General features: G+C 35.1%; 18 protein-coding genes, 1 long non-coding RNA gene and 1 pseudogene across 22 annotated transcripts in view; 10 read left to right on the plus strand and 10 right to left on the minus strand.

The window, feature by feature from the left end:
* Positions 1-668: 668 nt before the first annotated feature.
* LOC125214902 (rhamnogalacturonan I rhamnosyltransferase 1-like) lies at positions 669-4,165 on the minus strand. Its single transcript, XM_048116120.2, has 8 exons — positions 3,363-4,165; positions 2,788-2,855; positions 2,613-2,701; positions 2,324-2,489; positions 1,951-2,240; positions 1,667-1,871; positions 1,421-1,578; positions 669-1,290 (listed from the first exon to the last, which is right to left on the minus strand). The coding sequence occupies exons 1-8, from the start codon at positions 3,679-3,681 to the stop codon at positions 1,032-1,034; spliced, it is 1,554 nt and encodes a 517-aa protein (XP_047972077.2). The 5' UTR covers positions 3,682-4,165; the 3' UTR covers positions 669-1,031.
* Positions 4,166-12,585: 8,420 nt separating this feature from the next.
* Positions 12,586-15,105, plus strand: LOC125212346 (protein MICROTUBULE BINDING PROTEIN 2C-like). The gene is made up of 5 exons (XM_048112481.2): positions 12,586-12,853; positions 12,928-13,011; positions 13,328-13,654; positions 14,236-14,454; positions 14,709-15,105. The coding sequence occupies exons 1-5, from the start codon at positions 12,677-12,679 to the stop codon at positions 14,853-14,855; spliced, it is 954 nt and encodes a 317-aa protein (XP_047968438.1). The 5' UTR covers positions 12,586-12,676; the 3' UTR covers positions 14,856-15,105.
* A 168-nt stretch (positions 15,106-15,273) lies between these two features.
* BASL (breaking of asymmetry in the stomatal lineage) lies at positions 15,274-16,405 on the minus strand. The gene is made up of 4 exons (XM_048109656.2): positions 16,121-16,405; positions 15,841-16,040; positions 15,642-15,751; positions 15,274-15,526 (listed from the first exon to the last, which is right to left on the minus strand). The coding sequence occupies exons 1-4, from the start codon at positions 16,200-16,202 to the stop codon at positions 15,442-15,444; spliced, it is 477 nt and encodes a 158-aa protein (XP_047965613.1). The 5' UTR covers positions 16,203-16,405; the 3' UTR covers positions 15,274-15,441.
* A 2,323-nt stretch (positions 16,406-18,728) lies between these two features.
* On the plus strand, positions 18,729-20,162 carry LOC148930122 (uncharacterized). The gene has a single exon (XM_089066362.1). It carries the CDS (start codon positions 18,729-18,731, stop codon positions 20,160-20,162), a length of 1,434 nt encoding a protein of 477 aa, XP_088922488.1.
* A 4,212-nt stretch (positions 20,163-24,374) lies between these two features.
* On the minus strand, positions 24,375-26,986 carry LOC125212755 (aquaporin NIP1-1-like). The gene is made up of 5 exons (XM_048113002.2): positions 26,678-26,986; positions 26,385-26,609; positions 25,111-25,308; positions 24,800-24,861; positions 24,375-24,676 (listed from the first exon to the last, which is right to left on the minus strand). The coding sequence occupies exons 1-5, from the start codon at positions 26,798-26,800 to the stop codon at positions 24,457-24,459; spliced, it is 828 nt and encodes a 275-aa protein (XP_047968959.1). The 5' UTR covers positions 26,801-26,986; the 3' UTR covers positions 24,375-24,456.
* A 5,176-nt stretch (positions 26,987-32,162) lies between these two features.
* Positions 32,163-35,154, minus strand: LOC125216326 (BES1/BZR1 homolog protein 3-like). The gene is made up of 3 exons (XM_048118018.2): positions 34,849-35,154; positions 32,565-33,313; positions 32,163-32,462 (listed from the first exon to the last, which is right to left on the minus strand). Exons 1-3 carry the CDS (start codon positions 35,062-35,064, stop codon positions 32,459-32,461), a joined length of 969 nt encoding a protein of 322 aa, XP_047973975.1. The 5' UTR covers positions 35,065-35,154; the 3' UTR covers positions 32,163-32,458.
* Positions 35,155-42,376: 7,222 nt separating this feature from the next.
* Positions 42,377-44,831, plus strand: LOC125215126 (heat stress transcription factor A-4c-like). Of its 2 annotated transcripts, XM_048116449.2 has the most exons (4): positions 42,377-42,654; positions 42,745-43,330; positions 43,450-44,442; positions 44,655-44,831. In XM_048116449.2, the coding sequence occupies exons 2-3, from the start codon at positions 43,112-43,114 to the stop codon at positions 44,434-44,436; spliced, it is 1,206 nt and encodes a 401-aa protein (XP_047972406.1). In that variant the 5' UTR covers positions 42,377-42,654; positions 42,745-43,111; the 3' UTR covers positions 44,437-44,442; positions 44,655-44,831. The 2 variants fall into 2 exon arrangements, with proteins under 2 accessions (XP_047972406.1, XP_088923393.1); XM_089067267.1 differs by having other exon boundaries at positions 42,378-42,654; positions 43,450-44,831.
* A 46-nt stretch (positions 44,832-44,877) lies between these two features.
* Positions 44,878-46,413, minus strand: LOC125215125 (uncharacterized). The gene has a single exon (XM_048116447.2). The coding sequence runs from the start codon at positions 46,293-46,295 to the stop codon at positions 45,051-45,053; it is 1,245 nt and encodes a 414-aa protein (XP_047972404.1). The 5' UTR covers positions 46,296-46,413; the 3' UTR covers positions 44,878-45,050.
* A 496-nt stretch (positions 46,414-46,909) lies between these two features.
* Positions 46,910-49,442, minus strand: LOC125215124 (U-box domain-containing protein 17 pseudogene; annotated as a pseudogene).
* A 6,599-nt stretch (positions 49,443-56,041) lies between these two features.
* Positions 56,042-59,767, minus strand: LOC125216260 (protein STICHEL-like 4). 2 transcript variants are annotated; one of them, XM_089067589.1, is made up of 7 exons: positions 59,580-59,767; positions 57,847-59,499; positions 57,544-57,763; positions 57,129-57,452; positions 56,671-57,046; positions 56,503-56,569; positions 56,042-56,415 (listed from the first exon to the last, which is right to left on the minus strand). In XM_089067589.1, the coding sequence occupies exons 1-7, from the start codon at positions 59,586-59,588 to the stop codon at positions 56,311-56,313; spliced, it is 2,754 nt and encodes a 917-aa protein (XP_088923715.1). In that variant the 5' UTR covers positions 59,589-59,767; the 3' UTR covers positions 56,042-56,310. The 2 variants fall into 2 exon arrangements, with proteins under 2 accessions (XP_088923715.1, XP_047973885.1); XM_048117928.2 differs by having other exon boundaries at positions 57,847-59,508.
* A 2,888-nt stretch (positions 59,768-62,655) lies between these two features.
* Positions 62,656-65,599, minus strand: LOC125211336 (uncharacterized). The gene is made up of 4 exons (XM_048111069.2): positions 65,303-65,599; positions 64,136-64,258; positions 62,979-63,098; positions 62,656-62,907 (listed from the first exon to the last, which is right to left on the minus strand). The coding sequence occupies exons 1-4, from the start codon at positions 65,334-65,336 to the stop codon at positions 62,822-62,824; spliced, it is 363 nt and encodes a 120-aa protein (XP_047967026.1). The 5' UTR covers positions 65,337-65,599; the 3' UTR covers positions 62,656-62,821.
* A 423-nt stretch (positions 65,600-66,022) lies between these two features.
* Positions 66,023-69,002, plus strand: LOC125213643 (uncharacterized). Its single transcript, XM_048114298.2, has 7 exons — positions 66,023-66,180; positions 66,578-66,950; positions 67,068-67,295; positions 67,410-67,764; positions 67,853-67,977; positions 68,151-68,286; positions 68,518-69,002. The coding sequence occupies exons 2-7, from the start codon at positions 66,607-66,609 to the stop codon at positions 68,755-68,757; spliced, it is 1,428 nt and encodes a 475-aa protein (XP_047970255.1). The 5' UTR covers positions 66,023-66,180; positions 66,578-66,606; the 3' UTR covers positions 68,758-69,002.
* Positions 69,003-69,207: 205 nt separating this feature from the next.
* Positions 69,208-72,199, plus strand: LOC125213644 (uncharacterized). Its single transcript, XM_048114299.2, has 7 exons — positions 69,208-69,306; positions 70,057-70,420; positions 70,511-70,738; positions 70,818-71,172; positions 71,264-71,388; positions 71,523-71,658; positions 71,746-72,199. The coding sequence occupies exons 2-7, from the start codon at positions 70,077-70,079 to the stop codon at positions 71,983-71,985; spliced, it is 1,428 nt and encodes a 475-aa protein (XP_047970256.2). The 5' UTR covers positions 69,208-69,306; positions 70,057-70,076; the 3' UTR covers positions 71,986-72,199.
* An 8,665-nt stretch (positions 72,200-80,864) lies between these two features.
* On the plus strand, positions 80,865-82,265 carry LOC125209158 (protein GRAVITROPIC IN THE LIGHT 1-like). Its single transcript, XM_048108766.2, has one exon. It carries the CDS (start codon positions 80,865-80,867, stop codon positions 82,206-82,208), a length of 1,344 nt encoding a protein of 447 aa, XP_047964723.2. The 3' UTR covers positions 82,209-82,265.
* Positions 82,266-105,278: 23,013 nt separating this feature from the next.
* Positions 105,279-110,070, plus strand: LOC125215044 (NAD(P)-binding Rossmann-fold superfamily protein). Of its 2 annotated transcripts, none has more exons than XM_048116336.2 (17): positions 105,279-105,438; positions 105,879-106,118; positions 106,202-106,363; positions 106,511-106,561; positions 107,120-107,254; positions 107,375-107,398; positions 107,526-107,637; positions 107,753-107,878; positions 107,981-108,030; positions 108,148-108,306; positions 108,396-108,491; positions 108,607-108,722; positions 108,834-108,957; positions 109,223-109,336; positions 109,422-109,502; positions 109,598-109,755; positions 109,837-110,070. In XM_048116336.2, the coding sequence occupies exons 1-16, from the start codon at positions 105,376-105,378 to the stop codon at positions 109,742-109,744; spliced, it is 1,800 nt and encodes a 599-aa protein (XP_047972293.2). In that variant the 5' UTR covers positions 105,279-105,375; the 3' UTR covers positions 109,745-109,755; positions 109,837-110,070. The 2 variants fall into 2 exon arrangements, with proteins under 2 accessions (XP_047972293.2, XP_047972295.2); XM_048116338.2 differs by having other exon boundaries at positions 109,844-110,070.
* Positions 110,071-111,203: 1,133 nt separating this feature from the next.
* LOC125215045 (uncharacterized) lies at positions 111,204-111,889 on the minus strand. The gene is made up of 2 exons (XM_048116339.2): positions 111,512-111,889; positions 111,204-111,431 (listed from the first exon to the last, which is right to left on the minus strand). Exons 1-2 carry the CDS (start codon positions 111,738-111,740, stop codon positions 111,331-111,333), a joined length of 330 nt encoding a protein of 109 aa, XP_047972296.2. The 5' UTR covers positions 111,741-111,889; the 3' UTR covers positions 111,204-111,330.
* A 1,497-nt stretch (positions 111,890-113,386) lies between these two features.
* On the plus strand, positions 113,387-115,912 carry LOC125214055 (ras-related protein RIC2). Its single transcript, XM_048114918.2, has 2 exons — positions 113,387-113,764; positions 115,320-115,912. Exons 1-2 carry the CDS (start codon positions 113,544-113,546, stop codon positions 115,753-115,755), a joined length of 657 nt encoding a protein of 218 aa, XP_047970875.1. The 5' UTR covers positions 113,387-113,543; the 3' UTR covers positions 115,756-115,912.
* A 2,888-nt stretch (positions 115,913-118,800) lies between these two features.
* Positions 118,801-120,185, minus strand: LOC125211262 (putative WRKY transcription factor 65). The gene is made up of 3 exons (XM_048110989.2): positions 119,909-120,185; positions 119,665-119,817; positions 118,801-119,588 (listed from the first exon to the last, which is right to left on the minus strand). The coding sequence occupies exons 1-3, from the start codon at positions 120,031-120,033 to the stop codon at positions 119,063-119,065; spliced, it is 804 nt and encodes a 267-aa protein (XP_047966946.1). The 5' UTR covers positions 120,034-120,185; the 3' UTR covers positions 118,801-119,062.
* A 6,559-nt stretch (positions 120,186-126,744) lies between these two features.
* On the plus strand, positions 126,745-132,799 carry LOC125208861 (uncharacterized). Its single transcript, XR_007174238.2, has 4 exons — positions 126,745-126,922; positions 128,096-128,310; positions 131,235-131,315; positions 132,443-132,799. It is a non-coding gene; the product is annotated as an uncharacterized LOC125208861 (long non-coding RNA).
* A 9,039-nt stretch (positions 132,800-141,838) lies between these two features.
* The window catches only part of LOC125209160 (uncharacterized), a 1,014-nt gene continuing 915 nt past the window's right edge, over positions 141,839-141,937 (plus strand). The window contains exon 1 of the mRNA XM_048108767.2: positions 141,839-141,937. This exon is cut by the window's right edge and continues 915 nt beyond it. Within this exon, the coding sequence (XP_047964724.2) occupies positions 141,891-141,937 (47 nt within the window). The 5' untranslated portion in view covers positions 141,839-141,890.

A 141,937-nucleotide genomic window follows, 5' to 3' on the forward strand; every position in this document is an offset into this window, starting at 1 on the left:
AAATAGGATGATAGAACATGATATTGCACTTCGCCCTTCATCCACTTCTTTATCCTTTTCTATTCTACAAAATCGTAGTCCTTAACATTCGAATATTTCCTTAATTATTTTAAGATGGGGTGTGTGGCTGCAATAATCGATGTATGTACATTGGAACATTGTATTGATGTTTGAAATATACATATTGAATTGAAGAAGCTGCACTGTGTCTATATTTTTTTAAAAGATAGACATACAGAAATACTCATACTAGTAGACAATTTAATTTCGTGATAAAATCAAATAAATGTATACGTCCAAATAAATTTTAAATTCACGTGAAATTCAAGAATTAGTTAAAAGTCATGTAGAGGCAATATTCCTTGTTATGGCACATGGACATTTGACATTCTTTGTTGATGTAGATGACACCGCAAGAGATATTCTTCAAATTTATAATTGGCAATGGTCAAGATGACTTCTTCTATTGTTTTAAAATAAAATGTAATCTCTTATTCTCTAAATGAAAATCCAGAATGAATCACATTTTCTCTACACGCTTTAAGAATGAGTTCAGGCGAAAATGATGCCATTGATTTGTATACTAAATATACTAAATTATTAGTCATCTTCATCGTACATACAAAAACTAGTTAGAGAAAAACAAAATAAAAAGAACCCACATCACAAAATAAAATAATATACTAATATTTAAAATGAGTAAAATTTTAAATTACATAGTTGACAGTAAATCAAATCTGTATATTTGCTTCTCTTTGTGTACAATGCAGAGGAATCGATATAAACCCCCTTTAAATGAGGGGGTAGATTTTCTCTATACAAGAATTGTAATTATTGAGTTAGATAAAAAAAGAACAACTTCATCAAGCACTCCCCTGAAACCCTCTCTTTGCAATTTTCTGTAAGTTGCATATTTTACCTACAAGCTTCAAGAAGTGCCCTTCCAATCAAAACCCGCCTTCTTGAGAGGTCAATCTGCTCTGCTCTGCGGTGCTCCCGGTCCATCACACAACTGCTCTTCCTATCAAGGTTCAAATACTACTCACTTGCTGTGGTTCGTCTTCATTCTGTATTTGCAAACACTCCCAGGGATTGGCATAGAAATAATCCTCTTCTTTAGGTCGATCAGGAATCACCAATCTATTGGTTGGGTTTCCCATACGTTGAGCATGAGAATCTTTAACGGCAGTAGAGAACTCATCCCAATTCAGTAACCCCGAATTATATCTGTCTATCAATTCAACTAGCAGCTTTCTGTCCAGTAAAACGGTCCTCTTGTATCCAAGATGTCTAAAACCCAGATGACAAATGCAACAGTCTCATAAAAGAGCTCAAGAGATAGTACTATGATATTCAACTATAGGAAACAAGATCAATAAATAAATCGTAGATATATAGAAAACATGATCATGGTCAATACCTGCGATGTCCTTCAACAACTTTAGCCATATTTCCATCATATGTGGGAACAAAGATATCACTCTCCAGTGAAACAAGATAATCAAGTGCTGCCATCTGAGACGAATGGTTCTGGAAATATCTAAGGTCAGAAGACTCCAGCAATGTTTCCTTCCTCACCTATAATATATAGACAGTAGACAGAGAGATGATGAATACAGCATACCATAGAAAACTACAGCTTATAACAGAGATGGTATATACTCACCAGATTTGGATATGATGCTCTAAGACTAGATAGTCTTCTTTCTCCTCTATAGATTTCCCCAGCAGCTATGTAAATCTGGATATTGCGATCAATGTCCAGTGCCCGTAATGTGAGTGCAGTTTCTTCTGGTGTCAAAGGACATAGACCTTCTTTCCGTTTCATATCAGAATCTATAACCTTCTCTTTCCACCATGGGTAGGCATATCTTTAAAATAATGTGCAAATTAGCTACGGCACAATCAGTAGACATTGATGAAATACGCATAAAAGGGCTTATGGCTTACCTCATTTGTGTTAGTTCCTCCACCTCGTCCGCACCACAGCCCTGTGTACAACCAGAAAAGGCAAGCATGTCCATCTCATATCTCAGATGAAGCACAATGAATGGACCATTTTTCCTAAGAATTTTAATAACTTTTCTGCCCAGTTCTTCTATCTGAGGAGTAAACCTTAAAGCATTGAAATTAACTCTGCAACGGAGCCTCTGAATGTCCATGGGCTGATCATTATTGGCAAGCCTAGCATCTGTTCTGTTCAAATGGACGACTTTATATTTCTGGATCAGTGGAAGAATCTGCAGCAAGAAGAAGCATATGTGAATAAATTTGTAATCCGGAAGAACAGAAAACGAGCGCAACCAGATAGATATTCGCTGACCTGGTTGTGATAGTATGAAATATCAGACCAACTAACAGGGGGCATGGTATAGATGATCCCTAGCTCAACCCTCCTCTTGACCCTTGGAGGCAGCTCCTTGAGTATCCGAACTTCATCTCTCAAGGATGTAATGAAATGGTCAACATCAAATATGTCTTGGAACTCACTGCAAGCACTCAAAACAGCTCTTTTTAGCTGGCGAAACATGTTGTCTGTTGTCATGACTCGTGAATGAAATAAGACACTTCACAATAACTAATTAGATATGCATGTGCATCAGTAAACAAACCTAGGATCATTCCAAAATGAAGTCTTGTCAAGTTCAGGAACTACCAATGTAACATTCAGATATCTTGCAATGGCAACCATGTCGCATATCTGCAGGCATAAAAGGACAAGGTAAGACAACCATTTGATATAGGCGTCGAGCTCAATCTCTGAGCATGGGAAAAAAAGATACCCACCGCAGCCCGCATTTGATTCAGGCCTCCGTTGCATGAAACCATCAAGTAACCATTGTTCTTGTAGACCCCTATCAGAAACATATGGTTTTCACATCATAGGTCAGCACCCGATATGATTTCTTAGTCAATTCTTGAAGAACAAACACGATCAACAAAGCGTGTCGAAATCACATGAACTAGAAGAACATGAAAGTGATTATCAAAGCACAAAAAACAGCTATCATCAATGAAAAAGAAAATAGTTCATCATCTATGAAAATCAATTACTGAACCAAGTTTTTGAAAGAAAACGTACAACTCAATACATCTACAATCCGGATCTCTACAATAATTACATTTAATTAATCAGGCACGGTAATCAGTGCAGCAAATGAAACACTATCATCATATTCCAAATTCCCAGAACAAGTCCATCCATCAATTTTCCACAAAAAATTGTCAACTAAAACTACAGAGATGATCAAGGCAAGCATCCACACCGAACTAGAAGGAAAAAAACACCTAAGCAATTAAATCCAACCATAAACTAAGTTTAATTTGTTATCAAATCAAGATTTAACAGAGCCGACACTCACTCTTTGGAGGCAAAACTCTGAGAAGATGCGATTGAGCATCCAAGGCGACGGCCGACGATTCCTGCGAGAAGCAAGAGGGCCAGCCCTTCAAAACACGAAGCCCCCGAGTTTCGCTCAATGCCGTCAATTGAACTAAGCAAGTCCACAGCAAAATCGATGTAGTCGCTCTAATTATCCAAAGCTTCATTCTCGATCGCGACACAACGCCGCTATTTCTCAGCTTCTCCAATCTGTCGCCCCCAAACGCCGCCGTTTTGAGCCCCATTATCCCCCACTTTCTCCGTCGGTTGCTCTCTTCGCAGTCCTTTAATCTGCACATCCCAATACGCCCTATATACCAAACTCTCTCCTCGCTAATTTTGTCTGACCACTTCAATTTCGTGATCCCAAAAATCCAATCTAATACAATGCGCGTCCAATTAAAGGCAGATGTGAAACTGAATTCCAAATCTAAACGAGAATGGGCTGGCAGATTGAGCAGGAATATTGTTCGGACCGACCAAAAATCGAAGAAAAATGGATAAATTAAAGGTGCATTAGTGAAATTGTGTGGATCTCCAGCAACAGATATGAAAAGAGAATTTAGAGGAGTCCAAAGTTATAAAAAAGGATTGCAGCAAAAAGCCGGCGGCGAGGAAAGAGAGGTTGAAAGTGTCGGCGGAGGAAACGGCATCTGAAGGCAAAGCCAGAGAGCGAAGATGGATGAGGAAAAGGAGAGAAGAAGGAGAGCGAGATAACAATGAACAACTGTGTCGGTTTGTTGTATTGCAATTTGCTAATTGCTAGTGCGTGTGTTGAGAGAGAGAGAGAGAGAGAGAGGGAGAGAGAGGATGTGTGTGTGTGTGTGTGGTGCAAATCACAGAAAAGTGAAATCTTGTGTTACTGTCAAAACCATTTAACCTTGCTCTGGGCTCTAATCTGCTGTGCTTCGTCTCCACACGAACCACTCGCTTACTTTTTATTAACTTTACATAAAATTTTACTACTACTATTTCCCCTTAAGGCTCAATAATTGACGGCTAATGTAGTTTTGACAGCACCTAACAGAGCATCATAATCTTTTAATTTAAAAAATAAAAAAATAAAAAAATCGGCCAAATAGGAAGAAGATAGAGTCGTTAATATATCCTGTTTTTGGAATTCCCTAATCATCACTTGTGTTTTACAACAGTTAGGATATTATATGTCTCCCTATTTTCGAATAGTTACAAGCTTTCTCATGATGCAATCTCTATCTTAGGCACTAAACAACAAATATTGTAAGTTGGATTTCAAATAATCAGCATCTTGAAAGAGCTCTGATTCTTTATTTAAAAAAATTACACATATAATTTCCATATTACTAGTTTTTCTCACATATTACAATTTGTAAAAGATAAAATTCACTTACATGCATAATGCATTGATGCCTACCACTATCACATAATTAAGGTGGGTTTCTTTTATTTTTTAATAAATTTTATTAGCGTGTATTAATTTAAGAGTAAAATCTTGCTGCCCAACAATATTTATTGCAACACACCAATATTCTTAAATCTTAACCAATCGATATTCAAAATCGGCTAAAATAGCTTCTATAACCGATAAGATTTCTTTTTCCCCTCCAAAATTGTGGTAAAATAGGAAATGTATTTATGATGATATTTAATACGAAGGGGTGTGAATTTGACCGCTTAGAAATTGACACAATTGCGATTTAATTGCTCCCTAACTTTTAAATAGAAAAACATATGGACTTACTTCACACCATAGTTAATTATGATTGCTTAAATGTTTGACCACTGCAAGAGACGTTTTGGGTAACATAAAGTATAGAGGTGGTGGTAAATTAAATGTTTAATTCATATTTTTGTACTCAGTTTGGATTAATTGTTAAATCTAAAACACAACTTCGAGTTTCATATATAAACACCCATTAATACATAGTATTATGTTAGAAATTTACCTCAAACTCTATACTTTATGTCTCTAATAAATACAGAGTAGGCTTTTTTGTCATTTTAGTCCATCAAATAAAATTAGTCTACTTTATCTTTCATAACTTTTTTAGCACATGCTATTCTATTAATGAAGTAATACTACTTCAACTCTTATTTTATTAATTTCAGATTAAAATTTGTGTGGTCAGATTAAAAATGAGACTGGGATTGGATTTTTTGGGGAGCATTGGTCAATTTAGATTTTTTATACATTTATGACTAATCAAGATTCAAGAAAGCTAACTTAATTACTTTTACTCCGTATTGAAGGTGTTTTATAAGTTGAAACTGTTCCACACAGAGACTGTGGATATGCAATTTAGTGAAATAAATTGAAACCACCGAATATATTAGTCGATTATTTCTTTTTAATTTATTTATGGAATTAGAGATTAGTCCCTGTATTTCACTTTTTCAAAAGAGGTAAGAATAGTACAACGGTGATAGGATTGGCAGCATGAGGTCGTCCGTGGTGGATAAATTCTGTAGCCAATGAAAATTGAATCGAATGGCAAAACACCCAATAAATGAAATCCAGCTAAGGTGGACCCACGAGAATTAAGTTTTTTGGCAGAGCGGAAATGAGGCGCTACGTGGCGATACGAGATGACAGTACAACAAACCTCCCAATCGCCAAAACCATCATTGTCTGCCGTCTTGTTACACATACCAAACCGACAATTTCTCCTCATATCTCACGCTACAATATAATCATAATCTCTTCATTTCTATATATGATTCGGGAAGCAAAGTAAATAAATTAAGCTCTATATTCTTTTCGTCTCATGAACATAAATAGTTAATAATAACACCAAGTTTTTTGCATATAATTGGTTAAATAAAAAAAGAAAAATAAATATATATTAAAACAATGTTATTGGATTGTTGGGCTCACATTAATGAGCTGTGGAAGAATTTTCTAAAATATTGGAAATAGATTATTTCTATTATTATACATACCAAAAAGAAAATAGTATCTAATTTTATGAAAAAAGATGGAGTATATAATATTAATGTACAAAGTGCATAGATTTTAATTAGCTAGTATCGTGGAAAAAGATATGAATTTGTAGTGCATAGAAAATTACTTATAGTAGTGAACCATACAAATTTTAATAAAAATAAAATCCGCTTCATAAAAAATAGAGAAATTAATCCAAAATTGAAGAGAAACACAATTGATTGTGGATGTAGGAAAGCATTAAAATTCATAGAAAATACTACAGCAAACTTTGTAGTAATATTTGTCGCTTCTATTTTTAATGACAATCAACTCTGTTCTTCCCACCTTGTCATTATTATTAGTGTTGCCATTCCTTTCATGTTAATACATCAAATATTTGTACAAAGACTGTAAAACACGGTGGTTGCATATTCGTATCTCACAGAAAGTGGTGGGCATGATATTATTACGTGTCTATTTGTTTTAAGAAAATACCAAGTTCTTGGCTTACGTGTCCAAATATATGCTACATAATCTCATTATCAACTTGTCATCGAAATAATCTAATTGAAGGAATTTCATTAATTCTTTTACAATAACTATCAGGGTTTTTATTCTTGTACAACATGCTTATAAGTTATAAGTCCTAGGTTTATCTTATTACGAAAGCTCACAATATTACTTTACATTCAAATAAAGTCCAACAACACTTTTAATCAAAAAGGTTCAATATAAATTTTTTAAATCATTATTAAAGGCTCAAGGACACCCTAAATATTATTTATTATTTTTCTATTGTTATTGGAAAATTATACGTTTACGAGAAGTACACTTTTTATATTTTTCCAATGTATGCTACAATATTTAGTTTTATCTGTGTTATAATTTAATTATGGTACTATCATCTAATACATGTGATAGCTGTTTTCTTGGGTGTTGTTATGCTCTTTACGCATTCTAGTTGTTCCCTTTGTAGTAATTTGAATCTTTGATTGTAATAAACATTCTATGCTCACCAATATATTTATGACTTTATGATAAAGATAAATGTACATAAATTATATATGTACATAATATTCTTAATTTTTAGATTTTAATCTAATTAAATTATAAATTAGTTTTGTTATATTATCCTACAGCAATAGAAAGAAATGACATGGAAACTTTATACCAAATTTTAACATGATTTCAAGCTTGATTTGAATCAGTATTTAGTAAAAATAATTTTTTTTCGTAAATATTCAAATATTTAAATTAAAAATTGATTTTTTTTCATTAAATTATCGCAAATGAGTATGTAATTTATTTTAAATTAATTAATATTTATAAATTAATTTTCAATATAAAATATTGAAAAAGTTCAATTATATATTTATAACTTATACGCATTTATCACTACCCTTTATTTAGCTTTTCTTTCGAATAAAAAATGCAGAGTACTACCCAAACAAACGCACCCTGATAGTATATCTTCGCACTAAAAATAGTTATACTCCTATTGAGGGACCTCCAACATACATGTACCCTCTAAATGTCTCCAAATGAGGTGCTCTCTTATTCAACGGCATGGATTGCATGTGTAATATTGTTAGGTCATTTATATTGCACTGCTACACAATTAATGAAAGGGGAAAATATAATGAAAACAATATATAGTACACATGAATAATTTGCTCTACCATGTTCAATTGGGGTTTCATCTAAAATTATGTTGAAACAATTTAAAATCTGTCGAAACCATATATATGTATAAACTAGCATACTTACATCACCACTTTACCAAATAGTACCAATACTAAACGAGAGGCGATCGAGAAGTGAATAAATAATTAATTATCTGATGCTTCACTAATTATTTAATTAACTTTATATAAAATAAAACAATTACCGAATTTCCCCTTGCAGCATCAACGATGATAAATAGTGGTGTATACACATGAAATTTTACCCTTGTTTTGAAAGAAATAAATAAGAATGCACATAAGTAAAGGCTTAGCAGGCACAAAATTTCAACTAATCACAAGTCTAAATGCAAACGCGTACTACTATTAAATTGAAACGACTAGTTTCATGCTTTCTCATCTCCTCCTAAGTCCTAACTCCTAACCATTGAATTTGAGATAGTACCAAATTAATTGTCACTCACATTTAATACTATAGGTATATGTCTAGTCCTGAATAGATCTGAGATTCTGAATTTCCCTCATCATTCACACAAAGAAGTCTCACTTTCTTGGGTGTCCCTAAATGAATATTTTTAATATTGGATTACTAAACCTTATTATTGATTATTAAAATTTAATTATAAATTACTAAATCCTTATAAAGAAACGATTAATAAGTAATCACTTGAAAAACATGGTTAGCAGACTATCTCAACCCAAGATTTGGACAACACAAATTTGTCTCGGATGATCATGCTCTACATTTACTTTACAAAAAAAATTAAGCAAATATAGTAGTAGTAATAAGATAATTCGATGGTTGTCGTGCGAGGAACCGTAGTGGGATATTGCATTAATTTCAAATCTATAAAGTATGAATAGTTATACAGCACATAAGATAAGGGATAGCGTAACAAATAAGCTAACAAATAAATTTAGATACAATTAAGTTAATTTAGAGAATTCATATAAATGGTGCATTCCATGACGAATTAATGTTTTCCTCATGCCATAGAGTCCAATTGGTAATATAATGTATCGAAAACATGTATGTTAGTACTTACTTTTTTGATTGAGTCAAAACTTGATGAGGCATAATTAGAGATTTTCAAAGTTGGTGTTGTAATTAGAGATAATGTAACACAAATTAACAAGAAAGATGGAGCTTAAATTTTAGTGGTAGTGAGGCGATAAAATGGAGAGATGACGAGATGGGAAATTGGGGGAGATATTGGTGGTGGTGGCGGTGGCGGGAGTGTCGGTTGGGTCATCATAAATTAGCACGGATTTTATTTTGAGAAAACAATGTTTGAAGATGATAAATCAATTTTTTATTAAATTTGATTGGCACAAATAAGAAAACAAAAAAGAACTTTCGATATTTGCCACGCTCAGTAGCTCATGTTTTGATTAGTATAATTGATATAAATGATATTTGTTTGTGTGCACGTCTCAATTCTTTATTGCTATCAAGTCTATTTTGGATTTCAACATTTTGGTTTACTCTTCATTCAAAATAGTATAATATAGGTGAAATTATCACACTTATAAAATGAGATTTCTGTTTTTTAGTTGAGATATTGGGGATTCATTAGGGGAAGCATATCATTAATTTATAGTCCTCGAGTAAAGTGAACATATTGAATTACATCTGAACTAAGTAATAGGATTTAAAATCCATTTCCCTTTTCTTCTCTTTTCACTGGTGATGGAATACGAAATATATAAAAAGAACATCAACATATTTATATCAAGATTAAAAAATGGAAAATGAATCAACTAAATTAAAAGAGAGATACGGTAATATATATTGGACTCTACGAGTTAACCATGAAAATTGGAAAGTAGATAAACAGGTTATATATGTGGATAGAAAAGTTTTTTTTTATTTACCTTAAAAAGGAGGTTGTTTAACTTATTTTACTGTCACTGAGTGATATTATAGTTTGTACGCCGAAATATTTAAATATAACTAATAATTATGTAATTAAAAACCAAACTAAATCTATTTTGCTAATCGCATTAAAATAACCAAAAATATTTGTGGTTAATATTATTATTTTGTACTTTTACAATTATTTTAATATAAATAATGGTTATATTATTCCCCACAAAATAAAATCTTATGCGAACCTACCTACAATTATATGGAAATAACTAATTTGCAGTATATATAATTTCTATACATACAAACTCAAAATAGTTCGCTGTGAGCAAAAGAATAATATTACAATCTAAACCGATACACCAAATCATATAAACAAGAGTAAAATTCTTAACAAAATTAAACTTGCTTAATCTGTTGAACCATGTAATGCTATATAGAGCAATAAAATATGGAACGAGAATATTGTGGGAAATCGAATTATTCAAATTTTAATTTCGAAATAACCAAATTAAGAGCGTCCACAATAGCGGACTAGCCGACGCCCTAGCCATCGGCGTGCGGCTTCGGGACGAAAAACCAATGCCCTAGAGCTAGGGCGTGGACTAACCGGCTAGCCGATTTTATTTTATTTTTTAATTTTTTTTTATTTATACTCTATATTTACAATTCGTTGCACTTTATTTTTTTTAATATTTGATAAATAGCAACAACTAAAATGAATTAATCGTTTTTGTCAATTTATTTGGCTGTTGTTTGTTTAGACTATTGCTAAATAGCGAGAAAGGCATGATGGAGTGGTAGGAAGGGTTTTTCATTAAGCTTTGCTAGCATATGCCTATTGCGGATGCTTAATATATATATTGATTTTCTTGATTCATTTATTTGATTACGAATATTTTTCTCAACATATTGGAATAAAGAATCTAATTGTTAGTATCCGGGAAGTTTTTCTTCGTGTGTGAGTTAATTAGGATTCAATTTTGGCCGCTAGTGGTTGTGGGCAGACGGTAGTGGTGCTTTTCCATGGTCGTCACCACCCCATGGCCGCCGTCGCTACCGTTTCCGGCGAGATTCCCCCAAAATGTTATGTCAATTATTGTTATTAAATTTTTAGATTTAGTTTAGTGATTAAATTTAATTAGCAATTAATAAATTAAATATTTGAAACATGTACTGATGTACATATAAATTCACGATGAGTAAATTGGGTCTAATTTACTGTATAAAATATTAAAATTAATTAATATATACTAATGGAGTATATAAGATCTTAATTATGCTTATAGGGGTAAAATATATGTACTGTTAAGGGACATAAACGTCTTTTATTACCTTATCTAAAATTGTATCTTAATGTACCAAACGCATACATTAGATTGCTCATCATGATTTGTATCTTAAAGCCCATCATAAATGTCTATCTTATCTATCTTATTATTCTACCAAACAAGCACTAAATTTATAAACATAAGAGTGGAAGCAAAGAAAGAGATGAAGGGATGGATGGCAGTCGCCAGTCAGTCAATAATCACGCAGAAGGAAAAGATAGCCAAGTGATTGGTCAACCGTATTTTCGCTGCAATTTCTGCCATTTTCCATATGCAATGTTACTGGTCTTGCATAAACATTCCATGTAATCTCATTTTTCATTTTTTATTTATGCATTTGTTTCATTTTTTAGTATTTAAGAAGTAAAGTGGACCAAATTATGTAAATAAAGAAAATATAGTACTAGTATTATAACTTCGGATTCTTTTTAGTTAGTTATTCTAGAAATGTTTTTAATTTCAAAATTCTTATCTATTTAGATATTTAATATTAGTATTACATTTTCAATTACTTATTTATTATTATTGCAATTTTTAGAATACAGATAATATTCATTATTATTTTCTCTGTTTTGTAAAAAGTTAATGTTCAATAACATTTGCCCAAATTAAGATCAAACTGACAACCCACTAATCTAGTCAAAATGTTGTTGAACGTAACTTTTTCACGGAACCGTTTACGTATGGGTCAAACAATATTGTTTAGGATCAAAAGCTAGTATTATAATTAACGTGTAGCACTAAAAAAGTCTTTTTCGAATAACTATAAATGAACAATTTTGAATTTTAGTCCAACAAAAAACTTCCATTCCTTCATCACAGGTGGTGATATGTGATTCGAGCAAGTTATTTTGTTTTCAATTGTACATTTGAACTAAATGATAAGTAATTACGTACTACTAGTATATTGCCATCTTCACATTGAGGTTGTTAAGCATTAATAGGACAATTTTTAACCTTTAGATATTAAATAATTGGTGTGTAAAACCACTAACCCAAAGCCCAAGTATAGTTTCCAGTCTTCTGGAAAAAAGAGGAAATTCAATTGTAAAATCAAGAGAGCCCAATAACAATAGTTTCGGACTCTGAAATGCTAGTAAGTTTGGATCCATAATATTTCGGTCTTAACAGTATACGTGTAATTTTATTTATTTATTATTATTATTATTATTATTATTATACCATTTAAAAATTAAAATTAAAAACTTACTTGTAGTTTTTTGGATCTAGTTGATTAATATCAAAATTGTAACAACTTCATTTCAAACACAATGGTTAAGTACTCCATCATTATTGGAATATTACATTCAAGGATCATAATTCTAATGTGCTTTTTTACAATCAAAGTGCCCCCCAAAAACACAAATTTGAATGGTAGTACTTAAGTTAAAAATAAATGAATAAAATATTTGGGCGATAAATGAATAAAAGAAATTAAAATTCCGGCGACGGCGAGTGATAAAGCTCTACATAAATCCATTGGTGAGCATATCTACCTAGATTTCAAAATCAATGAAAGGGAGAATGTACGAATCTGATTTGTTGGATTCGCAAGACTCATGGCTCTCCGGCGACGACCTCAGCCGCACGCTCTCCTCTGTCTCCGCCACTGCCACTTCCAACGGAGGCGTCGATCCGGTCCTCTTCAACAACCTCGTGGAGATGGTCCCACTCGTCCAGTCGCTCATTGTAACAAACCACGCCCATTTTCCCCCTTTTTCGTTGCTCCTAGTATCTTCTAATTTGAATTTTTGCAACTCTAGGATCAGAAATCCAATTCCACGTTCACGCGGCGGGGTTCTATGGTCTACACAAAGACGCCTACTAGACAATCCCTCTGTAAAAAGGTCAAACTCACTCTCTCTACATTGTTTCATTTACAATTTCATATCATCCAGTTTGAATGTTGTTGGAGATGTTCAATCTAAGCAGTATTCATCTCTTTAAATGAATTTCCAAATTACTCGATTATCGATTACCTAAAATTAGTAGTTTACCTACTTTAACTAAGTAGAGTCTGTCATATTTTGTGTAAATAAGCAACTTAGCGTACTTATGTGAATGTGTCATCTATGCGATTTTAGCAGCTTCCATCCCTTTTAGTACATCTGTAATGTGTTGTAGGAGACGGGGAGGGGTATTGATATTTGATATATGCTGCAGACAGTTGGAAGGAGTGCTACTCTTCCAACAAAAAAGCGCAGGGACCAGGGAGACACGAATGCAGCCAACACCCAAGACATAGAAGACTTATCAGTTTCCTCCACAACATTGCTCTCTGAAAAGGAGAGAGAAGAACTGACGGCATTGAGGGACCAAGTAGAGGAGCTAAAGAAGCAGTTATCACAAAAGGATGGACTTTTGGAATCAGCACAACTTGTAAAGAATGAGATAGCTTCGATTCAGACAAATTATGAGGAACTTCAAAATGAGGCTGCAGAAAAGGAATCCCTAATTAATTCCACTCAACTACAGCTTTCAGATGCAGAGGTATGGATATTATAAGTTGAAACTTCAAATGTTATTGTTAACAGATACTCCATACTGTGTTCTGGACCTTGCTGAGTTTATTTATTATACTGGTTTTCCAAAGTATCCTTCAGTACAATATCCAGGATGACCATTCATCACTCTCTTCTTTTTTTGGCTTTAGGATATACATCTAATCTTGTATCTGAAACATTGAACCTATTGTACAGCTCTAATAATTTTCAACCATATAAATGGACTTGAAAAGAATGACCGAAATTAGCAGCATATAAAGATGCTCTATCTTTCCCTGTTAGATGGTAAAATCAATTTTTTGATTTCTGACATTATATTCCTTCCTGATCCACATAATATTTCTATCTGCTTTTCGCTCTTTGCATGATTGAGCTCTTTGGGTTCCATGATGATAGTAAGTATATTTTCTTACAGGAGTAAGATTGTTGAAAAAAACTATAGTTTTCATTTGACATCTCATTGTGCTGTACCTTGCTCCTAATCCATCTTTCTGACTCCGAACCTTCTGTACCTATACTAACTAAATTTTATTTATTTATTTTAAATCTGGGGAATTCTTTTTACAGGTTAAGCTTGCCGACAAACAAGCAGCTGTTGAAAAGTTACAATGGGAGGCTACGACTTCCAACAAGAAAGTGGAGAGGCTCCAGGGAGATCTAGACAAGGTGCAAGGGGAGCTATCATCTTTTATGCTATTTATTGAAGGCTTGACAAGGAATGATTCTTCCATTTCTGCTGAAGATTATGATGACGTCCTCTACCCTATTGATCAAAATCATGAAATAGTAAGTCAGAGGCAGCTATTTCTCCACCCCCCCCCCCCTGAAGATTCTGAAGTTAACAAACAACTATGTTGCTCTTTGTATTACGCTTCCCCTCCTTCCCTCATTTCCCCAATTTTGGCTGGTTATGTGGCAAGCGATTGGAATCAGTCACTATGTAGTTTATGATGCCCATTCTGCTGTTAGCTACTGTACTGTCAGATATAAGCATAGGAATTTTGCCATACCGATGCTCACCATCTCCTCTAATTTTGCAGGACCATGAAATGGATATGCAGGAACTGGAAGCTGCAAGGGCTGCTTATATCACTGCCGTGGCGGCTACAAAAGAATTGCAAAATGAAGAATCTATTTCTGCTGCCGCAAGAAAAAGGTTTGATCTGCAGTCATTAGTTCTGCAATAATCTTAGCAGCTTCTCTGAGGCATTGTTCTCTGAAACATACGTCTATAGCTTTTGCATGCCGTGTTGCATAAAATGGTAGGAAGATCTTGATGTGGTGTGATATGTAAACTAGTGGTGATATTTATTTTGAATGGAGTCCTTTAGGTATTCCAGTAAACTGTGTTTCTGTACGTTGAGAATAGTACTGTAATGTTTTTTAGTTCTCTCTCAAATGAGAAGGTAATTGTAGTAGCATGCTTATGTCCATTGATATAGTTCATGTGTCAGCTAAGAAGGTTGGCTCATTCCTCTTAGAAAAATTGAAAGCCCAAATATATACTCATCCTTTTTATTATTAGGTGGTTATTGCAGAATTGATTATCTACTTCCAATAATGATTCCACTTTCAAATTAAGTATTTGCAAATAAACACCAGTTCTATACCATTCAAAAACTCTTTTCGATGTATGCGGACAATTGGTAATCAACTCAAGTTGATATTAAAAATTACATTATGGGGCAATAAAGCGCTGGGAAGTAAGCTTAATGCCTCATTTTGAAATAGAATGTGAAATCAAAATCCACATACATATATGCAATGCAAGACTTAGAATGTAGAGCAGCGTCTGTAGGCGTCCTGTTTCTGTTCCTTGGGCATATGAAGGGGGCTTCCTATCCACTCCATTCCCACCCTGAATGTATACAATGTAAGATGATGTACATACAATGTAGATGTTATAATTTCTTGGCATGCATGTATATGTATTAGAATGAGTGATGAGGGTTGTTAGATCTGTTTGGACTCACAGTGGGAAGGCAAAGGAGCTGGAGGTGCTGGTGTCTGATACACTAGAAGAATCACATGACTCAAAAGAGGACTCCATTTTGCTTGCACTTGGCTGCTCATCGACTTCATTCTTCATCCCTCACAAATATTGATTACCACATATCAGGTTGAGCACTGAATCAAGAAATGGAATAACTAATGGATGATGTAAGATGAGACCTTTGCAGTAATGGCGGTTGAGGTTGATATCGTATCATTATTTATCATGTGAATCTTGCCATCTTCCCCGAAGCAAAACACAATGTAATCTTCATCGGCAAAGCGTGGCTCAGCCAGCCGCCGGCTGTTATGTGATGATGCCTTGTTTGCTTTCATGGCTGCAGCTTCATCGCTTGTGGTGGTGGCCACTTCTTCGTCTTCTGATGATGATGATGAAATCAGTACTATATTACTACTACTAAATGAATTAAAATGAAAAGGCATTAATATCGATTCATACGTAAAGGTAGGCGGCAAGTATTGAAGCATGATGCTACTAAGTCTCGGACTCTACATCGGTCCACCCTCGCCTCTGGCTTCATTCTTTACCACTTCACTGCGGCGGCGCTTGTGTGGAAGTTAAAGGAGTGGAGGTGGATAATATGAGTGGTAAAGAAGAGAGAGAGTTATTGAAAGTTTTAAATTTGAAAAACAAAGAGTTAATATAAATGAGGGGAAGTTATTGCGACCTTCAATTTCATGAGCAGTTATGATTTTCTTGAGCAAGGCGTGGAGATTTACAAGGATGAGTAGACCATAGTTGTGGCCTCTATTGCTATCAACTTAATAACAAATACTATATACTCTATAGTTATTAAAATTATGCACATCATATCAAAAGGCCGCATATAAATAAGTTAGTAGTATCACGGCCATAAATAAGTATAACTAAAATAAAATGCATAATCAATTTTGCGATCACAAATAATAGCAGTATTTCATAATTGTACCAAATATTTTTCTATAATGTCCAGATTTTGGTTCCAAAAAAATTCACGCATCATGTCGGTATGACGTGGCATCATTACTACGAATATTTCCAATAAAAAAATGTAATTTTGTTTAACAATCTTCAAAAAATAAAAAATAAAATGTCGCAATCATTTCAGTTTTGCAGAGTAGGACAGATGTAACAAGTTGGGGCTATAACCGCAAGTATATATATTGAATTTTCAAACAAATTCTTTAATTTCTGCCACGGTCTGGCGGCTTAACTTTGGATTGTTTCTTCTCTTTTAATGTACATTTTGATATGATGGTTAGATATAAGATGGGAAATAGATCTACTTACTTTTCAATACTTTTTGAGTTTTGAAGCATATTAATTGTTTTTTGACTTGGTTAAGTTTAAAGTACGTACTTGACATATTCATATGTAAACTAATCAACCAAACAAGATTGTTTTGAGTGCTTGCTACTTAAGTTATGCCATATTTAAGTAGTTAATCGTTTTCTTTTCCAAAGTATGTTAGCGTTGACAATTCGATAGCATTGTTAACAAGCTGTTAAAAGATAATGTGTCACACCTACTATTGATATTATAAATTCAAATTCCATGAATACATATGATGTAGAAAAATCATAAAAGACTAAAGACATGTGTACGTAACAATGCATTTTATGGCATTTTCTTATTAAAAGGTACTACCTCTATCCCTGAAAATTTGATACAGTTTACTATTTCGGTCCGTCCCTGAAAATTTGATACACTTCACTTTTACCATTTTTGGTAGTTGACCCCATATTCCACTAACTCATTTCTACTCACATTTTATTATAAAACTACTACTTTAGAGTAGGACCCACACCCCACCAACTTTTTCAACTCACTTTCCATTACATTTCTTAAAACCCGTGTCGGGTCAAAGTGTAGCAAATTTTGGGGGACGGAGGTAGTATTATATAACGTCACGCTTGGTGATTAAGATAACAATTGTGACCTAAAAGTCAACTTGAAAAAATGTTTTGAGGTGGCAATTTAGAGCTTTTGTTTAGTTTATTATGCAGGTGTTTGTTTGAATGTGTTGTGTGTAGATCGATAAATTTGATTTCTAGGACGTGTAAAACCCAATATAGTTATGTGTCTGAAATTGATTATGATTTTGATCTAGTTTCATATGCACATTCAATTGTTTGGCTTATTTGACTATTTGTTTGGTTTGTAATACATATATGTTGGTCTCATGAACGAATTGACCCTCAGTAAAACATTCTAAATGCATGTCCCTGCAGTGAAGTCTTGCATATGAGTGGAAGGAGAAATCAATTAGAACTCTAATTTTATGTAATTGACAGTCAACACTCAACATGATACAATTCAAAAACCACCATATCCAGTTCATACGATTCACATAACACTATGTCCGATTCATACAACACCATCTCCAATTCAAACTTGACACTAATTGTGTACATACGGTTGTTTGTTAGTTGAGTTTTGTCTTTTATAAATTTCTGTGTTGTTCTTCTGACATCTTCATTTTTGTTGTTGTTTGGATTTCATCGTTTTTTTTATTCTGCTAACGTTTTTTTGGACTCTGCTAACTAATTCCCAATTTCGAGCATATTTGTGTTCATAGAAGAAAATGTAGCCTTGAAGTTGGAAGAATAAAAAAAAGTCAAATAGATTCTTGTTATTTGTTCACATGGTGAGACTTAACGAGCTAGTATACTTTTTTTTTTGAAAAAAATTTGTCAGAAAGTTCTTGAATCAACAAGAGCATGAGCTATTTGAAAAAAGGGAATATGTTACTTATTTATAAAGTATGTAGGAAAGAAATCAGGGATATTATATATGATTGATATGCAAGAATATTTTACCGAAGATAGAATAGCAATTAATGTAAATTAGGTTTACCATATATTGTAATTATGTAGCCTATATAAAGTGGAGTATCATTGTACATTGTAGAGTAAACAAGAATGAAAATTTCCACCGAGTTCTACATGGCCTCAGAGCAGAAAAAACGATCCTAGGCTCAGAAGAGTTTCATCATAGCCAAAATACCTTTCTCGACCTTTGTTTCAGCCAAAAACAAGTCCAGAAATCGAACCCTACAGCCAAAAACATGTCAGATACAGAGGAGGATACGAAACCCAATCCAGATCAGACGAAAAGCTTGAGAAACAGTAAGAGTATCACGGTAGCATTCAAATTGAATGGGAGAAACTACCCATTATGGTCCAGATTAATCAAGGTGAAGATAGGAGGCCGAGGGGCTTATTCCTATATCAGAAACGAACCTCCGAGCCCCGGAAGCAAGGGCTTTGAGGAATGGGAGGAGAACGATCTCATCGTGTTCTCATGGATCGTAGATAACATCCAGGACGACATCATCTCCGATTTTGCGCACCACCAAACATCAAAGGCGTTGTGGGATAGCCTCGCCGTGACATACGAAAAAAAGGCAGATAAGTATTTGATTTACGATCTAGAGGATAAAGTAATTGCAATCAGACAAGGAGACCTAGATTTAGAGACATATTACCGGAGGATCCACGGACTGTGGATCAATATAGATCGTTGCCAGAAGCAGCCGATTACTTGCTGCGACAAGGGGATCGACCAGTACAGGGTACATTCAAACGAGAAGCGCTTGGTGAAGTTCTTAACAGGGTTGAATCAGGAGTATGATTCAATCAGACTAGAGATTCTGAAAGAAGATCCTTACCCATCAGTGGAGGCAGCCTACGGGCGGGTGAAGACAGAGGCGGCTCGACGACGAATCATGCCACAGACGTCCGCCACACCCACCGTAGATGCCGACGGCGAGAAGGCCGAATCATCATCTGGGATTGGACACGGATTGGCCGCACAGAGCAACCGCCCACCGCAACGGAGCGGGCCATCACAGCGCCCCGTCGCCACCACAGCCACCGGCCGACAAGGAAACCACCGCCCCGACACCTCCAAGATGTGGTGCTCTCACTGTGGAAAGCAAAAACACACATGGGAAACTTGCTTCAAGCGACTGGGATATCCGGAGTGGTGGGAGGAGCGACAGAAGTCGAGGGGTGCACCGGCGCAGGCGAAATTCGCCGCCGGAGTGAGCGGCGAAGAACAGCCTCGACAAATCGATGTCGGAAATCGAAGGGAAATAATCAGTGGCGGTGGCTCAGGAGTCCGTCAAGAGGAACAATCCGGTGGCGGCGGCGTACGAGGCGCCGGAAACCTTGCTGAACGGACGGAATTCAGAAACGGAGATGGAGGTGTGACGGCGCCGCGAGGAGGTAAAGGGTTCGGTTCTAAATCGAACCCTAAGTATTCTACCCCTTTGAACTTAAATCCCTCAAGTTCTAACATATTTAAAAAAACACCCCAGCATGTTAAATTTCGCCCCCCTGACTTGTTGAAATATAAAAATGACCCCGAACCTTGGCAGAAATTTCGGATAGATCCCAATACATGTAATTACGTGTCAAAAAACCCTTTTGCACCTTTACAGAATATTTCCGCTGCATTTCATGTTGAAAATATGGCTGATACACATACGAGGGGATGAATTTTTGACTGTGGGGCAACTGATAAATACTATGACTCCGGAGAAAAATGATTTTATTGATTTAAGTTGTGAAGCTGATAAATCCTATATTAGAACTGCCAACGGGGAATTAACTACAGTTGTAGGATCTGGAACTATTGAGATATCTCCTACTCTCCGTCTCACGAATTGCTTATATGTTCCTACATTGTCTCAAAGGCTGATGTTTATTAGTCATGTCACCAAGGAGTTAAACTGCACACTCCTAATGCACCCCGATTTTTGTATCTTGCAGGATATTCAGACGAGGAGGATTCTTGGGCGTGGCACTGAGAAGCAAGGACTCTACTACGTGGACGAGATAGCTCAAACTGGCAGTGCGATGTTGGCTCACGGGTCCACGAAACAAGAAACTTGGCTTTGGCACCGAAGACTAGGACACCCCTCCCCTGGTTATTTTAAACTTCTTTATCCGAACCTTTCTATTCCTGCTAATTTTTCTTGTGAAACTTGTGTTTTGGCCAAAAGCCATAGACAATCTTTTAAACCTACGAATACTCGAATGAATTCTATGTTTTCTTTGGTACATTCTGATGTGTGGGGTCCTGCCCCATTTGTGGGTGGAAATGGTTTTAGATATTTTGTGACATTTGTTGATGATTGCACTAGAATGACATGGGTATATTTCTTGAAACATAAGTCTGAAGTATTTGATAGATTTGTTTCTTTTCTCAAACTCATCCAAACACAATTCCAAACTACTGTTAAAATTTTTAGATCCGATAATGGGAGGGAATTTGTGAATAATGCCTTGACTCAACTCTGCAAAGAAAAAGGTATAATCCACCAGACTTCTTGCCCTTATACACCCGAACAAAATGGGGTAGCCGAAAGGAAAAACAGAACAATCCTAGAAATGACCCGAGCCTTGATGATTGAGTCCAAAGTTCCAAAATCTTTCTGGCCCGAAGCAGTTGCCACTTCTATCTACCTTATGAACCGTCTCCCTACCAAAATCCTCCGCATGAAAACCCCCCTTGATACCTTGTCCAAATTAGCCAAAATCCCCGAACACCTAAATCTCTCACCAAAAGTCTTCAGATGTACCGTCTATGTTCATATCCCAAAACATGAAAGAACCAAGCTATCCCCATGTGCAACTAAATGTGTCTTCGTGGGGTACGGGTTACACCAAAAGGGTTATCGTTGTTTTGATCCTCACACCAAAAAGGTCATCACCACTATGAACTGTAATTTTTTGGAAACCGAGTTCTTTTACCAAACCCACCTTAATAGTCAGGGGGAGAGTGATCCAGGTAGTACAATTGACTATCTAAGTTGGGTTGTGCCATTGCCAAGCTCTTCGATTGAGGATCTAACCGAACCAGTTGTCACTACCGCCGAGCAGGTCTTACCACAAGAGTCATCTCAACCACTAACTCAAAGTTCTCCTCCGACGATATCCGAGGTAATCCCTGACTCAGAACCTTCTTCTATACCTAGTTCGCCTGACCAAGTTGAAACAGCACCTCAAGAGGAAAATGTCATTGATGGAGATACTGGAGGGTACATACTTCCATATCGGACCACAAGGGGGATACCGCCAAAAAGATACTCCCCTGAGAGGATAGGGAAGAAAAGCCGATATGCGGTGGCAAATTTTGTACAAGGAAATTTGACTAAAATGGCAAGAGCTTTTGCGGCTGCATTGTATGAAGAGGAAGAAATTCCACAATCGGCCGAGGAAGCAATGAAGCACAAACATTGGAGAGAAGCCATGTTTACTGAAACGAAGGCTTTGATGAAAAATAACACGTGGGTGAAAGGCAAGCTACCTGAAGGGGTAAAAACTGTTGGGTGCAGATGGGTGTTTACAATCAAGAGAAGGCCAGATGGAACGATAGAGAGGTACAAGGCTCGACTTGTGGCAAAGGGATATACTCAGACGTATGGTGTGGATTATGGTGAAACATTCTCTCCGGTAGCAAAGATTAACACTGTACGAGTGCTGTTTTCCGTTGCTGCTAATAAGGATTGGCCACTTCATCAGTTTGATGTGACTAATGCCTTCCTCCATGGAGAGTTGCCAAAACCTGTATTTATGGAACCCCCTCCCGGGTTCACAGAGGAGTTCCAAGGTGGTGAAGTCTGTCAATTGAAGAAGACACTTTACGGGTTGAAACAGTCTCCACGAGCATGGTTCGGAAGATTCACTGAAGTGATGAAGAAATATGGGTACAAGCAGAGCAATTCAGATCACACTCTGTTCCTAAAAAAGAAAGATGGTAAGATCACGTGCCTAATTATATATGTTGATGACATGATCATTACAGGAGATGATGAAGAAGAGATTAGCAAGTTGAGAAAGAACTTGTTCCAAGAATTTGAGATGAAGGATTTAGGGCTACTAAAATATTTTTTGGGAATAGAAGTGTTGCGATCTAAGAAGGGGATCTTCATAAATCAGAGGAAATATATATTAGACTTGTTGGCCGAGATTGGGATGGTAGATTGCAAGCCAGCAGACACCCCGATAGTCCAAAATCATGGGTTACAATTGAAGGAAGGAGCGAGACAGGCAAATAGGGGGAGATATCAGAGATTAGTTGGGAAACTGATATATCTATCCCACACGAGGCCGGACATTGCCTATGCAGTGGGGGTAGTAAGTCAGTTCATGCATGCACCGCAAGAAGAACATTGGGAGGCGGCTCTGCGAATAGTTCGATACTTGAAGGGGACAGCCGAACACGGACTTATGTTTGAAAAACACGGTCACATGGAGATTCATGGCTTCACTGATGCTGATTGGGCTGGCAACCCAAATGACAGAAAATCGACTGCGGGTTATTTAACCTTTGTAGGAGGTAATCTTGTGACGTGGAGAAGTAAGAAGCAGAAAGTGGTGGCACTATCTAGTGCAGAGGCTGAGTTCCGAGGAATCAAAAGTGGGCTAACAGAGATATTATGGCTAAGAAGGTTGATGACAGAATTAGACCTTCGCCCTATACAACCATGCAGACTGTTCTGTGATAACAAGGCGGCGATTAGTATATCCGAAAACCCGGTTCAGCATGATCGAACCAAACATGTGGAAGTAGATAGACACTTCATCAAGGAGAACATTGAAGCTAGGGTGGTGGAGATGCCATATGTCAAATCTGAAGACCAGTTGGCTGATATTCTGACAAAAGCGGTAAACTCGAAGTCATTTCGAGAAGTACTAGGCAAGTTGAGTATCGGGAATCCCGTTACTTAACTTGAGGGGGAGTGTAGGAAAGAAATCAGGGATATTATATATGATTGATATGCAAGAATATTTTACCGAAGATAGAATAGCAATTAATGTAAATTAGGTTTACCATATATTGTAATTATGTAGCCTATATAAAGTGGAGTATCATTGTACATTGTAGAGTGAACAAGAATGAAAATTTCCACCGAGTTCTACAAAGTAAAATCTATTTTCTTACAGTTACACGAAGTTAAAGAACCATTTAATCTATTTCAGTATTTTCTACAGCACTTAGTTAAATATCTCATAGCTTATACAGATAAATTAGGAGCGGAAAAAAAAATATTTTTTTGGAAATTCTATGTTTTACTTACTATGTGAACTACTCCCTCCGTTCCATAGTAATAGGGGCGTGTTTCCATTTCCGTCCGTTCCATAGTAATAGAGTCATTTCCCTTTTTAGTAAAAAGTAACACATTTTTCCACACCTACTTTACTCTCTCTCCCTTTTTTCTCTCTTCACCTCTCTCTCTTTTTCATTTTTTACTTTATTCTCTCTTTACCTAACTCACCTAACACAATTTTTCTTAATCTTCGTGCCGAAAAGTTTTGCCTCCATTACTATGGGACGGAGGGAGTATTTTATCATCACGCAGCCACGTAGGTTTCATCTAAATATATATAAAAAAGAACATCAATTGAACTGCATAACTTAAAAATTGTGTTAATGCTTCTCATATATGCCTTTGTGATGTAAAGGCCCATAGAATATATATCATTGCAATACAAGGCCGGGAGACTTAAGATGGCCCATTACAAATACTAGCATTAATCACTTTATAAAATTTGTAACATACCACATTAGATCTATTTTTTAGAACGCATGGGGTATATGTTTATACATTTCTATATTAAATTTCTACGTCTGTCACTGCACACAATCATACATATGAATTCATTCGTAGTGAAAATAGTTGCACTAGTACTATATAGTACAATTCAGACCAATCAACCTCTGTCTTATTTCATCACAACAACGATGTATGCATTACAATAAAGAGTGGGGGAGGGGATAATAGTTTAGTTTGAATTGTTCCGAGTTGAACTCTTCAAAAAGGAAGCACTTTTAGTTATTTCACGAAGAGGTTTATTAGTAAATCTAACAAGGTTGTAGACCCATGCTCCAGCAATTGCACCACCTATTGGCCCAACCAAATAGATCCATATGCCTCTGAAATTGTTCGACACTATCGATGGCCCTAAACTCCTTGCTGGATTCATAGACGCTCCCGATATCGGCCTGCAAACCCCAATCACCCACTTTGTTAGATTTTACGAAACTAGGTATGACATCATAGAAAAATATTTTCATCGAATTTTTGAAGGTGAATATATGAAGTAATTAAAGATCAACTTAACATACCCAGCAACCATCACATTCAGCAATATAACTGATCCAATAGCCAAGCCAGCAAGTTCACCAATCTGCACCAGTAAAGTTAATCTCAAAAATATGAAATTGATATGTTTGTGTTGAAAAATCTAATCTCAAAATCTGAAATTAGTTATGTTCGTGTCGCTTTCAACATCTATAAAATTAACAATAATGGTCCAAACATTGTCCCTATATAGTGTAACAATTTATGTCGATATTATATAGGTGAATCAATCTTCATAGTATTCCAATTAATGTATGGACCAATAATTAATTTGCTCTAGGGTTAGAATAATTACAGCTCTATTGTCTGTGGCGACGCCGGAAATGACAAACATGAGGTAGAATGTGATTATAAATTCTACAACCAACGACTGTGCGTGGGTGCCAGTAGGTAGGGTCCCGGTGAAGTGATCATGCGGCCCGCTGAATAATAGTCTTAGGGTCCCGGCGCCCAGGGTTGCTCCAACCATTTGAGCGGCTACATAGGCAGGTACCTACATATATATTTATACATCAACATTAAATTAGTACTAGTATTAAAGAAAGTCTTAATCAAATAAGTACATTTCTAGCTAGCCAGACATTGAATTCACAACCTGCCCTATTAATTCTTGCTCCATCATTTTAGCTGCCTATACTTGGACAAAAATAATGCATTAATTAATTACCTATATTTTTTTTATATGAGCGATATTTAAATACTCCCTCCATCCCTAAAGAATATGCACTTTGGGCTCGGCACGAGTTTTAGTGCAAAATTGGTAAAGTAAGAGAGAAATAGAGAGAAAAAATAATTAAAGTATATTGTTAGTGGAGAATGAATCAGAAAAGAGTTTCCAAAATTGAAAAGTGCATATTCTTGTGGGACGAACTAAAAAGGAAAGTGTGCATATTCTTGTGGGACGGAGGGAGTATTATACGGTACTTCACTATTTGTGGATCCAAATATGTGTAGGGGAGAGTAGCACATAAAACTTATACTCCATCCGTCCCGCTTAAAATGACACGTTTTCCTTTTTAGTTTGTCCCAACTAAGATGACACATTTCCTTTTTTAGCAACTTTGTCTCTCCAATTAATACACTCAACCACTTTTTCTCACTCCTATTAAGATATTCATCTTTCTTTATCTCTCTACTTTAATACTTACATCCACCTTCTCTCTCTCCAATTAGACACTTTAACCAATAACTCCTAAAATCCCGTGTCGGCTAAGCAATGTGTCATCTTAGCCGGGACGGAGGGAGTATATGGATTGGACTAGACCAATTTGATATTCCATCAAACTAGACCAAATTTAAAGTCAATATATATATATATATATATTGCTTGGTTAGTCATTTCCTTTTTGTTTCGGCTCATATACGAGTTAACGTTACATCTCAGTATCAACGAGACACTCTGTTGCCATATTAAAAGTTCATGAGGTTTTATCTTAAAAATTAATTGATGATACGAGAAATAGTCTATATAGTGGCTTCAGGTCTATTTTAGTATATATCGATCAAAATTTGCGTTAGAGTATTTGTTTGTTTCATTTGCCAACGAGGTAGAGATATAGTATATGCTACCTGTTTCCAAGAGAATCTCCTGCAGGAGGCGAAGGCAATGGTGACGGCGGGGTTGAAGTGGCCGCCGGAGATGTGGCCAACAGAGTAAACCATGACCATCACCACCAGCCCCCACACTATGGCTATACCGGGGAGCGTCACCACCTTCTCTTTGTCGGCGTTAACCGCCACAGCGCCACAACCGGCGAATATCAAGAAATATGTCCCCAGCGTCTCCGCTATTATCTGTTAAGTCTCAAAAAATGAAAAAATATATATACTCCTATGTTGTAAAATTATTACTACTATAGTACCTTTTGTATAAAGGGGACCGTGAGAGAGCAGCATCCCGTAGCCACGGCAGCATCGGAATCTTGATTGAAATCGCCGTCTTTTATGTGCATAACCACTCCGTTACCATTTGATATCTCATCCATCTCTCTGTTTCACTAATTTGTGTGAGAGTATAAGTGAGATACTTGTTCAAACTATTTTGTGTGAGGAGATTCTATGAGAAGAAGCACTATTTATGCAAGCATGGGTGAGAATTTTGTTGAAGGGTCAATGGATATAGCTCTCTTTCTTTTTCTCTTCAACATTTTTAATTGGGAGAATTGTTTATGGAGTGATGCTAGCAACCATATTAGGATTGCGGCACACTTCTAAAAGTAGAAATTATAAATTATTTTAAACTATTGATAAATTATTAAATAAAAATAAAATAGTACTAGTAATTAGTTTTTGCCTCTAAACACGGTTGGTTGGTTGGAAGAATGAAGGGAAATAAATCAATAGTCATAATATTTATTTAAAATTGATGGGAGATGGTGAGTTTTTAAATACTCCATATTTTAACATCAATTAGAATTATTGATTTATTATTATTACTATTTTTAAAAGTTTACGAAAATCACTCTCTGGTAAAATATAATTATTTAAATACTGGACATACGAATTAATTAATTTATCTTTGTAGTTATATATGGATTAAAAGTGTGCTACTTTATTTGATGATTTTACTTCTTGCTCTCAGCAAACATAGCATTGATGGCTTATTCAACAACCCTCTTGAATTACCACAAAATGACCACAACTGCGAACTAACTTCAATTTATATTACACCTTATATTTTTCTCCGAGACTATGGATTTGTAAATTATTTCTTCGTTTTATAAATATTTTGTTGACTACGTACGTACTCTTCAATCACAAGCTTTTGTGAATTTGGATTTCCCAAAAACAAAAATAAATGAAATTTCACTATTTTGTCTTAGTAATCCTTATTGAGTAATGATATAAATTATATAGTCATACATGTCTTTCAGAGAATCATTGTCTAATGTTTTTAATATATAAATGTTGTTAGAATATGTGCATAGGCAAAACCAACCTAGATTGCATCGATTTAAGTGTATAGCTCTTAATTCGCTCTTTTGGAATGTTCAATTTGATAAGTACTATACTACTTATTACATTAAATTAATGAGATATTTTTTTCTAGGATATAAGCTGCGATAGCGAAAGAAATAGCCGACCTGGCGGAATCTTTTCTCTCTTTGCCATTTATAACATTTTTTATGAATACAAAATATATAATGCAAGAGAGAGATTATGTATATATACATCACAAAAAGTAATGTAACGGTTGTAATTATAAAATTTTGGTAATCCTTAGGACTATACACTTGTACATCTCTATCCACTAGCTCAAACAAAATAATACAATCTAGAAAGTTACATAATCGAAATTTCATATATAGATGAAGCACCGTATTTTTCCTACTTTCCTTGGAAAAGACAAACATATGTGAAACATAACAAAATTGGTTCCACCATCCACCTAAACCTAGGCATATATGTTGTCCAAATTACTCAACATTGTTACAATTAACAAGGGTGGGGAATTGATATAATAGTGAACAAAAATTACACTATTAAATAATGATTTCTCTAACCACTAAAATAAAAATAAAAAAAGTTGATAGATGGATGTGAATAAATATATTTCCCCCATGTTTTAGTTTAGTATCATTGGACTGTATTAAGTTAAATTATGTTTTTAATGTGTGTATATACATACATAAATGTAGTATTATATGGCTATCATAGTTAAGAACTCTAACTAAAATGTGGCCCATTGATTTTATTGTGGCTTGTTATTTAAAAGAAAATTTCCATTTGAAGTAGCTCGCCGGTTAGTGTCGGTGTTCTAACAATTAATGTTTCTTTTGAAGTCTACACTAGCTCAAAAACTCTACAAAGAAAATAGACATTTTATTATTTTAATCCCCTAATAATAAAATGGAAAATTGAAAAAGTAATTAAATTTTTTTGCATTAATGTGGAAAATGGTAGTGAAAATTTTGAGGGTACATACCTATATATTTTTTATTGACAAATATTCATAACATGAATTCTACTCGAAAATATTTTAGAATTCATTATAACTTCATAATGCATTTGCAATATCGATTGGTGATCGTATGTATCTGATCACCCTCGTCATTTCAAATAGAATGGCGCATCACAGTCAACGGATTATTTATGCAATTTTTCATTTTCCTGAAATTAATTTTGAGCAAGTATCTTATTATCTACTTTAGATATGAAATTAAATTACATTAAATATATAGAAACATTTCCATGTGCGTTTACTCAAACGTACTAAAAGTAGTTGAAGAAATAAAGCTTATCACATCAGATAAAAAGGAAACAAATTTCTAACCTTATTAAAGATTGAGAAAGCATGGATCCATGACTTTGAAAAATAGAATGTGAACCCCATAATATAGTTCATAGAAATATACATGTAAATATAATGAATTCATGCAACGTTGAATAGGTTTTGTTTATTTGGAAATGTATCACTTCATAATTAAAGCATCGTACAATTTACGTTATTTTTTCAACCAATTAGAGAGAAGGAGCATTCTTCTCCTCCGTGTATATACGATAATTTTGTAGTCAATTTTACAGACTATTATCAATAAACTTGCATCAACTTTTACTTCAGATAAGAGGATAGAAACATAGATTCATAGCTAAAAATGATATCAACTACTCCATATATAGTATATTGTGTATTTTAGTGGAATAGTTAATTTAAAATTGTAGTTCAATCTTTTTATAGTCTATCTTCTATGTTAATTGGATAATTGTCCAATCATTTTTATATGTAAATTCGCTGAAAAAACTTTAATCTAAAATTAGTTTAGTTTAGTCTAGTCCTAGAAATACTTAATTTAATTATATAGTACCACTACACTATTTTGTACCACCCCAAATGCATAAAGGTACAACATGTCTACATGTGCAAAAATTGCAATTATATCTAAATATTGTATGGGAAATGTAGATTAAAGAGTAGCATTAGTTGTCTCCATGGATCATGCATTAACCACGTTGAAAATTTTGAATTATTTAAAAATTTTAAATTAAAAAAAAAATTGTAAGAGACAAAATCCCAATGTGGGAAGAAAAAGAAGAGTTCACGAGAGGTCATTGCCGGCCACTTAAGGAATTAAAGCAGCCATCCAAAAAGAAGAAGAATTGAAGAACATAAAGGCAGCCATTTCAAACTCCATGAATCATGGGATTCTAACTGATTTTTTTTTTCTTACACATGAAATATTGCAAGAATCTCGTGTGAAAACATAAGATTACGAGAATATTTACAGTAACTTTACAAATTATACACCAATTTAATTAATACAACTGTTTGATTATTCGATCCACCCTAATAAGTTGGGTTTTTGCATGCGGATTGAATTTGGGTTGGTTAGATTTTTATGATCACAATTCTTGCACTTTTTTGACAAATTGAGAGTTTCTCGATGGTTAAGTGCGTTTTATCATTATTATGGGGTTTTATAATCATTATGTTTTAATAATACTAAAATATCTTCTAAAAAAAAATTAAAACATAGAAAATTATTCCAAAAGGGAACTTTCTTAACACGAGAATTGTTTACCTGTAATTTACTGCACTAAACATCTAAATTACTAAAATTTTCACAATAAAAGTTTTTTATTTGAACGCTTTACATATAGGGAGTATATTTTATTTCATAGATGAAAGATTACTTAAATAAGGTCATTGATGACTTATGAGAAATTTGCATTTCATCTTTTTGAGTTGACAAACATTATTGTGGAGGTGCATAAACTCAATACTGAGATCATCATTACAACTAACTTTTTACTTTTAGAGTGAGAAAAGAATTCAACCTCTAATTCTTAATCCAGAGAAAGAAAGAAAAGTGTGCATGTATGCAGCACGCCAATGAGTTTGTCAAACACTACAAAATGGTAATAAGGAATTATTTTGGTATGATTAATATCAACATCAAGTGATGATCAATGTTGTGTATTGAGGATTGATTATAAATTATGACGAGACCAATTAATGGGCCCTCATCCAAAAACATTGATAATGGGAAGATCTATGATAACTCCATTTTGTTCCCTATATGTATAGTACCTTTTTTTGGAAGTATGTATATAGGTAGTTAATCCGGTGATAATGGAATTTATAAGTGAGAAATCATAATAAATATTTGTTGGCAATTGAAACTAAAAATATAACATATAACTGTCTCACATCGGTGTCAAGAGAAAACTGAAACTAGTATATAAGTCTCATGGGCCCTTCCTATCACCAATTGGTATTAGGATGGAATCCATGGGTTTCTATCAATATTATAAGCGAGAAATGAGAATAAAAATGGTTGTATAGATTTTGTTCGACATATATGTGATACTAAGGACTAAAGCTAGTCTCAGACAATATTAACAAAAATGCCAATGGAAAAATAATTTAGAATAAAAGTTTTGTAGGAGCTTAAGCCCTCTCCCTCCTCTCCCACTTGTATCTGCATCAGCATAAGATGGTAATAGGTTGGCTTTAATGGATCAAGAAAAATGTGGATTACGACTTAAATATTCTAACCCGGCTTGAGTGGTTAGGATTAGACTCAAAATATTTTAGCCCGATTAGAAAACCATGGAGAATCAACTACCTTAAAAAGAGGCTTCATCTTTGGCCAGCCCACTAAACTACACTAATTTTAGATTAAAAGTTTTTTTCAGAGAATTTACACCATTCCGCAGCTATGCTAGTGTATGAACCTTTAGTTATTAGATTTCCTTTCAATTTTGAACATTGAATGCAATCTTGAGAAGTCCATACATTATTATGACTACAACTTCATTAGATGGTATGGTATCTAGCATAATTCATATTTTGTTTAGATATTTTAGGGATTCACATATCTTTTCCATATCTTTGTTTTCTTGTTCATTAAGTTATTTATTAGCATTATAAATAGGAGTCATTGTAATCATCTTCAAATCAATCAAGAATATCAATATTATTTTTATGGTTCATTGGCTTCTCCAAAGTGAGAAAACCGTCTTGCTTGACCGGGGAATCGGGCACTCGCTTATCGATCGCCGATCTACGGACGCCGATCAGCCCGATAGGAGGTTTATCCTATCAATATCTTTCTTCTATTGATTTAATTGCCATAAATGGGCAAAGTAATACTCACCTTTTTTTCCTTCGTTTTGGAGCTTTGATTCCATCAATAGTCATTTATGTTTTTTATTAGTATTCTTTATTATTAATAGAGTTTTATGCTTTATTTTGTAGCATGATTATGTGGCTACCTAACTAAATGCATAAAAAATAGATAAACACATGAGAGAGAGAATGTTCCGGCAGACATTGTAAATGAGTGTGATCATTTGACGTCCAAAGTACAGGCCAATTAAAAAAAAATGAATCACAGAACACAGAGATAAGACAAGAAGATCACTGTTGAGGGAAAAAGAATCAAAAGAATATGCAGCCTAATGTTGTGAGGATGAGAAACATCTGCCAAAAATATGCAGAGCCAACTACATGAGACCTTTTTATAGTCCAACCTTGTGTATCCAATCAAATAATAAAGAAGAAAACTGTAAAAAAAAATACAAAAGAAAAAGAATCCAATCCTGCTGGTGTTTTTCGGTTTCCCTGGTTCAAGTGGATACCAGAGAGATCAGCTCTAGTTAGAAGTACAATAATGTGCAGAAGCAGAGACACCACCACCACTTCACCTGAAATAAACCGAATCCGATATTAGTTCAAATCCACGGCCTGAAGCTGAAAGCCAGTTATGCTTTTAGTGTAGGAGATGAGACCAAGTTGTGTTATTATACCTGGTGGTAGAATTCCCGAGAGTAAGCTCAAGGTCATCGGGAACACACTCATCGTGTATTCTCTCACCTTCCCACGGTTTCACTAATCCCATGTGATTACTACCAAATGCAAACTCGGCTGAAATTGCATCTGACATTGGAATATCAGCTGTTTGGTCGACTCCGGCTCTAATGGCTGGAGAGCAAGTCCCACTTTGCCCTGGGGTCCACATTCGAGAGCCTCCGATTGAATAAGGTTCCTTGAAACCAAATGGATTTGCAGAGACAAGGCTGAACGTCGGCGAAGAAGGCCCGTCTTGAGGAGTCTGAACCCCAGAGAGCCATCCTGAATCAGGTGGAGTTTGCAGACCGGGACTCTGAGGAGTGGAAGAGGTTAAAAACGGGAAGTTTTGTCCACACCATGCAGAACCAGCTGTCGGGTCATCCCAGTTGCCATCCATTCTAGGTGTGCTTGCAGTCGGTGAGCTCAGAGGCGGTGTGACTGGAGCACTGATAGAACCTCCTGGGATGTAAAGATTATGGGGAAGCTTAGAAGCTGCCAAAGAGCCAGACGATAGGTTCTTCAGCCAGGGGATAAGGGAGTTGGGATCGGCCGAATTGTTGGCATTAGCACCATAATGGGAAGGACTAGCAAAAGAAGATGATGCAGGGCTTGGGTTGAAAGAGGTTCCTGGGCTAGGTTGATATGATGTGCAAAGACTTACTGCAGCTGAACCCATGATATCCATACGTTCCACAGGCTTGCGTCCCTGCAAAGATAGAGACCGTTAAGAGAAAGCAGACAACCAAGACTCAGATACACAAATTGACTCCATGTTTGATCAGTCAAATGCAGCAGAAAGAGTACACATCAGAAGATCCTAAATGCTTATAATATATGAGATAGGACTAACAAATATCAAGCAGAATCCGGAGCTGAAGAAGAAGACCTACAGTGGTGAAGAGATTCACCATCTTCCTAAATTGACCAAAAAACTAGATATTCATTCTATTGATTCATCTTTTCTTCAGAATCTGCGGTATCTACAATCCACTAAATTAATTTCGTAAGCACACAACGAAGTTCGCTGCGCCAAACTCACTCCAAATGGAGTACTTGCACATTGATTATCACGACCTTACTACTTAAAACTTAAATCCAAATCCAATGCTGAACCATGACTAGCATCAATGAAGTCTAAGAACATGCCAACTGATGAGTGTTAAAAGAGACAATTAAGCTTAGCTTAATAACAAAACTAAACGAGCATTACTCATTACAGACTATTCAAGTACGGCTCCTTGAGCTCCTACTTGGCAAGGGACCCTCGGCACTTCTATCTGGCATATCCTAAATAAATGGCTTGTGCCGCTGTGCGAAATGTATGTAAGCATTTATTTATTTTGGAACACTGAACCATGGTGTACATCTCAATGTATGATGCCCCCAAAAAAATTGAAAGAAAAGTATATATTGATTCAGCACCTTCACCCTTGTTATGCTAGAGTTTAGTTGGCAGATATATTATTTATACTCAATTTACAACTCAACTATTTGTAAGGGCCAGTCTATACACATGATATAAGCAACAAACAATCTTAGTCAATTACAACTCGACTAACGATATAAAAATTTGTGAGAAGCAAGTATACGAAACCAAATTTTTCACGCAATGACATTTGAAAGCGCCTCCTATTGATTAAAAAATTCAATATATAGAGAATAATTCATCATGCCCATGTGCATTTATTACAATTATACTCTTGCATAAATACGTATAACATGTGACAATAAATGATTCAAATACTACTACTAAACTGTAGTTACCATAAAATTGTTCTCAAACACCCGATTTTGGATGTCATGGACCTCATAAATCGAATTGAAATTTAAGCAAAAACACATAAAAAAGCCCCAGTTTTCATTAAATGGAGTAATAAATTGGGTGACGAATATGAAAAAGGATAAGAATCTTTTTAGTAGGAGCTTGAAAAAGCAAAATCAAAGCCGTTAAACGATCTAATGGTGCTTCGTACGCTGCGGTGTGCAGAAAAGTAACAAACTCAGACACCGTGAATTCGCAGAGAGTGTGTGACCGTCACATGCTCCGTCTGACCCAATCATCATAATAATAATAATATTTAATTCAGCTGTTTGGATTCGATTCCGCCGCTACTATCGTGCGCCGGATGCGCCCCAACCAGACCCGATCAAGCGCATTTTAGCAGACACCGCAAAAAACGCAGAAACACACACGCGATGGCAGCAAATAAGATCGGATAGAGAGAAAATGAAGTTCCTGACCTGTCTGTAAGTGGTGCCGTCTTCTTCGACGACCCATCCGGCTTCATTGCAGAGAGCTTTGAGGACCTCGTTGTTGTCGCAGTGCTTGGGGAGCTTGTAATTGCCGTACATCCTGAGTCCGGAGAAGATCTTGGCGGCGATGGCGCGGCGGCGGCGCTCCCTCCGCTTGTTGTTCTCCCGCTCCTTCCACGTCGGCAGCCTGGTGCCCGACGTCATCGGCGCGACGACGGAGGAAGAAGGGGGAATTTGCGAGGAGTGTGTGAAATTGAAAATGAGGGAGGGGGTTTTGTTGAATGTGATTACTGAATACTGAGTAGAAAAAAGGAAAAGGAGAGACAAATAGAGGGGAGGAGAGAGACAAATGGGGCTGGGAAGGGGGTTAATTACGAGAGTGCCACTGATGTAACTAGTATGCCTAGTCATGCGGCTCGCGCACGTGTTTAGTCTTTTGGAAGTGGGGACAGGTGTTGGGGGTGAGCTGAGACAGCTGCAAAAAAATGGAGAATGAAATTAGTAATGTCTTCAACAAGTTTTCATAACAAAATACCACCCTATACTCCACTTTTCTATTTTGGACTCTTTATAAAATTAATTACTAGTACTAATCATTTTAATAAGTATTTATTCTAATAAATTTCGTTTCTATAAATAATATCTACAATTACATTTTTAACTATCTCTTCCTTTACTAATTTAAGTACAAATTAATTTGATTTTACAATTAAAATTACTAATACTCTATCCGTCTGTAATGTGATTCTTTTGTACTCAGGTTTTAGGTAATGGTGTTTACTAATTAAATTTAAAGAAAATAAAGTAAGAGTGAAAAAAAATAAGAGAGAATACTTTTTTAACATAAAAGAGAATGTGTCTAAAAAAGAATACGTTTCACTTATTTATAATGACGGGGTGAGTAATAAATTGAGGAAGTATACTTTTTCATATTAATAGTAAGAACACTACAAAATTTCAATAAATAATTAAAAATTTAAAATCCAAAAGAGAACTTTCTTAAAGAAACTGAAATCAGCCGAGGATGATGTTTTTGTAGTATTTCTTATGCTTAAACTGTATGACCAAAGATAATGATGGATGGGGATCTTCTGTTGTGTTGTACTATAGCACAGGAGTCCCTCCTGTATCTAATGCAGAAATAAAATAATATAGATTTATTTGGTTTTTTATTTATGTATGAAATAACAGCGGGACTGTTGTGCTATATAGCATAGTAGAGGATCTCCACCTTATAAGGACATTGCGAAAATTTATTTTTATTGAACTGTTCACAAGCTCATGATGGTGTACCTTGCTACAATATTTTATTTGTCCATGAAACCTAATTCTATTTTTTTTTTCATTTTGTGTTCATTTTGTTATTGTAAGATTATGGAGTAAATGCTAAAAATACACAATAATTGTTAATACTCTCTTCATTCACCAATAGTCCAATTGATGGTCAACATGGGTTATAATTTCAAATTGTTAAAGTATGAGAGTAAAATTATAAAGTGAGTAAGTAAAAAAAAGAGAAAATATGGATAGAGTAGAAGATATAAACAAAAAAAAAGAATAATAAATTCTATTTTTAGCATGGAATTAATTTTGAAGGACAAACGGAAATATAAAAATAAAATTATTTTTTTATGAACGAAGGGAATAATAATTTGGACCCCAGTATTACGTCCATCACGGTCCTTAGACCTCACAATTTAGATGGCATAGTATGACTCGTTCTTATTCTCTCCGTCCCACAATAAGAGTCACCATTTGTTATTTTGGTTCCTCCCAAAATAAGAGTTACACTTTATTTTTACCATAAATAGTAAGTAAGTCTCACATTCCACTAACTCATTTCACTCACTTATTATTATATAACTAATATAAAAAAATAGTAATATATTACATTAACTTTTCCAACTCATTATTATTTATATTTTCTTAAAACTCAGTGAATATAATAATAATGACTCCTATTATAAGACGGAAGGAGTATTACTTTTTATTTTTTCTACATTAACATCGTAGTGATAATAAATTTTGTCCGAAACATGATATGCCACTGCATGTTTAAATTACAAATTTGACATTAGTAGGCCAAAACGCGGACAACTGGAGGTGGGGCCATGTTTGTATTAAACCAATTGCACGTGCGTGGTGGATTAGGACTTTGAATTATTAATTGATACAGATTTAAAGATTAGTATGTCTGACCATATACTTTATCATTCATTTCATTTAAACCTTTTATGTTTATATAAATTTTTATGTTTATCGGAGAATAAATGAAGGCAATACCTCAAACAAAATGTTACTAGGAGCTTAGACCTCTCTTTACACTAGCAACATGGATGTTGTCGAGATTACTCGTTGATTAATCATCATTATGTACGATGATATATTTTGGGCGGATTGACTTTCGATATAAGAAATAAATTGCTTCGTTGGAAGTTGAAACTGGTATGTTTGCACAAGGAAAATACTCAAATAGTAATTGCGCAATTGATAGCAAAAATAGCATCGTAACATAAAATTAATTGGGCATAAATATAGTAACCTTTTAAATTTACCTAAATAGGGCCTGTTGGCCCGTCATGCATGGTATGGGCCTTCTTGCCTAATGAGGTTTTGTGCGTTTGAAATTTTAGATAAATCGATGTTGGATATTAAAATATCAAAACTTATTTAAGATCCTAAGTATTATCTAGACACCATCTCGTATAAACGTCGTGATGAACATGGTTTTTACACTCTTATTATGATTATGTCATTTTCTCTTAGAAAAGGACTTTTGAAATTAATTTTAGTATGTTGGAATTTTTATTTTGTGAAAGTTCATAGGAGTATTTTTTAGTGTTCTTCTTGAGAATGTGTACAAAAATGGTAATTAATTTGGAATGGGAGATTGTATAGCATTAATGAGTTCATTCAACTGTCAATTGGTTGTATGTTGGTAGCTTGGAGCTGTGGTGATCTTGAGGTAACGGGTTCAAACCTCGTCACCCGCTGCGATACTTTCGGTCTTAATCTACAAATCCGGTCGAGTGGGATTAGTCGGATTTCGCCAAATGCGAGTTCGGAACACCCGTAATTAAACAAAAAAATTCCTTCGAGTAAAGATTTATCATTTACTGTAGAATGCACTTTTTTGTTGGATGAAGATAGGTTAGTGTTCGAATCTCAGCAAAAAGTTTTCATACTCTAGTAAAATTAAATTATTTACTTCTTCTTGTTGGGCATGACTTTGGTTTGGATTCCAATAACCTCATACAATTAGAACCAAAATTGAAATTTCGATTTTCAGATATTTTCTCACACCTAATCCTATATATAAAGTATTTTATGATCCGAGAAGTGAACCCTATTGGTTGAGAATTTATAAAGTAAATTGGTTGACACTTTAACATAAAAGCAAATGATGAGCGCATGTCACCGTTTAATATTGCCATCATCATCACGCCATCATTTATGGTCTGCGATTATTTTCTTTATAAATCATTTAATTTCTTATTGATCTAATAACTCAACCTCCAACTTATTAGATATGTAGTTTTATCCCTTTTATGCACCTTCTTAGTTTAGTTGTAATCACATAAAATGAAAAACAAAACAAAAATATGTGGAATTGGCGGCAAAATAGCTGGAAATGTGGTGTGTGGGGGCGGGCGGCACTCGATTTTTAATTATAGTGCGATTTATTGAGAATGAGAACCTACCATTTTCTGAAACTGCCAAATTGAAAGAAAACAAATGATTAAATCGATATAAAATTGCAAAACACACCCAAAACAAACAAAAACGACAGATGAATGGGTTTAAATCGATATATATTTGCCAAACACACCCAACCACTCTAATCATGTCATAAATTCGAAGTATAGACAGTGGCGGACGAAGAAATGAACGTGAGTAGAGGCTAAATTTTTAAAATTTACCTTAAAAATAAATTTATAAGTAATTTAGATTATTAATAGGAGCTTTTATATAACAATGTGTATAAAATATAAATAAATTTTAGAATTTTGCATGTAATCGCCAGCGAGTAGATTGCTATTTAGAATTTACCTCCTTTTAATCCTTCACATATGATCCGTATTAGTACTAGTTAGGGAAAAACAGGTCAATTTTCCTTGAGAAGATTCAAATAAAATTTAATGATTGGATATGATTCCAAGTTCCAACTTTGTCCCTAGTTTCCCTTGATGGAACATCCATTAACAAGACATTATTGCAATTTATTTTCTGAAAATAGAAACGCCGAAACCGCGTTGAAATTTCCACGCCAATAAAAAGTCACACGCTTTCCCCTTCTCCAATCAATAGATGAACATTATCTAAATGATATAGCGTCACAAAATTGGAAAAAAAACACCCTAATTAGATTAAGATGAAATAGTAAATTGAGGGCCAACGCATGCAGTGATAAAAGCACTACGTGGAACATCAACATCAACCCTATAGGCCAATTAGATTAATCGGAGGTTTATTAGTTATTAAAGTATTAATTAATCACACATCTACAACGTAATTGGTGTCTTAAAAATCAAATGATCTTTCGCGATCTACGGTGTTAGCTGTATTCCATATTAAGAAAAGGCTTTTAATTTGTGAAATTTGCACATAGGCCCTTTTGTTTGTTGGCTTGCTTACTAAGTACTAAAATATACACACATATAATTAATAAATTGGTGTCAAAATTTATTAGATTTGTGGCCTTATTGGATTTATCGATATAAAATACGATAATTTTTAGTTATGTTCAAATTGGTTTTAGACCGATAATCCCATAAGCAATAATATTATTGTTTTCATTATTAGTATTATATTTAAAATTTTTGTTACACTTTATTAGATTTAGAATTTAGAACTAAGGCCGTTTTCGTTTTTTCCAATCATCTACACCTACGTCCCCAGAGTTCATAGTCATAGACTTGCAATCCTTACCTTTACCATTGGTCGAACACATGCCAGTGAACTAAGACATTGTTCTTAGTCAAGGTTGCACATTGTCGATTTTTTTTATAATTGATCACTTGAGTAGATTATATTTATTGTAAGAGCATCCGCAATGGTGCTGCTTAGGCCAGCAATAGGCCAGCCATTCTCTCCCCTGCCACGTCAGCAACACTAAAAAATCCACCTGCCACATCAGCCATAGGCCAGCCGCAATAAAAATAATTCAAAATATACTACATTTACGGAATTAAAATTACGATTAAATTACGGAATTAAATTTACGAGACATATACGGGAAAATTCATTAATTGCATTTAAAAAAGGTACATAGATAAAAAAAATTACATTAAAAAAGGTACATAATAAAGAAAAAAAACTATCGCCTTGCAATCCTCCGTGCCCACAACTCTTCAATTATATCCTTTTGGAGTTGAATATGAGAATCCACTTGGCGCATGTTGGCAAATTCCTTGAGGCGGCCGGCTTCATCGAGAGGTACCCCACGTCGTACACTAGGGGTGGCCGTTCCGTGGCTTGGACCGGCTTCATCGTCACTGACCCAACTAGTCAGTTGTACGCCTTCGTCTTCGACGATCATGTTGTGCAGGATAATGCAGGCGTACATTATCTGGGAAACGCATCCGACATCCCACAAACGCGTTGGACCCTTAATTGCCGCCCATCGAGACTGGAGCACACCAAATGCGCGCTCCACGTCCTTGCGCGCCGACTCCTGTCATTCCGCAAAGTAGGCCTTCTTTTCATCACTTGTTTGTCTGGTCGTCTTCACAAAGACCGGCCATCGAGGGTATATCCCATCCGCCAAGTAGTAGCCCATATCATGCCGGTTGCCGTTGGCCACAAATGAGACGGCTGGACCGACGCCCTGGCACTTCTCGTTGAAGAGGAGAGACGAGTTCAGGACGTTGAGGTCGTTGTTCGACCCGGCTACCCCAAAATACGCATGCCAGATCCACAGCCGGTAATCAGCTACGGCCTCGAGGATTATCGTGGGATTCTTTGACTTGTAGCCGGTCGTGTAGGCCCCCTTCCAGGCAGTCGGACAGTTCTTCCACTCCCAATGCATACAATCTATGCTGCCTAATATCCCGAGGAACCCATGCTTCTCCCCGTGCATCTGCATCAAATTCTGACAATCTTCGGGAGTAGGGCTTCAAAGGTACTGCTCACCGAAAACGCTTATCACGCCCCCACAGAAATCCTTCAGACATTTCAGGGCTGTCGACTCACCGATGTGGAGGTACTCATCCCACATGTCTGCCGCGCCTCCGTAGGCCAACTGCCTGATTACCGCCGTGCACTTTTGGATAGGGGTGTGGCCGGGTCTGCCAGCCGCATCGTGCCTGAAGCGGAAACACATATATTGACGCTCCAATGCCCCAACGATGCGCATAAACAACTCCCTGCGCATTCTAAAACGCCGCCGGAACATGTTGGCGGGAAACCGCAGGTACTCTGAAAAGTAGTCGTCGTACAGCCGCTGATGTGCAGCTACGTGATCCCGATCAATCACTGCTCGGTGGTGGACAACTCGTGGAGGGCGAGGTATCGCCTGCTGTTCCACCATAGGCATGTACCGCTCCATCCCGCGGTTCATGTAGGCCTCCATAGCCTCGTTCATCCTCCGTTCGTACTCCTCAGGATCCCCACCACTACCGCTACCGCTACCACCCGCGTGATCCATCGCTCGATGATGCTCTTGAACAGAAAGTTAGAGAGAGAGAAAACTCGTTAAAACAAGTGGTGCAAATGAAAATGAAACGAAAATCGCGTTTATATAGGTTTGAAAAAAAAAAACACAAAAATCGGCGCTGGCCGATCGGGCCGCCACAATGGCGGCTAGCCGATCGGCTAGCGCATCGGCCAGCGCCCACCAATCGGCCAGCCCACGCCGATCGTCTCGCCGGTTAGCCGCTTGCCGCCTCCAATGGTTCGGCTAGCCGATCGGCTAGCCCGAAGAATCGGCTAGCCGGTCGCTAGCCAACCATTGCGGATGCTCTAATTGTTGTAAGATTTTAATTGTGGAAACCATGTACTATTAATCATTATATATTGTTGTCGTGTGAATGTCATATCATATTGAGTTTTGTGTTTATTTGAATAATATTGTGTCGCTAATGAATTTGGTTGCGTGCTTATTGAGTATAGATTTCAAGGTAGCATGTAGTATACAATTGGATTTGATTTAATAATATTAATTTTACATGTGTAATAAATTTTCTAGGATTCACGGTTCCGCAAATAAGCTCAGTTCCGATTTTGAACGGATACACTTCTAGTTTGAAATTAATTTTGCCCGACTTTTTTATTTTAACAATTTTTTATGGTTTTACAATTTTATTCAAATTTCTTTGTTTTTTTCGTATGTTGAACCAAAACTGATGATCATGGTTCCTAAAGTACTAAAATCGGATGAATAAAATTGATATGCATCGTCTCAATAAATTTGTAAAACAACGGGGCAGTTTCATTACTCTACAACAGTTGAGGGGTGTGTAAGTAATTATCAGCTACCTCAAGCCTACACATGTGATAAGGATGATTGTTTATCAAGTAAAGATGATTTCTGCAGAAGTTCCCCCAAATTCAATCCAATCCAATGTGTAAAACCTAGAAACCCCACCTCGATCAGTTCCCAATATAACAAGCCACACTTAACCATAACCATATTGATTCTTTATCAGCTGATTCGCGGAAACACATACATACTGTTTTTGCATAAATCATTTGTATCTTCTATTCTGGGTGGAGTCCGTGAACGCGTCAGTGTCAAAGTTGATGCTTTTACTTGAAGATTTGGGCAACACTTAATTGCTCGAGCGACTTTGATGTGTGAGTAATGGAGTAGTATATTTTTATTTTATTAATTTTTGGCCATTTATTCTGGTTTGAGCATTCATGTTCTAATCGGTAGAATTGCAGGGTGTAGTTGCGGATTGGTTTGATTATTGCGTTTGACTTGTTGTCGACTCGAGTTACTGGCGATATTGGACGTTGAGGAATTTGGGAGCTATTGGGGGATTCGATTTGAGGGGGTGGGATTTTCCTTTCTGGATTTTTTTTTAGTTTTACTTTTTTTTTCCTAATGTTTTTAGCTTTGATTCGGATGCTTAAGGAGCTGCAGACTGTACTATTATTAATGTGAAATGAAAAGATAGTCCAGTTGATGTTCTGGGGAAGTTGAAGACTGAATTAAGGAGAATTTGAACTTTAGGAGGCTGTTGAGTTGGTTCTCTAGTTGATCTTTTGTTGATACTTTAGGGCTCTGTTATTGTGAGGTAAAGTTACCATGATGGATGAGGCTCCATGTAGCTCTAACTCGGTGGCGCCTTTCCTTGCTAAGACGTATGAGATGGTGGATGATCCATCTACAGACTCGATTGTATCTTGGAGTCAGAGTAACACGAGTTTCATTGTGTGGAACCCTCCAGAGTTTTCCAGGGTGCTTCTGCCCAGATACTTCAAGCACAACAATTTCTCCAGCTTTATTAGGCAGCTAAATACATATGTGAGTAGTTTGTTCTCAACAACTGAATGCATTTAGGATATGTGCTCTTACATTTGCTTGATCCAAGATTCTTTTCATAGCTTATCTGTGTTTGTTGATGCCTTTTTATGTGTTATTAGGGATTCAGAAAAGTCGATCCTGAACAATGGGAATTTGCAAATGAAGGTTTTGTTAGAGGTCAGCTCCACCTTTTGAAGAATATCCATAGACGGAAGCCTGTTCACAGCCACTCAACACCGAATCTGGCTCCCTTACCTCCCATGAGTGAGTTAGAAAGGAAAGGATATAAAGAGGATATTGAGAGGCTCAAGTGTGAAAAAGAATCGCTCAACGTGGAATTGCGTAGACACAAAGAGGAGAAACAAGATTTTATGTTGCAAATGAGGGCTCTCGCTGAACGCGCACAAAATGTGGAACAACATCATGCAAGTATGTTGTCCTCTTTGGCTGAGACATTGCACCAACCTGATCTCATGCCGCAAATGGAAGGCCATGATAGAAAGAGAAGGTTTCCTGGAAACAGTTACTTATGTGAAGAAACCAGCAATGAAGATAGTCAGCGGCCATCTTCACAAAATTTGTCACTGGACAGTTTAGATGCTGATGCACTGTTGACTTTAAACAAGGAACTGTTGGAACAGATGGATTCATCTGTGTCGTTCTGGGAGAAAATAATTTTTGAGGTTGGTGAAGACTTGGGAAAATCTGATTCATCGATGGAGTTGGTTGAATCAACGAGCTGTGCGCTCAGCCCCAGCATATCTTACACCCAACTCAATCTTGATGTTGGAGGAAAGACACCGGAAATTGACATGAATTCTACCCCTAGAGCTGTTAGTGCTCCGGAGGTGCAACCTCCAACTGAAGAGGAGGCAATAGTGACAGCAGCCAATGTACGAACAGGGGTGAATGATGTATTTTGGGAACAGTTTCTTACGGAAAATCCTGGCTCAAACAATTCATCTGAATTTCAGTCAGAGAAGAATGCTGATGGCAAGAAGAATGAAAACAAACCAGGTGATCATGGGGTGCCCTGGTGGAACATGAGGAGTGTAAATAACCTTGCGGAACAGTTGGGCCATCTTACTCCAGCGGAAAAAACTTGACCTACAGTAGGTTCCTCTTTTTGATGATATCTTATGCTTATGGATGTTGATTTAGAGATGACGTTTGATTACGCAGTAGGTAGACATTTGTTATATAACCTCGCCTCCTGCACATATTATCATTGAACTTGTGCTGCAATTTTCGGTTTGTACACATTGTTTTGGTTGTATAGTAGAGGAATACTTCTTAACTTTTTGAGTTTGTGTGTTGCATGCAGATATACTGCTTTTGAGTTTTTATGTCGAACTCCTTGCTTATTCCTGGTTTGAGCATGCACATTGTAATGAATGTGCGACATGTTAGTTGTCGTGGAGATGTAAAGATGCTTGGTTCTTTAATGTATATGAGGTGCACTTTTTGCAACACTTGTTTCTAATCAAATGCCAATTTTTCATTTGCGATTGCATGGTATTGAACTGAAACTATGTAACTGAAATTATATCATCATTCATTGTGAATATACTTTTTTGGGAGGGCTGCCTTTGCTTGCCAAATAGCTTTGTGTCACATACTATTATTTTACTGAAGTGAAATTCTTCATCGTAAATAGTATCAACTGCTAGTAAGGAAATCTGTTCGCCATACATTGTATTGCTACTGAGTTTTTCATTCTTTAAAGCAACTGAAGCTCAAACCATACCTGCTGGAAGACATTGATGATGAGATCATGGTGTCGATCAGAATTCAGTGTCAGATAACAAGCCAAGAGTTCTTGGAGCTCTTCGCGGTGCCTGATTCCCTTTTCCTGGATCATCTCCACCATTGAATCTCTGAAATCCTGTTGTGGGTTGAAGGAACTCTTCACCACCGCAAAACTGTTGGAGATGGTGGAGCTCTCTACTGCTTCCTCTTCACTCTCCCTCTCCTTCTTCTTCGACTTTATCCCTTTGAGTGCTTGAATTCTGCTTTCTGTTCTCGAGCCACGAGCATTCTTCCTGTTCCGCTTTACCTTTCTGCTACGAAATCTCCTGGTTATATATGCAGCCTCCTTCCGAAACTCCTCAGTTTTCTTCTTAAATTCCTCAATCTTCATGTTTTCCAAATTTTGGCACTTTGAAGTTGACAGCCTCTCAGAAGTCGCAGCACTTCCCTTGCCATCCAGGTCTGGACTCACATGGTCGTCCTCGTCTTCTTCCCCATCAGAACTCCAGCCAAAGGTTTGGAAAGAGATATTTTGATGGTTTCTTGAATAAGAAACTGCTGAATCATGAGATTCCTCTTTTACTTGATCTGCTTTCTGCAGTTGTGTTGGAGATGCTTGTTCTTCCTCTAGATTAGATGACTCATCTTCTCCTTCATCAAGTCTCACTCCGAGTTCTGCTTTCCTGTTCTTCCTCTTAACTCTGCCTCTTAGTTTTCTTGAGCGCCGAACATCTATGTTATCTTTCTTGAGTCGATCACGTCTCTTCTCTCGAAGAACGGTGTCAGTGCATCGCTCTTGCTTCATCTTGATGGTGTCTGTTTCAGGAATGGTTTCCAATTCTTTTCTGGGCAATTGGGCCTCCCTGAAACCAGAGACTGCAACAAGAAACTCGTCATCAGAATCATACCAGAGAGGGTTGATTCTGCTGCTCCTCCTCCTGCCTTCGCAACCTCTTACCCCTCTGTCTTTGCGGAATGAGAGGGTCCAGTACGCATCGTCATCCAACCTGTAGAATCTGGCTTGTCTGCAGCCAGCAGGCAAAGACGAGTTGACAGTCGAAAAATCTAGCTTCCCTCTTTGTTGCTTCTTCCCCGGGCCAGTGTCAAGACTGCTGCCTGCTGGTTTGAACTTAGAAAACCAAGAAGCTGGGAGTACTCGAGTGATGACCGAGCTACCAAATGAAGGTGGTGAAGATGCCTTTCTCCCCCATTTCATTTTGGGATCTAATCAGTGATAGTTTCAACTGTTGTTAGATTTTTGAGGTTGCTGAGACTGTGTTTGGACAGTTGAAAGTGGCGGTTATAGGTGTTGAGTAAATAGGGAAATGGAAATAATATGCCAATGATTTCAAAAGAAAGGCCCGCCTCAGATTTCCTGACCACTTTTCCCTCTTTATACTGCTTTTCTTATTGTTTACTTTTGTCAAATTATAACTTAAATCAAGATTTTCATGTTTTTGGGCCATAAAGAATGAAGGGGGAGAAGGAAAGAGGTGGTAAAGAAAAGGAAGAAATGAAATAAAGGGAAAGAAATAAACTTTATCACTTTGGATTTATTCTTCTCTTAATTGTGCAATTGCTTTTTTGTTCAAACTTCAAATTATTAACCATAAGGAGTCCACAATATAGCCTATTTAGTATACCATAACTTTTCATATATTTGAAGATAGTAATATTTCCTGTATCAAAGCAGATTGTGTTAGTACACCTACTTACCAAATATATACATGTGTAGTAACTCAAATGTATATTTAAGATTGTGATATTCAGATTGATGATACATACTTATTCATTCAACTTACAAACATTGTCAATGCAGACATAAATAACTTGTGTATAACCCCCTTTCCATGTATACTATTTAAATAAATTTTGTAACTATTACAGATTTAGCAAAAAAAGAGAGGGGATATTAAAGAATGGGGTAAATAAACAGCAGAAAATGTGGAGGCTAGCACTACAACACAGGCACTGAAATGGAGACAGGCATTGAAACATCAGCAGCAAAGCTTGTATCTCTGCCAGCAAATGCATACCCCAAACCTAATCCCCCAAAATGCAACGAGCTATTCTCACATCTCTGAAACACTCTCGCCAGCGAAGCCGCCTTCCGCCTCGCTCGTTTCGTCCCCGTAAACAGCACACTCTGCAGCAGACTCGCCATCGAAGGAGCCTTGAGCACCCTCTGCGTGGCGGCTGCACCCCCACTCCTGCACAGCTCAAGCAGCGCCGCCACAGCATTCTCTTTACCCCTCGGTGTTCCACATCGCATCATCCCCGTCAGCCCCACCACCGCACCCTCCTCCTTCCCGACCGCCTCTGCCCCAATTGGCTGCCGCACAATGAGGGCCATCGCACCAGCTGCCTCCTCAGCAATGCCTTCGCACTCCAGCGCCCCGACTAGCGCCCTCACAGCGCCTGAATCAATCATCCTCGCGCAGTTGTCAGGGTGCGTCGATAGGTTGAATAAAGCCGTGACCGCGTCCTTCTTCCCTCTGGAAGTTCCCTCCACCAACATCCCGGCTAAAGCCTCCACGGCTCCATCTTCCTGCGCGATTTCCTTCTTGTATTCATGAACGGCAGAGAGACTGAACAGCGTCGCCGCTGAGTTCTCCCTCGCCTCGGTGGTATGCCCGTACCTCAAAACCCCGACTATGGCGCCTAAGCACCCTTCCACATCCATAATCCTGCTCTTGTTCTTGTCATAAATCGACAAGTTCAACAATGCAGTCACGGAATTCTCTTGTGCAAAGGCATCTGCAGACGGAAGCAGCCGTTTCAGAAGGGGTATGGCTCCGGCCTCAGCTATATAATCCCGGTTCTCCCTCCCTGTCTTCGCTAACAGCCTAATCTCCCAAGCAGCCACATTCTTAGCTCGTGGGGTCCCGTTTGCCAGCTCCTCGACTAACAAAGCTGCAGTCGCTTTAGTTGCCTCAACTGCAGCCTTGCTCGGAGGAGCAGAAGCCGCACAGTCTGCATTATTCTCCGGTGGATCATACGGAATCCCATTGGCCATACACCACTGAACAATCAGATTCCTCAGAGCTAGATTTGGCACCAGTTTCGTATGAACAAGCATCTGCCCCGTCTTCGGGCAAGTGCTATGCCCTTCCTCCAACCATCTCACAATCGAGGCACGATCATACGTCTGCCCTGTCGACACTAAAACCGGAGAATGCATCAACTCCAACGTGATAGGGCAGCAGAAGTCCTTCGGAATCGTGACAAATGTGTCTGCAATCTCTCTCGAGATCAATCCTTTGGTTTTGTTTCTACGCTTCCACTTCCCTAAATCCCCATCCCCATCCCCATCCTCAAATCGAAACAGCAAGAACCTACAGTAACGCATCAAAGCCACAAATCCATTCAAAACAGATGAACTAGGCTCAAGATCATCATCATGGTTCACAATCTGCTCCTCCAAGAACTCAATCTCACTTCTACACCTCTCCACATTGCAAATCCCTAACTTTTCCACAAAGAATATGTACAGCTCATTCATATCAGGGATTTCCCCCTTCTCAAATTCATTCAAGAAATGGTAAAGCTTCAATCTTTTACACTCATCATTCCTATCAATTAACAATCTCGATTTTCTCGAGTGTTTCCTCAACAAATCAATCTGTTCTCTAACATCTTCACACAAATTAATCTCAGACAAAGGAAAGACATCGAAGAGGGTTGAGATTTCCTGATTGATATCATGGAAATGACCGGAAATAGTGTGGTTTTGCAGCAGCAGCCACAGCTTGCTCGAGCCGGTTACATAATCGATCAAGATTTTCGACCGGTAAAGCAGGAGGTACAACTCCTTCAAGCACAGAAACACAGTGGGAGAAATTCTCGAGAGCCCCAAATCGCTCAGGGCGTCGAGGAGGACAGAGACAACGCCGATTTTCCGGATTAAAGATCTCGAATTCTTGCCCTGAAAAAAGGGGGCCTTCTTATCCTTACCTGAAAACGACGTCGAAACGGCGCGCAGAGCCTCCAAAACGGCGTCGTCTGGCAGATCCACCGGAGCCAGGAACGCCTCCAGTGACGGTGAACTCCGCCGCCTCAGCGACGAGAATATCGCCGCGGATGCCATGAATGAAAATTCAGCAACAATTTTTTGATTCAATGAACAGAAACTGGTAATTATTAGTACTATATGTCGTTGAGTTTCTGATTCGTACAAAACAGAAAAGGGGGAAAAACGAGTGGATTTTGAAACCGCGTGCAGAGGAAATAGGGAAAAAGGGAGAAGATTTGGAAAGGAGGGATTTTTGGGTTGTTTGTAAGATTTTGATTTAATGGCGAATTGACTGAACTTTCAACATGGAAAAATGGTTTTATTGCATAATCTTGAAATTTCTCCGAGGATTTCTATGCAGGCTTGAATGACAGCGACCTCTGCCTAGATTTATTATGTCCATTCATTTTACCATTATCATCTTCTTTTCCATTTAATCGATTCTTGTAATGGAATTATGAGATCTAACGATATTTATGGAGTGCTATAAATAAATTACTTTTCTAAATTGTAAAGTCAAACGTCTTGAAACTGTATTTAATTGTAAACACACTGTGCAAACGGATACGTGTCACGTGTATGTATAAATAAATAGGAGAGGTATTAATATATTTCGAAGATTTGTTTTAATTTTTTGGATTATGAAGAAGGTTGACTAACTCTCATTTTTGTGGGCATTAATTAAAGGAAGAAAAAGATGATAGTTGACTAACTCCAACAGTGAAAAGTGAAACAGTTGAAACTTGAACCTTTTGTGGTTGTCCCATTCTGTCAAAATTTATTTTTTTTCCGATTAAGTAATCAATAGTAGTCGTACATAAATCATTTCGTTCCTTTCATTTTAATTTTACGTAAAAAGCATTAGTTGTTCATATCATTTCAGAAATTGATTACCATATAACTAGCTCTACCTATTAAATCTTGGGGAAATATTGTGCACTTCAGTGACAAATTAATATGAAATCATTTAAACGTTAGATGAAATATCAAATCTTCAAAGAGATGGCATGAGAATAAGATGAAGATGAAGATGAATCAGAAAAGAAATGCAGATTGAACAATTTACCCGATTATATTTATCATGATATACTCCTATTATATATATGTGATGATGTTTAAGGTTGAAAATGATAACCAGTAGCGCCGAAGATGGTACACATAGAATCACGAGTATGGTAATTAGTTAAAAATTATGATTTTGACTTTTCAGATAAAATGTCTCTAACATAATTGGGTTGAATTAGTAATGTTATATTTAATTAATTTTTGAATTTATTCATTTTGTGTATACCTTGTTACCCCTAACTAGTTTAGAATAAATAGGACAATAATATAATTTTATTTTTAAGTAATATGTTCTTAGTTTTAAAATAAAAAGTAATATTACAAATCATTATTATCAAAATATCAAGATTAATACTACTAATAAATTAATTAACAGATCAGATGTTCAAGATTTTTTTTGAAATTTACTTACTTAGAACAACTCCAAGGATGGAGGTAAATGAGAAGGTAAATCATGTTAACTGCAAAATTTACCTTTTTTTTGAGAGAAACATTTTCCAATGAGAGAGGTAAACGGGGAGATATTATATCTTTTTCAATTTTGAGGAGGTATCTTTACCTCTCCATCAAAGAGAATGTAAAATAGAAAAATTGTTTTTTGAGTCTAGCGGAGAAAGAAAAGGCAAAATCTCTACGATAAAACCGAGCATATATTGAATTCTCTTAAATTGGTTGTTAGTTTTATGAAATTAATTCCACCAACAAGAAACAGAATACCATCAGATTCTAAAACCTAATTTTCGAAATAAAAAGACACCAAGAATGGACTTTCACCTCATTCACTTCTGCTCCCAAAGCCAAGTAATTCCTTTTTAATATCAGGCAAACGAAAATCAAAGATATAAATGAAGAAAAGAAGATAAAAGAAAGATATTTGCGTCTGAGAGTTTGGGGATTGCGAAACAGACGACATTTTTTGTTGAATATATATATATGCGCCGTGGTTCTGTAGAAACAGACGACATTTTTTGTTAAATAAGTATGAGTATTTAGTTTAAGGATTTTTCATGTTTTAAATATTTAGTTTAGGGATATTTTATGTTAAATATTCGGCCTGCCTTTAATAGTTTAGGATTTTTTTATGTTTTATATATTTGTTTAATACTTTATATCATTTCATAGATATATTGTTTAATATTTAAGGGTCATATTCTAATGCTTATTGCACTCTAATCCAAAATCACACCAAATCTCCACCTTTAGTTTTAAAATGAGTGGATGAGAGTAAATCTTACGAATCTCAATAAATAGTAGACGAAATATCAACAAAAGGGTAATATCGTCATTATGTTATCATATGATAATTTCGTGAATGTTTTTTTATATCAACATAGTGTATTACAAATATCAACAATATGACATTAGAATATCAACACATATATTTATTGAGATTTTTACATGGTTTTATTGAGATTTTTTGATGTATTTGTTGATAAAAATCTGGTTATCAACATTTACGAAAACTAAAATAAAAATATCAAATTTCATCATCCGAACGTCGTCGGAACATATGCAATTGAGATCTCGTTGGAATCCTTATAAAATTATCTTTAATTTGATATATTTTTTGCGAAAAATAATTTAAATCGAGAGAGTTACGTAAATTTAGAGGTTTAAGATGATTTTAATAAGAGGGAATTGACATTAATACCCTCTAATTTTATTTATTAATTTCTTAATTAAAAATATAATCTATGTGGCATTATTTCAACCACTAGATCTTCTAATCTAATGGCTAAAATTTAGTCTTAGTTTGAGATGGCTAATTAGTTAGCAATTGATCACTCACCTAATATTTAATATTTTATGTTTAGATTACAGTTTAATATTTCTCTTTTAATATGTAGTCTAGCAACTAACATTTTAAAAAATAACCATTTACCTATACAATATACCTTTTATCCTTGGAGTTGATTGCTTTTTGAAAAGGTATATTGCACTTTTGAGAGGCATAAATATGATATACCCTTTTCATTTATCTCCTCCCCTTGGAGTTGCTTTTATAATCCACAATTTGCTGAAATTTACTTAGGGCGTGTTCACTTGAAAGAATTGGGCAATTCTTGGTTTAATTGGGTCAATTCTTGTGTTCACTTTCCACTAATTAATTGTTGGGGCCTTACGATTGAGGTGGAGTCCGCACTATTCATGCCAATTGAGGAAGAATTGAAATCTTGCAAAGTACTCCCTCCGTCCGCGAATAGGAGTCCCGGTTGGCCATTTTCATCCGTCCGCCATTAGGAGTCCCGGTTAGACATTTTATCTTGAGAGTATAAAAAATGACCTCATTGTTCCCTTAATTTAGAAGGTGCAATTAATTTTAATCCACTTTGATTGCAATTTCTCACTCTCTCTCTTAATGTTAGATTTCATTATTCCAAAGAATAAAGCAAATAATAATATAAATAGGTTCCACATTCCACTATCACACACTTTAATTATTACACTCAAACTTATCTTAAAACCCGCACCCAACTCAACCGGGACTCCTATTCGCGGACGGAGGGAGTAGGTAAGATTTGAGTGTGCATTGAAAAGTGCACCAAGAAATGGACTTGGTTTTATACATTTGCTCCACTTTTTCACTTTTTCACCTTTTCATATTTCCAGTTGAAGGGATAAATTTGTCAATCACAATTCTATTAAGTCAAAGTCTTTATTTTAGTAGTATAATATTTGGATCAATTCTTGAGTCAATTCTAGTATACTAAATAAGGGGGAACATAATTATATATGTGACCAATTATGTCTCAAATCTTGACGGGTCCAAATTGATAAAAATGAAATATAAGAAAGTGAATACGCCCTTACTTGTATAGTGCGCTTATGGGAATATTCTTAGAGCATCCGCAATGGTGCATAGGCCAGCCATAGGCCAGCCATTCTCTCCTCTGCCACGTCAGCAACACTAAAAAAACCACCTGCCACGTCAGATTTAGGCCAGCCATAGGCCAGCCGCAATAAAAACAATTCAAAATATACTACATTTACGGAATTAAAATTACGATTAAAATACGGAATTAAATTTAGACACGTGTACGGGAAAATTCATTAATTGCATTTAAAAAAGTTACATAGATTAAAAAAAAAGTACATGCATAATAAAGAAAAAAAACTATCGTCGTGCAGTCCTCCGTGCCCACAACTCTTCAATTATATCCTTTTGGAGTTGAATATGAGCATCCACTTGGCGCATGCTGGCAAATTCCTTGAGTCGGCCGGCTTCATCGAGGGGTACCCCCTGTCGTACACTAGGGGTGGCCGTTCCGTGGCTTGGACCGGCTTCATCGTCACTGACCCAACTAGTCAGTTGTACGCCTTCGTCTTCGACGATCATGTTGTGCAGGATAATGCAGGCGTACATTATCTCGGAAACGCATCCGACATCCCACAAACGCGTTGGGCCCTTGATTGCCGCCCATCGAGACTGGAGCACACCAAATGCGCGCTCCACGTCCTTGCACGCCGACTCCTGTCGTTGCGCAAAGTAGGCCTTCTTTTCATCACTTGTTTGTCGGATCGTCTTCACAAAGACTGGCCACCGAAGGTATATCCCATCCGCCAAGTAGTAGCCCATATCATGCCGGTTGCCGTTGGCCACGAATGAGACGGCTGGACCGACGCCCTGGCACTTCTCGTTGAAGAGGGGAGACGAGTTCAGGACGTTGAGGTCGTTGTTCGACCCGGCTACCCCAAAATACGCATGCCAGATCCACAGCCGGTAATCAGCTACGACCTCGAGGATTATCGTGGGGTTCTTTGACTTGTAGCCGGTCGTGTAGGCCCCCTTCCAGGCAGTCGGACAGTTCTTCCACTCCCAATGCATACAGTCTATGCTGCCTAACATCCCGGGGAACCCATGCTTCTCCCCGTGCATCTGCATCAAATTCTGACAATCTTCGGGAGTAGGGCCTCGAAGGTACTGCTCACCGAAAATGCTGATCACGCCCCCACAGAACTCCTTCAGACATTTCAGGGCTGACGACTCACCGATGTGGAGGTACTCATCCCACATGTCTGCCGCGCCTCCGTAGGCCAACTGCCTGATTGCCGCCGTGCACTTTTGGATAGGGGTGTGGCCGGGTCTGCCAGCCGCATCGTGCCTGAAGCGGAAACACATATATTGACGCTCCAATGCCCTAACGATGCGCATAAACAACTCCCTGCGCATTCTGAAACGCCGCCGGAACATGTTGGCGGGAAACCGCGGGTACTCTGCAAAGTAGTCCTCGTACAGCCGCTGATGTGCAGCTACGTGATCCCGATCAATCACTGCTCGGTGGTGGACAACTCGTGGAGGGCGAGGTATCGCCTGCTGTTCCACCATAGGCATGTACCGCTCCATCCCGCGGTTCATGTAGGCCTCCATAGCCTCGTTCATCCTCCGTTCGTACTCCTCAGGATCCCCACCACTACCGCTACCGCTACCGCTACCACCCGCGTGATCCATCGCTCGATGATGCTCTTGAACAGAAAGTTAGAGAGAGAGAAAACTCGTTAAAACAAGTGGTGCAAATGAAAATGAAACGAAAATCGCGTTTATATATGATTTAAAAAAAAAAAAATATGAAAATCGGCGCTGGCCGATCGGGCCTCCACAATGGCGGCTAGCCGATCGGCTAGCGTTTCGGCCAGCGACGAGCGATCGGCGAGCCCACGCCGATCCGCTCGCCGATTTTGCGCTGGCCGACTGCAATGGTTCGGCTAGCCGATCGGCCAGCGCGACGAATCGGCTAGCCGGTCGCTAGCCGACCATTGCGGATGCTCTTATGTTGGTTAGTCACGTTGAGAATAAAAAAATTAAAAATAACAATTCACCAAATTTGGAGAAACAATAGTTGCAGTTGCGTTGTTCTACCCATATAATCAAACTGATAAACCACATTAATCAATTTATCGAAAATAAAAACTTATCCTTTCTTCAATAAATAAACCATACTTCCGGTAAAATAATAGAGCCTAGTACATTAATTTCATTCTTAAATCTACCTGGACACTTTTGACTAGTCGCATTAGCAACCGGAAAACAAATCATAAAATATTTACATGTCAAATTGAAATTGTTTAAATTGCCCCTATCTTATCACTTTCCAATCCTACCATTTGAAAACAAAAAAGTTAATTTGATATAGATATCACAACAATATCAATTTGCCAAACATCATTTTGTCAATATTTTGTATCAATGGTGTAGGAAATTATACACCATTTAAAGCCCACCTCCACCCGCACCACAAACACATTTGTGACTCTTTTTCTTGTATACAACACTAGAAACAGGTAGAGTCAGGGTCGACACCTATCACTAGCATATGAGGGCTGGAAAATATAAATCTTTCGAGTCATCATTAATTACATAATGCAGCGGCTCCATCCAAATCCTTTGAGGTTGTGGTTCATTTTCGTTCCTCATTTATTGCAAGTGATGGCTAAACCCTTATTGCAACCCCATAATTTTGTTTTCTGAATCCTTTATTTTCTGAAACCAATTTGTCATCACTAGATTGGTTTGTAACGATGCGTGGCCTATAGAGTAATAGAATAGTAGAGTAATAGAGGACAAACTTTTGGAAAATGAGATTCAAAGCAGCCGACCACGGACTATGTCTAAACTAACTTCCTAATTAGGAATTCAAGTGAACTTTTTGTACAATTATTTTTTCTAAAATCACAAATGTCACTGCGTTTGGTGGGGCATTCGCTCACTCTTGTCGATTTTAATACTAACTCCAATTACACCAAATAAACGTGCACTTCATAATTCATTATTCTTATTATATTAGTAATATTTTTATGAAAATATTGCAGAGAAATAATCAACAAGTCCCCTTTTATATGACATTCAATGGTTAAACTGAAAAAAAAATATATGGGATTTCAAAGACTGAAAAAAAAACTATATATTCTCATTTATCATTAATGAAGGTAATTACCTGCTAATTATACAAAGCAATTCGATAAGATAATTGGGCAGGTGAATTGATTATAGCCCAATAAGATATTTTTAAAATAAATTACAACAGGCCTACACAGAATTGGGCTTTTGCCCTGTGATGAATCGACACTTTTTACTTTTTAAAAAATCACAACTATATAAAAATTTAGTGACATCTTAATAAAATGACTCTTTGCTCAAAATCTAAACGAGATTAGGTTAATATCCTATTGAGATTTGAGACCTTGTAGAAAGACACCTTCCGCAGGAAACAAATTTCCGAAAGCTTTGTGGTTTTCTTCTTCTAAATTTCAACCATAAAACCTGCAAAGAAACCAAAATTAGTAAATATATTGCATTTGCAATTGAATAAGAGAATAAATGTGTTCAACACAATATTCAAAATTCAACCTTATGATGTCTAATTTTTGGTGGCTTCCAGCAGAGCAATCTCCTTGATCTTGCTTCTAGTCTTCTTCTGCACATAAAATGTTACACCAAATAAAAGTTTAAATGTTGCTACACTGCACAGATTGTACATATATTATATAAGATCAAATCTACAATAACAATGCTTACATATTTTCTTGTTCAAGCTTGTCAGCAGCTCTGGAGGCTGCTTCACGCGCATCGGCATGCTTGATCACATGACCAAGAGTCACCCTTCTTCTAACAATGCCAAGCCTCTGCTTTCTCTCATTCAATTCTGGCTCATCATCTGCAGAAACACTTTGATTGTTCCTCTCAGACTCACTTTGAAAGTCATCCGAAGCCGATACTTGTTGTCCTTGTAGCACAATAACCCCTGCCCCGGTACCTTCTCTCGACCATTGCCTGATCTCAATGGTTACTGCCGATCCAAGAACTGCCTCAAATGCTTGTATGATGCGTGAACTGAATTTTTCTACCACGGACTTTGTTAGCTGTGAATTGAACACCAGTTGCACTGTTGGAGCTGCAAAGTCATCACATCTTAGTATATGAAAAGTAAAGACAAAACAAAATAGAGTAGGCATTGGATTTAACTATTTAAGTACCTGGATCATAGCTCATGGAAGCCATCTTCCCTTCCTTGTGCATGAACTCTTTCAAGCTCTTTATTTTGATGTTTTCAAGAACTTTCAACCAAATCTCTTCAATCCCATCTGCACTCCTTTTTGGTGAAGATTCTACTCCATCCCAACTGCGATACGAACTAAAAACGGAAGACGAACTCAGGGCCGTGTAGCGCTGATCAGGAGCCAGCTGCAGCAATGCAGCCGTGAGCCAAGTCATCCGCTCACTCGACACCCTCAACTGCTTCTCGGATTCAGACAGTGTTTTCAGTGCATGCCGCAGCTTCTCCATATCTGCCTTGGATACTGTCACAGTCATAAAACTTCATTAGGACACAGTAACACCATAGATTAAAAAAAAAGGCTAAGGAATATTTTAAAAAAAGGCTTTATTTACAAGCTTGCTGGTGGAAGAACTTCCTCTTAGGCCATTGTTTTGCCATATGATAGCTTCCAGCAAGAATATCAGTGATGATTGTGGCTAGCTGTGACAATAGAGCTAATGGCTCAACACCGGATGACATGATATCTCTCAGATTCTTCACTGTGTTGATTGTGTCAGCAGATAGTGCAAAATCAAGAAGATCCACCAACTTCTCATCTGAAATCAGTCCAATCTGTAAGGCAAAAACAAACAGAAAATGAACATATTTCTCATTTGTTGAAGAATAATGGATGATGGATGCACATATATATATACCAGTTTCTGCACCAAGCCGAGAGAGATCTCCCCCCCGAGCAAGCTCAACTGCTCCAGTGTCATCTCTGCATCTCTCAGAGATCCACAAGACCTCGATGCAATCAGCTTAAGAGCATCTCTATCAATGTCTACATCTTCCTTCCTCGCTATCAGCTGCAACGCACGCACCATCTCTGCTTCTTTCAGCTTGGTGAAGGAGAACTTCTCGCACCTGGATACTATCACATGGGGCAAAGCATCAAGACTCGAGCAGACAAGAATGATCACCACGCGACTCGGGGCCCCACGGATAACCTTCAAGACTACACTCCAGCAATCAGAATCCATAGCATCACACTCATCAATAATGAACACGCCATACTGTGACCTGTGTTGGCAAGCTAAAAGATTCTGAAAGAGTTCAAGCAAGCCTTGGGAGTTGATATTATCAACCGGACCTATGTGCCTTATGTTTCTGCTCTTCCCCTTCTCATCTGCAATGCAAGGGTCACAAAATCCACAGGGTTTGGAGCTCTCCACAAACTGGCAGTTTAAGGCTCTAGCAAATATACGCGCGCACGTGGTTTTGCCAGTTCCGTGAGGCCCATAAAACGCGTACATCAATCCAATTTTCTTCGTCATCACAGCATTTGAGAGAGCCTGCACTACCAGGCTCTGACCAACCACATCACTGAATGTTCTTGGCATGTATTTCTGAGTGAAGTTTCGATGCTGCCCCGGAACTGATGAACGCATTTCAGTAAGACTTAATTCCCCCGAGTCATCATCAATCCAAGGAACGCTATCAATACTTTTCTGAGATTCAGATGCATCAAGAAGCAGAGGTAATGCTTCTCCACCAGACTTGGTAGATTGACTGGAGTTCTCTGAAGTGATAGGTTTATCAGAGATGGCGCCTTCTTTATTCGACCGTGATTCAGATAAGCCACGAGAGAGGCTCCGGCCAGTCACCTCAAGGAACGACTTTCCTCTGTGATGAATGCTCGACCAATTCAATGGAATTCCACACTTATTGGAGTGAATACTGCTGCAATTCTGATCAACATCATCCTCATCCCCTTGGACAAATGTGTTGGACGTTTCAGCCCTAGTTTTAGCATCTCGTGCTGCTAAACTAGGCCGATTTCTTCTTCCACTGCGAAATCTGCGCCTTTTCTCCTTCTTCACAACCTTTCCATGGCTGTTTGTGCTTCTTGCCGGTTCCTCACCCGTCTCCTCTGCTTGAAGGGGCATGTCTTTCATGTTCACACTCTTATCATTCCCCCAATTCCTATTCGATTCCTCTCTCTTCATCGAACACTCTCCGCCATTCTCGAACCTTCTCTCCCGTATGTGAAGGATCGCATCGTCAATTAGAGAAGCAGCGCGAGTGTCGTCGGAAGGACCTCTCAGACGCCTCAACCTATGAAGCGCGACGAGGTCTCTCAAGTGAGTCGCGTCAGCCGCGGATGGACTCTGCTTGTGCACATGGTTCTTCAAATGGATGCAATTCGTCAGATGAATGTGGTTTTGCAGATGATCGCTTATGCTACCATTAACGTATCTGTGTATACTATCACCATCGCCGTTCTCAGCCATGATTCGAAACCTAATCAATTGATCACCAGAGGGAGAGAGAGAGAGATCGTCTTCAATTTCGGCAAACTCCGCCGACTTACGCAGCTTCAGCATAAATTAATCAGTAAATCAAGTTAATTTTTAGCAATGAATAGAAGAGAAGAGCAGAGATTCACCTGAATCATGGAGTTATAGACCGCATTTCCAAAACAAGCTGGATGTTGCTATCGTAAGCTCCATTTCTGCGAGATTTCTAAGAAATCAGATCTCTCTTTGCTATGATTGCACTGAATTTGAAGAGGTTTCAGTTTTGCGAAGAGAGAAAGAGGTGGTGGTGGTGGTGATGGTGACAGTTTGCAGGGAGTTAGTTAGTACAGTCGCGATCATAAATCGAGTTTATAATGAAAGTAGTTTGAACAGTGACTCTCTTTTAAATTGATTTTAATAAACTTAATTTTAGTAATTAAAATGCTGTTAATTAATTTCCTTTAAGGTTAAAAATAACGTTGAGAGTGGGCCCGCAGGTTAGGAACTTACTCAATTCAATTCATCTGACCAGAAAAATATGGGAAAATAATTAAGTTGCCAAATTATTTGAAATTTCGTCCTTAATTTTACTTAAAAAAGAGTCAAGCACACATAAATTCTCTATGTTTACAAATTGCATGAATTACTATAAGTGTGGGTGTGAAGTGGACTTTGTACAATCATATCCCTTTCTTTTGTGTTTAAATTTTCATTTCAATTTTACATTAATTTTGTTCTTGACAAAAAAAAAATACCAGTACAAAGTCATTTAGAGACAGTATTTTTTAAAAAGGAAACATGTTATATATGGATTGATTATACTCCAATTTCTGTAATTGTGAGAATGTGATTTATTTAATCATACAATAAAATTATATTCAGAGTGAAAATAAATTACACTTAACAAAAAGGACTACAAATGATTATCATGTTCTCCTGTTAAAGAGGGGTTCTCGTTTTAATTAACTTATGGGCTTATGGCACTATTTTGTGATGAAAACAATGCACATTGTAATGTTTTAGTAGGAGAAAACGAAGTTTAATTGTAACAATATTAATTCTTTACAATTAGAAAAGTCATGCTAATAATCATCTAAAAAAACAAAGAAACCGCGACAAGTAAATCAAGAAAGATTGGAGGCAGGACATGTTTCATTTGTTTGCTAACTTGTCACTACCTGAATTATTAATTTCCATTCATTGATTCAGTACTATCTCTTTGAATATATATTCAATACAAATAATGCACAGTTGAATCCTAGAAAACCTGAGCCATGTAAAAAATGCAGTAGATTTTTAATTTCTTCTCAATTTTGCTACCAAATTAACGCCAAAAACTAACGTCCGAAAATTCTATTAAAAATGAATTAAATATATTGTAAATCAATATTTTAATTAGTAGGTTATTTATTAATTCTTGCAATTGATTAATTAATTAGAGAAGGGGCCGGCGAGGTGCATGCATTCTTATTGAAGTTGAGAGCTTGATTTGCATGCTTTTCTTCATATGCAACTTGGCTTATCTTCCTAATCACTCATATCTATCAATTATCACTAGACACTAGCTATGAATATGTAATATTTTGTGTCAAATAATTGGATTATTTAAGATCGCAAACATATGGACCACATTTGGAGGATCTGTGTTTCTTATGGAAGGTGGTGATCTTACTGGTGTTTGGTGCCCCACTGCCCCTAGTAAAGTGAGTTTGTAAAGGCTTTGATTCTCCTATATAACAACACCCAAATTTTGTAAAATCTGGTCAATTTTTAAATCAAATACACGTATATTTATAAATATTATTGGATATGAGATTGGATTTGTTTGTGAGTTTTGATATTGTATTTTGTTCATTAATTAATTGCTTTTAGAATAAGATGAATAAAAATAAATGTACATAAGTTGTATGCACATAATGCCCTTAAATTAAATTGAATTGGAATTTTAGACGAGGTGATTTTTTTGGGCACGTGGTTTAGAGTGTTAAGTTGGGAGAGAATAAATATGTATTTTTACTAAAAAGAAAATGACTCGGTTTAGATTTACACCCTGAAAAAAAATATAGGTCGCTTATGGTAGGACGGTTGGAGTATAAGAGTCTTAATATTTATTTTATAGAAATAAAAGACAGATGATATGAAAGATTGTGAAGAATACACACATGATTTTAAGCTTGATTTGGATATAATTATGTACTAATATCCAATAAAAAAAGATTAACCGTTTCTGGAATATGTAAGTATTGAGTTTGAAAATTTAATTTTTCATAAATTATTGCACAAGAATTAATATGTAATATACAATTAATTTCTTTGAAATTAATTAATGTTTATGAATTCATTTTTTTAATGAAAAATACCTAAAAAGTCCAATTATATATGTACATTTGTCACTAGCTTGGGGGTGTAAAATCTTCACAATATTTGAGGTTACATATTGTAGCATCCAAACCTAACAAAACTAACTAATTTTTCCGGGGCTTTTCGATTTCTTTAGTGATTGTGCATCTCAAGTTAATGTTTTACACTTACTTTGAGGGAAAGGAAGTGAAAGTAGCACACACAATCTCCTTGTAATCATGATTCTTGACTATCTGAACCTTTTGAGTTCATGTACTTGTGGAGTTAATTGTTTAATTCGGAACACCTTAATTTAATTGAAAGTGAAGAATATAATTATGACACTACTAAATAGCATGGTTTAATCTCAAGTATACTTTGGTTTTTGAAACACCTACTAAATACCATCATATACCTACAAAAAGTACTCAGTATGAGAACTCCATGCCTGGTAGTTTACACGTGCAGAGTTCAGTTCAGTCGCCTTTTATTTTAGTTCCACTTTTCCTTCGTTTGATGTTGTGAACATTTTACAGAATTTAATTTCTTCCTATAACCTCAATTAAATAAATAATCTTTTGGTTAGGTAACCGCCATATTTGCTCTAATGGGCAAACTGACCCCTCCATGCCAGCCCAGCTGATCAATAATTGCTAGGAAATGCATGCACCCTATCCAAGTGTGTGTGTGTGTGTGAGAGAGAGAAAGAGAGAGAGATCAGTTGTAGGAGGAAACATTACAACATAGAATGTCTTAACCCTTTTTCTAAAATCCTAAATCCAGAAATGAAATGGATGGAAAATAAAGCAGCTTTATTTGCTGTCAGAGGTGCAAATAGCAAATATATATATCCATACGACAATAATACTATGATGCAGCCAAACATAAGCCAAAAGAGAGAACATTAGGTGGTTGTGGTTCAATCATCCAAAGCAAAATTGTATAATGCCAAGAGCTTCATACTAGATATTCAGTACATTGAAAATTTGCAATTGAGAAGGAATTTAAGTGGGATGATGCATTTAGAAACAAGAATCACAACGAGGCCAATTTACGTATTACTGGTATCTTTTCGACTGTCACGAATCAGATTTGTAGGCTCGCTCACAACATATTTGGGCAACTCGTATTTTGCACCTGAAAAATGACAGATTCCATTAAAGATGATATACTGGATAGACATTGATTGTAGAGGAAAATTCACCAACCTCTTTCATCGTAGCAGATTGTTAAGTCGGGATTTTGAATAATAATGCCAACACTATCCACAATTGTTTGGGCAAGAGTCAAATCAGCTTCAGCCGCAGCCCGGAGAGCATCCCAGATCTCTGGTGATTTTATGGAAAAGATGAAATGAAGCAACAGCAAAGAGAACCAAATTCAAGAGTATTTCTAGTTTGGTTAAACTGACAATGAACCTCTCATTTTATTGATAACAGAATACTATTCCAGAAGTCTGAAAAATGCATAAAATGCATTGATCTCATATTAACACCATTTTTGCTACTCCCTCCGTCCCTCATTATGTGTCCCGGGTTTAGAGGTCTAACTTGACATAGGACCTAGTCACCTAGCACTGAAGTGCATAATGGAATTGGAACCATATGCATTTTATTCATCATGCTGCACAAAGAGTAAGCTCAAACTCACACCTTACGTGTGAGATCTTATATTCAGTGTAAAAGGTGTAGTAGTAATTGTCAGTTCCATTCATTCAGAGACTCGAGACGGAATCAAAATGAAGATATCATGAACAATTGAGCATGTGAAAGCAGAGAAAACGTATCAATATGGAAAAGTAAATTACTTGAAGCTTAAAAGGAACTAAAGTAGCAGAAGCTAACAATACAGGTGTTTCCGATATCATTAAAATGTGTTACCCAAAATCAGGTAGGATGTAAAGCCATCTACAACAACAAATGAAAGGAGTTACTAATAATACCATTCCACTACAGCTTCCAAAGATGCATGCAATACTAATAACCATTACATCCCTTGCTGGTACTAGAATATTTGTGTATCATTGTACTCCTCTGGTAATACCTAAACTGAACATTCTACTAGCACTTTATCAGCTAAGTTTAACAATGCCACAGGTCCATATTCAATTCAACATATATGGACAACAAAAGGTTATTTTACAACATTATTAATTGATCATTTACAAGATGCAAGACATTAACCACAACTAGATTTTATTTACAGTAGGCTGGTGTTGGTTCTTTTAAACTTAAATTTTTAAAAAATATATACCAGATCAGATGGTCCAAACCTAATAAAGAATAAACCCACAAGTGTAAGTGCATAAACCATGATTCGAACATAAGGTATTTCCACATTGCAGAGAGCTATCATTAGTTACTACCTTTCCTACCACCATAGTGCGGAGCAGTGTCCCAGAACTCCTCACGCATCTTCGTTAGCTGTTCTCTGGTTATGGCTTCTGAGTGCTTCCATGCCTTTGGTTTCCGTATCTTCTTCGAAGTTTCTGGATTTAGGCACAGTGGAGCAACATTTAAGGGCTGTTTACCAAGCAAGCGTACTCACAAACAGTGTTACAACTTACAATGCAACATAATGGGTAACAAGCACAAATAGATGTCCAAAGAGCATTAAATAACACCCATCATTCAGTATGTGATATGTCACCGGAACAAATTCCCAACATCACTAAGTTATCACATCCTCAATCTCTTCGTATGCAACTATATGCATCCCAGAATTCCATGTGTATTGATATTTAAGGTATGCATATTCTTGAAAGCAAAAATACTAGGTAAGTATTTCCATTACTTATTACACTATTATCCTGATAGCTTCTCAAGTTTTTCATGTATCCTTTGTTCTTCTTCTTCATCCAGTTTTGAAATTGGGAATCATCATGCATGGTAACTTATCATTCCAGAAATCCAAACAGATGCCGAAGCAGCTTTGTTTACAACAAGAAACAGGAAAAACAAAAGAAAAACATTCAACTCAAGATTTTCATTTCTGTGTGCAGATGTGAAAACTAAAAGCTATCTTTTTTAGGAGCAACTAAACACTGAACAATCAAGAACTGACTCTTATCCAGTGATACGAATGGAAAGCCCAGGCATATATACACTCAAAGAAGAAAGAAAATGATACAATAGCTTGGTGCTATTTAACAACCACAGCACACCAAATTAGGGCAATCTATATGAGAGAGCTAATAAAAGGCTGAAACTGGAAAGGGAAGGAGCACAAGACAGAATTGCTGGCCACTTCAATTCACAACTGAAATGAACTAGAAGAACACAGAGACAACAACATACTGTTTAAGTCTATAATCAGATTAGTGAATTTCCATAGAAACTGAACAATAAATGATTAGACATGAAACAGTAATTACAGAATAAAGATTAAACCCCAACTGCTACACTAACCAAAACTCTATGAGCAACAAAACAAAGCAGCAATGAGATCAAATACCTAATCGAATCAGCAACAACAAGCTAGTGATACAAGAATTACAAAAAGAGTGGCAACACAATGGAGAAAGAAACAGTACCATCTAATTTATCACGCGATCCAGCGCAACCCATGCTGCCCCGTCACAGAAGTTATCTCACCACAATTGAAGGTTATTGTGAAAACCGTATAAGGAAAAATAAGAGAGGAGGGGGACAATTAGTCAAATTGATTTTTGGTGTTAGGGTAAGCACGAATATCTACCTCTTTCCCTCCCGCTCTCTCTCTCTATATCATACAGATAGTTGGGGAAGAGGGCAGGGGCAAGCCTCGGTGTTTCCCAACTCTGAGAAAGTGTGAGGTTTGGGTGTCCACTATCTTTCAACGGTTTTGCTGGATTTCTTGTTATTTTTTACCGCTTTTATGATTAGATTAGATATGTACGTCAATCTTAATCTTAATCCCGATCCTCATCCAAATTTTATTTTATGATTTTTAGAGGATTGGATTTGATGTAGTATTTCTTTGCGTGGGCCGTGGGATAGTATTATAAATGTGTTTCCATTCCTAAATCAATCTCGACAAAAAACTAAATTTTAGAGGATTTGATTTATGTACTTCTTTGAGAATATATTCTAATCTGTATTATAATAATAAATTAATTATTTCATCATATTAAGACACCGTGGGATAGAATTATGTGTTTCCATTCTTAAATCAATCTTAGGAGAAAAATAAATTAAATTAATTTTTAATGGATTTGATCTATTTCTAAATTCTGTATTTTCATAATTATAAATGGATAGAATTATGTGTTTCCTTTCCTAAATCAAACTCATAAAAAAAATTAGAATAAATAAGCAGTAGAGTTTGTCAACGCAACCAAAAACCAAACACGTTGAAAACTTCAAACTCTGGTTGCTCGAGGCATTCCGCCTCAAGTCTACCTTCTTTCAAATTCAGATCTCTTGTTTAACGGTGAGTTTCGTTGCATCAACTTCCACTTTCTCGCTTATTGCTGCGCATCTGTAATTGGTGTTCAATTGATCTGTGTTGTTTTTGCACTTTCCTCTTTTTCGTTTATCGGTACATTCTGTTGATAGGGTTTTTGAGTAGTGAGATGAACTGATTGTTCCGGATTTTAGAGTTTTCGAACTTGAGATTAGTTGTTTTAGATCTAATCGTGCCTGATTTATCGAAAGTCAAAGGTATTCGCGATTATTAGGAACCTAATCGAGCAGAATTTTATTGTTATTGGGCAATTTTATTGTTTCGATTTTACTTGCTCATTATGCCAGTTTTGAATAAGGTTTGGACTGAATTGTATTGAAGAGGCACGGCTCAAATTTTCATGTTTGTAATGGTGTCTCTGCAGGCTTGTGAGTTTGTGTTCATCTCTGAAAGATGGGAGGAGGATTTAGGGTGTTGCATCTTGTGAAACCTTTCCTTTCGTTTCTGCCCGAAGTTCAAAGCGCGGACAGGAAGATCCCCTTCAGAGAGAAAGTTATATACACTGTGATTTCTCTTTTCATATTCTTGGTGTGCAGCCAGCTTCCTCTGTATGGCATTCATTCCACTACTGGAGGTGACCCTTTCTACTGGATGCGTGCTATTCTCGCATCAAGCCGTGGAACTGTCATGGAGTTGGGTATCACTCCCATTGTCACATCTGGACTGGTGATGCAGCTTCTGGCTGGGTCTAAAATAATTGAAGTTGACAACAATGTCCGTGAGGACCGGGCACTATTGTAAGTTATTCGTTTTGTGCTTTCTATTCACACAGTGATCATTTTTTATCTCGTCCAATTGGTTCATATGTATCAGAGGCATCTGCTTGACTCAGTCTAATCTTGTTTTGGCCTCAGGAATGGTGCTCAGAAGCTTCTCGGTATCTTGATTGCTGTTGGCGAGGCTGTTGCTTATGTCCTCTCTGGAATGTATGGAAGTGTTGGTCAGCTTGGAGTGGGGAATGCTATCTTGATTATTCTGCAACTATGTTTTGCTGGTATAATTGTGATTTGCTTAGATGAGCTGCTTCAAAAGGGTTATGGTCTTGGTTCTGGGATTTCCTTGTTCATTGCTACCAATATCTGGTAAATAACTGAACTTTTATTACGTTTTCAATTGATAGGAGACTAGGACTAATTGTCCAGCAATTTAGCTGTTGGCAATTAAATGCAATAAACTTTTCTACTTTCAATTTGCAGTGAAAGTATTATCTGGAAAGCATTCAGCCCTACAACTATCAATAGTGGCCGAGGTGCTGAGTTTGAAGGGGCTGTCATTGCATTGTTCCATTTGCTTATAACTAGAACCGATAAAGTTCGTGCACTTCGAGAGGCATTTTACCGGCAGAACCTTCCAAATGTGACCAATCTTCTTGCTACCGTGCTGATCTTCCTCATCGTGATATATTTCCAAGGTTTTAGAGTGGTGTTGCCTGTGAGATCTAAAAATGCTCGTGGACAACAAGGCTCATACCCAATTAAGCTTTTCTACACCTCCAACATGCCCATTATTCTTCAGTCTGCCCTTGTATCCAATCTTTACTTCATTTCTCAGGTAAGCCTAATTCTAGTTACTGATTTTCTTAGTTTTATTATTGCCTCTCTTGAACTTCATTTCATCACTTTGTACTTCCATCATGCAGTTGTTATACAAGAAATATGGTGGAAATTTCTTGGTCAACTTATTGGGCACATGGAAGGAATCTGGATATTCAGGTCAATCGATTCCAGTTGGTGGCCTTGCTTACTATGTCACTGCTCCATCAAGGTAAACCTTTGTAACTGTTGGTGGATTAAACAGGTCTCTTTTGTATTATGTGTGACTACCTTATCCAGTGTGCAAATTTGAGGATTATAAGAAAGCAATAACCTCATGTTATATTCGATATCCATTTTACTGCAAGTACTTATTGAATCTTTTCTCCACCATCTGTTTTACAGCTTAGCAGATGTGGCAGCAAATCCTTTCCACGCACTTTTCTACATAGTATTCATGCTATCTGCATGTGCCCTGTTCTCAAAAACCTGGATTGAAGTTTCTGGATCCTCTGCCAGAGATGTCGCCAAGCAGCTCAAGGCAAGAATTTCTAAACAGCCTATTTATGAATTTCAATTTTGCTTAATACTATAATCCCACATTTCAATAATTTTTTTCTCTATAATCATGATTGTGCTTTATAAAATAAAATTCATTTTACTCTCATACCCTTTCCATTAATTTAACCCATTTTCTTAGCACCATTAATGCTGCTACGACATCCCATACATGCCTTACTGATATTATGCAATCCTGCTGATATCTCTGTAGGAGCAACAAATGGTTATGCCTGGCCACAGGGATTCGAATTTACAGAAGGAACTCAATCGCTATATCCCAACCGCCGCAGCTTTTGGAGGAATGTGCATTGGTGCATTGACTGTGTTGGCAGATTTCATGGGCGCCATCGGTTCAGGAACTGGAATTCTTCTCGCCGTGACAATCATCTATCAGTATTTCGAGACGTTTGAGAAGGAGAAAGCTAGCGAGCTTGGTTTCTTTGGCTTTTAAGCACCACTTTCCATATTCCTCAACCGCTATGGATAGTTTATACTGCACAAACTGGAGCTTCCAAAATTTTTAGCAAATGTGCCTAGAAACCACTTTGTATTTTAGTTGTAGTGGTAGTATTTATTTTTCCCTCAAGACAGATTTCAGAGCGAAGATATCCCCAAGTTTTTCTATTTAGTCTTGTATTAGCTTGAAATTTTCGGATACTTTGGTATCTTAAATTTTAATACAGCATATTTTCTGAATTTTGCACAGTTTAAGTTCTTATCTACCCCCTTATGAAATTATGTTACTCTTTGATTTAAAGTAAAAAAAGAAACATTCCTAAAGTGTAGTATTATTTTACTCTTGATTAAATTAAAGAAACATTCTCCTCATTGCATCAAACTATTTCAAACTTGATGAAGTACATCGTGGTAGAAGGGAGTTGACAGGTGTTGGCTATGATATGACGTGTTAGAATTGCCAAACCTGCACAACACTTCAAAAAATCTCAGTATATAAGTTGTAACGCCGTTTACTCCGTAGTGCGGTGTTCCACTCTCAACTGTGAGTTTCGCTACATCAATTTTCCATTTTTCTTCTAATCTGTAATTAGTGTTTGATTATTTATTTGTTTTAGTATTTCCGGTGCATGTTGTTTATAAGTTTGAGTAATGAGAATTGATTGTTCCAGTAGTTTTATTTTGGAGCTTCAGATTTTTTTGTTTTAAATCTGCCAGATTAAAGGGAACCTCAAGTTACTGAGCTTATTTTTTCTGTGACTGTAATCAATTGTTGTGAAGCTCTGTATTCTGGATTGATATTTGTGTTGTGATATCATTCTGCTCTCAATATCATGCAATAGGTTGGATTATTTACAACTCAAGCTTCAAGAAATTGTGCATGAGCTGCTTTAAGTCTTGAATAAAAGTTGCATTTAGCATCAATAGTGATTTGTTACTTTACGAACTGTCAATGTTCATTTGGGTGCTGTTCGATTTCCTAGATAAAATAGTACCGAAATATAATCTAGGATTGAGTTGTGAGATTATTTTAGTCACCGGGGGTTAGGTATGACTAATTAACCTATGATTATCCATCTAGGATTGAATTGTGAAATTGAATCTCATGAACCAAATACACTACATATTTAATCCGGGATACAATCTTGCAAACCGAATACCCCCTTGTTGAATAGAACTGCCCCATGTTCTAGACAATTTTACTATCCATTATGTTTGATGTACATTTGTGTTTAGATTAATTGTATTGAAGAGGCATGGCTCATTTAAACATCTATACAATGGTATATTGCAGGCCTGGAAGTTTTCCAAAAAATGGGAGGAGGATTTAGGGTGTTGCATCTTGTGAAACCATTCCTTTCGTTTCTTCCCGAAGTTCAAAGCGCGGACAGGAAGATTCCCTTCAGAGAGAAAGTTATATACACTGTGATTTCACTTTTCATATTCTTGGTTTGCAGCCAACTTCCTCTATATGGCATTCATTCCACTACTGGAGGTGACCCTTTCTACTGGATGCGTGCTATTCTCGCATCAAGCCGTGGAACTGTCATGGAGCTGGGTATCACTCCCATTGTCACATCTGGACTGGTGATGCAGCTCCTGGCTGGGTCTAAAATCATTGAAGTTGATAACAATGTCCGAGAGGACCGTGCACTATTGTAAGTTATTCAATTTTGTGCTTTCTATTCAATTTCTTCACACAAATATCACCCCTATCTTGTTTCAATTGGATTGTGTTTTGGCCTCAGAAATGGTGCTCAGAAGCTTCTTGGTATCTTGATTGCTGTCGGCGAGGCTGTTGCTTACCTTCTCTCAGGAATGTATGGAAGTGTTGGTCAGCTTGGAGTTGGGAATGCTATTCTGATTATTCTGCAACTGTGCTTTGCTGGTATTATTGTGATTTGTTTAGATGAGCTGCTTCAAAAGGGTTATGGTCTTGGCTCTGGGATTTCCTTGTTCATTGCAACCAATATCTGGTAAACATGGAGATTTTAGTTAGATTCTTTATTAAATTAGCTCTTGGCAATGCATAAACTTTCTTTACTGCCATTGCAGTGAAAATATTATCTGGAAAGCATTCAGCCCTACAACCATCAATAGTGGCCGAGGTGCTGAGTTTGAAGGTGCTGTCATCGCATTGTTCCATTTGCTTATAACCAGAACAGACAAAGTCCGTGCACTTCGCGAGGCATTTTACCGCCAGAATCTTCCAAACGTAACCAATCTTCTCGCTACCATATTGATCTTCCTCATCGTGATATATTTCCAAGGTTTTAGAGTGGTTTTGCCCGTGAGATCTAAAAATGCCCGTGGAAAACAAGGCTCCTACCCAATCAAGCTTTTTTACACCTCCAACATGCCCATTATTCTCCAGTCTGCCCTTGTATCCAATCTTTACTTCATTTCTCAGGTAGGCCTACTTCTTGTTAGTACTAAATTTCTATTGTTCTGTATTGCCTTCACTACAACTCATTTCATGATTTATACCGGCCTTCATGCAGTTGTTATACAAGAAATATGGTGGAAATTTCTTGGTCAACCTGTTGGGTACATGGAAGGAATCTGAGTATTCCGGTCAGTCAATTCCAGTTGGCGGCCTTGCTTACTACGTTACTGCTCCGTCAAGGTAAAATTTTAAAGCATCAAGACTACCTTTTCCCGGGCGCATCAATTTATTAAACCATAACCAAAGTTGATTTCCATCCCACTTAATTTGTGAAGTGCTTATTAAACTTTCTGTTCTTTGCCATCTCATCCCAGCTTAGCAGATGTGGCAGCAAATCCCTTCCATGCACTTTTGTACATAGTATTCATGCTATCCGCGTGTGCCCTGTTCTCCAAGACCTGGATTGAAGTTTCTGGATCCTCGGCCAAAGATGTCGCCAAGCAGCTCAAGGCAAGATATATACTTATAGTGGGAAATCCACCAATCCCAGTAAAAGCAGGTAACTGATAGTATTGTCTTATTGGTGATATTCTGCAGGAGCAACAAATGGTTATGCCTGGACACAGGGATTCCAATCTGCAGAAGGAGTTGAACCGCTATATTCCAACCGCTGCAGCTTTTGGAGGAATTTGCATCGGTGCATTGACTGTCTTGGCGGATTTCATGGGCGCCATCGGTTCAGGGACTGGAATCCTTCTTGCAGTGACGATCATCTACCAATATTTTGAGACGTTTGAGAAGGAGAAAGCAAGTGAGCTTGGTTTCTTCGGATTCTAATTCAGTAGTTGAGCTTTCCATGGAAGGTTTGCAGAAGAGGATTCAGATGACAGCATAGTTGTAGCAAATCTGCCTAGAAACCGGACCAGTTGTAGTGTTTAATGTATAATATCGCAGTGTGAAAATGCGCCTAAGTTGTTCTACTTGGTCTCTATCTTAACTTGAAATCTTCCCAGCCTTGATAATTCATACTTGAGGTTCAAAGTTTATTTCAGTTATCTTTCTTTTGTGAGGGAATATTTTTTTTTGTTCGTGAATTTTGTTAAGGTATCAATTTTGGTCTGCAACATTTGAAGATATCTTATGAGGTCCATGAGCTTCAATATAATATAATTTGAGCTACTTTTTCACTGTTTTAACTTTTTGGAAAAAAATACCTTAAGGCCATAAAAGATAATTCTGTCTATTTGCTCTCTTCATTAAAATATTGAATGAACATCTTTTGAATTCTCGAACTTTGTCAAAATATCATTTTGGATATAAACTTTAATTCTTTCTCTGGTTTGATCCTAGTATCTCTAATCCTTCCTTGCTCTTGAACACAATAATATCACTTCTTCTCTCTCTGATTCATGGAGCTCTGTTACCAAGCTTAAATCCGTAACTATTGATTACAATTCTCTATCTGGAAAAATTCTCAATTCTTTAAATTGGATTTGAGTCATAATAAATTTGAAGCAAGCATGAATGAAATTGACTGTTTTGTTATCTTTAAAGAGATGAATTTTGAGTCACAACAAATTTGGAAGCATTAATGAAATTGACTGTTTTTTTTTAATAAAAAATCACATAATGAAAAATCAAACGCACGACTATCTACGATACAATATACTACATAAAAAAAAGTGAAATCACGAGATTACAGCCCGTAGAGCATCCCAATCAGCCTCTAATTTCTTACCGTTGTCTTAAATTCATTCAATTCATCCACATGAAAACAATCAGCCTCTGATTTCTTACCCATGTCCTAAATTCATTCATTCAGTCACATGAAAATGAGGGAAATCAGTCTGTTTATCTGATTTACGAATATGATATGAATGTTGATTTCGTGAGAGATTTTCTTCCCTTTGACCCCCGCATGGGATAAAGAAGATCAATTTGATTATAGTAAAAACAAAATCCAACTCCAAGAATCAATTAAAAGTATTCGAGTTCTTGTCCAACTCCAAGAATCAATTAAAAGTCTTGAGTTCTTGAAAAAGGTAAAAACAAAATCCAACTCCAAGAATCAATTAAAAGTTTCTTCTTGAAAAAGGTAAAAACAAAATCTAACTCCAAGAATAATTAAAAGTACCTCAATCATCTGGTATGAGAATTGGATTTTCTTGATTGCCGATCTGATTAGGAACGACGTTCAGATTTTGACCGGCAACGGGGGATCAGTTCGGCCTGGAGTTGTGACATCCCTAATCTAAAATATGTATTTCTTTTATAATCATTGGATATTATATTGTCATTTTTACTAGATATATTAAATGTGTACTATAAAAGAAATTTTTTTAAATAAATATATATATATATATATATATAGTAACGAAAATTTTTATGTATACGAAATATTAATATAAATGTATACAAATATGTACGCATGTATAGTAAAGTGTGTATATGTGCATGTTAGTATATTTTACTATTAACGTACATTAGAAAATAAATTAAAATATACTTAAATGTGTGTGAAACGTGTAATGCATATATATTATATAAGTTATGTCTTTTCTTTGTAAATCTTTAAGGATGGAGTGGCTTATAGTTTTGCTACATGTAATAATGTGAAATTTTGTGCTATTGCAATTTGGACACGTAAAGTAACATAGATTATTAAATAATATGAAAATTATGAAGTCGGTCGCCTAATCGGCACTAAATCATTTATATAGCTTTTGTATATAAAAACTACAGGGGGGGAAAGGAAAAGAAAGGAGGAGAGGAGAGACTACTGTCTGATTTAGTTTGGCAAAGAAAAGAGCATATAGAGTGAGGTGAAATCGAAAGCTCAATTAGAATAATTCTATAACTAAGTGTGTATAAATTACATGTAATTTTATACGTGCTATATGGTTGATTGCTTATGTGTAAATTGGAGTGAATAGTTGAATTGCATGATAGAATATGATATGAATTTATTATTGTTGCAAGTGATATATTTATATATTGCATTGGAATTATATAATGGGATGAGATATATGGATATGTGTTTGACCATAAATATATTTTGCATGTGATATTGAAAGCATATGAGCATATGATTAAAGAGAATCTGTGATAGTTTTGCCCTGGATCTGAAATTACAGAGGGACTTTCGGGTTATAGAGTGACCTACGGGTCAAATTACAGAGTCATAGAGGGACCTACGGGTCAATACAGAGGGACCTTCGGGTCATAGAGGAATCCCGGGCAGATACCAGGCTTGACTTGTTACAGAATAATAAATGGAACGGAGAGGTATATGCATATGAATAAGAAATTATTTTACTATTTATTGTTTCTGGTTATATGTATTTATTAAAGAATATGCGATGTGAAATTAAAGAGATGGTTTATATACTGAGTTGTGACTCACTTAAACTACTAATATTTTCAGGAGTAAGATATCAGTAACGTTTTGGTTGACGTGGGTCATAGGAACTCCACGTGTTTAGGTTCTATTGCTGACGCGTTTTGGCAAGCTTCTCCTTTTCATCATTTTTGCATGTAGATAAATGTATAGTATATAGAGTGGTGAGAGGGTCCCACTACTGTTTAGAATGTTTTGAAGTATATATCTGATAAATGTTGGTTTTTAATATTATGTGTAATATGTGTGGTTTATATACTTGATGCGTGGATTATGAATTTTGAATTTATTTATAATAAGTGCATAAGTCATAAGGGTCAGAGTGTAACAGGAGAAGCCATTCCACCGCCAACTCATAGAGTTGTTGATGTGATTTACAAAATATTTAAGATGACAATTTGGTGGAATATATGGCAAATAGTTTCATGTTTTTCCATGTGCATCTATTTTCTTTCTACTTATATATTGCATATATAAGTAGCAATATATAATGCTTAACAATCTAGTTCTTTATTTTTCTATTTTTTTATACCACTATTTATATAAATTTTAAATCTTTAGCAATTTATAATTAAAAGTTGTTTCCGTCTATATTATATTTACATAAAAATTAAAAATAATAACTATTAATTATTTCGAACTTTAGACGTCACAGACATCAAATGATCTCTATATCTATTAGCAGCGACTTGGGGCCCAATCATAAAATGTCTGTTTCGCCGCTACCTCTTTATAAACATTCATTTCTTATTCTAGAATTCTCTACTCTATTATTTAATATTCTATATATTTAGATTCATCTTCGTAAAAATCAAAATATTTTACTAGGGAATTCTATACTTAAATATTTCTACAAAAATATCTAGATATTCTTCTTCTTAATTCTATTTTTGTTCCAACACCTTTTTCACTGTATTGTTTTTTACTATTTTTTATGAAATTTAAAAGTGAGTCCTTTAATTTTTGTTGCCACTTTAATTTAATTTTTTACACGTTTGGTTTATGGATAGCTCTTAAATGAATTGCATGAAACTGTTTCTAGATGTTGTGGTTAGACAAGTTTCTAGTCTTACAACGTCTGATTCAAAGTGTGGGTTTCTCCTTGTGTGCTAAATTTGTTTGGTCGCTTTGAACTGGTTTGTTTGTTTTTCTTATAGACCAGGTGAACGAACAATCTTGACCCGGCCAATTTTGTGAAAACAAACATGAATATCTCTTGGAAAACTATTGAATTTCATAACTGCTCCCTCATTGGGAATATGTTGTTTATATTTGAGAGAGAAACCAGAGATTGAGAATTAATTCTGTAATGATTTAGATGATGGTGTCGCATGAATTAATTTTGTAGAGCCTTTATGTGATTTATGTTTTTATTTACATAGTTTTACTTTGAAATTTGTGAATGGTTGGCACCACTGAGTTGTGTTTTTTATTAAATAAATTTTAAATGCAACATTAGTGAATAAGTTTACAAATGGAGAGTACTCCTTTTCTTGATATGGCACTCCTTAATTAGGAGTATCAGTAAAATTTGGTACTACAAATTTAGGTTTCAGCATCACAATATTTGAAAAAAAGTCGTTATCTAAGGGGTAAAATTGTCAACACACATTGTTTTTCAAACAAAATAATGTTACTATAACCAAACAAGGAAATAATATGTTTCAAGAATTTTTAAAACAAATAAACACCAAATTATGTAGGAAAATCCGAATGTAGAGTGGTTAATCTTGATATCAAAGGTTTTCTAGGGGTGGGAATACGGGTATCCGTGGATACCCGATCCGAAAAAACCGGGTATCAAATTCGAAAATTATCAAAATGTCTATCCAAAACCCGCCCCGATATATTTTCGGGTACTCCAATACCCGCCCCGGATATCCATATCCGACGTATCGAGTATCCAAATACCCGACTCTTTACATGTGTTAATAATTAATTAAAAAATTAAATTTTATATATTAATAGAAATATAGAAATATCTAAATTGACTAATATCTTTAATGTTTCATTTATTTTGTAGTATAAAACTAAGAAAAATGGATCATTTTTATTTTAAAGTATAAGATTATATTTAATGCAAAATGGTTAAACCTAATTTAAAATATGCTTTAAATAATAAATTGGATATTCGGGTAATACCCGATACCCATTCGGGTTATCCAATACCCGATTTATCTTATATTTCAATACCCAATCCCATAAAATTGGATATTGGGTATCCAAATCCAGCGAATATCGGGTCGGGTATGGGTAAATCCAATACCCGATATCTGTATTCTCACCCCTAGTTTTCATTGACGCGGCCTTTAAATTTTCCATCCATTTTTTTATGAAGTGAACAGAGAGGAGTACTATGACTTTTAATTTAGGACATGCCATGACTTTTATGCATAATAAATAAATAGTACATCGTTTTTGTAATTATGTAATGATAGTAACTTTTTATTTATAGTAGTAGTTATTTTTAACAAAGTATTTTTAATTATATGAAGAAGAGTAATATTTATATGCACAATAGTAACTCTTTCTTAGAGCTCCTATTAACCCGAAAAAGGTAGATAAATTATCTTTTAAAATAGGCTATGGCTTTACTTTTACGGTCGTTCATGGTTTGACAAATTATCTTTTAAAATAGGCTATGGCTGGGGCATGTTAGGGTGTCACCATCCCTTAAAATAACATCATACCATCATTTTTAGCCAATTATTTGTATATGTGGACGAATAATAAGCTGCCACGTGGCAAAAAAAAAAGTTGAAAAAGACGGCCAGCAATTTGCTGGTCTTTATACAACAATATTTCTTGTCCAGCAATATCCGACACACTATACAGCAATCTATAGATTGTTGTGTAGTGTTTGTAATATTGTTGTGTAGCGTTTATAATATTGCTGTATAAGTGGTGTCACGGTGTCATTTTAAGAGGGGATGTCATTTTAACACAAACCGGCAATGGCTTTACTTTTACGGTCTTTCATGGTTTGACCTTTAAATTTATATTTATTTATTTATTAAAAATAAAAAATATTCATGTGTCTATTTATATCGAATATAACACTCCAAGCACATAAGAAAAACATTATGAAGATAGATAGATCGATCGATCCAATGCTTATAGAGGAGTATAATGCAATAGTAAATTATATTTAGTCGAGATAATTTTAAACTACTGTGAATCTGATTAATATGTTATCATATATTACCATTATGAAATTTGAGTTCTCAATACCTGTTTATTTCAGCTAGGCCAACAAGAATTTGAACTTTTCATTTTAGTCACTATTCCTTTACTAACACTGCACATTTAATGAGTACTCTACTAATTACTAATAGTATCTTTTACATTGAAATTTATTCTCCGGTATTCATATCACTCCAATCACTTTTTAATAAAATTTGCGCATCCTTATATGCAATGGTGCATCTATCTTTTTAAAAATTTGAACTACGATAAATAATTAAATAACATGTTGTTGACGCTGTGTTGTTGTTTAACGGACATGAAATAATTAATTAACAATTACAGAATCTAATATATGAAATTTGAGTTTTCAATATATATTACATGCTTCATTAATTTGAGATTAACCAATAAGAATATGCACTTTATACACTACCTTTAAATAAAACTCATTTATTATTTTTTTTCCTTCACTTAGTGTATCTTAAGATGAGATATATATTTCCTTACACAGCAACCTTTTTGCTTTTATTTTTTATACCTTCTTTGTTTATCTCTCGCTCTCTATTTAATTCCTCTCTCCCTCTATTTTTGTTATGAATAAAAAATAGACTATATACTACTTAGTAGGTTATAAAAATTAAATAAGTATTAGATATTGAGACGTAGATGACTAACGTTTTTAGGGTACACAATATGATTAAAAATTAAAAATTACTGTGAATCCTATTTATATGTTTATATACGCTACAATTTTGAAATTTGAGTTCTTACACTTTAATGTAGTTCGGCCAACAAAATTTTCGACTTTTCATTAAGAATCACTACCTTTAAAATAAAACTCATGATCATTTATTATTCTTTTCCTTCACTTATCATGCTAATTCAATACTTTTCTCATTTTTTAATAATAGAAATTTTTGAAATAAAATTTGTGATGTACCCTCGGATGCAATGGTGTGTCTATATTTTTTGATTTGGAATACAATAAAGAATTACATAACATAACATGTTGACATTGTGTTGCTGTAGAATGGACACGAGATAATTAACAATTACATAATCTGATTAATACTTAATATATACTTATGATATTAGTATATTCTATCATTATGAAATTTGAATTTTCAATACATGACATTCTTCGTTATTTTTAGTTAGGCCAATAAGAACATGCACTTTTTATTTATAGACACTACCTTTAAATAAAACTCATTTATTAAGTACTTATTTCCTTCGCTCATAATACATTTTAATAATATTCCCTCCATTCCATTACATGTGACACATTTCTTTTGGGCACATGTTTTTAAATAGTGATGTTTAGTTGTTAAATGAAGAAGGATTAAAGTAAGAGAGAAAAAAAAGTAAAGAGAAAAAGGAGACGTGATGATCAATTAAGAGAGAGATATCTCACTTACAGTGGGACGGCCTAAAAAAAATGCACCTCACTTAAAATGGGATGGAAGGAGTATTAATTACTAATATTACCTTTTAAGGTAAGACTCCAATCATCTTTTACTAAAATTTGCGGCGCACCATTAAATAAAGTCGCATATCTATATTTTTATTCAGAGTACGACAAACAATTAAATAACACTTTGACATTGTGTCGTTTTCGAGTAGTTGTCGGCAGACAGCGTCACGACAACTTCTTACTTTTATTTTTTTACCTTCCCTCCATATCTCTCACTCTATTTAAGTATTCTCCCCTCTATTTTTGTTGTGGATTAAAAAAAATGGAATGTATATAAATGTTAGTAATAGATAATAAAACCTATCTTGTAAACTTATAATAAAATTTAGGGTACATATAATACAATAAACAGCTAACAATCATATTGTAAAATTGCAGATATAATTGCACACCTTGGTGCCTATTTTCAGTAATTAGAGAGTATACAAATATATTTGAGAAATACTTATATAGACTATACAAATAAAAAAAAATCTCCACTCAATTAGATTTTATAGTGAAGTAATTTTTTTATTCAAAAAATATTACTTAAATATTTAAATGTAACTATACTTAAGTAAAAAATAAATATTTTAATTACGTTAATTCAAATATAGTAAAGTGAAAATTATTTTTTAATTATAATAATTAAAATTTAAGTGAATTATATATAACAAAAATTAAAGCGAACTCTTGCAAGTAACATTTTTTTGCTAAAATTTTTAAAGTGAACTATAGTAATTTTTTCATTATAAAGCTTAATCTATACGTTATTCAAGTAATTATTTAAAAAATTTAAGTGAATTAATTTTAAAAAATTATTTTTTGTTGTAAAAGGTGTTTTATGTATGTCCAAAATAATTGTATGATTGAAGAGGTACCAAAACTGTAATTTTCAGATACTGAAAATGCCCTCCATGGCATTTAGGAGATTTTTCTAATGCAGAGAGATAAAAAAGACTAAAAGGTACCAAAAATGTAATTTTTAGGGACCAAATAGGCTATAAAAATTTTTTAGGCACCATTGACGCATTTTTCGACAAGATCAGGAATTATTAGTGGAGTTCACTCTAATTACTAATATTACCTTTTAAGGTAAGACTTATTTTCCGGAACCCATACCACTCCAATCATCTTTTATTAAAATTTGCGGCGCACCCTTTAATGAAGTCGCATATCTATATTTATGATTCAGAATACGACAAACAATTAAATAACACTTTGACGTTGTGTCGTTGTGGAGTAGCTGTCGGCAGACAACGTCGCGACAACTTCTTACTTTTATCTTTACCTTCCCACCATATCTCTCACTCTATTTAATTCCTCTCCCCCTCTATTTTTGTTGTGGATTAAAAAAAATGGAATGTATATAAATGTTAGTAGTAGATAATAAAACCTATCTTTCAAGCTTATAATAAGTAAAATTTAGTAAAACAGCTAATAATACTATTGTAAAATAAAAGATATAAAAAAATGTACACACTACTTATTACAGTTTTAAAGCAGGGATTAAAAAAACTAAAACCAGCAAAGAAATGAGGAAATGACAAAGTTGAGATAAAGTTGGAGTGTTGTCGTCTTCTCCGAGCATCCGCATTACTTTCCCGCCATATTCATCCCAATTCACCTACCCAAACTAATCCCCTTCTCTCTCCCCATTTACTCCTCCTATATCTATCTATGTATTGCATCCCTCTTCTCCTCAACCCCAATTCCAATTTCCTTTCCCTTTTCCATAAGCTTATTCCATCAATGGAAGAACAACCATCCGACCGCCGCAAGAGCAGAATCGCCCAAACACTCTCGACACTCATCAGCTGCTCCAGAATCCGCTCCAAGAAGCCGCAAGAAAGCCTCCAACCCTGCGAGCCCCATCGCTCCGACGAGGAAGACGCCAACCAGGAGGTCTCCCGCGCCCGCGCCGCCATGGAAGCCTTCGTCGCCAAGCTATTCGCCTCCGTCTCCGCCGCCAAGGCCGCCTACGCCGAGCTCCAATCGGCTCAGATCCCGTACAACCGCGACGCCATCCGGTCCGCCGACCGTGCCGTCGTCGACCAGCTGAAGGCGCTCGCCGACCTCAGGCAGCGCTTCGCGAATCAACAGATCGACTCGCCGCCGCCGCCGCACGTGACGCTCGCGCTGGCGGAGATCCAAGAGCACCAGTCGCTGGTGAAGACCTACGAGGTCACCATGAGGCAAATGCAGGCCGAGATCGACGCCAAGGAGGCGCGAATCACGTCTCTGCAGAACCACCTGCGGAAGACGAATTTGAATTCAAGCGGATCCATCGACGGAATCAGATTCTCCGACGTCAGCCACACCGATTTCGCACTTGTGTTGCACCACTTGCTGAAATCGGTGCGCGGATTCGTCAACCTTCTGATTCGCGAAATGGAATCGGCGAATTGGGATATCGACGCCGCGGTGGATGCGATCCACCGCGACGTCGTTTTCGAAAACAGCGATCATAAATCCTTCGCGATCGAATCATTTGTCTGCAGAGAGATCTTCTCCGGCTTCACCTCTCCCGGATTCGGCGGCGAGATCCATGAGCACGACCGCCGCAGCTTCTTCTTCGATCAATTTAGGGTTTTGCGATCGGCGAGTGCGATCAATTTCGCGAAGCAAAGCCCTAATTCGCTGTTTGGGGAATTTCTGAAATCGAAATATCTTCAGGTGGTGCACCCGAGGATGGAGACCTCATTCACCGGCAATCTGTACCAGAGAGAGATGGTGGAATCGGGCGAGTTTCCGGAGACGGAATTCTTCAAAGCGTTTGCGGAGATGGGGAGGAGGCTGTGGCTGCTGCATAGCTTGGCGTTGTCGTTTGATTGCCATGTCAGCGTGTTTCAAGTGAGTCGCAATTCAAAGTTCTCTCAGGTGTACATGGAAAGCGTCACGGAAGAGCTGGTTTCTGCCGCCGCGGATGGCGAGGCGCTCAGGGTGACGTTCACGGTGGTTCCTGGTTTTAAGGTCGGGGAAACGGTGGTGCAGAGCCGGGTGTATCTGAGCCGCCTGAATTGAGGAATACTACAATAAAGCGGTGGCGCGTCGATCGGAGGGTGGGGACGCCGGAGTCTAGCAGTGGTTTTTGATGCACAAAAAATTGAGAAATTGAGCTATTTGTATGGAATAATTAATGTGTTGTAGTATATAATTTATTCAAAATATATACAGATGAACATTATTATAATCTTTCCCTATTTTTTATTTGTGTGTATTAACATTATTATCTTTCCCTATTTTCCTTCTTTGTATTAGTGTGTATAATCATTATTTAGTAGTTTTAAGAGTAGGGGTGTGTTAAAATTACAACACCTCTTAAAATAACACCATACCATCATTCCTAGCTAATCATTTATACACGTGGACGAATAATAAGCTGTCATGTGGCAATAAAAAAAATGCTCAAGTGTAAAAATCTCGGCCAGCAATATACAACACTGTATACAATAATTTTTTCTCTATCCAACACACTCTATAGATTGATGTGTAGCGTTTATAATATTGCTGGATATGTAGTGTCACGGTGTCACTTTAAGAGGTGTTGTCATTTTAACACAAACCATTGAGAGTATTTCCAACTATTTATACTAAATTCAAACTTATTTGAGCGTAAATATCCCATTATGATTCATTCCAATCATTTGCACTACACTCAAATTTAAAATTATCAAATTATAATATGTATATTTTATTCACAAAATTTGAAAAAAAAAATTGATTTTGTTTTATTGCAAACCTAAAAATAGGTATTACTCAAATACTAAAAATGAGATTGGTTTTGGAGTACCAATGGAGCTAATTGTCTATCGCATTTTAGATTTTAGTCTACCAATGAAGATGGTCCGAGAGAGGTTCGATTATGTTGCCTTTTTGAAATATATGCATGTTCTTTGGAATCTACTCCTTAACACTCCTACTACTTAATATACGTGGTACTCACGCCGTCCCTAATATTTTTTCGCCATTTGATCCGACACGGGTTTTAAGAAATGTAATAGAAAGTGAGTTGAAAAAGCTAGTGGAATGTAAGTCCTACTAATTTTATATATTAAAATTATGATAAATTGTGAGTATGAATGAATAAGTAGAATGTGTGGTCCACTACAAAACATGATAGTAAAAATAAAAGGTGACAAACTTTTAGGATTGATGAAAATGAAAATAAGCGATAAATTTCCAGTGATGATGGAGGGAGTAGTAGTTAATATTCTGAATATTCTCGTCTTTTCTTATCAGTATTATTTATTTTATATTCTTTACAAAGGTAAGCATAGGGTGGTTTTGCGTAGGGTGGCTTTCTTGAAGAAAAATGAATTACACCAAGCCAAAGCTAATAATGAATGGGGAAAAAGATAATGACCGAAACAGAAAAGATAAATACTTATTAAAAACTGAGTAATAATAAAATCGATGTTTTTGCACATTTTTAAATAGTACTAGTACAAATCAAGAACCAACTTTCTAGCATATAAAGAAAAACATTCTCTAATTTATGGGAAACCCATAAAGCTGCAGTTGTGGATTTAATAATCTTTCTTGTACATCGGCAGTAATTTATAAGATTCGAACATCAAAGATGAAGTGTAATATAGTACGTTCTATAATAGTAGTAATATAGTACTCCCTTCTCCGTTCAATATCCGTTCTATAGTAGTAGTATAGTCAAGAGTGAAGTTTATTATTTCTTATCTTTTTATTTAGAGTGAACTATATAAATGATATATTATCTTTCATTTTTTGCACATAAATGGTACCTGATTTTTATTTTATATTATTTTTAGTATTCCGTGACAAAAATAATCTTAGGTACCAAATATGTTATTTTTTGGTTATGGAGGATATTTTTGAAAATTTCAATTAAATAGAATCATGTGATTTATTTTTCGTCCTTTCTTATTTCTTTTTTTCTTCTTTAGTTTTTTCTTCTTTCTTTTTTTCTTCATTTTCTTCTTTTTTTTTTTAGTATTTTATCTTCCTTTCTTCTTCTTTTTTCCTCCTTAGCTTATATTTCCTCTTTTTTCTTTTCTCTTCTTTTTCTTCTTTCTTTTTAGTATTTTATACATGTATCTAATTGCATTTATAATATAAATAAAAAACAAAACACCTAATAAAATTAATTATTTAAAATAATAAAATTAATTGAAATTTTTATATTAAATTATTTTATACTCATTTTAGTTGAAACAACTAACTAAAGATATACAACTCTTTGTAGCATTACGAATGCAGTTCACAATTTTAAATTTGAATTAACACTATATCAATTAATTATAAATTTAATATAAAATAGGAGCAGTAATTATTATTAGTATTATTATTAACTATTATATGATTCATAATTTAAATAATTATACTATAATTATTTATTAATTACTAGTTTTTAGTATTATACTAATAATATTATTATAATAATTAAATATAATTATAACTATAGTTATGATTAAGTATATTTGAATGATATTAAAAAATAAATTGATTATTTATTTATAACATTAAAATAATAATATTAATATTGATTAATAATAATAGTATAAAGAGTGGGGATAATAAGATAAGATATTATAATAGTCACTTTTGGTACTAGTTGTGTGTATGTCCAACTTAACCTCCAACTATTTACGCCAAACTCAAACTCATATTTGAGTATATGTTATACCATAAAGTAGTTTAACTTCAATCATTTACACTATATTTAAGATTTACACCATTTTTGGGTATTTATCTCACAAAAATTTTGCAGTAACACCAAATTTGGTGTTAATCCATTGAAAATTCCAAAAATGGGTTTGGGTTTGGTGTATGGTTGAAGAAATTGTCTACACCAAAAATGAGTTTTAGTGTATGATTGGAGATGGTCTTAGAGGGTATTTTGGGGTGAAAATCGCATCAGGTAACAAAAAAGTGATTTATACGTACCTAAAACGAGATAAAATAAAGATCAAGTACCATTTATGTGCAAAAGTGAAAGATCAGATACAATTTATGTAGTTCACTCTTTTATTTAATACATTACACATCATCTTCTTAATCTCCGTGCCGGAAAGAAATGCCTCCACTACTATGGCACGGAGGGAGTACTACTTACGTCCCACAAAAATCACATTTTGTCATTTTGTCCATCTCATAATAAGAGTTACATTTCATTTTTTTATCATATATGGTAAGTAAGTCCATATTTCATTAACCCACTTTACTCACATTTCATTATAAAATTAATATAAAAAAATGGGTCCTATATGTTACTAATTTTTCAAACTCACTATTCTTTACATTTTTTAAAACTCGTGCACACACCAAATCTGAATCCTAGTATGGACAGAGACAGTATAATAACGAAATAGTATTTCGTTAATAGTAGTAGTATTTGGTTAATAATGTGATTTGGATTAGAAAGAAAGCATTTAACTAAAGGCCCAATTTCATAGGCCAAATTCTATCGGCACTTATTTTTTTACTCATTTATACTCAACTGATAAAATATGGAGTACTAGATTATTAATAATTTTAAGATATTATAAATGTACTAATATTTACTCAATAAGAACTATTTAGCATAATTATATTTTTTTATGAGAAAATTTTGGTGTAATTCCTTTACTTTTTTTCCTTTTATTTTATTTGCCTCTGCTGATTTTGCTCGTATAATCATTAATTATTTCTAGTCATTCTTTGGTATGTAATTAATTTCCCATGTATGTTTGACTTTCTTTTTTGGTTATTTTCACTTTTAAATTCTTGTAGTATTTATTTTCTCTTCTTTAAAACCAATTGCTAATAGTGAAAGTGGAAAGAAAAGGGAACTATAAATAAATACCCCATCTATCCCATAAATAAATGAACTTTTGGGACATCACAAGTTTTAGTAATACCTCTGTCTCTTGAGTTTGGTCACACTTTGATCGGACACATATTTGAAGAAATATAATAGAAAGTGAGTTGAAAAAAATTAATGGGTGTGAATCCTACTTTTATATTATTAATTTTATAATAAAATGTGAGTTGGAATGAGTTAGTGCAATATGAGGTCCACAACAAAAAATGGTAAAAAGTGAAATGTGACAAATTTTGTGGGACGGACGAAAATGAAAAAAATGTGACAATTTAAGGACCGAGGAAGTAACAAATTGTTAAAATACGAGAGATATAAAGAAAAAATGATTGGAGCATTGTTAATTGACAATGAAGCTCAACTCATAGGAGAGAATAATTTATCAAAGATAATAATTGACTATTTTTATGGATGGACCAAAATAAATAAACATTTATTTTTATGAAACATAGTATTAAAAACTAACAATAAACTCGATAGTTTACACATTCAAATAGAGGAACCAACTTCTAGCAAACACAGATTAACATTCTCTTATGCATGTGAAACCCATAGAGCTTGTCTTTTATTGAATAGTATTTCCCTGTACATTAACACGTTGTAATTGATAAATTTTTAATATATATATATATATATATATATATATATATATAGGGTTGTGCTAAAATGACAACGCTCTTTATTGTAACACCATACCACCATTTTAGGCCATTGGATCTGAAAATCGTGTGCTTGTCATGCTGCCACGTGTAAAAACACGGATGGGTAAAATAGGAAATTTCTAATTTTACGTTACCAGATTGCAGTGCTGTCCATTGAATATTGCAGTCTTACCACAACAATATTGCAGTTTACCACGACTGCAATATCTAATACAGTAGACTGCAAACCCGTGTTTTTTCACGAAACTTAATCCTAGGCGTCCATAGATGAGATCTAACGGACTATATTGGTGGTATGATGTTATTTTAACTATGGCGGCACCCTAGTGCACCTCTATATATATATATATATATATAGGGTCTTGTTAGGTTGAGATTTTTGGGCCTAATTGAGAATTGAGATGCAACCACAACCACTCATTCGCGCAATGTCAACAGCCTGTAGTTTATGTCAACAGGGGGTATTTTTGTCATTTCAGTTCTAAAATGTTTAAACTATATTCTAAATACTCTATAAAACTTTGAACGGTTTCTCAAAGTTCTCTCCCAAGTTTCAGTCGCGATTTATCGCGATTCTAAATACAATTTTACATCTTCTCTCCTCTTCATCGCGATTCATCTCATAATCTTAGATTTTGGTCAGTTTTCTACATCAATTAATTTCGAAAAATGAGGATCGAAGAAATAGTTGAAGCTGAAGCGGCGATTGCATCCAAAAAAAGGCATTCCAAATCGGCGGTCGTTGAATCGACTTCTTCAGGTTAAGAAATTGATTCAAATTTTAAGTATATATATATATTGCAGTCTTACCACGACTGCAATATCTAATACAGTAGATATATATATATATATATATATATATATATATATATATATATTGCAGTCTTACCACAACAATATTGCAGTTTACCACGACTGCAATATCTAATACAGTAGACTGCAAACCCGTGTTTTTTCACGAAACTTAATCCTAGGCGTCCATAGATGAGATCTAACGGACTATATTGGTGGTATGATGTTATTTTAACTATGGCGGCACCCTAGTGCACCCCTATATATATATATATATAGGGTCTTGTTAGGTTGAGATTTTTGGGCCTAATTGAGAATTGAGATGCAACCACAACCACTCATTCGCGCAATGTCAACAGCCTGTAGTTTATGTCAACAGGGGGTATTTTTGTCATTTCAGTTCTAAAATGTTTAAACTATATAAATATATGTCAACAGGGGGTATATATATATATATATATATATATATATTGCAGTCTTACCACAACAATATTGCAGTTTACCACGACTGCAATATCTAATACAGTAGACTGCAAACCCGTGTTTTTTCACTAAACTTAATCCTAGGCGTCCATAGATGAGATCTAACGGACTATATTGGTGGTATGATGTTATTTTAACTATGGCGGCACCCTAGTGCACCCCTATATATATATATATATATAGGGTCTTGTTAGGTTGAGATTTTTGGGCCTAATTGAGAATTGAGATGCAACCACAACCACTCATTCGCGCAATGTCAACAGCCTATAGTTTATGTCAACAGGGGGTATTTGTGTCATTTCAGTTCTAAAATGTTTAAACTATATTCTAAATACTCTATAAAACTTTGAACGGTTTCTCAAAGTTCTCTCCCAAGTTTCAGTCGCGATTCATCGCGATTCTAAATACAATTTTACATCTTCTCTCCTCTTCATCGCGATTCATCTCCTAATCTTAGATTTTGGTCAGTTTTCTACATCAATTAATTTCGAAAAATGAGGATCGAAGAAATAGTTGAATCTGAAGCGGCGATTGCATCCAAAAAAAGGCATTCCAAATCGGCGGTCGTTGAATCGACTTCTTCAGGTTAAGAAATTGATTCAAATTTTAAGTATATTGCTTCGATTTTAGTGTATCACAACACATCTGGATTTGTTTTCTTATGAAATCGATTTCTGCTGTTTTTTTTTGTTGATTAGCGATGGTAGAATCGGAAGAGATGGAAAGGAACAATGCTTCTGGAAAAAAGGAAGAGGACAAGCATCACCTTCCAGTTAAGGATTTGTTTTAATTTTTAAAATTATTGACATTTTATACAATAGCTATCGACCTAGCTATAATAATATACTGTTGACATAGTGTATGATTGTTTGAATGACTGTTGACATAATTATATTGACATAGTGTATGCTTGTTTGACGAAGTGTATGCTTGTTTAAATGGTTGTTAGGATGGTTGTAAAAAACGTATGTATGGCTGTAGTAGTATGTCAATAGCTATTGACATAGTATATGCTTGTTTGAATAGGTGTTGACATAATGATATTGACATAGTGTATGCTTGTTTGAATGGCTGTTAGGATGGCTGTAGAAAACATATGTATGGTTGTAGTAATATATCAATAGCTATTGACATATTGCGTGTTTGTTTGAATAGTTGTTGACATAGTCATATTTATGTGAACAGAGTATGTTTGCCATAAACTTTATAAGATAATATCAACAGGGTATGTCAACATTATAAACTTAACTACTGACATAATAGTAATAAGATAATTGTTCTTGCTATATATGAGATATACCTGTTAATGACAGAGTATGCTTAATGCTTAAACTTTTGTTAATTGTGCTTGGTATATCTATTGACGTAATTTTAGTAATATACATGCACTTGCTGTCAACAGAGTATACTTGTTATTGTCATGATATTGTGTATAATCGATATAGATTTATTATGTTTGACTTTAAACCTATAACAGAAAAATATCAAAGCGAAAAAGGAGTACCTTAGTATCTCAGAAAGAGTTGATGATTATTGAGAAAAAACAAAAGAAAAGTGTAGAGGATGAAAAACATATTGAGATTGCTGAAAATTTATCTCAAAGGCTTCTAGTGAAAAGGAAGCCGTTGTTTTTTGTTGATGCAATAAGCAAACTGAATTAGGAACAAATTAATGTTGTGAAGGAGTTGGGTTTTGAGAGTATCCTACATTTCAACATTGATTATATTCCTAGTAGATTAGCATTCTCATTATTAAAAAGTTTTGATGAAAAAAAGTGCAAGATAAAGCTTATAATGGGGGAAAAAATTCATATCACTGAAGAGAATCTGTTCACTTATGTTAGCAGATATTCAAGGAGGAACACAGTTCAAGAGAATGTTCTTGGTCCTATTAGAATCAGCATTGATTGAGCAATCAACATGTTGAATTATAAAATCTAAGATTGGAGAGATAATTGATGATCTGGATAATGTGAGAAATATCATCTGTTGTTCAAATACAATGTTTGTGCTCAAGTTTGCAATGAAAAATTGGTCGAAGACAGAGAAGAACGCCTTTGCAAGACCACTTCCCTTCCTTATGGTTTGTTTTACATTTTGCATTACACATTATTAACCGTTAACATTACCACATTGGGTCGTATGTGTAGTTGATATAGCTTGTACTATAGTTGTAATAAGTTGTATTAGTTATTTAAGTGGCTTGTGTATTGAGTTGACACTACACACTAGTAATTGACATGCATTTTTTAACATATGCAGCTCTGCTACTTAGACAGAGTTACACAAGACAAGCGTTCTGTTCCTCGGACATTTCCATTAACGAAAGAATGGAAAAGTGAGCATGTTCAGGCTAAAGAAGATAGAGAGACCAGTGCAGAAGTTTTTGGTTTAGGACGTATAAAGAAGAGATACATTCGTAATGAGGAGCATGTGCAGAAGTTTTTGGTTTAGGACGTATAAAGAAGAGATACATTCATAATGAGAAACAGCAGCAAGGGAATGAAGAACAAAGTCTTGATGTAGATGACAGATGACAGTGGAGTTGGGTCTTCTTCTCAGAACCTACTCCCATCAGATATGGTGACAAATGTATTGCTACACGATGATTACATCAATTTACAATAACCAGAGGTTGCCGATGTTACAACTGACTCATGATTGGATAGAAGCAAACATGGACAAATTGCTTGAGCTAAACAACAAGTACAAGGAGTTGTTTAGTTGTAGAAACAAGAAATGAATAAAATGTGATTTTAATGTTTTGATGTTAACTTATTTTTTGGATGGGCTTTAAAACTATTATTGTGGATTATAAATTTTGAACTTATCAGTTATATCAAATGTTAATCAGTTCAAACATTATAATGAAATGTCAACAACTTATAACCAAATGTCAACAGCTTGTATAAAGTGTCAACAACTCGGAAAACAAATATTATAATTAAAAAAGAAAATCATACGATAGATGTCAATAGAGAGCAAAATCAAATATCACCAACTAATAAGAAAATGTCAATAACTTGTAGTATATGTTAACAACTAAAAAACAACTCTGATTGTTGTTGACATGGCTTGTACGTGTAGTTGACATGACTTATAATTGTTGTTGACATGTTTTCTATGAGTAGTTGACATGGCTTGTACGTGTAGTGGACATAGTATGTAACATAGTTGACACGACTTGTATGTGTAGTTGACACGATATGTACCGTAGTTGACATGACTTGTATGTGCCGTTGACACAATGTGCACCATAGTTGACATAATTATATTAGTTGTTGACACGGCTAGTATATATAGTTGACATGATTTTTAATTGTAATTAACCTTAAAAACATGAATTGTAGGCAGGATTGGGGCAGTCTGGACGACCTCATCGGCGAGGAGCACGGAAGGAAGCCTGACTCCAACTTGTATTGAAATGTCAATAACTTATAACCAAATCTCAATAGCTTGTATAAAGTGTGTACAACTTAGAAAACAAATCTTAAAATTAAAAGAAAATCATACGATAGATGTCAATAGAGAGCAAAATCGAATATCAACAACTAATAAGAAAATGCCAATAACTTGTAGTATATGTTAACAACTATAAAACAACTCTGATTGTTGTTGTTGTTGACATGGCTTGTACGTGTAGTTGACATGACTTATAATTGTTGTTGATATGTTTTCTGTGTGTAGTTGACATGGCTTGTACGTATAGTTGACATACTATGTAGCATAGTTGACATGACTTGTACGTGTAAACATTATTTATGTCAACTATGATGTCAACAACGTTATGTATGCCAATTATTATGCCAACAACAACATTTTACAAATAATTAATGTCAACAACATATATTTTCATGTCAACGACCTATATTATTTATGTCAACAACAACAATTTACATATAATTCATGTCAACAACAATGTTTTACATATAATTTATGTCAACAACATTTTTCATAAAATTTATGTCAACGACCTATATAATTCATGTCAACAACACACGTTATTATGTCAACGAGCTATATAATTAAACTATATAATTAATGTCAACTGCAACGTTTTACATATAATTAAAAAGGGAGATGGCTAATTCCCAATTGGGGAATATCACCAAACACCTAGAGTGCATTATGATTAAACTTATTCCCCAATCCAATCCAATCCAATTCCTCCAGACTATCATCACCAAATCACATATCAACTACAGAGACATTATGTCAACTACGATATCAACAGCGAACATTATTTATGTCAACTACGATGTCAACAAAAAACGTTATTTATGGGAACCACGATGTCAACAGCAAACGTTATTTATGTCAACTATTATGTCAACAACAACATTTTACAAATAATTAATGTCAACAACGAATATTTTCATGTCAACGACCTATATTATTTATGTCAACAACAACGTTTTACATATAATTCATGTCAACAACAATGTTTTACCTATAATTCATGTCGTTGAAGCCGGATTTGACTGCAGAACAATACGGCAACGATCCAAGGGCCTTTGCTGCGAAGTCCACTATACGCTCCCTCACAACTGCTTTAGACTTGTTAAATGTCACATTCCCATAAAATAGTTCGTGTTTTAATTTTCAATCAATCAATCAATCTCAAGTGCAATTAGCATAATATGCAGCATTGCAATCTTCAACTAAGTAATTCGAGCTTTATAATACACAACCGCGCTTGAAAAAAAAGAACCACACACAAGATTTCATGAATTATAAGATCAAGAACTGATGTAGGAGATTCACAATGTACCTGATGGTGGAAAAAGGCTTCCAATACATGGAATGTTGATGAAGAGTTGATCTTATTAGCTATATGCAGAGCCTTAAAAGTTGCAAATGAATTCTCATGGTAACTGCAATCCAATCAGATTCATCTCTCAAATTATGCAAATTGCATAAGTAAGCAATCATAAATTGGAATAACAAATCCTACAACATAATGGGAAAATATGTAAACAAACTGAAACAGATAATGTCAACTAGCATATCTTAATTGACCCACACCAGCACCAACATCTCAGTCATCATATCATGGACTCTCAACCCTATCCATAACACCTTCCTCCACCAACAAACACCACAGCAGAGGCTGTTCAGACAGAGGAGGTTGCATTTTGCATACAACTATTTTGTATATCAACAAAATGTCAACAAAGAGTATAGCTACATAGAATATTTAACATGTAACATACATCAGACATCCTATCAGGGACTCTCAACACTATCCATAACCCCTTCCTCCACCAACAAACACCACAGCCGGGGCTGTTCAGACAGGGGAGGGTTCATTTTGCATAAAACTATTTTGTATATCAACAAAATGTCATCAAAGAGTATAGCTACATAGAATATTTAACAGATAACATATATCATGCCAACAGATTTGCATTTAAGTCAACAGAACATCAATTCAATTATCAACAGCGCATTTATGTCAACAGAGTATAATTCACCAACATAACACAAAAAAATCATGTTAATGAAACAGAATATCAACAAAGAGTATAGCTACAGAGTATAATTCACCAACATAACACAAAATTTGACAAGTAACATACATTATGTCAACATATTTGCATTTATGTCAACAGAGTATAATTCACCAACACAACACAAAAAAATCATGTTAATGAAAATCAAACCAAATTACCTCCACCATTCGTCGACGTCGACTTGGAATAAGATGAAGAATCCATCAGATAACACTTTAGGTGTTGATTATGAAGTGAAATCGAAGCTAAAGATGAAAAAGTAAAAAAATAAAAATTGATTAGGAAGAAATTTGACTGGGCATCAACAAATAAAACATAAAAACAGAATCAAGTAGATAAAATCAACTTAAAAACTTCAGATTCAACACCAAAATCCATCGATTTGTCTTCTGTTTTTCAAAAATTGATATCCTGAGGAATCGTCGAATCAGATATCGTTCAAATCGTTGAAATCTTCTGCGTTCTAATTTTTGAGTCAATTGAATCAGAAATTGTTTCAATCAATTGAATCAGAGATCTCACGAAATCGCAATTCTCACCAAAATCGCAATTGAAAGCTGAAGAACTTCAAAATCGGTAAAATCGACCGAAAAACTTCAAAATCAACACAGAAATCCGTCGAACTAGTCGTCTGTTTTTCGAAAATTGAATCGCAAATCAGATATCGTTGAAATCGTTGAGATCGTCTGAGTCTAATTTTCGAATCAATTGAATCATAAATCGTTAAAATAGATTTAAACAGTGATCTGACGGAAATTGCAAAATCTCACAAGAATCGCCAATCTCACGGTAATATGCTGAAGAACCCTAGATTAAAACACAAAAAGACAGTTTTACCCTTTCATATTAAATTAATTTAAAAATATTTATTGTGTGGCAAAATCTGGACCAGTCATTTAATAAAAATGAGTGGCTGATATTGCATCTCATTTCTCAATTAGCCTAAATAATCTCAATTGATCACAATCCTATATATATATATATATATAGGGGTGCGTTAGGTTCCTTTGCACCCTAAGTGTCCTATTTCCTTTTTAATCTCAGCCCTTGGATCCTTGAATTGGATGGTTGTGATCAATGCATTATTAGTCCATAATGTTGCATTATTAGCCGTTGTGCATTATTAGAATGAAAATGTGCATTATTAGTCTATAATGTTGCATTATTAGCCGCTGTGCATTATTAGAATGAAAATGTGCATTATTAAATGACACGTGGCATTAATCTAACCGTCAGATGACAAAATCGTAGGGCTAGGATTAAGAAGGAAAAAGGACAAAAGATATGAAAAGGATTTGAATACATCCCTATATATATATATATATAGGGGAGTGTTATATTGCTAACTAAATATCTAATTGCTAACTACAACTAAATAATAGCCATTAGATATTCAAATTAAGGGCCTAGATCATCAACCAAAAAATATCAATACGATCAACAAAAAACGTCAATAAAGCCATATGATTAATTCCATAAAATATCAATAGGGGTATTAATGTCAATTAACTACATGTTTAGTTATAACTAACTTTTAAAAGAAATCCCAAAACTTTAAATTCATATAACATATATCAAATTAAAGATAATTTTATAAGGATTCCAACGATATCATATATGCATATGTTCCGACGTCAAAATTTGAAAAAAAATTCAAAACTTTTTCAATTTTTTCGTAAAGCAGAAATGTCAACATACTATATAAAATATATCAATATAATACATGTAGAATGTCAATATAAGCAATGGGTTAACATTCTTAAAGCATCGTGTTAACATTCTCAAAGCATTGTGTTGATATTTTCATCTAAAACCCTAATTTGGCGTTTTTTTAATCTTTTTTTATTTTATTAATAAAAACGAAAATTACACGTGGCAAATTGTAGACCACACGTTTTCTAAAATCCTATGGCCTTAAATTAGTTGTAGTTAGCAATTAAATGATGAGTTAGCAATTGATCACTCCCATATATATATATATATATAATTTGGGTTCTGTATGATGATAAAACACAATTTAATTAGTAAAATAGTACTTTAGTTCAACTAGTTATTTACTCTATAATATTCTTAAGAAGTAGTGACCATGGACTTAAGAAGGAAAGCATCCAATTAATTAAAGACCCAAATTAAGTTTCCTGTAATAAAGGCCCAATTTGTTCCTGTTTAAAGGCCTATTACGGCAATGAAATGTTTGAAAAGTATTTTCATTATATCCATCAGTCGCTTCTTCCCTTCTTACACTACCAAACGTTGATTTGAATTTTAAATAATTTAGAAAAATAAATAACTTTAGTAGTAATAATTTATTTTAAAATAAAAAATAGCTCTAACATTGACTAAATAAAACTGGTTCTTTAATAATATTCACAGAATCTATGGATTTATATCATGTCTATTGGCGTAGTACACATCACATATTTGTAGTTTAATTTCTACTGTAATTTAATTCTTTTATCTAATTTAATAAGTTTAACGATTCTTTTCTATTGAGTGGAAGCAGGCGTGTCCTGTAGTTAGAGTGAAGTAGTGATTTTAAGCTAAACAATTGCATGTACTATAATTGAGTGAAGTAGTGATTTTAAGCTAAACAATTGCATGTACTAAAATTCTTTTTGCAAAAGTCATACTCCCTCCGTTCGACAGAGTCATTTTGCCATTTTTGTACATTCAAAAATTGTAGAATCATTTCCTTTTATAGCAAAAGTCAACTAATTTCGTCTATGTTACTTTAATTTTTCTTACTTTGATCTCTCTTCATCTGTCTATCTTTTTCATTTCTTATCGAAATCACTGGTTTTCAACCTTGTTGGTTTTCAATAGTAGAATAATAGACTGCATGAAAATTCTCATGATCAAATCATTTTGTAAACATAGCGCTTCAGGGGACAATTGTATCAACGAAAGCCCAATGAAATATATCTAGTCTAACTGTCTATGTAATGACAAACTTAGTTTACTACGGGAGTGTTCGGTTTGCAAGATTGCATTCGAGATTAAATTTGTTGTGTGTTTGGTTCATGAGATTCAACCACACAACTCAATTTTAGATGGATAACCATGGGATAATTAGTCATAGCTAACTCCTATGACTAAAATAATCTTTCATCTCAATTTTAAATTGTATCTTGGTATTATTTAATCTTGCAAACCGAACACCACCTACATGCACACATACAAATCATAGTATGAAATGACTAACTGTTTCATACTAATCAAATCCAAGATTTTGCTTATTCTTGATGTTAGTTTGACTGCCAAGCAAATAACTTCAAAAAAGGCTACCTAACTTCTGACAAGAACTTTGAATTCTGGTCGCTGATTGATCTTAGCAACAATTTGTGATGCCCAGGTTTCTAACAAAATCTTATTAAATGCATTTTATATTCTTTGTTGTCACGCTATATGATGTCTATTAACAGTCAAAGAAATCGGTGAAACCCGAATTTTGTGACAAATGTGTAGATCAATTTTACTTGTTCATCCTAGATATTGAATTTAAGATATTAATTCCAATGCACGTTTCATGTAAATCAAATTCAACTATAAGATACAATTGCACGTGATACAGATTTCCATGTTTTCAACTTGTTGAAAAACTCTTAACACTTTCCCCATGTACATTATCTTATCCTCTATTTAATTTAATGCCTTTTTTTCCTTTAACAATTAGTAACAAGTGAACTTGCAACTGACAAACAAATTTTAAATGTAAAAATTATGGTTTAGGATTTCATGTGAATTATTATAAACCCCAAATTTGTTGCCTTCAATCTATTGTGACATGACATATATTATATTTAATCGAAATATTTAATTTGATGCCTCAAAAGTTAGTTTGTGTGGAGCCTTATTGTTGGTTTTGTGACGAGCAATAAAATGTTAGCTGCCTCAGCGAATTGTAAAATTGTACTCCCTCCGTCCCAAGTAAGATGACCCCTTTCTTGGGCGGCACGGTATTTTATGCAAATTTATTTTGTGTGTTGAGAGGAGGGAGTAAAGTAAGAGAGAGGGAATAAAGTAGAGATAAAGGTGTTTCCATTTTAAGTAATGGGTCATCTTAGTTGGGACAAACTAAAAAGGAAAGTGGGTCATCTTCAATGGGAAGGAGTGAAAGTGGATCATCTTCAATGAGAACGAGGGAGTACATATTTTACGTTAATCAATTGAGCAATAATTGAATTTTGTTGATCATAATTGTGTATACTTTAACTTAACTTGATTCTTTTTGGCCCAAAATCCAAATATGGAAAGCCGACAGCCATGTCATAAATTACAAGCATTATGAATTCAAATATAATTGTTTCTGCAGCATACATACACCCAAACCAAATACTCAACTTAAATAATGTACACATAATAGATAACTTAATCAAACGGGATGAATTCATATTCTCTACAAAGAAAATGCAATAATCAAGAAATTACGTGTTTAATTTACATTCGCTAATCATATTCACTATTATCAGTGTAGGGACGTGATCAAATGAAAACTCTAAATATTGTACAAACTCAAAACTATGATCTGGACCATTGAAAAATATCAACAGATCACAAAAAAACATCAACGGGAAAATGTCAATAGAATTTCAACGGTAGTCAATGATTGACGCTTGTTGATGTTGTGTTGACATTAAAATCTTGAAATTTTACACTGTGTTGATATTGTATTGAAACTGTGTTGACGCCGTGTTGAAGAGTTTTGAGTTTGTACAATATATAAGTTTGCATTTTATCACTACACTATCAGTGTAACTATAAGTAATGCATATGTGAAGTGCGATCGAATTTATTCTTGATGATTTGTAATAATTTTCGCACCTCCCAAATAATTATGCATTTGTGGCGAATACGAATACTATATACGCAATAATAGTAAAAGAAATTCGGCAATGAAAATTAATATCGGCCGTTGAATTTTATAAATAAATAGTTTGTCACTAGAAATGGGAGCCATCAGCCATCTGTGTCACCATATAGAAGTGTGGATTATGAATTCCACATTCAACCTGCATATAATTAATTCCGTGCGTATAAACTCAATGTGATTAAGACAACCTTGTGGACGGTCACGATTCGTTTATTTTACTTTATGATGATCCAAATATTGTTTAACTTAATTTAGAGAGAATAAATTTAACTTAATTTAAATTTAGGGAGAATTGTAATACTACTAAAGTTGGCCAATTTTAGTTTATCATACAAGTATGAAGTTCAGATTCATGGTTTAGGATCATTCTGTAGTTAAAATGACATAATTTTTTTCTAAAATAGAAATATTACTTTTTCTATTTTATTCACTATTTGACTCATAAAATAATAATATTATATAAAATCTTATGTCGAAAAGGAAGTGGGATAGACGAATGAAGAGAAAATGTTCTGGATTAAAAAATTATAGCCAACAGAGTCCATTGCCACTCGAGCAAAAGCATCTAATTAAGACCACAAGTATTTCTATTAAAGTGGCCGCCAGCTGCCTAAGAATATATAGGTTAACCGGATTCTGAGAAAGAATAATGGATCCATCAAAAATGGAATGCAATCTTTGCCAAATAATGTTTAATCTTGAGGTCATTTTTACTTGTTTAGATGTCTTATTTCGAAAATACAACTTGTTTGATTTCTAGATATCAAATGGAGTATGTTTTCTGTAGTGCAGTAAAACTTCACAACATTAACCACCTAGTATATAATACTTGAAAAGTTGGTAGTAAGGTCACTAAACCGACATTATAACGACAGGAGGAAAATTAAAGTCTAAAAAAACGTGTCCTCTTTTACCTTTATATGTTCGCTTTTCTCATTATTGCAATCTATACATAATAAATAAATAAATTAGCATGTAATACCACATACTACTAATGTTTACAAACGTGTGCGCTTCCGCACTTACATCTATGCATGTATGTGAATTATAGGTGTAGACTTAAATATTTTGTGAACGATTAACATTTGAACAGTGCACAATTTTGATCTAGTTCATTTATGCATTAAGAATAAAACCCGCCTCAACACCAATGGGTTGTAGCGCAGTTGGCAGCGCGGGAGATTTTCGGTCTTAATCCGCAAGCCTGGTCGAGCAGCATTAATCTGATACAGCCGAAGGAGGGTTTGGAATACCTGTGGTCAAACCAAAAAAATAAATAAAACCCGCCTCAACAATTAACAAATTACAAGATGCTTTTGTGAGTCGATGTCCGTTAGAATGCATCACCTACCTCCTTAAAAGGCCTCATAAGAGAAGTTTATTAACAATACATGTTTTGGATGAAACTCCGTCATTTGCAGAGGATCTTCTTTAATTTAGGTTCCATGCATTTGTAATAAAAGGCCCAACGTTTACGTTAATCACAAAAAAAATAGAGATTCAATCAAAAACTTTTGGCCATATTTGGTCTGATAATATAGTACATAATTATTTGGCAGGGGAACTTTATAAACCCCTGCACATATTCCGCAGCAAAATGCTCAAAAAGGGATTCGGACACTTCTCCCTATAATGGGGAGGGTGGCAAATATCTAGTTTAGTGAGTTGATTATAGTATTTGACATGTGACATATAACTAGAAAGAAAATTATGACTAAAATTTTTACTTAGATAATATGTATACAATTCGATTCCAATTAGCAAATTTTATTTCGATACGTTGGCAGTGATGTGACCATATATATAGAAAGAAGATCACTTGGAAGATAAAATGTCAATAACAAGCATCAAGAGATGCAACAGTGAAAGGAAATAATTAATTTGAATAAAATAGAAAAGAACAGTATCAACCTAAATCAAATTCTATACATTCACATGTGTAATTTAGGTACCATCAATAAGGCCTTTTAATTTGCCTCTCTACCTTGACGAACAACAAAAGAATTCAAAATTGTGAAAATACAACACTACTAATATATATGTAGATAAAAAAATTTAGTGGCCGACTCCGGGGCTGGGGACGGAGCGCAGAATCCGATCGAGGGCAGCGAGGTGGCGGGCGATGAGGCTATGGTCAAAGGTGGTGGCGTGGCTTCGCTTGCTGGGGGTGGACGCCGGCACCTTCCCCTTGGGAAGCGCCGCCAGATACAAGCTGCCGTTATTGCTATTTTCCACCTTCATCAATAGCTTTCTTCCCTCAGCAGACGACACTACGAAGCTGCAAAATATCAGCATGCCCATCACCAATGCTACGCCTTTTGCACCCATTTTTTATATATGGCAACAATCTTTTCTTTTCGAGAGAGAATTTTAGTGGAGTTTGTAGAGATTGGAGGATGTATGTATAGATTATTGAATGGCAATGGATGGATTATATAGAGACTTGGAACAAAAGGGAGAGTGGGGCACAAGGGGTTTGGCCAAGTCAAATTTGATCATATTTTATCAAAATTAATAGTGAGACTTTGAACTAGAGTACTAGTTTCCTTTTCATACTAGTACTAATTAAACCGGCACATAATAAGTGAACAACAAATAGTATAATATTATTTTGTACGTTTAATGCGTGTTGGGATAATATATGAGTAGTTATTCTTTTTTTTTTTAATATTAATAATGTATGTTGGATACAAATTGGAAGGGTGCGTCATATAAGTAGGAAAATTCAAAGGTGTGAATGTTTGTGGAATAAAAAATGGAATTTGTGTGAGAGGTCAAACAAAAGGTGGGATTTGTGTTGAATGAAGGCCGCGTGGAAGCTTGAATTAGGTGGGGGATAAGCCGCCGGCCAATGTTTTCTTGGTGATTTCGTGCATTTATGGTATCACCGTCAAACACAAACACTGCCACTTCTATGCTGCTTCCACTTCCCACACATGCCCTTCTTTCAATTTCATTGCAATTCTAATTTTGTGTAAATAGTTAGGCTAGTTTGGTAGACGAAATTAAATTCAGATATGTACTACTCCCTCTGCATCAAAAAAAGTAGTCTCATTTATAAATATTTATAAATAGTATAGATTTTAATGAACAAATGGTAAAGTAAGAGAGATGAGAAAATAAAAATAGGTAAGATATGAAAAATGAGAGAAAAAATTGTAAAGTATGAGAGAGGGCATTTCCATTTTAAGAAATTGGACTACTTTTTTTGGACGGATGGAATACTATAAAAGTAAAACAATATAATATTTTTTGTTCAAGAGAGAAAATATATTATTATATACTGAGGTGAGAGAGAACTTTTTTTGGAAAAGAAAATGTGAGTACGGTCTTTTATCTCACATGAGTTTTAATAAAATTTCATTTAATGAATAGCATATATATATGTTAATAAGTAAATTATACTCATCCAAAAATTGATTAAATAAATAAATAATTTGTGGTGTTCATCGTCACACTCACACTTCCGCTGGCCGGCCCTCATTTTTTTGTAAAATTCAATTCTTCCTCACAAGTTGATATAACAAATTATATACTATTATACCTTAATTACTTTAGTTTCTTAATCATTTTCCCATTAAAAAAGTTAATAATTATAATTTCGAACTTTTCATAAAAATTAATGACTTTTTTGTTTGAAAAATCGACCTCTAGCTGTCTACCATAATACTATATAGCAACCGATGAAATATGTAAAAAGAAAAGGGCTTTCTTTGTTGGTGGGATCGGATATGTCCAAATGTTGCCGTCAGCACTCAACACTACCTTTTCGATCGATTCTTATCGCCATGAAACAAAAAAAAAGATATCAATCTGCCCCATTTTTTTTTATTTTATAACTGCCAATCAACATATTCGATCGACACACTTTGATAGGTTAGAAACTTGTCTCCATTTGACAGATCTGTATATATGCTTCACACATTATTTTTGTTTCTTAGTAGCTATTTTTTAAAATTCTATTGATATATCATACTGTCGTTTACATTATTATTTAATACTAAATAATCAATACAAAATAAATACTATAGAAAATTAGTTTTAGCTGTAAAACTGAATTAATCTCCATACTGGTCTAAATCCACATCTTTTGTGTTACATTTAATACAAAGAAAGTATACTAAAGCATTTTTGAAAGTTGGGAAGTATAAAAATTTCAGTTGACTTGACAAAAAATTAATTAAGGAAGGCGCCATATGTATATTGCCGTATAAATGTATTTCCATGTGCATGCATCTTTGTTTTAATTATTCTTCTTGTCAACCATCTTTGTTTTAATTATTTATATCGTGCCATAATGATCACTATTATGTCTTGCTTTAGTATTAATTAGATGTCAACTCGGAAGAAGTCATCTCCTAAATCTTTGATTTTATTTTGATTGCTTAATTCTTTTATGCAGGCAAGATTTTGATGAGTTGTTTACTAATCATTGGACATTTAACTAACTACCTAGTTTAGCTTATGAATTATGGAGTACTACTTATGTGATGGATCATTTGTGCTACTATAATCAGGTCATCAACTAACACATTAGCTTTAATAAAATATTAAAGATATGACTCTTTTTGTATTAAATACCGTTATGATGTGTTAGTTGATGCGTTAGAAAATGCGTAGTTATATATGAATAAAAATGAAAAGAAAAATACTCTAAATTATGCATGGCTCGTTTTGTTTTCTATTGGAGATGAAACCCGTGATCTATCACATTTATATGTTTAAGAATTCTAAATTCTTAGATTAAGTTTTTAGCAGAGATTGGTTATAAGATAATATAAATGAAGAAGATAATGAAACAAATGATAGGATATAATATTAATATGAAGGTGTATGTGGTAGTGTTATAGTAGTGAAATTATGAAGAAACTAGTGTTGAAAAATGTGTTGAAATTGTCGGTAAAGAGTGTGTACAAAGCGGCCATGGCCCATCACTTGTTGTTGGCAAATAAGGTGTCTTCCTTGGACAAATTCCCCTTTTAATCGTTAATATTGTCTACGGCTTTATTGAGATATATTTGTGATATTTGAGGATTTATTTTATTAGTTAATTGATTAGGTTATTCTCGAATTTGATGAAAAGTACATGAAAAATCACTTTACATATAATTAATACAATGAATTTATGTAGGACCATGTAAGACGCAACTAAGTAAAAGTGATTATCGGTTACAAATACTATAATATAAACAAGGGTCAAGGTTGTTGATCCTGACTCCTGATTCCTGCACATATCATACCACGTTGCTTTGAGAAATCGCCATTTTAATAAGATAATTAATAAACTGTCTTCACTTACCAAATTATAAGTTTTAGTTTTTTAATTCATCAATTGGAACCTGTTCGGTGACTTCAGTGTTGCATGCATCATTTTGTAGTTTTCTTAGACCCCACTGTAACAAGATGGAATAAATCATAAAATAAAATAACTTGCTTCCCATGCCAAGGTTTTTAAATTGGGTCTTGGGTATGGGTTGCTTGAAGTAAGTTGGAAACCCACTGGACCAAATTTTGGCCCATTAACTACCAATTCACTTTGGATTATCCTATTGAGAGTCTGAGACTCCACTTTATTCACCATAGCCGAATTTGATAAAAAAAAATTGATGATTTGTCTTAAAAAAAATTTAAAAATTTATGAAATTTTAATTTCGCAAATGTCTAATAAAGTACAAAAAAATTAAAAATTGATGTGGCAAAATTGAAAAAAACAATATGGCAAGTAAAACGATGTCGGTTCAGTTATCATAGCTTTTGGTTAACTATAGTATCTCAGTGATTTTTAAGTTTTAACACAATCATCCCTTGATATAAAAAAAGGTAAAACTAATGGTATTAAACACGTATATACACATTATTTATATTTTATATCCATATTCGTCTATCTCTCAGTGTGTAAGTTTTATGGTTGCAAATATGTATTCATAGTCTAATACCTGCAAAAATGGACAATACGAGGATTTCAATTGACTTCTTAAGACAATTAAGAATTACTTTTCATCAATTATAAATCCCTATGGATGTAGAAAAACATGAAAATCAACTACTATAACTTGGTTTCCTATGAGTCCATTATCAAAAAATTTCTAAACAAATCGATCAAAACAATTCATCACCTAAGTAAACCATCAAATAGTCTGTCCAATTTCATATTAGGAGGAGCAACTTACAAGATCTCGACAATCATAATTAATGAAGTCAAGATTCAAGAACAACAAAAATACTAAGAACCAGGAAATTCATAGTAATTTGGTGATCAATTGAGATGTTGATATTCTCGTGAAATTCTTTTTCCACGTGTCTCTCATATTTCTTCCTCTTTTCTATGTGTGTTTTGACAATTTTCTTGTGTCTGGAGATTTCTAAAACAACTTCTCTTCCCCTAATTTAAATGATTTTCACGCAACAGCCGCACGTCATCCGACCAGGCAATGTCACTGGTGGGGTAAGGGTCTCTTGGATAATTTCGTACCACTCCCTTAGCTAAGTGGATTATGGTGACAATTTCATCTGGGTAGTGAATTACGGTGATAACTTCGTGTGATCTATCGAGTGGATTATTGCGACAATTTCATCTAGTATAGTGAAATTCATTGGTCTATATATAAATGTTTGTAATATTATATATTTATGAAAAATAGTCTCAATTTTTTTATTTTGGTACGTAATCTCATTCTTTTATATTGGTCAGTCGCTAAAATTAGTCTTATTTCTATTTTAGAATCTAGGGCTTCTTTTTCTACTTTACCTGTTTTTTTATTTCTTATTTTACTTTGTACTGTAATGGAGTTACTAATCACTTTTTTTGGGACTATTTTATTACTTGCATTGTAAACGAAATCGCTACATCTGAATCGGCGACTTGAGCTGTAATCGGAGATTACTGGATAAAAATTACCGCAGAGGAATCTCCCAAGATTAAGGTGTCTTTTCATGCAAAGTATGTTATGTGGTGCGAAATGAAAGTTGTAAACTCTTCTTTACCTGCAGCCGTGATGTAAAGTACTTCTTCAAATTAATCACCTGAAGCAATATCCATGGAGTGTCACTGCCTTTCGACAGTAGGTGTAGCTCACTGTTCAAGAATTCCGAGCTTTCAGGTAACTCAATCTTGCCCTCAACTCTCACATTTTCTGTTTTCCCGTATTGTTGAAGGATTGGAGTTTCTGCAGTAATACAAAACAAATGGAAGGGGAAAAGCTTAATCTTGTTCTAATTTCTTCAGCTATTATTCGTTTCAATGAATCCCTGAAATTAATCTCGTTCTTAGTGGGCAATTTTTATGAGATGAAATGTTTTGGAGATTAAATATCAGAGGAAGTGTTAGTTAATTGTATGAACCTCAATAAATTACTAATGGTGAGAGACATTGAAGAAATGTATATAGATTGCACTTAACTGTTTAGGACTATTTAGCAATGATAAAATTCTGAACCATTTTTATGTATTAAAATTTTCTGGTGTTAATTTTTGTTCTTGCAGTTTGCCTAGTGTGAAAAATTTGATGTATCTTCATCTGCTTGCTTGTTTTATGTCACAGGGTGCCTCAACTATTGGCTGCAATTTACCTTCATCGTCTCCATATTCCTTGCTGCTTCCATCTCCCCTTCCAAATTCTTTTCTCCAGCGTAGATTAGAACCAGTTGTTTACCAGAAAAAGTTATCATTCCAGCCCTTAAGAACCTTAAAAGGGAGTATTAGAGCTGAAAAGCAAGGTTGGGATGTAGGTCGGTTTTGGAAAACATTGTCTTTCTTTGACCAGCTTCCCTCTCCTGGAAAGGTTCAGCTTGCTTGATATTTTTCTAATTTTTTGAGCTGAAATTGGGGATTGTTTGATCTGACAAGTTTCTTTTATACTTGAAGTTATTTGCATTTCTGATTGAGAAAATCTCTGATCCGTCACCTAGCAAAGCAGTGAAACCGATGGATACTACTGGGATTGTACTGGTGGCTGGAGCTACTGGTGGTGTTGGGAGAAGAGTGGTGGATATCTTACGAAAAAATGGGCAAGCAGTTCGAGTTCTGGTACTCTATATGCATGACTCTATTTTATATATATAGATTAGTGATGATGAGGCCATAGGTAGAAGAATATCTGTAATTGAAAGATGTCTAAATAACATTTGCTTTGATTTTCTTTCATTACATTGTGAGACATAACATTCTTTTCAGGTCAGAAATGAAGAAAAAGCTAGGAAGATGCTTGGTGAAGATGTTGATTTGGTAAGATTTCTATCTTCCATTGGTTTCCAAGTGATAGTCTATGGTGACAATATCTGACTTTTGTAATTATGTTTACTCTGTTTCCGTGCTCACCAGCATCGGAGTGTTAGGATAGGCTTCTTGAATACCGACTATTACAGGCAACACTTTCTAGTGATCAGAATAGATACATTACTTTTTAAAACCTTGTTTATTCTAATATGAGAACATTTTGGGTTTTTAGTAGAAATAAGTATAATAATCCCCCAATATTAAAGGTTATTCCTCATTCCCGATATGGATTTCTGTGTTTGAGACTTTGAGTTAACACAACAATACTTAAAGGCTATGCACGCTTATGTTTTTCAAGGTAAAATATGATGGAAAGTCACAAGTTATCCTAAGTGAGCTGATCCCCCTCCCCCTCCATTTCCACAAGAAAGGATGTTCCTTGTAGACATTCAAATAGGAGCAACACTTGTAAACAGACTTCCACAGTGCTATATCAGTTGAACATGCTGGATAAGATAAACCAATTTCTTTTTTGCTACTCTGATATCTTCATAATATATAAATCAGATTGTTGGAGATATTACCAAAGCAAGCACATTTCTACCTGAGTACTTCAAAGGAGTAAAGTCGGTGATTAATGCTGTTTCAGTTATTGTTGGCCCAAAAGAAGGTGATACTCCAGATAGGGCCAAATATAGCCAGGTACTTACAGTCTGGAGGATATTGTGTTTGTGCTTTCATTTATTGTTCTATTCTTCCTACAATGCTGGCACTGTTTCTTTTGGCATGAGTTCTGATCTTTATCCTTCTGTGTATATGCAGGGAATCAAGTTCTTCGAACCAGAGGTTAGTAATTGTACCTGTTTTTCCCACATCAACAGCTCAAGCTCCATATTTTCCTTTTACCAGCTTTTCATGATGAGCAATGACCCTTATTGTTGACTGTGGCTGTTCATTGGATTGATGAACGCAGATTAAAGGTGATTCCCCAGAAATGGTTGAGTTCATTGGCATGAAAAATCTGATCAGTGCGGTTAAGGAATCAGTTGGACTTCGTAGTGGAAAACTAGTATTTGGATTTGAAGGTATGGCAGTAAGTTGAGCCTTGTCAGACGCTTTAGCTTTGTGAGCTTTCAGTTTTTGCATTCTTTTTTTTGTTTTGCTTCCTTTTTAGTTGACATGTATCCATTGCCTGCACAGATAATGTATCCAGAGAGCTTCCGTGGGGTGCACTGGATGATGTTGTCATGGGAGGAGTAAGTGCCAGCGGATTTGAGATAGATCCTTCTGGTGGTGAGAATGGTGGACCAGCTGGAATTTTCCGAGGTTCACTTCCAAACAATATCAAAGACTTGAATATTTTTACTAGTTTCACAGCTAGTGATGTTTTTCACTCTTTTCTCTCAATTAAGCTACTTCCCTCTTCAGGATTCGTTTCTACTGCAAACAACGGAGGTTTTGCCAGTATCCGCACAAAGGTAATCTATGGTTTTATCCGTCTCTGCCGTCCCTTTCTCGTTCTCCACAGATGCAAAATATGCTATATTTTTCCACAATGTTAGAGTAATGTGTTTGCACTCTTTATCTTTCTGCAGAATTTCTCCATACCAGAAGATCTCTCTGCATATGATGGTCTTGAGTTGCGCATCAAAGGTGATGGTCGTAGATATAAATTCATGCTACGAACCAATCGTGATTGGGACACTGTTGCATATACAACTGGCTTTGACACTGTTAAGGATCAATGGCAATCGGTGAGTTGTTACATGTGCTTTTCTACTACTATAATCTAAGAATACTGGATAGGTAAGCATCTTTGAAACTCACAATTACTCACTTTCAGGTTCGCTTGCCTTTCTCTTCTTTGAGACCTATATTTCGAGCGCGAACTGTGTCTGATGCCCAACCATTTAATCCTAGTGAAATCATATCATTTCAGGCATGTTTCCATGAATACTTTTCTGTGCTCAATCCATTTCATCCTGAAATATCTACCTTCATGTACAGCAATGATCCCTTTAACTCATGTAATAATATTTCAATAATGCTTACAGCTCATGTTCAGCAAGTTTGAGTATGATGGGAAGTTGAACCCAACTTTTGTTGAAGGTCCATTCCAGCTTCCAATATCAACCATAAGAGCTTACATAGAAGAGCCAATCACTCCCAGGTTTATTCACACATTAGATCATTTTCTTTTTCCTCTCATTAATAAAATTACCCTTTCATGTAAACTTTCGCCCATCTATGGTCTTCATTTCGTTATCTTCTAAAATCTCAGGTTTGTGCATGTGAGTTCGGCTGGAGTCACTAGACCCGAGAGGCCGGGACTTGATTTATCCAAACAACCTCCAGCTGTCCGCATGAACAAGGAGTTGGGCTTTATTCTCACATACAAATTGAAGGTTCTCCCTCAGTTCTGTTGTGGTGTTAATTCAATAATATATAGACATCAATATTATGAATCTCACTATTGTCCTCTGCATCTAATTGCTTAATATATGCTACTAGATACAATCAATTAGTCATATCCAGTTAACAGAGGCAATAGATATTCAGTTACAATAATACTATTCTAATCAAAATTTATGAGATCAAACATAGGCTGTGTATTTACTAGCAAGTTCAACTTCTGCGTCCACATAAATCCCAACCATGTCATGTTTTCAGGGGGAAGATCTAATCAGGGAAAGTGGCATTCCATATACAATTGTCAGACCCTGTGCATTAACCGAGGAACCTGCCGGAGCTGATCTCATCTTTGCTCAAGGAGATGATATAACAGTACGAACATGAATACCGAAGAAAAAAATGTTTTTGAATTTATAATAGCACAAGATACCTCAATAACCTTCAAGTTGGATTACAGGGGAAGATTTCCAGGGAGGAAGTTGCAAAGATATGTATTGCTGCACTGGAAAGCCCTTATGCATGTGACAAGACATTTGAGGTGCTGACACTCTTTACCATGAAAATCTTTAATCTTGTTTTGAGAAATTATTTATACTTCAAGTATTATGTGTTTCTCCGTTGCTTGTTTTTCAGGTTAAGAGCGTGATTCCGTTCAGCGAACCTTACACTGTGGATCCAGAAAATCCTCCTCCAGAAAAGGACTACGATGTGTACTTCCAAACACTGAAAGATGGCATAACAGGGAAAGAAAGCTTAGAGCAAACACCTGTTTCCGTCTAAATCTAAACTCGGTGAGTTAAATACCGAATGTTTTTTTATGCTATTCTCATGTATAATTTTGCCATTGTAGTCTGGTAACTTAAGTATTCCAGTCTGCAGAAAATCATTGTTGAGTGGTGATCTCATATCATACATGTTCATGAAAAGGCTGAGTTAGCTGCCTGTGTAATTGGCTTGCTTGAGATACTTGTAATTGTAAAGCTTACAGTTGCTAAAGCATAAAGAAAAAGTACAGGTAAATGATTGTGATTTCTGATTATCTGATAGAGGTTGTTACTATCATTTTTACCACTGACAGTAATAGAAATAACATTTGTTGTGGAAAAGCTCTGAGCTTTTTGCCATGGTGAAAAACTGCAGCATTACATCAGTCTAGGCCTGAGACCAGGAGGCCTAGAAAGGTCTATTTAATACATCCTTTGTTATACATATACTCCATCTTGAATCTCTAAATATTATCAATCTTTCCCATCTACTGTATAGTTTTCTTTCATTTTTGCGAAATTAATTTATCTTCCAAACCCAAAGGAATCACCTACTACATTTTCTAATACACCAATATACTACACCTTTCCCTCCTATTTTCTCTCATCCACCTTCTCTCTACTTCTTATTTTAGTATAAATAATTGTGTTAATTCAATTAAAGGTAATGGAAATAAATATTCTTGTTTAGTTCGATATACAAGGTAAAGACAATTATGGTCAAACTGTTATACTATATTATATCGATATGACAAAGATCCGACCGACATAATTAATTCGACCGACCACACAATTTGTCCAATTTAATAAATTAAGAATCATTATTACTTATGTCGGTCGGATCTTTATTGTGTTGACACTAATAATTTGACCATAATTGTCTTTACCTTTTGTATCACATTAAACAAACACATTTTCTATAATTGAAAAACACCCAAAAAAAATGAAAATGTGCCTACAATTATATATGTTTAAATAAAATAGAAAGTAATAAATATGTTCATGTTAAACCAGGATTTCAAGTTAAATTTAAGTTTCCCATAAGCTGTTAACAAGAATTCACACAATTATTAAGAGTTAAAAAAAAAGTAGAGAGATCAAATAGAATCGATAAGATGGATGAGAGAAGATAGGGGATAGAAGGTGTTGGGAGTGGGTGTTCTTTACCCAAAGAGGGATCCACTGGTCCACTTTATTTTGATGTATTAGGAAACATAGTAATTTTCTTTCCTTCTTTCTTCTGCATTTTTTATAAGAAAGTAAGTAATTTTACAGGTTGATTTTTGGAGAATAAATTCAGGTCATATCCATATTTAATGCAAATGTGGATATCCATCTGAAATTAGTTAATGCATTTCACACCTTCTCACTGCAGATTCCGAATTAATTTATTCCAAGCCCTGTGATTGAATCTACATCTAAAAGCATGGCCAATTTCATCTTCCAAAATTTAAATCATGACGTGAACATGAAAATAATATCAATATTGCTTAACATTCAAATAACCAGAATAAACTAGAGCAATGGTTGTTGTCTCTCTATTGTTACATTAAGTATCACTTCCATACTACAATAGTCTATATAAATATATGGATGTAGCGATTATGTTGAGTTGCAGAGTAGTTGTTTGATGCAGAAGAGCAGGTGCAATCTCCGAATTCGAGTAGTACTATTCAGCATCTCATGGGAGCACACAAGCATGTCTGCAAAAACATAGGATCCAATTAACAATAAGAAATACTAATGTGTGTCTAGAAAAATTAACATGAAAGATTGAACGAACCGACGTTGAAAGAGAGGGCGGATGATCTTCTCCTAGCGTTGGCGCTTCTGAGGTCGTCTGGCGAGCTCAGAAACGCTCTTCGTTGAACCAGAGGAGACCAGAGGGCGCTCTGGGAGTAGTCGAAGTTGAACTCAGAGACGTCGTGGTATTTGGAGAGCAGGCGTTCGGAGACGGAGCGAGACACCAACTGAATCCTCTGGGATTCGGGTGAGATTTCGGAGATGGACATTGTTTGGGAAATTAGAGAGTAATAATTGGATGGGAGTGGATGCGATAGTGATTGGTTTTATACTTTTATAAGGTGTCATGGCATGTGCTGTTTCTCATCTCACTTGAGTTCTTGTCTACCCAAATTCAGCTACCTGCATTTTCGGTTTCAACGCTGCTCTTCTCCTAAATTGCTTCTTCCTCCTGCAGGGAATACTATTTCTCACCATTTTATTCACTTCACCATCATTCAATCAAGATTAAAATCAGGTCAGACAGTTGTGTCGTTATCAGGTCAATTTCATAATGACTTAATCCAATAAGGTTCAATCTAAACTCGAACATGACCCTCACACGACACATACCCGGTAAAAGCAAAATAGTACTCCCTCTGTCCCGCTTAAGATGACACGTTTTCCTTTTTAGTTTGTCTCAACTAAGATGACACATTTCCTTTTTTAGAAATTTTCTCTCTCCAATTAATACACCCAACCACTTTTTCTCACTCCTATTAAAATATCCATCTTTCTTTATCTCTCTACTTTAATACTTACACCCACATTTTCTCTCTCCAATTAAACACTTTAACCAATAATTCCTAAAACTCCGTGCCGGCTAAGCAATGTGTCATCTTAGCCGGGACGGAGGGAGTACTACTATAAACAATTTACATGACTAAACTAATTCTTACATCTGATTCACTTGGATTTACACGAGCATAAAGAATAAAACTTAAGGCTAACTTTTAATAAGTACTATATATACAATTAAATTAGAGGATATTGGCATGTAATATCATGAAATTTTCAAAAATTTGAGTTTTTCCCACGAACTTTAAAATTGGCAAATAATATCACAAACTTTACCCCTGGTTTGTTTTTTTCCACCAATAAAAAAATTCCCACAAATAATATTATGATACGAATTTGTTTTCGTACTTTCTCGACAAAAATTTTGAGAGCTTCAAGTTTTTCAATCTTTGAAGATAGTTTTTCTTGGAGCACACCCTACAAAATTGTTCTACAATCTATTAAAATAACTCATACATGGGAAAAAAACAAACCGAGGGTAAAGTTCGTGATATTATCTGCCAATTTTAAAGTTCGTGGGAAAAATCTAACTTTTTGAAAGTTTCGTGATATTACATGTCAATATCCCTTAAAATAATATTAATATTTTTTTAATAGGTTAACGAAATCCAACCTGAAATTATGAGACTTCTTACTGATCGATATGATAAGGACATAAGCCCAATAGCCTTCTAGACTTGACCCAAAACTCAATAATTTCATGCGAGTACTTGATGAATTTTTGTGTTGTGTCAAAAATGGCCGATCCTAGATAAATTTAAATGATTCAAAAAATACTAAAGCTCAACTCATAATTGTATAGTCAAACTAAAGTACAAAATATTGAAATTCGAGACACAATAGGACACCACGGATGCCATATTTTGAAATACATGATATTATTGAGAAAGCATTAATTAATTTGTTGCCTACAAATATTTCTCCTCTTTTTCGGAATTTCTACAACATGGGCCCCTACAGCTTCAGCCCATTTAATTCCTGAAGCAAAAATATTGGCCCAATAAAAAAAAAAAAAAAAAGAAATTAGTAAAAAATACAGAAAATTATTTTGAAAGAAAAGAAGAAACGAAGCTGAAAAAAAGGTGTTTGAGTGACTGTTGTAAAACAGGAAATCCGCACTATCTCTTACTGTTATCAACTTGATAATTAACTCTCCCAAATCCCACCCCATATTTTGCATACTTTACCTTTTTCGAAAAGAGGGTTGGTTTCCGTGAACTGGATCTGTCACAGCAATGGCGGGTTACCGGGCAGAAGACGACTATGATTACTTGTTTAAGGTGGTTTTGATTGGGGATTCCGGCGTCGGAAAATCCAACTTGCTTTCTAGGTTTACAAGGAATGAGTTCAGCCTCGAGTCCAAATCGACTATCGGCGTCGAGTTCGCCACCAGGAGTTTGGCAGTCGACGGAAAAGTGATCAAGGCTCAGATTTGGGACACTGCGGGTCAGGAGAGGTGCGCATTTGTGCTCGTTGTTTGCTAATCTCTGATCTGCTGTTCCTGCAATTTGAATTTCTAGTTATATCATTCGAGAATTGCTGAAATTGATCTGCTGTTCGTTGTTTATGGAAATTGTGTTTTGTGGATTTTGTGGTTATGTAGGGAGATGAAGGTTTGCTAGATAGATCTGTAGGCTGTGTGAAGCTGTTATTAGGTTTGAGATTGAGCTGAAAGCGTTTACTGATCTAGGGTTATATAATGGGAGATAATGTTTGATTTTTAGAAGGCAGTTAGGCAGATTCTTCAAGTATATCATGTAGATTGAAGGAATATGCCATACTATACTATACTATGCTAGTTTTAGATTTTCGTATGCAATTACCGATTTGCGCCTTGTTCCCCTACATGGTGGGAACTGGGAAATGAGAATTGTGTAGCTGTTCGACTAGCAGTGCTGTGTGATCAAGGGATTTTATGAGTTGATTCAAATGCATCCACAAGTGATACCTATGGAATCAGAAAATTTACAAGGATCTTTACCAGAAGTTACGTATTTGGTTTTATGCTCAAAGGCCTGCAAATGTGTTTGCAGGTTTTGTGCTATCTTGTTCTAGATGATTTTCTTACTTGTAAGACCTTAAGAATCTCACAACCTAGTTGTACACTCCATTTGCCAAAATTCTCTGTTTCATAACAATTTATGCCTTGTTTCAATATTGTGATAGTGGTGTAGACCGTGGAATGATCATTTTATCAATGATCATGGCATGGATGAAATTGCTGACCCATATAATATGCCTTAGGTTATTGACATGCCTGAACTCTAAAACTTGATGATTATCAAAGTTCAAATGATAAGCTTTTCTTATGCCCCACAAATAATAGATGCTCATTCAAGTTAACTAGGAGTTATTGAAATCTAGATTGGCATAGTCTTGCTTATGTAAGACCCACTTTTGGTACTTTTTAGATGTAGTGTAGATATCAGCATACATTGAGAAAGTTTTTTTTTTTTCTAAAGCTTTAGACTTATTGCTTCCCTTTTTCTATTTTAATATTTTAAGCATTTTATTTTAGTGAATTTTCTTTGACTGTCAGTTGGACAGTTTCCTTTCTTTGTAATTGTTACTGAAATGATAAGAAAACGACATCTGTTAGAGGTAATTTTCCATTCTTTCGACAGTTGAGTTTCAGCCAAAAAGTTAATAATGATGGGGATATGGATCAGAATCAATTTTCTGTCACGAGTCAACTATAGTTTTAATCTTCAATGGGCTTAAGGGAGTATAGTTACTATCCTTGAGGTAACATATCCCAGTGTGAGGTAGCATCGTAGTTTAGAGATTAAACTAACTAACAGACATACATATGATCACAAGTCAAGGTTGTTCAAGAGAATTACTATTGCCAAGTTACACTTCTGTAGTTACATAGCTTGCCTTTTTATAGGACTAATAATTTCATTGTGCAGTCGCCTTCATCAGGAAAGATGAGACTTTCATGGTTTCCATTTCACATCACTTGCTTCCTTTATGCTCTGAGCATCACATATTCTCCCTCTGGTCTCCAGGTACCGTGCAATCACCAGTGCATACTATCGCGGTGCAGTTGGTGCTTTGCTTGTGTATGATGTCACTAGGCACTCCACATTTGAAAGCGTCGAGAGGTGGCTAAGAGAGTTGAGGGATCACACCGATCCCAACATAGTCGTCATGCTTATTGGCAACAAATGTGACCTCCGGCATCTGGTGGCAGTCTCAACAGATGACGGGACCTCATTTGCTGAAAAGGAGTCGCTTTACTTTATGGAAACTTCTGCCCTTGATGCCACCAATGTCGAGAATGCATTCACAGAAGTTCTCACGCAAATACACCGCATTGTGAGCAAGAAGAGCATGGAGGCAGGTGATGACGGGAATGCACAGAATGTCCCGTCAAAGGGTGAACAAATCGACGTTAGCAAAGCCGCATCGGGTGTGAAGCAAGGAGGTTGCTGCTCCTCGTAGATTCTGTTACCCTCGTGAGGTATGATGCCAGCTTCTTTGAGATTGTGGTGTAAACTTTTACCTCTGCAGATGTTAGATATGTTGTGATCGACATGCTATAATATTTATTGCTTTCATGGAATGCCAAATTCACATATGATATGTTTGAGGAACGAAATTCAAATTCAAATAGTATCATACAAGAGTCATTTCAACAGAGAGAAAAAAAAATCAACTGTTTTTGTTGTTGTTTTGGTTGTTTCTGTAGTTTGTCAATGCTATTTTTCAATACTTTTCTCATGATTTTCGCGGTTATATTTGAAACCGTAGTGTGGGCCGTGGGGTGTTTAAACTTTATAAAAAGTTCTGCTGCTATTTATGAAAGGGAAAATAACATTCGTAACATATACCCCACGGTTTATGATGAAGTATTTGAACCGTCATTTTACTTCTGCAAATATACAATAGGAAAAATCCAAAAATAAAATCAGCAACTAACCAAATATGTGAACACCAATTTTGTAAATTTGGATTTGTGCTGCAAAGGTCGTTGGATAGGAGTGTATGTACATTACTATTATTCTTCGTGAGTTTGGTGAAATTTATTAAAAAAATGTTATGTGAAGAGATTCAAAAGATATTTTCACTAAATTAAATGTATTTAATCTCAATAATCATATACATGCGTGAGCCATGACTTGTAGCATTATAGAGTATTAAGAACGGTTGACTTGCAATTAAGAAAATGCATTAATTCTGAATAACTATATTCATGCTTGAGTCATGACTAGTAACATGGTATTAAGATTGGTTGACTTGCAATTAAGAAAAGACGAACACTTGTTGTCTAGCGGAGTGCATGTGCATCTTCTCTAGTACTCTTCTCCCTCTTGCAGTTGCCTCCTTCACCCTCTTCTACCGCCGTCGACGCCCCACCCTCCACTCGCGCTATCTCTTCCCCCCTTCACCATCGCTAGCTCTTAAAGTTTTTGCCAAAAATAGAAAATGTGCAAGTAGTTTTGGACACCCAAAATGGAATATAGTGTGAGTAGCTTGGGACGGAGGGAGTAATATTAGAATCGGATCCATTTCAAGGATCCGTGTTTATTGTGTGAACATGCTTGCAAGGATGCATCACCAAAGATTTGAAAAATGGTACTCCATCTGTCCGCCATTAAATGTCACTAGTTTCCTTTTTAGTTCGTCAGTCAATACTCACTTACCTATTACTCTACTATTTTTGGTTATGGATCTAACGTTCCACTAATTTATTTTCACTCACATTTTATTATAAAACTAATATAGGATCCCACTAATATTTTTGGGTTCATTTTTTATTGCATTTCTTAAAATTCATGCCGAGTCAAAGTGTGATATCTAATGGCGGACAGAGGGAGTAGTATTTTGTAAACTAAAAACGAGAATAAGTTATGTTACGATGTCCTACTACAGTTATCTCTTCCGAATTTGATATCCGGTGGTGATTAGTGATTTTTGTGATCTGCTGGGATTAATTAATCCATCTTTATCGAGAAAGAGGTGATCCCTTTGCATAATTAAATGTGCCCAACGCTACAACGGATAAGAAAGAGGAGGATTAGAGTCGTTAATCAATAATTATGTAATGTCAATGACGTTATATAAAGGAATCGCACTCGACGCGATGATATGCACGTGTAACATGTGGGGACTTTTCTCTCACAGCCAATCACATACACAAACTAATCCAAATAAATATCTTATTTTTGAAGTTTAATTAATGATTGAAACACCATATGTGGTCCTTCACTCCTCGAATACTACTTGTCTTTTCCTATTATCTTTTTCCATAAAATATTACTCCAATTCTATCCTTGAGTAAAAAAGTTCATCATTATACACAAAATCGATATTTATATAATTACGATTTTGATATTCCCATATTTTACCTATTCTAACATTGATGTTCTGCACATCACTACACAAATAGGAGTACTATTTTATATCCTTTAGAAATAATCTATATAGTAGGAAATCGGATTTATCTTTTAAATAATCACACCGATACAATTTAAGTGTGGTCCTCTATAAAATTTAACTGTTACTACTATTATATTGTGCATAATCATGTTAATTGAATAACAAACTAGTAGGAGTAATTTGTATCATATCATTGTATAATTTCACATTAATAGAAAATAAACTGCTTTCATTGAAAAGTCAATGCAGTTGTGATGTTGACTTTTAGCTATTTAAGTGAAAAAATATGATGTCCAGCGATGCAAGTTCGACTGCAAATAAGGATTGGCTATGCATGATTATTATAAACAATAGTATAAAATCAATTCACTACATTTGGAAACGATAATTATACATAAAATGCGCTTACAAGGTCTGATCTCAAGATTTATATTTTATATTAGCTAAATTCCTTACAATTTGCTCTATATATGTTACTTTTACTTCATCAACTATAATGTTGTTAAGTTTTAAAAGAACATTGGATATGCTTTCTTTCCTAGTATATTTATTTGAACTTGACCCACTTGTGTAATTTGTTGAAAGCGATAGCACTTAATAATTGGTGGTATCATGGTCTACCTGATTTATTACTCATTCGTCACACGGTAGATGTCACACTTGAGAGATGACACTGAATTTTAGTAAATGTTATTTTGTGTGTTGAGTAGTGAGAGAAAATATAATTTTATAATTGATGTGAGAGGGAACTTTTTCCAAAAGAACAAATGTGATATCTTTTGTGGGACAAACTAAAAAAGAAAGTGTGACATCTACCTTGGGACGGAGGGAGTATTTAATTTATGCAATTATATATGTTACTTTTTACTTCATCAGCTATACATCTATATTAGGAGTATTAATAATAACAATAATTATTAAAAAAAAAGAAGAATAAATGCTCAAATACTAACTACAGAATATGAATTCAATAGTTTGAATTTTAGAAAATGAAAATATAAAAACAATTTGAAAATCTTTATGTGGACAATGATAATATGATTGTTTAATGTCACTCATTATAATGCAAAATATCCCTTTATTTTAAAAATGAAAATATACTCACAATCATCAAAACCTAATTTTTATTTGATCAATATTTAAATAAGAGTAGTAGTCAGAGAAACCGACAAGCAATGGAGTTAATTACAAGGAGATTTAATTTATGACTTCAACCACCCAAACAAACAAATCTTTTTTCTAACCTCTACACTGTTGGCAAATAGTAAAATAACATTAAGATTTAAAAAATTACAAAAGAACCTTCTCTCAACATTTCTTTTAATAATTAAAAATAAATAAAAATCTAAGTCACATCACCCGCCCTCCCTCATCCGGTGGTCGCCAATCCACGGCGGAACACGGTGGAGCACTCCGGCAGCTCGCCGAGATCGGCGAAGAGCGACTCATCCTCCTCCCTCATCGTGAAAATCATCGCCATCTCGCTGTCGGCACTAATCCTCTCCTCCGCCAGCATCGGGCTCTCCAGCATAGTGCAATTTGCCGATTCGAAATCAGCAAACCATCCGAATTCGCCGCCGTGATTGCTACTGCTGAATTTGTTATCCGCCGCCGCGAATTCGAATTCGTCGTGAGATTGATCAGATAGATTAATCGCAGGCTTCTTCTCCACTTCCTCCTCCTCGTCCTCCTCTTCCTCTTCCTCATCCTCCTCCGAAATCGGAGTTTTGACGTTTCTGGCGGCGGCGGTTTTGTGGTGGCTGGCCTTGGAAACCGGCCAATTGTGGTTGTGCTCGCAATAATATGTCACCACCAACATTTTGGGATCCAATCGACTCCTCTCCACTTGTTTTCTGGCCGGACATCCCTTCGAGCTACTGCACCTATAATACCCTCTGCAATTATACTGCACCAATTAGCCCCAAATTGAACCCTAATTGAGCATAATTAGCGGTTAATTAAGTTAATTGCCTCGGATATGGGGAGCCTTTGATTGGCTTTTGGCCGTACTTCCTCCACGCCCATGAATCGGACGGCGGAGATCCAATCTGATCACCCTTCTGCCTCAATCCCTCCATGTCCTTGATCGGCACTGACACCACTCTCTTCTGTGAAGCTCTCCGACTGAGAATATAATTAAACCAATTAATCAAATCAATTACTCTCTTAATTGTGTTCATAATTCATATGCATGAACATGAGAGAATATATTTACCTTCTTTTGGAGGAGGAAGTGGAAGCGATCTTGGAGCGCGGGGAATCTCCGCCGCTGTTGCTGGCGGAGTAATCGGAGTCGTCGAGGTCGTTGGCGAAGCGGTGGCGGGTGAATCCGGCGTTCATGGCGGCGGAGATGGTGGTGAGAGAGAGAGATTGATGAGAACAAGAAAATGGAGGGAGAGAGGGTTATAATATGGGGCCGACGAATGCTGACAGATGGATTATTGTGTAGTTTAGAGAGAGAGAGAGAGAGAGAGAGAGGACGTGCAAGCAAATGTGGAAGTGATCCAAAGTTGATCATTTTTTTATTGCAATGTGAAATGGACCATTAATGTAGAGTTTATGGGTTGTGAATTGTGATTAATTAATGATGTGATTAATTAGTCCCCCTCTGCCTATCTTAATCACGGCTAATTTTCTTGATTACTTTTAATTATCCGCACTTCCGAACCAGATTTCCTCTTGTTAATTGTTGAATATTATGACTGGATTTTATGTATAGTGTGACATCATTACAATATGATACATTTATAGGTTGAATAAATTAAATACGAAATTGAGACATTTCAAAATTTAGTGGATTTTAAATCTATAGTGGCATATTCAATGTTATCTTATCAACAACATTTGGTTGCAGATCGTGACATTTTGTTAATAAATCTTACCCTTGAGTGTTTTTATGTTGGGTGAAATGTTAAAACAAACATTTTTTGTTAGCACTGATTTTAACGTATAATTGATAAAGTAAAAAAGTGTAGAAAGAAAAAATAATTAAAATTATGTTAGTGAAGAATGGATCTCATCTTATTAGAGAAAATAGAGTTTCTAAAATTATAAAGTGCATACTCGTGTGGGACGAACTAAATACACAAGAATGCATACTATTGTGGGACGGGGGAAGTATAACAAAAAAAAAAAAAAATCAAAGATGATGGTGGTGGGAATAAAGGAAAATAAAATTTCAGTATTGCCTTTTAAATTGGGCCTTATCGGCGATGATACATACTCCTCCGTCTTATTAAAATAGACATTTTTAGGGTGATATGTGATTTAATGTGTAATTGGTAAAGTTCGAGACATACAATGAAAAAGTGATTGAAGTATTGTTAGTGAAGAATGTGACCTACTTTATAGAAATAAAAGCTTTTACAAATGAATGTGAACTATTTTATGAGATATGGATGCGGACTATAAATGACAAAAATAAAAATAGTAGTATCTACATTTTTTTGTGTGGAGGGGGTATATGTTAATTAGTTGAAAGTTGGAACGATGCCGAGCGAAAGCACTTCGATTTCGTGATAGCGGACACATTCAAGTTTTTAATTCATGGGAATTGGGAAGTAAATGACATGGTCCAAATAATTCTAGGATTGGATTATTTTTACAATGTTTATTATTTATTGTGATATTAAGGACATTGATAATATTTGTGATAATATTTGTAATAATTCATATCATAACACGTTCTCTTAAAACAAATAAGCAAATAAAATGTGAGGCGCCTTATGAGTATTAGGTAATTATGATTTCATATCAATATTTGAATATTTGCATTAGAAAATGAGGCCCTAAACGGCTAAACAGATCGAAATATAGATTTCGGATTCTAATTAACTACACACTAAAAAAGCTAAATCCAAAAAAATTTCATTCCTTAATCAAAATTACCGACGAACTTCCGACGGAACCTCTAAATATATATGCCGGGACAGGTTCATTGACGGATTACCAACGGACATCTATTGGTAAATAGTAACAGACAGGTTGTAATGAGAAATCCATAACAATATATCTACAATAATTTATTTAAGCCTCGCATGATTACTAAAGGAAATAACTAATCAAAACCGATTAATCTATATATTTTTGAATGGGTCTAATTAAGTCTAATCATCTTACCTGGTGTAATTTCATCTGGTCGCTCTCACATATTGCTAAGATATAATCCAACAAGTAAAATATGGAACAGTCAATATATTTATATGTTGAAAAAATACTACACGATTGTTTGGTTTGTGGTTGCAGTGCCAGCATTCATGATGTCAGATATTTTACTTGCATCCAGTTTGATTCCTCGAATAAACTAGCTCGAAGAAGTCAATTAGTTTTGTTATTTTAAAGCTTAACATTATTTATTTTTTAATAATACCCCTAATTTGATGCTCAATCCAATTGCAATTAATAGGGTCTACTGAACTATTAATTATGACTAGATATGTTTTAATAAATGAGTAATCGAAGATTCTCCGATGTGAAGATGAATGTGAGTTCACATGAAAGTCAAAATTAAAGAAAAAAGAATTGTGGAATACTGTAAATGGGATATCTACAGAATTTACCATGGTATGCAAATCAAATACTCCATAATGGATAAACCATATTCCAAAAATTAGATGTGACAAATTAATCTAGCTTTACATACTACAACGATTTGAACGTGAGATATTTGATTTTAGAAAACTCAGTAATCATCAAGCCATCTCTCCAATATCATTTATCACTTATCAGCATCATTGTTGGATTTACGATCGTGTGATTTTGCGAGATTTCTAAGTGCGTATCGATAATAGTAGTTACTAGTTTCATATAAAAATATGAAGCGCAATTGGCAACGGAGGGGCAGATTTTGCTGCAATGAGCCTGGATTCCCTTAACTGGCTACTGCGTATCCTGATTTAACCCCCTCACATGATGTCGGGCCAGAGTGTGGAGGCCGCTAAGGCGATAAGATCACCTTTTTCGCTGCAATGGAAATGGAGTTTTGATGTCAGTTAGCCCACACTTGACAGTACCCTCATTTAATATCACTATATCAGATTAGAGTTTTGATTGTTCGTCTAATATCATTAACATTAAATTGCAGCACAAGTTACCTAATATTTTTTTATAGTTGGTGTAGCTTAGAACTCCAGTCGTATGAATGTGACGCATCTTTAAATAGATTAATATTTTGGAAGTATGCAATTAACAACTAGGAACATAATTGTATGCGATAAGTACTAAGATTTATAAAATTAAATCCTGGTATAATTAATAATTTGACAATAACTAAACCACCAAGGCATCAAATCAGAAAGTTCGATACCTTTCACACACACCTTTTTCTTGTTTATTTGCTGGCAAAGCTACTTGGGACAATAATTATTCAGTGATTATAAGCCGCATATAAACTGTTTTCCTATAAATTATTGAAGGTTTTGCTATTTAAACGCTGGGATTATACATTGTTAGAGCCTTAACTTTTAACAATATATAAAACCTAGATCAATGAAAGTAAAGTATAATTATTATTACACGGATTTTTTTTATTTTAGAAATAAAATATACAGTTAAACCAAAAATTTGGTCAGTTTAATTTTAAAGATATAAAGAGGGAGATGATCAAAACAAGTATGCATCTAAATCTAGAAATACAGTCCAAATCGTGGCCATAGAATTTGATGATCTAATGGTCAATAATTAACCAAATTAAAAACACGAAAAATCATAATTAAGCAATTTCAGGTCATATTATAATATTTGAGTTTAATGTCACACTCCTTTATTAAAATGACCTACAAATAAACTAACAATTAATAAACTAACAATAATCTTATTACTGTTTTAATTATACGGAAACGTGTAGATTTTGAAGCACATGGGTTACTTAATTACAAGGCTGCAATTTTCATTAATATCACAGTTGACGTAACGTCCGTTAGTTCTATTTTATAATCTAAATTTTACTATACAATAAACTAATTTGATGTATGTAAAGTTGTGTTGCCACATCCAGTGAGAGTCAAGTTAGAAACATTAATTGCCTAATCATGATAATGAGACCATAAATATCTTTTTGGGGATTTTATGTGTGAGATGTTAATTAGTCTAGAATCAATTTGTCGCTTATCCATCTTCTCACTACGTTGTTAAGGCATTTAAAAGGTCAACTCTGCACAAGAAAAAAATTGTATATTTGGTGTAATTAAGACATTTTAATTTAATAAATTACACGATCAAATAGTTAAACTACTCATGCACCAATTATTGATGATTACAATTAAATAAACGAACCCTCACAAAACTAATAAAAAGTTTAACTTTCAGACGCAAGAAATTTACCTCCATGACATGTTTGTGATAATTAGTACATTTGGTTGTAGTCGTTTGTCATAGCAACGACATATATAAATTACTATTAATAGTAATAAGTTTAGTTTACGACAAAAATAGGATTGATTGATGTTTATAGCCTCAATATTCCATAAATTTAACTTTGATAAACTATCTAATTGTAGCCATAATCACGCCCAAAGTGTGACATTTGTTGTTCTTTGATAAAATTACAAAAATTGACGTCCGAGTGCAATGAGATTAGAGCATATATTAGAAATGAGTCATTCACCCCTTAAAAGGCTGGATCATCACTAAGTCGTTGTGGGACAAAATTTAGAGAGTTTTAACACGCCCCCTCACGTGTGGGGGGGAAAGGACATCGGTCTTCCATCACGTGGGTAGGCAATGCTAGAGATAAGAGACCCATCATCGATGTGGGCTGGAAAGGACCGATATAAAGAGAAAACCATCATCGACTTGGGCCCGCTTTGATACCATATTAGAAATGGGTCACTCACCCCTTAAAAGGCCTCATAAGGGGGAGGGTTATCCACTTTTATATAGATTAGATTGGATCATCACCAAGTCGATGTGGGACAGAATTTAGAGACTTTTAACACATAATATATCATATACTTACATGAATATATATCCAACAACAGGTTTTCCATATTATCTATAAGAGCATAACCATTGTCGTGTACAGAGTCATACCTGAGATTTAGTCCTACAATACCAACTTTTGAGTGCAATTCGATCAATCACGTGAAACTAGAGTCTAGTGTACTTGAGCTTCTAACGGTGAGAAATTTCAACAGCATAAAGTATACTAAAATCTAGTTCCATGTGACTGATTCTTGTCGGAGGCTATATTTTTATAGAACTATAATTGCCATAGTTTTTTTATATAACTACGACTATAATTAAAGAATTCATGTACCAGGCCGAAAGGACTGTGCCACGAGATGGGCTTACGGACTCTAATGTCCCAAATCAATTGCCAAAGACGATTGATTTAAGATTTATACACCGATGGTGTTCGGTTTGTAAGATAAAATAATACAAGATACATGTGAGATTATTTTAGTCATAGGGAGTTAGCTATGACTAATTATCCCATAATTATCCATCTAGGATTGAGTTGTGGGATTGAATCTCATGAACCAAATACACTATAAATTTAATCACGGATACAATCTTGCAAACCGAACACCCCAAGTAAAAACCGGCAATTCAAGATATTTTTTTGTGAAGAGTGTGACAATTGTGTAGCACTATGGGGGCTGTTTTACGGATAGATGGGCTCTCGCATCTGTACGTCTGCCCATTTCTCAACCTCTCCTAATTAAAGCCCAATAAGAAACAGGCCCATGTACGTGTAATGACGTCATTATCATGCGAGTAATATTAGTCGCTTGCCAAAAAATAATTTATTTTCTATTTGCACTTATTATATCAATTTATTTTCATTTGCTTTCTCTCACTCTCCATTGTTAATATCTTTCTAATACTCCTGTCTAAATCTTTTTCTCTGTTATCTATACATTAACTATTTTGATTACAATTTATATTCTTCATTCATAAAATATCATAATCATTTTTATTAAAATTCATGGTATACTTAGACCTAGGGATGTCAATTCAACCCGAAATCCGTAGGCTGGCCCGAACAACCCAATAAAATGAGCGGGTTAGTGTTGTAATTTTATTACCCGAATACAAAACGGGCTAAACGGGTTGGCCTGAATGGGTTAGCGGGTTAAACGGGTTGGCCCGAACAGATTGCGGGTCGGCCCGATGAGTTGCAACTTTTAATTAAAAATTATCAAGTTTTAGTGTTTTTTATATATTTTTGAATACTCAATCTTTCTACATAATCATTAGTCTTATTCAATCTTCATTCTATACTTTTCCACTCGATCCCACAATATCAGCTTTCAAGTTCCACCTCAACTCATTATTCCACCGTCCCATCATCTGCCACTAGTGTCTTACCACCACCAAAGCCAATCAAGACAAAATTAAAAAATAACTCATCAAAATCTTAATATATTTATCATTTAATAGTGATTCATGTAAGATATGATTTTTAATTTTCACAAAGAATTACTCCCTCCGTCCCCCATTAGGAGTCACACTTCCATTTCTGCACTCGTTTTATAAAAATGATAATAAATAGTTAAAGTGGAGAAATGGTAAAGTAAGAGAGAGAATAATTCAATGAAAAGTTGTAGTTACAAACAATACCAAAATAATGACACAAACACAAACTTTAATTTATGTTGTAGTTGATCAAGATGAAATGCTTCTTTCTATGTATTATTGTAGAATACTATGAAAATATGAAGAGTTTATATGATTTTAATTTTAAAAAAAAGTATCTAAAATTTAAAATCATTTTATAGAAGAAAATTTTGATACAAGAAATTATTTTCGAAAACTTTTAGGCCCGAATAGCCCGATGAGTTAGCCCAAAACTCGACGGTTTAGGGTTAGGGTTGAAAATTTATAACTCAAAAAATTCATAACCAGAATAGCCCACACTCAAATAGCCCGGCAATCCGAGTAGGTTGACCCGAACCCAAACAGGTTATCCCAATTCCCATCCTTTTTTTGGTAAATAAAGCCTGATTACTATGAAGTCTAGAGTAAATTAAAGAACATAACGACATAAATGGATTATAAGGAGTCTCCCTTGAGAATACACAAACCACATTCATTTAAAATTTAATTTAAATCTTAGTAAAACTTTTTAGATCCTATTCCTCTCAACCGGCAATGAGAAGGAAGGAAAGAGCCATGGTGAAGCGTGCATGCACATCGCACAACGACCATAGAGGTTATTCCCGAATATGCTTCTTTCATTTATCTGCAATTCATCACATCATCTTGGCGCTCCAATTTCTTTACTACGGTACTGCTACTTTTTATGCTTCACTTCACTTTTTCATTCTTCTATAATTGCTGTCCTTTCCCAGTTAAAGATATTATGCTGCCTAGAACTGCTCGGTTATGCTTAACATTCATTTCGCTTGATTCAGAAATCACGCCATCAGTTATGGATTATTAAACTAGTTAATTGGGGCTTATTAATTAGACTAATTGGTAACTCTAGCATTGATCAGTGCTGGCTTATTAGAGCTTGGCCTTTCTAGATTTCTGTAACCAATCTTGAGTGATGGAGTGGATTGATAAAATAATTCAACATAATCTACCATTTACTTTGATGGATAGATTAATTTTGAACTTGTTTAGTCATCTTCGTTCAAATCCTCGATCTTTTATCTGTGATATCACTTAATTGATAGTAACAAAAATGCTGCGAAAGAGAGTAAAATTTATATAAAAGCATCTTGAACCAGCTATGGAAATGTAGAATGGCATGGAAATTATATTCTCCTTTGTAGAATTAGGTACTGTTCACACACAATGAGAACTACATTCTCTTTGTTTTCCATTTCCTAGTTCCTATACTGTTTGCACTTTGGAGGTCAACCTCTGCCTTTGACTCTGTTAAACCAGCATGGGTGGGGTTGGGTATTCTCAAATATTCGCATCTTACGTGGATATTCTTTGGGAGTTCAACGGTATATGCTGTGGAACAATGCCTCTGGGCCTCCTTTCACCTTTTCTCTTGCACTCATGGTCCCCCTGGTCTTGCATATCTTTGTTTATCCTGATCAAGATATGCTTGACTGCTCTTATCAACAAGTCCAATTCCCCCCTATAAGAAAGAAATACAAATGCCTCTTGAACAGATGGCTCATGATAAGTTGCTTGAAGCATGTTAATTAAGGTTTGTCCATAGCCAATGTGTCAATGGATGTAGAAAATATGTAGGTATATACATAGTCCAACCGATGCATTCACATGCTAGAGTAAAAATATGGTTAGACCATAGAGAGTGTTAATATTGGGTCAATTCAAAGAAATGGCATCATCTGGGTAGAAAATGAAACTCTCTCCTGAATTTTCTAGGATTAGCATTTAGCCATGGCAATCTTTTATCTCTGATTTTAACTTATTCCATGATAATTGATATGCCTTGGTTGTAATATTTAGCTGATCCATGTTGATGATCACACAGAGTATGATGAAATGTCATGTTGACTTCCACTGAAAATGCGACATCTTTCGAGATGAAGGACCACACTTCTCGGATGCATATCACTGTTTCAAGAATATTAGTCATCTGCAAATGGATAACTTGGCTTATCACTTCTCATGCTTTAAAACATGCACACATCAGCTCAGAGCTACTCGCGCACACGTTGGCTTTCATATTGTAACCATTCGAAAAAGGTTGGCTGCTTAAACACGCCAACTCCTGTGATATGCGATTCAGATTTTGTTCGAAAAACTTCATTAGAGATAAGGGAACTAGGAATTATTCTAACTTCTATCCTTATGCTTTCACCTGAATATGATTCTACTCTTCTGTTAAAGCATCTACCAGAAAATATGACAGAAACAAAGGCAGAGTTGTGTATTAGTTAATTTGGTGTTATGAGTGAAGTTGTACATGGGGGAAACAAAACTCGAAACTATATACCAGTTTAAAAAATATTTTTTGTGTCTCTGGTGTAGGTGAATTATTGGGAAATCTCCTTCAGCAGACAATCAGTCACCTACTTAGAGTTTACTAGATCTATGGCTTCTTTGACTGTCTGCCAAAGGAGATTTGCTCACTAATTATCCTACAAAATTATTTGCCGCCATTTTACTATCTTCAACTAATTGAGTAGCAGTTTGAGGTGACATGGAGTTGCACTTAGTCATGGTTTAATTAGTTATGCAGATTTGGTGGAGTTTTAAGAGTTATTCACATTGGATTTTTAAATGCATTTCCTCCTTAATGAGTATTGGTGTCCTGGTGGTGGCCTAGAACTTTTTTTGGCAGTTTTGCAGAAGCTGGTCTAATCCCACTTGTTCGAAAAATTTTATAATAGGTTATTTCTCATTTGGTATGTGAACTTAGGTTCGAGATATGGTGGACTGACTCATTTGGATGACCTAGTTTATATCCAAAAACTGTGTACTTTGTCTTAGTATTTAATGCCTGTGAAATGTATAGATATCAAGCATGCTGTGATTGGACTATTACTTAGGCAGTTGATCATACATGTCAAATCTCCAAATCATGTCAGCATTTCAGGTTTTCTATTTCATTATCTTTAGTTGAGATACAATTAAGAACATTGGACATGTTACCCTTTTAACTGCATTTTTACTTTTTAGTGCCACCTAGTGATTCACTTGGCTGATAGAGTAAAAAATACAAAGGAAAGAGACAAGTTATCATTAAATTTATGAAATCTAAGCCTCGAGTGGTTTCATCTTATGCTTGTTTGAGATTTTTGACTAAATGAAGTTAGTGAAATCGGTCACACCAACAGGAACTCAAATACTAGAAACTCAGTTAGTACTAATTAATAGCATTACTAGTATACATTGCAAGAGTGGAAATAGATTCAAGGCCAGGGAATTCATAAAAAATCAGGCTCAAAGATCTGTTGCTTTTTCCCTGCAATATGTAAACCCTACCATGAAATTAATACTATGCTAGAACCTATGTAATGCTACAGTTTGGAATAACCCGAAGTCTGAGCCGTTGCTTGTTTGACTAGTAGCCAAAACTCATAATAGCTTGTAGCTTCTTTCTTGGGAGGACTTTCTGAGTGATGGGCAAAGTCGGCCGGAAACATGTTGACCCTAACCATTCATACACACCAATAGAAGAAAACCATTGATTCTGTAATGCAGTAATGCTACATTGTGGGGTTGAATGGCAGGGCAATTCTCCTTTTGGCAAGAAACAAGTATGCATGTGCATTTTCTTCCTGCCAAAGGAGGATCGCACTGTTATTCTCTCCACATCCTTATTATCTATCTTTCTTCGACTCAATCGATGTAAGTTAGGAGTTGATGTTCATCCTTTATATAGGACATATCTATGCACCTTCACTGGCATATGCTGAGGACATCGCATATGCTTCCAGCCTATTCCTATCCTTTGGGGGTTTTCACCCTTTACTTTTCTTTGGGGTCAGGGTAAAATAATTCTCACCCTCACTCTTCCCCTTTTTTTGCTTCCATGAATATGCTCTTCTGCATCGAGCTTATTTTGCCATGTCGTAAGGAATCAGATCCTTCGTTCTTTGCTTTCTTACATTGCAAGATTCCTCATTTTTATGTCGTTATTTTTTCTTCACCAGGCTATGCATTCACTATATCAACACAGATGCATGTAGTCATGAATTAAGAATGATGATTATTGTCATTTGTCACATGGAATTGAAAAGGTTTTCTACTAATATTATTAGTATTATTTTAGTATGTACACAAAAGATAGGTTAATGATAACCTGCGTAATAAATTTTAGTATGTGTCTTTGTTTTCTGTGTACATAACTACCGGAGATAATTCATGGTTATTATAGACATAATGTTGTGATCATGACATTATATGACGACATGGTAAACTTGGAATCAAGCATCAAATCCTGTCTGATTTACACAAACTATATTAAGCAGAATTATTTACTGTCAATAGTAATCTTCAAGTAATTGAGTAGCAGTTGGGATGATGGAGATACACTTAGTCATGCTTTATTTTTACAGACTTGGTGGAGTTTTAAGAGATATTCATATTGGATTTTTAAATGCATTTTCTCCTTACTGAGTATAGGTGTCTTGGTGGCAGCCTATAGCTTTCTTCGGCGGTTTTGCAGAAGTTGGTCTAAACCTACTTGTCTGGAAAAATGTATGAAAGTTTATTTATCATTTGGAATGTGACCCTAGGTTTGAGATATGGTATACTGATTCATGTGGATAACGTTGTTTCTACACAACTGTGTATTTTATCTCAGTATTTGAAACTTGTACAATGTCATCCGATGGATGTTCTAACCTAATTCTCTTATGTAGAGTAGCTAGTAGAACAGGAACACTCGTTCTCATCACTACCAGCGTTGCAAATAATTTCTTTTAAAAGAAGAGGGAATATGGTAAATTAATATGACAATTGTAGATTAAATTGACGGTGTGGTGCAGTTGTGTTTATAGATTAACCATCACAGGATAATAGCAAGTTTAGGACCTTCTCTTCGTGGAAATGATATTTTATCATAACTGCCTATTGGATAATTTTGCTTCTTATATGTCACTGCTTTGTTTGCATCTTCTTATATAAAGTAACTTTATGAACTTCATAATTTGAATATACAGATATAAAGCTCGTTGTGAGTAGACCATTACTTAAGCAGATGATCATACATTTCATAGGCTCCAATCGTGCCAGAATTTCAGGTTTTTTTATTTACATGATACTTTATTGGCATCACTTCATTGTTTCAAATATTGTTTGGAAGAATTCAAATGATAGTTGAAATTCATTTTAGGACATTGGACATGTTTCCCTGTTAAACTGCGTTTTTTTTACATTTAGTGACACCTAGTGATTCAATTAACTGATAGAGTGTAGAGGGAAATGACAATGTCGCCAGCAATAAACTATTTTTTGATGAAGTTATCATCAAATTTATGAAATATAATTTAGCCTCGAGTGGTTTCACCTCATGCTTGTTTGAGAGTTTTGACTGAACCATATTTGTGAAATCGGTCACCCCAACAAGAACTCTAATGCCAGAAACTCAGTTAGTAACTAATAGCATTACTTGTATACTTTACAAGAGTGGAAATAGATTCATGATCACGGAGTTCATGAAAAGTTAGGTTCAAGGATATGTTGCTTTTTCCCTGCAATATGTAGACTCTATTATGAAAGTGATATATAACCTATTCAATGCTGCACTTGGGAATAACCCATAGTCTGAACCGTTGCTTGTTTAACTAGTAGCCAAGTTGCTCCTTCAACCAACCAAAAATGTCGGATTGTAAGAACTCATAATATCTAGCTTCTTGCTTGGCTAGACTTTCTTGATGGCAGGTGAAGTCAGCCAGCATGTAACAATAGAACTTGAAACAATTAATCAACATTCTTACACACCAGTAGAAGAAACCATTGATTTTGTAGTGCTACATTGCGGGGTTGAATGGCAGGGCAATTCTCCTTTGGCAAGAAACAAGTATGCATGTGCATGTTCTTCCTGCCAAAGGAGGATCGCACTGTAATTCTCCCCACAACATTATTATCTATCTTTCTTCGACTTGATTGATATATGTTGGGAGTCAATCTTCAGCCTTTATATTGGACCTAGCTATGCACCTTCACTGGCATATGCCGAGAACATCGCATATATTTCTTTTCTTTGGGGTCATGGTAAAGAAAAGTTCTCACCTTCACTCTTCCCCCTTTTTTTTGCTCTTCTACATTGAGCTTATATTTCTATATTGTAAGGAATCAGATCCTTGTTTTTCTTTTGCTTTTTTACATACAAGATTCCTCATTTTTATGTCGTTTCTTTCTTCACCAGGGGGATGCATTCACAATACCAACACAGATGCATGTAGTCAAGAAGCAAGAATGATTATTATTGTCATTAATCACATGGAAATGAATAGGTTTCACTGACATTATTATTTTAGTACGTATAAAAAGGGTAGGTTAATCATAAGCGGTATATTAAAGTTTAGTACATGCCATTGTTCTCATACTATATTGTGTACCTAACTACAGGAGATAATTCATGGTTATTATAGACATAATGCTGTGATAATGATATTATAAGGCGACATGGTCAACTTGGAATCAAGCATCAAATCTTGTCTGATTCACATAAACTAAATTAAGCAAAATTATTTACCATCAATATACTATATTTAACTAATTGAGTAGCTGTTTGAGGTGACATGGAGATGCACTTAGTCATGGTTTAATTTTACAGATTTCGTGGAGTGTTAGGAGATATTTATTGGATTTTTAATTGCATTTCCTTTTTACTTAGTATTGGTGTTCTGGTGCCGCATATAGCTTTCTTCAGTGGTTTTGCAGAAGTTGGTCTAATCTTACTTGTCTAGACAAATGTATGAAAGGCTATTTCTCATTTGGTATGTGAACTTAGGTTTCAGATATGGTGTACAGACAGATGACCTAGTTTATCTACAGAAAAACTGTGTACAGTGTCTCAGTATTTGAAACATGTACAATGTCATCCTAGATGGATGTTCTTACCTACTTCTCTTAGGTAGAATTTCTAGGAAAACTCGGTTCTCATCACTACCTGTGCTGCAAATAATTTTATTTAAAAGAAGTGGGAATATGGTAAATTTATATGACTATTGTAGATTAAATTTGATGTTTTTATGCAGTTGTGTTAATGAGCAAATATCACAGTCAGGATAATGGCAAGCTCAGGAGTATTGTATAATTTTGCTTTTCAGTTGTCACTGTTTTGCTTGCAGCTTCTTATACTAAGTAGCTTTATGAACTTCATAATTTAAATATACAGATATCTAGCTCACGGTGATTAGACCATTACTTAGGCGGTTGATCTTACATTACATGTCAATTGTCAAAGGCTCCAAATCGTGATTCGTGCAACATTTCATGTTTTTTTATTTACATGCACTTTCAAATTTTAATTGTGGCATTGTTTGGAAGAAATCAAGCATTTTAGAGTATTGGACATGTTTCCTTCTTAAATTGCGTTTTTACTATTTAGTGACACTTAGTGAGTAGTGATTCAGTTGGCTTATGCTTGTTTAAGTTTTCTGACTGAACCAAGTTTATGTAATCGCTCACCCCAACAAGAAACTCAGTTACTAATTAACAGCATTACTCGTATAAATTCCAAAAGTGGAAATAGATTCAAGATTATAGAATTCATGAAAAATTAGTATCGAAGATCTGTTGTTTTTCACCTGCTATATGTAGACTCTATTATGAACTTTATACAAGTACTATAGGAGTAACATATTGATTGGTGGGAATAACCCGAATTGAGTCGTTGCTTGTTTAACTAACTCGTAACCAAGTTGCTCCATCAACCAACCAAAATCACAGGATTGTAAGAACTCATAACAGCCAGCTTCTTGCTTGGCTGGAATTTCTGGATGGTGGATTAATTCAGCCAGCAACATGTCGACCTAAGTCGAACGATAGAACTTGAAACAATTAATCACCAATATTCATACACACCAATAGAAGAAAACCATTAATTCGGCAGTGCTGCATTGCGGGGTTGAATTGCAGGGCAATTCTCCTTTGGCAAGAAACATATGCATGTGCATGTTCATCCTGCCGAAGGAGAATCACACTGTTATTCTCTCCACATCATTAATTATCTATCTTCCTTCGACTCGACCGATATATGTTGGAGTTGATGTTCAGCCTTTATATAGGATCTAGCTACGCACCTTCGCTGGCATATGCTGAGGATATGGCATATGCTTCCAGTCTATTCTCATGCTTTAGGGTTTTTCACCCTTTACTTTTCTTTGGGGTCATGGTAAAGAAAAGTTCTCACCTTCACCCTCCCCCTTTTTTGTTCTTCTTCATTGAGCTTATATTTCTATGTTGTAAGGAATCAGATCCTTGATCTTTTGATTTTTACATACAATTAAGATTCCTTACTTTTATGTCGTTATTTTTTCTTCACTAGGTGATTCATTCACTATATCAACACATGCATGTAGTTAGGAATCAAGAATGATGATTATTGTCATTTGTTACATGGAAATGAATAGGTTTCCTACTCACATTATTATTATTTTAGTATGTACAAAAAGGATGGGTTGATTATAAGGTGTATAATAAAGTTTAGTACGTTTCATTCTTCTAATTATCTGTGACGGATCTAGGAAATAAAACTCATGAGTCGAGGGCAGTGATGGTTGCCATCAACATTATCTGTCATTGACGAATGAAGAAGTTTTTTTTTTTTTTTTTTTTAATCTTTTTGTAGTTGCGTGAGGCCAGAGCTGAAGTTCCCGCTTGTGCTGGTGAGGCTGGAGATCACACAGCACGCCAAGGGATCTTCGGAAAATAAAGGGGATACGACAGAAGATGGCGCCGCAGGCAATATGGGTCCTAAATGCCAACCTCACTACAAATACGCAAAATTTTCCATAACATTCCAACAATTTTTTATACAAATCAACTCAAACATGCATAAACACACTACACGATAACATTAAAGCTTCTACATACGAGCATTTTATAAGATATCCAAAACGGAGAATTTTTCTTGGAGATTTCCATCCTCCGTACGCTGATAGTGGGGTAGGGCGACCTGCTCAACCCCGCTTACATCCGTCAGTGTCTCATAGTATATTACTCCCCCCGTCTGCCATTAGGAGTCCAATTTCTTGGTGGCACGTGTTTTAAGAAATGTTAAGAAAAGTGAGTGGAAAAAAGTTAGTGTAATATGAGTCTCACGTGTAGTATTAGTTTAAATGCAATGTGAGTGAAATGAGTTAGTGGAATGTGAGACCCTATTACCATTTATGGTAAAAGTGAACCGGGACTCCTATTCGCGGACGGATGGAGTATATACCTAGCTAAGCTACTGGAGACATGGTTATTGTTCTGTAGACATAATGTTGTGATAATGACATTATAAGACGACATGAGTCAACTTGGAATCAAGCATCAAATCATGTCTGATTTTTAAGCTAAATTAATTTATAACCGTAGGAAAGATTACTATTGTCTTGTATTCTTTATCTTATAATTTCTCTTTCGTCAACCAGGAATTTATGGTTGTCTTTATGTCAAAATTGATATTACTAACCAAATATATATCACTATCATACAAAGTCATAAATTAATAAATAAAAATGTTGGAAAACTCTCTGCTATTTCCTTACGTGCTTGGAGAAACAACCAATATGTAGGATAAATCTTCCGTGTAGAAACGATGGATGATACATTTATTCCAGCTGCTATACGTAAGAATATGCTTGAAATATACCTATGTAGAAACCGTGTATAAATATAGAGGAAATGGTTCTCAATTGCTCATCATAACAAGGAGAGCATTGTGAAATTGGGGATGCATTACTGGGTAAATACTCCTTTGGCAGTGGGGGGATAATGTTAACTCAGCAGTCGGAAAACTGCCAAGGGAGATTTGCCCCGCGATACATCCTTAAATAATTTTTTTTTCCGTTTTAAGATGTTTTGACAAAAAGGTAATAGTGTCCTTTGTCAAGTCAAATATTACTATATTTTGTTTTATAACTATAACTGCCGTTTTTTTTTTAATTTTGAAATCTATAAGTGCGGCCCCCGGGGCGGATCTACACGCAAGAAAAGAGGGCAATTGCCCCACCTCATATTTTCATATTAGTATATATATTGTGTATTTTACAATTTAATTTTTTCAATTTCTCACTAAATGCTCCTTCTCAAATTCTTAAAATTCTCTCATATATAAACTTGCCCCTCCCCCTACAAATTCCTGCCTCCGTCCCTGCAGCCCCCTACCTTCTTCTTTTCTCACAACCCCAATAAAAGAAGAGTTTTTCTCGTCGCAGATTTAAGGATTTAAGAAAAAATATATTAGATGACTTTGAGAAATGTTTTTCTTCCCAGTCGAACTATTTTCTGAAAATATAATTATAAACCAAGCATATTTCTATCTTCATAACATGTTTTAGTTAATTTATTTTCGAAGTATTGATAGTGAATTAGTTGATCATATGATTATGACAATTTTCTTTACATATATCATGGTTATCTCAACCAAATATGCTAGTGCATGCATGCATTGTATTTATTCTCATATATACTTCAAGAAGCCACTAATAATATCAACAATCAAGTTAATTATGGAGTAATATCTTTAGGTATGTGCACAGTGCACATCATTGATTTTATATGATCTAAGATTGTTTTAATAATAAGCAGTAATGCAAAATATAAAAAGTATTAACATAGAGTAATAAGTAATGATGCAGACGTGCCACAAGAATTATGACTGAACTGTAGAGGTATCGGAGAAATCCTAATTTCTTGAAATCAATAAGTATATATTAATAATCAAATCTGACTTCAAAACAATGATACATCCTATTTAATTATGAGTGGTTTTGAAAACCATAGAAACTTAAAATGAAATGGAATAAACTAAAATTATAGTAAAAGTTAAAATAAAACCTTAAAAAAATAATCCTTTCGTCCCGCGTTAATAGAGACGCTTCATTTCGGCGAGGAATTTAAGAAATACTAAATGTTTAGTGTGTTAAGTAGTTTTGATAATAAATTAAATAAGTAATTTGATGGGTTTATTCAAAATTTGAATAATTAAATTGACATTGTGAATTTTTAATCTATAATGTACTCCGTACTACATATTTATTTTTTATTTAATGGAATAACATAAATCTACATAAAATGAAAAATTATATTCTGCACAAATAAAAATAGACACAAATGAAAACCAAATTTTAGATTTTTTTTTAATAAATGAAACTTACGCCAATTGCAATAACAATTGACAGAATTCACAAAATTAATGAATCTGGAAAGTGCCGAAAATGTCTAAAATTTAAAAACTGATAAAATTCTAAAGTTCAAAAACTAAAAATGCCTAAAAAAATCTAGACACCGCCGTCGCCAATAGAGAAGAATCGCGGTGAGAGCAGCCGGAAGTAGCTTTCGAGAACAAAGAAGAAGAGAGAAGGTGGAGCGGCGCTTCCACACACACAGAGGGCGTGAAATGAGGCAAAAATTAGGGTTGGGGGCGTTTCATTTCTTAGTTTTTTTAATAGGTTAATTAGATTTCTAATTGTAATAAGGGAGTGATATTAAAAACCCTAATTATTTCCTAAAAGAGGAATGACTCTATTACCTTGTAACTTCTTGAATGGAAAAACAACTCTATTACACGAAACGGAGGGAGTGCAAAGTTTTACTAAAAGTCTAAAATAACGATCTCACCCCTTAGCCCAGATGACAAAATTCCATCGTACATCTTGGCAAAAGTGATATTTTTTACTCGTCAATCCATTTTGCAAGTCCAGTGCAAATTTCAAGTCACCCTGACATAGTTGACGTCTAAGCATCGATCGTCTACTAGGACTCATCAAATAATGTATTTTATGTACTATATATGTGTAGGAGTGTTTTGAAAAAATAATTCTATATTTATGCATAATAAATAGACAAGCATTGGATAATCAATTATACATGCAATATTTACCATTAATTTACATCTACTAACTCATTTTTATTAGTTTGCCCCTGCATAAGATAATCAATTAATTAAGGTGGTCAAGCTATCATGCATGACCTTCCTAGTTTATAAAAACTTACAATATATCATAGTTATCATTATTCATTAGTATTAAAATGTTTGAGTGCACAGGTATTCTACAAAAAGTTTGAAAAAATTGCATGTGCATGCATGCTTTAATTCCTATTCCCCATTAGGCATTAACCCCACTTTTGACTGCTTTATTCAAAACCACCCGCGCTCGAGTTGCCACATAAAATCACCAGAAGAAAAACTACTAATTTTCATATATTCATCCCAAATTGGGATATGCTGGATATATGTGGCATATGCGGGGACAATTCCAGCCCTAAATTCTTGAAAATATATTTCATAAAGACAAATAAAGTATTCCCTTTTTGTTATAAAAGTGATGGGTCCACGAGTATCAATTCTCATGGCATCCCCTTCCACCCAAGTGACCCCAACCCAGTTTCTTTTGATTCAATCTTCATTTCGACAAATTCATTCTCTCACTGCCACGTTTCGCTTAACCACGGGCGGAGACACGTGTAATGGGAAGGGCTACTAAATTCTTCAACCAGTGTACAAATCCATCTCTTATTGTTGGCAATTGAAACTAAAAAATAATATATAACCATCCCACATCGGTGTCAAAATAAAAACCGAAACTAGTATATAAATTTCATGGGCCGCTCCTTCTATCAACAATTAGTTTTAGGATGGAACCCATAGGTTTCTACACTTATACTTTGTCCATGTTTGAAGATCTTGAACGTGTTGAATGGAATGTACTAGGGTTTTAGTGACTTATATTTTTCTGTTAGAAGAGGAAGATAAGAAGTTGAAAATTGAGGGTAACTATTTCTTTTTGGTTAAATTTAATTTTTATATACCTTATCTAAGAATATTTTGCAAGTGAATAATATAATGAAACATTTTAATCAGGTTTACCAAGTTACAAGTTTTTTTTATGTATAAATCGATTGTTAATTATACTTTTATTTGTTAATATTAAGTCCTTGTTAATGTACTTTTTGGATATAGATTAATTTTAAATATGCATGGGTGATATACATGAATATTTGAGACATAGGATCCAAACCATTTTTGCTGGGAACTCATTGAATTACTATTAATTATTCAACTATATAATTGTATTATTTCCTCGAATGCAGTCATCAAACAGGTCAATCAAAAAAAACTTTGAGGATCTAGAAATTTATTCTTGAGAATGTGCTGTTTGCTATTTTTCATTTATGATTTTGATTATTTTTGTTTTGAATCATGTACATCAAGTTGTGAAAAAAAGGTTAGACAACACAGGCTGTAGATGCTTAGCTTTGAAGCTCTTTTTTCCAGTATTTGCCTTCTCAATCAAGTTCGTCTCTTTGAATGTTAAAGGGCCATTTCTGCATCATCCATCGAGAACTTGACAACAATATTCATCTTTGTTTTAGCTATTTTAACAAATTCAACTCATTTCTGAAAATGCCTTTGGTCTGCCATATGTTTAATCTTTTTATTGTCTCCTATATGTTCTAAAATCTTGTCATTTCTAGATTCCGATCGACAAGCTTTGTAGCAAAATTAAACATAAAGAAATTATTTGGTGGATCTATATATATCAATATTATGTATATATGGAGTCGGAATCAATTGAGATCATTCTCTTTTTGACGAATTAGAGCATAAAGAATGATTGTGGAATGTACCATTTGTACGACATTGGGGTACACTATATATACATGAAACCTCTCGTTCATATTGATCACAACAAAAACATTACAATATTTGAGATATGCATCTGTATATATGTGTTACGGGGCAATTACTCCTCTGGCAGTAGCACAAGCTAGTTACTCAATAAGCTACCGCCAAGGGAGATTTGCCCCGCAATGCAACTGAATACAAACTCTTACGCTAGTTTAAGTTATACATTCATCTCTCTATAATCATTAGCCCTACTGAGATGCATGTGTACATTTGTATTACAGGGCATTACTCTTCTGGCAGTTGTATGAGCTAGATGTTTAAGAAGCTACTGCCAAAGGAGATTTGCCCTGTAGTACAGTTTAGTACAAGAGTTTATGTTCTAACTCCCTTTTATTGTACTACTCATCTTTTTGCGTTCATCCACTTCCTAAAGATCGAGGTAACAACTTTTGTACACATTCAGTTTTTATTTGATGTTGGAAATGTTGGCAGCGTGACCAACATCGGTCGACCAACTTTTGGCATTTCATATGGCTAAGGCCTTTGGCCTTCAGTTGGCCATAGTTGGCATCGTCTATTGAAGTGTCTTGATGTAAGGCCTTTCCAAGACACCTGCTTAGGCCTATATATAGGCGTGAATTTTAAAATGCTTCTACATGCTAGGAGGAAGCTATTTTATTTTTCAAAACTACTAACCGATGTGTAATTTACTTTGTGAAAAGAGGAATCATCCCCAACTCAACATGATTGTTAGTTTTTTCATTTCTCTTCGTAATAATTTCCCTAGTTCATCTTCCCAGTTTGCATACTAGTATTGTAAATAGCTACTCCCTCCGTCCCACTCAAGATGATCACCTTCCTTTTTAGTTTGTCTCATTCAAGATGTCCACTTTTTATATTTAGAAATAAATCACTCCTTCCTCATTAAAATATTCAACTACTTTTTTATCTCTACTTTTACCACTTAGCAATTCCTCCTAAAATCCCCGGCATCTCAAGAATGTGGACATCTTAAATGGGACGTAGGGAGTACATTACTGCATGCAAAGCTAGTTTTTTCTAGTATATTTCTAACATTTGGATAAGCTGCATTAATTAGTTCTATACTTAGTCTCTTAGATGCATATAGTATGATGTACTTTTCATGGTAATATTAATATCAACCAACATGGAGTATATAATAATCTCAGAAATGACGCAATATTAACTAGCATATTTATAAATATTAAAAAATCATGCAACATGTTATGCGTCTCTTGCCTTGAGTTCATTTCTAAAAAGAGAATCATAGACCGCCGTCCCGTGTATTTTTTAATCGTGGGATTACGAAGTTTCTGTTTTATTATATATCTTTACATAGTGAAATTGAAATTTCTACACATGACAAATACAACATTAAACAATCGAAGTTCTCGTGATTAGATATATGACTAAGTAGCGTTTGCACGTGAGAGTGGAAAGTAGTTGAATTGATCAAACTACGCAGCCCTCAAGTATTATTTCGGGTCAACGTATCAACTGCGACTTCAAAGATGCCATGTATGAACGGTATATTCAAAAAGATCCTTACGTCTCTTTACCAAAGTACCCTTCGCCAAAGGATTGGATACAAATACAATCATACAACAAATGTGATTATTTTTTAAAAAAATACAGTCACAGCCACCGCACGCCAGCGTGTTTCGTCTGTGACCAGAGTTTTATTAAAGCAATTTAGTTTTGTAAATTGTGTGTATACAATCATACCGTGAATTAATCAAGAGGAATCCAATTATAATTGTTGTAAATTGTAATTATTCACAATCATACCAAAAGAAAAGTAATTAAATTTCATAAGAATAAAATAGTACTAGAAGATATTTCCCCAGTAAACGTGTTGGAAATTATACCCAAAAACGCAAAACGAGTAAATTCAGAGACAAGGGCATTTCCGTCCACAACAAATTCAGACACCATCATATATAAACCAACTCCTCTCAAAATCCAAACAAACCACATTCAATACCTTTCAAATTTTCATCAGCCATTTATGGAAGCTGAAAATGTTCTAAACCTCTTCGATTCGATGTGGTTCCA

This window comes from Salvia hispanica, chromosome 3, assembly GCF_029641045.1.
Source record: "Salvia hispanica isolate PSC_SH4W2 chromosome 3, Shi_PSC_v1, whole genome shotgun sequence".
NCBI classification, from domain to species: Eukaryota; Viridiplantae; Streptophyta; class Magnoliopsida; order Lamiales; family Lamiaceae; genus Salvia; species Salvia hispanica.

Excerpts from the sequence above, each read along its gene's own strand:
- LOC125214902 (XM_048116120.2), bottom strand. The coding sequence starts at position 3,681 with ATGTGCAGATTAAAGGACTGCGAAGAGAGCAACCGACGGAGAAAGTGG. Across the intron at positions 2,702-2,787 it reads TGAATCAAATGCGGGCTGCG|ATATGCGACATGGTTGCCAT; the intron begins GTGGGTATCTTT and ends TTATGCCTGCAG. Across the intron at positions 1,579-1,666 it reads GAGCATCATATCCAAATCTG|GTGAGGAAGGAAACATTGCT; the intron begins GTGAGTATATAC and ends TATATATTATAG.
- LOC125212346 (XM_048112481.2), top strand. The coding sequence starts at position 12,677 with ATGAAAGGGAGAATGTACGAATCTGATTTGTTGGATTCGCAAGACTCA. Across the intron at positions 12,854-12,927 it reads CACTCGTCCAGTCGCTCATT|GATCAGAAATCCAATTCCAC; the intron begins GTAACAAACCAC and ends TTGCAACTCTAG. Across the intron at positions 14,455-14,708 it reads TTGATCAAAATCATGAAATA|GACCATGAAATGGATATGCA; the intron begins GTAAGTCAGAGG and ends CTAATTTTGCAG.
- BASL (XM_048109656.2), bottom strand. The coding sequence starts at position 16,202 with ATGAAGCCAGAGGCGAGGGTGGACCGATGTAGAGTCCGAGACTTAGTA. Across the intron at positions 16,041-16,120 it reads TACTTGCCGCCTACCTTTAC|AAGACGAAGAAGTGGCCACC; the intron begins GTATGAATCGAT and ends CATCATCATCAG. Across the intron at positions 15,527-15,641 it reads AGCTCCTTTGCCTTCCCACT|GGTGGGAATGGAGTGGATAG; the intron begins GTGAGTCCAAAC and ends GTATACATTCAG.
- LOC148930122 (XM_089066362.1), top strand. The coding sequence starts at position 18,729 with ATGTCAGATACAGAGGAGGATACGAAACCCAATCCAGATCAGACGAAA.
- LOC125212755 (XM_048113002.2), bottom strand. The coding sequence starts at position 26,800 with ATGGATGAGATATCAAATGGTAACGGAGTGGTTATGCACATAAAAGAC. Across the intron at positions 26,610-26,677 it reads CGGTCCCCTTTATACAAAAG|ATAATAGCGGAGACGCTGGG; the intron begins GTACTATAGTAG and ends GAGACTTAACAG. Across the intron at positions 24,862-25,110 it reads TCGCCACAGACAATAGAGCT|ATTGGTGAACTTGCTGGCTT; the intron begins GTAATTATTCTA and ends TTACTGGTGCAG.
- LOC125216326 (XM_048118018.2), bottom strand. The coding sequence starts at position 35,064 with ATGACGTCGGGCACCAGGCTGCCGACGTGGAAGGAGCGGGAGAACAAC. Across the intron at positions 33,314-34,848 it reads ACGGCACCACTTACAGACAG|GGACGCAAGCCTGTGGAACG; the intron begins GTCAGGAACTTC and ends CTATCTTTGCAG.
- LOC125215126 (XM_048116449.2), top strand. The coding sequence starts at position 43,112 with ATGATGGATGAGGCTCCATGTAGCTCTAACTCGGTGGCGCCTTTCCTT. Across the intron at positions 43,331-43,449 it reads TTAGGCAGCTAAATACATAT|GGATTCAGAAAAGTCGATCC; the intron begins GTGAGTAGTTTG and ends ATGTGTTATTAG.
- LOC125215125 (XM_048116447.2), bottom strand. The coding sequence starts at position 46,295 with ATGAAATGGGGGAGAAAGGCATCTTCACCACCTTCATTTGGTAGCTCG.
- LOC125216260 (XM_048117928.2), bottom strand. Across the intron at positions 57,764-57,846 it reads TCGGCTTGGTGCAGAAACTG|ATTGGACTGATTTCAGATGA; the intron begins GTATATATATAT and ends TTTGCCTTACAG. Across the intron at positions 56,416-56,502 it reads CAAAAATTAGACATCATAAG|GTTTTATGGTTGAAATTTAG; the intron begins GTTGAATTTTGA and ends GTTTCTTTGCAG.
- LOC125211336 (XM_048111069.2), bottom strand. The coding sequence starts at position 65,336 with ATGGGTTGCGCTGGATCGCGTGATAAATTAGATG. Across the intron at positions 63,099-64,135 it reads GCACTATGGTGGTAGGAAAG|AGATCTGGGATGCTCTCCGG; the intron begins GTAGTAACTAAT and ends TAAAATCACCAG. Across the intron at positions 62,908-62,978 it reads AATCTGCTACGATGAAAGAG|GTGCAAAATACGAGTTGCCC; the intron begins GTTGGTGAATTT and ends GTCATTTTTCAG.
- LOC125213643 (XM_048114298.2), top strand. The coding sequence starts at position 66,607 with ATGGGAGGAGGATTTAGGGTGTTGCATCTTGTGAAACCTTTCCTTTCG. Across the intron at positions 67,978-68,150 it reads TATGTCACTGCTCCATCAAG|CTTAGCAGATGTGGCAGCAA; the intron begins GTAAACCTTTGT and ends TCTGTTTTACAG. Across the intron at positions 68,287-68,517 it reads ATGTCGCCAAGCAGCTCAAG|GAGCAACAAATGGTTATGCC; the intron begins GCAAGAATTTCT and ends ATATCTCTGTAG.
- LOC125213644 (XM_048114299.2), top strand. The coding sequence starts at position 70,077 with ATGGGAGGAGGATTTAGGGTGTTGCATCTTGTGAAACCATTCCTTTCG. Across the intron at positions 71,173-71,263 it reads ATCTTTACTTCATTTCTCAG|TTGTTATACAAGAAATATGG; the intron begins GTAGGCCTACTT and ends GCCTTCATGCAG. Across the intron at positions 71,659-71,745 it reads ATGTCGCCAAGCAGCTCAAG|GAGCAACAAATGGTTATGCC; the intron begins GCAAGATATATA and ends GATATTCTGCAG.
- LOC125209158 (XM_048108766.2), top strand. The coding sequence starts at position 80,865 with ATGTATTGCATCCCTCTTCTCCTCAACCCCAATTCCAATTTCCTTTCC.
- LOC125215044 (XM_048116336.2), top strand. The coding sequence starts at position 105,376 with ATGGAGTGTCACTGCCTTTCGACAGTAGGTGTAGCTCACTGTTCAAGA. Across the intron at positions 107,879-107,980 it reads ACCAGCTGGAATTTTCCGAG|GATTCGTTTCTACTGCAAAC; the intron begins GTTCACTTCCAA and ends TTCCCTCTTCAG. Across the intron at positions 108,723-108,833 it reads GAAGAGCCAATCACTCCCAG|GTTTGTGCATGTGAGTTCGG; the intron begins GTTTATTCACAC and ends CTAAAATCTCAG.
- LOC125215045 (XM_048116339.2), bottom strand. The coding sequence starts at position 111,740 with ATGTCCATCTCCGAAATCTCACCCGAATCCCAGAGGATTCAGTTGGTG. Across the intron at positions 111,432-111,511 it reads CGCCCTCTCTTTCAACGTCG|ACATGCTTGTGTGCTCCCAT; the intron begins GTTCGTTCAATC and ends ATGTTTTTGCAG.
- LOC125214055 (XM_048114918.2), top strand. The coding sequence starts at position 113,544 with ATGGCGGGTTACCGGGCAGAAGACGACTATGATTACTTGTTTAAGGTG. Across the intron at positions 113,765-115,319 it reads GACACTGCGGGTCAGGAGAG|GTACCGTGCAATCACCAGTG; the intron begins GTGCGCATTTGT and ends TCTGGTCTCCAG.
- LOC125211262 (XM_048110989.2), bottom strand. The coding sequence starts at position 120,033 with ATGAACGCCGGATTCACCCGCCACCGCTTCGCCAACGACCTCGACGAC. Across the intron at positions 119,818-119,908 it reads ACTTCCTCCTCCAAAAGAAG|TCGGAGAGCTTCACAGAAGA; the intron begins GTAAATATATTC and ends TTATATTCTCAG. Across the intron at positions 119,589-119,664 it reads AAAGGCTCCCCATATCCGAG|AGGGTATTATAGGTGCAGTA; the intron begins GCAATTAACTTA and ends GTATAATTGCAG.